This window comes from Mytilus galloprovincialis, chromosome 6 (assembly GCF_965363235.1).
Source record: "Mytilus galloprovincialis chromosome 6, xbMytGall1.hap1.1, whole genome shotgun sequence".
Classification (NCBI taxonomy): domain Eukaryota; kingdom Metazoa; phylum Mollusca; class Bivalvia; order Mytilida; family Mytilidae; genus Mytilus; species Mytilus galloprovincialis.
The window spans coordinates 42025116-42167249 of record NC_134843.1 but is presented as its reverse complement, the minus strand read 5'-3'; the positions used below and the strand labels follow the sequence as shown (position 1 = coordinate 42167249).

At 31.4% G+C, this 142134-nt stretch overlaps 4 protein-coding genes across 13 annotated transcripts; 3 read left to right on the top strand and 1 right to left on the bottom strand.

Annotated features, from left to right (window-relative positions):
• The first annotated feature begins 1008 nt into the window (after positions 1 to 1008).
• On the top strand, positions 1009 to 15472 carry LOC143079611 (uncharacterized). Of its 8 annotated transcripts, XM_076255050.1 has the most exons (6): positions 1044 to 1127; positions 2230 to 2270; positions 9905 to 10324; positions 12116 to 12207; positions 13039 to 13168; positions 14285 to 15472. In XM_076255050.1, exons 3-6 carry the CDS (start codon positions 10038 to 10040, stop codon positions 15339 to 15341), a joined length of 1566 nt encoding a protein of 521 aa, XP_076111165.1. In that variant the 5' UTR covers positions 1044 to 1127; positions 2230 to 2270; positions 9905 to 10037; the 3' UTR covers positions 15342 to 15472. The 8 variants fall into 8 exon arrangements, with proteins under 8 accessions (XP_076111160.1, XP_076111162.1, XP_076111166.1 ...); XM_076255045.1 differs by lacking the exon at positions 2230 to 2270 and having other exon boundaries at positions 1009 to 1127; XM_076255047.1 differs by lacking the exons at positions 1044 to 1127; positions 2230 to 2270 and adding an exon at positions 1014 to 1026.
• Positions 15473 to 22958: 7486 nt separating this feature from the next.
• On the top strand, positions 22959 to 49180 carry LOC143079608 (zinc finger protein 236-like). The gene is made up of 24 exons (XM_076255038.1): positions 22959 to 23073; positions 24764 to 25083; positions 25453 to 25752; positions 26572 to 26708; positions 27221 to 27348; positions 27916 to 28073; positions 29829 to 29954; positions 30385 to 30546; positions 31336 to 31560; positions 32757 to 33015; positions 33594 to 33785; positions 34283 to 34429; positions 35310 to 35559; positions 36115 to 36358; positions 37343 to 37612; positions 38136 to 38239; positions 38717 to 38904; positions 39488 to 39742; positions 41086 to 41258; positions 42160 to 42361; positions 43137 to 43924; positions 44194 to 44484; positions 44893 to 45061; positions 46808 to 49180. The coding sequence occupies exons 1-24, from the start codon at positions 23022 to 23024 to the stop codon at positions 47125 to 47127; spliced, it is 5460 nt and encodes a 1819-aa protein (XP_076111153.1). The 5' UTR covers positions 22959 to 23021; the 3' UTR covers positions 47128 to 49180.
• A 4302-nt stretch (positions 49181 to 53482) lies between these two features.
• On the bottom strand, positions 53483 to 113262 carry LOC143079610 (uncharacterized). Of its 3 annotated transcripts, none has more exons than XM_076255041.1 (2): positions 112849 to 113262; positions 53483 to 63245 (listed from the first exon to the last, which is right to left on the bottom strand). In XM_076255041.1, exons 1-2 carry the CDS (start codon positions 112886 to 112888, stop codon positions 60148 to 60150), a joined length of 3138 nt encoding a protein of 1045 aa, XP_076111156.1. In that variant the 5' UTR covers positions 112889 to 113262; the 3' UTR covers positions 53483 to 60147. The 3 variants fall into 3 exon arrangements, with proteins under 3 accessions (XP_076111156.1, XP_076111158.1, XP_076111157.1); XM_076255043.1 differs by lacking the exon at positions 112849 to 113262 and adding an exon at positions 72489 to 72624; XM_076255042.1 differs by lacking the exon at positions 112849 to 113262 and adding an exon at positions 67990 to 68356.
• Positions 113019 to 133169, top strand: LOC143079609 (uncharacterized). The gene is made up of 4 exons (XM_076255040.1): positions 113019 to 113105; positions 123823 to 123951; positions 126096 to 130432; positions 130583 to 133169. The coding sequence occupies exon 3, from the start codon at positions 126106 to 126108 to the stop codon at positions 129919 to 129921; it is 3816 nt and encodes a 1271-aa protein (XP_076111155.1). The 5' UTR covers positions 113019 to 113105; positions 123823 to 123951; positions 126096 to 126105; the 3' UTR covers positions 129922 to 130432; positions 130583 to 133169.
• The last annotated feature ends 8965 nt before the right edge of the window (positions 133170 to 142134 follow it).

Below are 142134 nucleotides of genomic sequence, written 5' to 3'. Positions count from 1 at the left end.
TAAAATGGAGTTAGTCAATGAGACTCATCTTGTATCAGTATTTGGTCTTTTTTAAAAGCATCTTGAAGTGTTTTCACATATTAATGAACATCATAGGTATACTTATTATGTTCATTCACATCCACAGGCAAGACAAATGGGGAGGGGGGGGGGAGGGAGGCAACTTTTGAAATAGCACTTGTAAAAAGTCTAATAGATAAGATGTGTGTACCAATGAGACAACTCTCCATCCAAGTCACAATTTGTAAAAGAAAAAAACCCATTATAGGTCAAAGTCTGTCTACAACATGGAGCCTTGGCTCACACCTAACAGCAAGCCATAAAGGGCCCCAAAAAATGACTAGTGTAAAACATTCAAACAGGAAAACCAACGGTTTAATCTATATATAATTAGAAAAACGAGAAACACTTATGAACCACATCAACAAACGACAACTACTGAACATCAGGTAACTGACTTAGGACAGGTGCAAACAAATGCAGCGGGTTTAAACCGTCAAGAGGTACCAACATTCTACTTAACCGAAAGCCTTTAAATTAAAAAGCTCTATAAGGAGGGGCCGTGCCCCCTGCCTTATCCCTCTTAAATCCACATCTGATCCAAACATTTTCTTGAAGATTGAAGTTAAAACAGGTTTTTCCAAATGTCCTGGGTTGTATTGAAAAGAAATATTTTTGATGAGGGGATGAATTCTATTATCCCCTTTTAAAACATCTTTACTAATTGAAAAAGTAATGTAGCTATGAATGAAATGAAATTTTATAAACGTTTTATATATTCTTTTCAGTTACTTGCAATGCTGTACATATTCATACAATGAGTCTTTTATGTTGTGAAGATAAACTAGTGCACTAAGCCATTGTACTGTTATGAAATAAATTGGTATTTAAAATTTACGATGAGCGATTTATGAATTCCCAATTTGTTTCAGGTAAATTGTTAAATTTGACATCTATGTTTACTTAGATTAAACTGGTAGGAGAATTAATCGTTTATTGACAAGGGGAGATAACACGATACATGTGGTAGCTGTGATTCTTGTCAGAACAAAACAATTTATTGTTCCTCTGGGTTGTTGACTCTAATTTTATCTCCACTTTGGCATTTTTTGGATGGTTCCTGGAAGGTTTTTATCTGTTCTTGACGTAATTTTTGAAGCACTTCAAAAGTACATTGTTGACAACAAAAAAACATGCTGCTGTGTGCTACCCATATTAGCACTATGGGACTTAAGAACTTTAATACTATACAAATCCTTGCCCAAATAACAAAAGCAGTCTATTCTCAATATCAATAGCTGGGTGCTAACAAAATGTAAATGGAAGGAGATTGCTGGATTAATAAAACAATGAGACATCAACCCAACAACACAATAAAATAAATAAATCTTCAGGTCAAATCTAACATTACACAAGCAGTGTCTTAAAGAATATGGCAAGCACCTTATTACACTGAGTCTAAAAACTATATATGATTTAAAAGAGAAACAATAGATTCTGTCATCTAAATTTAAGGTATTGACTATTCATTTGAGCTGTTGGCTTTCCTCTAAAAACAAAAGAAATAACCATGAAGCTGATGGAATTTTCAGAAGATATTTTTTAAAACTCTCAATCTTTAAATAATACAGAATGTATTGTAAATCTGTTAAGAACATATAGGTAAAATTGCAACTTTATTTTTTAATAAATGTAAATGATTTGCATTACAGCTAAGCTGAATCAGAGGGTGTGATGGTTGTTGCTACAGGAAACAAAGAAAACCACAATCCAGATTGAAAACAGGAGACCATTTGGATAAATTTAGCAGGGGTGGATCCAACCCTTTTTAAAAATGGGGAGTTCCCAATCCAGGATAAAAAGGGGGGGTTCCAACTACATGTCCCTATTCAAATGCATTGATCAGCCAAAAAAAAGGGGTTTCAACCCCAAGAACACCCCTCTGGATCCGCCACTGTTAAGTAACAATTAATGGTTGAATCCAAAGACCACAATAAATTGAGTACTTTTAGTGCTTTTAGTTTTTGAGCTCTTTTTTGAAGTTCCTACAGTAAACCTTAAGTAACTAGCAAGATGGAGAACAGCAATAGTGGTGGTTCCTTTGATAAATGATTATCTCTCTTTATATCTCAAGAATTAATGTTAAATTATCTTTTTCATATTAATTTTCTCATTTATCTTGAGGTATATTAATTGCATATTTAGTATATGTAAACATTTATCTTTTAGGTATATAAATTGGATACTTAGTATGTTAACTTGATATGCAGGTACAAAAAAATGTTATTATTAATAAATAAGCATGAAGTTGATAATATTCCCTTACTTGTTAACTTTGTTTCAATATAGTCTATGTGGAATTCAAATCCTATAGACTAACAATAACTGAGGGGGAGGACAGGGGGGTACCCTTCTCCCTTCTCTCACCCCTCTTCTCCTTTCTCCTACCCCCATTCTCCTTTCTCCCATTAGAATAAAACATCTCCTTTTGAGATATTTTTTCTTGAAATATTAGATCATTTTTTAAAAGGATAGATATTTTATTTTTTCTCCTTTCTCCCACCCCCATTTCTCCTTTCCCCTACCCCCTTTCCCCCTGTCCTCCCCCTCATAACTCACATTGATTTGCAGAAATGACTTATGAAATAATGATTCAATGTTTATAACTTGGTACAGGTGTACTTGTTATTTAAACTAGATTTATAAAAAAATCAGGATAATTTTTTGTGATATGTCAATTCTTACAGAATGCTGAATCTTTGCCAGACCTTGGACTATAAAAAAAAACTATTGTTTTAATAGATCATTGAAATAATTTTATCTTTTACAAAAATCTATAAAATTTTGACAAATGATGACCTTTAAAGATAATTGTTGTCAAAGTGTTGCAATATTGCCATATTTGTAAATTTTATATTTATTTCTGAAAAGATAGCGTCATTTTTAAATAAACAGATACGGAATGTTTTAAAAAAATCTTCTCTTAACATTCTTAAAAGATTGTAATTATTTTTACAAGTTTACATTGTAACTACCTTTAAATTGCTTTTGAGATGTTTATGTTTAAAGAAATAATATATAATTTGTGTATTCTAAAAATCATTACCATTTTAACAATAGCTGTTGAAATGAAATTTTCAATATTTATAAAAAGATCTTGATCGGAGATGGGCCCACAACTCCTCTTCTTCATATCTAATCGATAAATTGATATAAAATTTTGTTATGTAGTAAACGACTGATGTTTGTTTATCTTAAAGGACCAGAGAGGAGTCATGCTTCATTTGGTCAGAGCATATCACGCCTGTCAAAGGCATTGTATAGGAATTTTTAATTCATAAGGATTTAAAAAAGTCTTTTCATACAAGAATAAACTCTGATGTTGTTAGATATTTAATTTATTGGAAAGTGTCCTCGTGCCACCGTCAGTCTATCGAAAAATGTTCAATGTTTAACTTGGGATTTTGAGATTTTGTTCAGGTTTGAAGAGATATGTTGCCTTCATTTAATATTGATTATCATTTGAAAAATGGATAGTGGAAATTTTGATGGATTTATGTGTAAAATAGCTATACTAATATGGAATTTTGTACAAAAAGATTTTAATATTGAAATTTGTAATATTTCCTAGACAACATGGAGACGAGGTAAGGATGATCTTTGTAGTCAAGAAATCCAGACCTCTTAGTTTTATTTAAGGGGTAAAAGGGGAGGAGGTTGCCATAAATGTTTTTAACCATTTTGAAAAAATTAAATAACACAAGGCAACACAAATATCAAGAAGATGATAGAAATTAAGTCATACTTTAAGGTAGACTTAAAGTAAAGGTAAAGGTTTAAAGGTTTTATTACCCCCTCCACTATAAACTTCTGGATTCACCCCTCTTTGTTAGTATATGTGGTTGTTTTAAATCAACCCAAAAAGGTAATGAAATATGTGTTACCTCTCCCCCCCCCCTTTCCACTATCCCCCTGATGCTCTGTTGTGAGATATCTGCATAATTAACTTTTGATAATCTATTTAAAATCATTCAAATGTCTACATGATATGCAAATATGGTTAATTTTTACATTTACCAATAATTTAATGCTACCAACTGCCCTTTTATAATGTTTGAAAATAATACATATAGTTTTCCTGGTTATACAATTACTAGTTTTAACTTCATAATGTTCATTTCTGAAAATTAACATTTTGATACATCTATTGTATTCTATATGCTAATGTAAACAAGTAAAGTTAAAATATATTGATAGCAATTATGGCAAATCGATTCACACATGGGTAATTCATCTTAAAGGCATGAAACAAATTCAAGTCGTTAAACTCGAGTATTAATGACCATTATTTTCTTCCTCTATTTGCTTATATTATGGATTTTACACAAAGACGAAAATTTACGATTATTTTTCGCTATTTTTTTTTAATTTCAATTTTAACACTTGAATGAATCAGTTGGTGGGAAGAACTTTAACATGTATGTAAACCTGCTCATAACAATTTATCAATATATTGTATGCATTTAAATATCTACGTTCAATAATGATCATAAAAGTGCCAATGAATGTAGTCCATATTTCAGAATGCCTACTCAAAGGGCTTAAAATTATTCAATGCCAATATTTGTGAAAAAAAATAATTTATAAGTTAAGAAATCTAGGCTTCTTAGTTCTAAGTCCTGAGTATTTCGTAATCTTAAAAAAACAATGCATGCCTCATTTATAATAATTTGTTAAGAAAATCATCTTTGACAGTTTATTTTTTTTAAGAGTCACAATTCCCTCTTGAAATCTCTATCTATTTTTTGTCAATTGACAACCAATTGCGAATGCATTTTTTTAAAATCAAATTACAAGTTCTTAATATGAGTTGTCCAGCATCTTCAAATAGATCCTTCTCTGTTTTAAGTCTCTGGTTCTATTCTAAAAGTATGCTTAACACTATAAGTGATGAATGACAGTATGCTATGGCAAGCCGTTTTACTATTTATTCGAATTTTAAGATATCTCCTATAATATATAAGATATCTCCTTTAATATATAAGATATCTTATATAATTTCATATCTTATATACTTTATAAGATATCTCCTAAAGTTTATAAGATATCTTATAAAGTATATGAGATATCTTATAAACAATTTTTAACCGGATTTTTGTGACAAAAATGTCGGTTATTGATTTGGGGATGTACGGCGGGCGGGCGGTCGGGCGGGCGGTCTGTCGGGCGGTCGGTCGGTCGGGCGGGCGGGCGGGCGGGAATCAAATGTTGTCCGTGCATTAACTCATGAACCGTTCAACCAAAGCTTTTAAAATTTTAATATGTTGTTACTGACAACTAAATGAAGGTCAAGTTTAATAATGGCGATTTTGACTTTTACCGTTCAGGAGTTATGGTTCTTGAAAGATTGAAAAATGGAGTTTCCAGTTGTGTCCCTGCATTTACGCATGAACTGTTCTACCTAAGCTTTCCAAATTTTAATATGTTGTTACTGATGACAAAATGGAGATCAAGTCCAATAATGGCGATTTTGACTTTTACCGTTCAGGAGTTATGGTTCTTGAAAGATTGAAAAATGGAGTTTCCAGTCGTGTCCGTGCATTTACGCATGAACTGTTCTACCTAAGCTTCCCAAATTTTAATATGTTGTTACTGATGACAAAATGGAGGTCAAGTTTAATAATGACGATTTTGACTTTTACCGTTCAGGAGTTATGGTTCTTGAAAGATTGAAAAATGGTGTTTCCAGTCGTGTCCGTGCATTTACGCATGAACTGTTTTACCAAAGCTTCCCAAATTTTAATATGTTGTTACTGATGACAAAATAGAGGTCAAGTTCAATAATGACGATTTCAACTTTTACCGTTCAGGAGTTATGGTTCTTGAAAGATTGAAAAATGGTGTTTCCAGTCGTGTCCGTGCATTTTCTCATGAACCATTCAACCAAAGCTTTTGAAATTTTTATATGTTGTTACTGATGGCAAATTAGAGGTCAAGTTCAATAATGACGATTTTGACTTTTACCGTTCAGGAGTTATGGTTCTTGAAAGATTGTGAAATGGCGTTTCCATTCACGTTGTTGCATTTACTCATGAACCATTCAATCTAAGCTTTTCAAATTTTAAGATGTTGATACTGATGACAAAATGGAGGTCAAATTTGATATTGACGATTTTCACTTTCACCATTCATCAGTAATGGTTCTTGTGATATTGCCAGGACACAAATAAATATTAATAAATCCGGTTTGCTGTCGTTGTGACAGCCTCTTGTTGTATAATATATCTTATATAATTTATAAGATATCTTATATAGTTTATAAGATATCTTATATAGTTTATAAGATATCTCATATAGTTTATAAGATATCTTATATAGTTCATGAGATATCTTATAAAGACAATTATATAAGATACCTGATAAATTATATGAAATATCTTAAAAACTATATAAAATATCTTATAAACTATATAAGATATCTTATAAACTTTAGGAGATATCTTATAAAGTTTATGAGATATCTTGAAGTAAGAATAAATAGCAAAACGGCATGCCATAGTATGCGCCCTTTAATGGATCTCCATATAGGAGAGTTTGAGTGGGGTTTACTGTTACAGAACAGAGAATAATACTCTGGCCATCACCACAGAAAAATTGACAAAAAAAAAAGAATATATATGATAGGGGAGAAATAGATATGATAAGCAAATTAATGGAGAAAAAAATATAATGGGGTGCTAAAATATAATGAATACAGAATAATGGACAGAAAATATAGAGGAAATAACCTAAAAAATTAAAAAACACAGAAGGAACCCAATCCAAACCCTTATATAGACTATCTAGTTACCTCTCAATATCTTTTTGGTTAATTATGTTATTGGGTTGCTGTCTCAATATTGATGTTAAATAATGTCTAATCTTTTATTCATTTAACATTAGAATCAGAAGTTTCAAAATCAGAAGTTTCAAAAAATCAGAAGTTTCAAATGAACTTTGAATTACAATATGTATTTTATATATTTTGAAATCTTATTAAAGACTCATATCTCAAAAAATTCCTGTTAGTCAGAATGTAAAAATAGTTCGTTCAATTATGTGACTATTTTGTGTCCCTTCGCATATTTCCTGCTATGACAGAAATAAGCCCTAGTTTTAAAGACCACGTCAAGGGTGTACACCATTAATATTTCTAAAGTCAAAATTCCAACTATAATTATACAACGAAAGTTCATTTCACATATCATTAACTTAATTTCTTTCCTTTGAAGGGGACTTATTACTGGATTCAATAAAAAATCATCGATCACGTCAACATAAAATATTTTATTTAAATTAATGAATGTAAATAACAGCACAACTGAAGTTTTATAATTTAAAATGTACAATAGGTGTTTAAAAATTGAATTCAAAAATATAAATATGATTTTCAAAAGGCTAAACACAAGTTTTAGGTATTTGATAGAACTGGAATTGATCTGGATTATATAACTCGTCTAAACATCAACCCAACAATGTTAGATCTGTAAATTTGCTTTCGCAAATTTTTGGTTCTTCCCTCGCCGGGATTCAAACCATATATATATATATATCTTTGAATTTTTATATCTAGAACTTGTCACTTTCTTAATCTATATATTTTTAATATATGTTGTAATGTTCAAATGAAATAATTATTTATAAATTATATAAGATTTTCTAATACAGGAGCTTTTTGTATGGATATTACAATTTAAGATCATAAGGATTAAATATTTAATTATATTGTTAAAAAAAGATTACATTTCATTCTAAATAGACAAAATAATATCTTGTAACAATAAATTCTATTTAAAATATTGAAAATTCAATTCAATTATTTAAAAACAGTAATCAATGCTATTGCTGTCTGCCCTTGATACAGCTTTTCATTAGGAACTTGATAAACAGTTGTTCATGATAAAGGAACATGCAAGATCTTGTTTCTAGTAAAAGTTAAAATCTCCCAGTAAGTGTCTTATTGTAAGCTATCAGTTAGTTAAACTGTCATCACAAACCTCTCATCCCCAAAAATGTGATATTTGTTGCTGGACAATTTGTGTATCTTTCAGTTGTTCAAAACTTTACTGAAAGTTTAATCTTTGAATTTATGATTCAAATTAAGAAAAAAAACTGAAGTATAAGGAAGAAGTTTTCTTCAATTAATATAAAAGTCAGTGGCAGATCCAGAATTATTAGAGGGCCCACTGGAGTCATGCTTACCTCAGTGATTCTCTTTATAATCAACAAAAAATTTTCCCACAAAAGGAGGGGGGGGGGCTTAATCGGCCTCTAAAATTCACAAACACATTGCTACCCAGGACAAGGAGAGAAGATAACACCCCTCCCCAATCTGCTCTAGTTTTTGGACCTTTTTTTAATCTTAACCTTCACAGTGTTTAAGATTTAAGAGGATTGTGCTTTTAATTAAATATGTTTGCATTCTTTAACAAGATTAATTTCAACTAAGTTTGTAATCTTAAAACTGTAACAAGATTGATTTTTAAAACAACTTTGATAGATTAAAGATACATTCATGGTTAAAAACTTAAAATAGAAAATATCTGATAAATTAAAACATGATTGTTGAATGGGTACCACCTGTAAAAAAGTTTGATAACGAATCGGCAGGTTCTCTTTTTAACATGCAACATTTTTAAAGAACCCTTCCGTAGGTAAAGTTAATACATGGTTATAGAAACAATCTTCACAATCTAATTCACATAAATTTTCACATGTAGGTCCTATCATGGTTTTTAAATTGTGGTAAAACTTGTGTTGGCTCACTAAGAATGGATTTATTGGGCTTTCTCTTCAACATGGGGCTGGGTGAGTTATAATCCAGGATTATATCTTAAATCTTGTTTGTCATTTTTTGTTAAATTTGTAATTTTATCTTCACAATTAACTTTAATTAAGAATTTGTCCAGACATATTCTGAAAATTAAAACCATGTTGAGTGATAGTGATAATTTGCCTATTATCGCCACCTTGATATGAATGGCTATTTAACAGTGATTTATGAATAGGTACAGAAATAGCCCTTAGAAGTTGATTATAATACTTTACAATTTTATTGAATTACTTAGAACACACTACAGTTTCTAGTTGGTTTTTTAAAGTACAGGTCATTGGAAAAATGCAAGTACACATTATATTATTTGTTTTATATTTCATGATACTTGTATTGTTATAATGCTACAGATTTGGCAACTCCAATGTATTATTGCTTGTTGTTAGGTTGTTAATTCTAGTGTCAGATCCAGAAATTATCATAAGTGGGGGCTCACTCAGGTCATGCTTCAGTGATTCCCTATAAAGTCAACAAATTTATCCCAGAAAATGGGGGGGGGGGTCTTTAAAACAGCCTCTGAATTCTGTAATCCAATAATAAAGGAATTTCAAGATGCAGAACTGCAATGAAAGCACTGTTTGTTTGATTTATTTTTTTTGTATCATGAGATTTTTTTCTGTGTGTCAAATTTTCAATTTAAAAATTAGGTAACAGTACAAATACATGTATTGCCATTTTTGAGAATGTGATGCTTGCAATAAAACCCGAGTTCTTTTTGTTTGGTCAATGTTTATGAAAGGTCTCTCTAAAAGTTTATGCTATTACATATTGATTTAATCAAAACTATGCTGGGCAGTTAGTTTAGAGCCGGACACTTGTGGGTAAATGAATTTAGAAGTTTTAGATTTTTTCAATTTTTTTTAGTTGTTGGTCTTCTGTCTTGTTATTCCCTATATTAATCTTCAGTTACCAATGTTTAATGGAAAGGAGATCCAGATTTTTTTTTTAAATGTTTCTTCCTTTTCTTTAAGGTCTTTATAAATTTATACATGCAAGTGAGAATTTGTAAAAATAATATTTTTATCTTTTTAGGCACATAGAAAATGAAAGGACACCATCTGCCAGAGGAACGCGGCCTAAATCAAGTAAATCAGCAAGAAAGACAAAAAATGGATTAAAGAAAAACAATATTGACGAACAAACAAAATTTGCACTTAGCATTCAAATGGTCAATCCAGAAATAAGAGCATTGGTTAAGAACTATCCGCCCATAAGTGAACAAACTGCTGAGTTATTTGAATGCATTCGTCAAAAAAATTATGTTAAAATGAAGAAGTTGATTAAATCAAAAGACTGTGATAAGAATGGAAGGGATGTTGAAGATCCTTTGTTTCCTACACCTTTGATTGTTGCAACAGAACTTGATGATACTGAAATGGTAAAATTATTGGTCGGTGCCAAGCGTCCTGCTAATGTAAATGATGAAAATTTACACGGAAGAAGGCCTGTTTGGTAAACAAATTTTGTATATGGAGCAAAACTTATTTTAACAGGCTCACTCAAATAGCTAGGTTACATTTTTATAAAAGATATGTTTTTATTTTATAGATTATTTAGAAGCTCTCCACCCCTTCCGCCCCCCCCCCCCCCCAAAAAAAAAAACCAACAAAACAATGACATCAAAAATACTATAAAGCTATTTTTAAAAAGGGACTATAAAGTCCTATATGTAATATCTTTTTACTGTTATTTCACATTTTATTTTTTAAATGTTTCCCTTCAAAACGTAGAGATGAGGGGTTTTGGTTTTGCTGAGACCTCTCACACCTTTGAGAGGGGCAATTCAAACCTTGTTTCTTTGATACATTGTTTATGCAACATATAAAAAAGAAGATGTGGTATGATTGCGAATGAGACAACTATCCACAAAAGACCAAAATGACACAGACATTAACAACTATAGGTCACCGTACGGCCTTCAACAATGATGCCCATACCGCATAGTGAGCTATAAAAGGCCCCGATAAGACAATGTAAAACAATTCAAACGAGAAAACTAACGGCCTTATTTATGTAAAAAAATGAACGAAAAATAAATATGTAACAAATAAACAAACATGAACTATCTCAATGTGAAGCCATTTGGAAAACCCCATAGAACAGTTTTTTCAGGGTGCTTATTATTAACTAACACTTTTTAAAAGACTTAAAAGAGTATCTGGTCCAATCTTCATATATTTATTAAAACATTTGTGTTAACCCAAAAGTAATATCAAACGGTTTTATGTTTCAGACTGTAACAAATATTCGTTGGGTATTTTGATTTCTTGATTTGACATTTAAAGGAAAGAAATTGAAAGTCATTAAAAGTTTACAATATAAAGAAATGTAATATCAAAGAAAGTTACAAGATTAAGATCTGCAATAAACATAATTTAGTTGAACTAACAACTTGCCAAACAATGAAGTTAATATTTACATATGTACGATAACTAAGTTGTATTTATCCTTTTAAAATTAACACAGCTAGGTTAGCATTAAGTAAATTCACAGTTATATATTTGTGGTTACATGTAATGGTATACATGTATTGTATATAGCCAGAAAATGTTAATAAAATATGACAAATTTTAGTTACTAGTATGGTGGTTATATGATATAAAATTAAATTTAAATAACAATAAGTTTTAACAGAATTGTTTATACAAATGTATATACAATTTTTGTACCTGACTGTATAAACTGTCCAAGTACTGGAAAAAAACATAAAACAATAACGTTATGGGTACTTGTCTTATTATCAAGATAGACATTTTGATCATTTTAAAATGCTGAGGTCAAAATAATCTTTAAATCAAAAAAAAAAAAACCATTGAAGAGCTGATAAGAACAAAAGGTAAAGCCAAATTCAATTTTTTTTTCATGTAAGACAGTCAAAAATATTTCAATGAAAGGAATGTAAGTTTTGTACAAAAAAAATGTAGTAACTTGTACATTTTTTATGTAGAAAAGTATACAGGAATGAATTTCAAATTTGATAGTGTGGTGCATGTATCAACAAGACAGCAACCTAACAAACATGAGACATCAAGTGGGCAACATACTGACTTCAACAAAAGACAGGTGCCTATACAATATGTCAATTTTCAAATCCTCCTGAATATATGAAAGCTATCCTCTCAGTATATACATATTTTCATACTTTATTTGTGTGTTCATACAAAAGGACAGAAAAAAGGAAAATCTTGAATCTTTTTAGTTGTCAAGGAATTATTTTATTGAGCATGTTATTTTCTTTTTCAGGATAGCAGCTAGGAATAAGAATACAGAAATAATGGAACTTTTGGTTGAAGGCAATCAGGAATGTCAAGTGAATTTTACAGACAGGGAAAAAGGTAGTTTACCATGACAATTCTTGTTTCCATTTAATACATGTCCATTTGTTTGTGTTTACACAGCAGATTAACACCAATTTTTGAATGGAAATTTGGATAGAGAATTGGGTAAATGTAAATGAGACAATATTCCTATAAACTTAATAGGAAACATAAATTCATATAGTCTTGGAAGATGATACATAAAACAAAAATAACACAAGGATTTAAGGCTTATTATTTTGTACGCCTTGAGGTTTTTTTGTCTACATAAGACTTATCATAGGCAAATTAAAAAAAACAGCTTAAATGTTCAAATCAAATATAAAGTTGAAGAGCATTTAAAATCAAATGTTCAGAAGAAAATGTGCCAAATAGGCCTTAGGCTATCTATTGCCTGTGTGTAAAAAAACTTGAAAAATGATAAACAGCCAATGAAAATGAATGCATCGATGATTTTTCATGTCAACACAAAAAAGCTTACTAATGGGCTTGTGTTAAAATCACTATAATCAATCAAATAACATACTAACATACATCAATGCAATTGTCACCTCTGAGGCAAAAAAAAATCAAAGACAATGGAGGCTAGACTTTGTTTATGCACCAATTCATTTTAGTCTAAATTAATTAAAACAGAAATAATTCTTTGAATTCTGTATACATGTATAAATACTTTTACTTAAAGAGTTCTAAAACTGAGAAATAATTTTAAAAGTTATCTTTCAATGAGGATCAATAAGCATGACATCTTTTTTTTTGTATAATCAAGAATATGAGATAGAAATACAATCTTTCTTTTTTTTCTGACCAAAAATGCTTATGAATTGAATGTATTTATGATTTTTACAGGTACAAGTCCACTTTTTGAAGCAGTGATTGGTAGTTGTCCAGATGTGGCCAGAATTCTAATACATGCAAGGGCAGATGTGAACATGAGGAAACTTGGTCAGGAGAATGGCCCTGATACTCCATTGACTAAGTAAAATTTTTGATATGAAATTTTCAAATATTGATTAGGGAAAAACAAAGATTTTTGCAAAACAAAATAAAACAACATAAACAACCATACAAGAAGAAAATAACAAAACTTGGTTTGTAAGAACTTCAGTTCTTTAAAGAAAAGTGATTTTTTTTTCTATTTTGCATTGCATGGGAGATAACTCTATTTAGTTTTAATTGAGATTTTTTTTCAATGAAATGTTTTCAGAATAAATTGTACATTTACCAAAATGTATTAAATGTATATTATAAAAAAAAACTTTTTAACACTCATAGATTGTGGTATTTTAAGAAAATAAGGTCAGTCATGCAAAAAAAAAGTTGATAAAGCAAAATAAGATGTTACTTCACTACCTACAATATATTATGATCATTTCACCAATTTTTTTGTCATTATGTTTGTGATAAAAGTCTTGAAGCATGACTTTTTTTGTTATATGGTCCATTTCAAAATATGATTGACCCTATGCATATGCATATATCTCAACTGTGTGCACATTACATGCGACCAGGTCCATTCAGTAATGAAGGCCATAGAGTGACCTAGCTATAGTCAATACATCTACATCATTATAGTTTGATTGAGAAATGTCTCATTGGCTGTCATACCACATCTTCTTATCTTTATATAAAGAATTTTTTTAATGCTTTTATATGAAGCCTTATTTTTCTAATTAGGCATCATTATGAAAAAAATGTACCAGTATTTATGATGCCAATTTGAAAATTCTGAGCTATGGAGATTTTTGGCATACATGTACATCAATCAGACAGTAACCCAACAGATGTCAATATGTATGATCTTCATTAAACAAGCGCTCTGAATCTCTCATTGTTAGAAAAAATATGAATAAATTTAACAAAAAGTATAAAATCTGTCATCTGCCCCAAATGAAAAAAACACATTTAAAAAAATATATGCACCTAGAGGTTCTCGACTTGGGACTGACATATGCACATGTACAGGGACAAAACTTACATTGTTGCGATCCTCGCTCTCTCACATTTAATCTTCAATAGTTGAGTAAATAATTTGTTGTTAACATTTGTTTCCGAAATTCTTACTAACCATTAACCATTGAGATTTATTTTTCAGAGCTATTCAGCAGAATAATAAAGAAATTGTACAACTTCTTCTAAATTCTTTAGCGAAAATGAAGTCAAAGTCTGAAAACGGACTAACAGCTCTACATTATGCTGTTGCGTACAAACGCTATGATATATGTGAAGTTCTTTTAGAACATGGTGCTAAATTACATGCCAGGACAAACTCAGGGGTTACTGCTTTAGCAGTTGCAATAGAAAATCATAATCCTGCCATGGTTAGAATTCTACTAGATTACGGGTATAAAATGGACAAGAAATTTAAATGGAAAGAGACTCCTCTTCAGCAGGCTATTTTTATGCATGCTGATAACTGTGCAATGACTTTATTACATTATGGGTGTAGTATCAAAAAGGAGAAAGGTCCGTCATACTTTTGGTTGGCCGTTAACGAGAAATTGATTAAACTTGTTAAGTTTATGATAGCTCTAAAACCGGTGTTTTTAAATGAGCCTTGGATAACTAAAGAAGATTGGCCAGTTTCAATATATCACAGACCCGACATCTTTGAATGGCTTCAGAAAGAATCTCGGAAAGTAAGACCGCTAATGTTTCATTGCCGAGCTCAAATATATGGATATTTGGGAAGGCATCCAAAAAATAAAATCCACGAGTTACCACTTCCTGATAAGTTGAAAGAATATTTACATTACAACGAATATATAAAAGATCAATATTTTGTTAAAAAGCCGTTGGATGTTCGTGAGTGTCCGTTTGATTGTCCGTCTTTGTGTTCAGTTCCTCACTGTCCGCCAATTGAAGTATCATCAGAGTCTGACACAGATTCAGGTGATAATATTGAAAGTGAAAATGAGGACGAAAATGAAATCAAATCAAAATTGGAGCTCAATGGCGATCTGCAATCAGAGCAAAGTGATCAAAATTCTCAGAGACAGCAGATGTGTGAACAATCTTGTCAAAAATCAACAGAGACTGAAAAAAAGCACAAAAGAACTTCAAGTGCAAAGAAATCAAAAACTGTTAAAATACACAATAAAAAGTCTGATGCAGTTCATCAAGTGGAAAAAAATTTAGTAGACGCAATTTAAAAATGAGTTCAAAGGAAGCAAAATTATTTATATGTACATGCATTGGTTTTATTTTACTCAATTTACAGTTAAAAAGAGAGAAATTATTCAAACTGAATATGGCAAGTGCAATAAAGTTTAAATTATACAAATTATCTTCTGATATATTATTCCCGCTTTACAGGTTTTACAGTTATGTAGGAGAGGGAGGGGGGAGACCTTTTTCGGGACGTTGGGATCGGGTGTTTTTAACCTCTGCTGGTGGACTATCAGTCCCCGAGGGTATCATCAGCTCAGTAGTCAGTGCTTCGGTACTGACATGATTTAACAAACTTTACTTAAATTGTCCGTTTATAAATTTTTAAATTATTATAAAACTAAGGTTTCAACTCCCTCAGGCAAAGTTGGCTTTAGATGAATTTGGCTATTTATTTTAGGTATTTTTGACATATAGCTCTTCAACGATTTTCGGTACTTACCCATCTTCGGATTTCAAATGTTTGGCTTTGAGCGTTCCTGATGAAGGTAAATCCAGAAAAGCGCTTCGGACGCAATAAATTATTAAACGTGTTGTTTTCCATTTTTTAAGCTCTGGATTTCAGGATTAACCCTTCCGGGATCTTGGAATTCTTTTTTCGAATTTCAAGATGTCAGGATTTAAATTTCTTTAAATTCGAGACGTCAGGATTTCGGCATCAGGACCCCTCCGAGACCCCCTCAGTTATGTATGACAGATGTCGAGGAGAGGTACAATTAACCAAAAGGAATAACTCCAGCTTTTTTTATATATTTTCCTGCAACTGCTTAAATCTAGTCTTGTATTCTAGTTTCTATAGAAATCTTTTTAAAAGTAAGACAGCTATTTGTAAGAACTTGGCCAAACAAAGCAACTGATAACTCCATAGTATTTTTTTCTTTGATTTGAGGACCAGTTTTAGTGATTATGAAGAAATTATATTTTCTATCAATTTTTTTTTAAAGTTTATAAAAGCCTATAGATGATTAGTTCTTCATAGAACTTCTAAATTTGTGGTTCACATGTGCCAATAAAATCCATGTAAATTGAAAAACCACAAAAAATAATGAATCAAAAGTATTGTTTAGGCAACACAAAACAAAAACGACATTCCAGCAAAACATAAAAAAAACATTGTAGGGAACACAAAAAAAAACCCAACATTGCAGGCAATACAAAAACAACATTCCAGGCAACACAAAAACAACGATCCAGGCAACACAAAACAACATTCCAGGCAACACAAAAACAACATTCCAAGCAATATGAAAACAACATTCCAAGCAATACGAAAACAACATTCCAGGCAACACAAAAACAACATTCCAAGCAATACAAAAATGATATTCCAGGCAAAACAAAAAAAAACATTGTAGGAAACACAAAAAATAACATTGCCGGCAATACAAAAAAAAACATTCCAGGCAACACAAAAAAAAAATAACGATCCAGGCAACACAAAACAACATTCCAGGCAACACAAAAACAACATTCCAAGCAATACGAAAACAACATTCCAGACAACACAAAACAACATTCCAAGCAATACGAAAACAATATTCCAGGCAACACAAAAACAACATTCCAAGCAATACGAAAACAACATTCCAGACAACACAAAACAACATTCCAAGCAATATGAAACAACATTCCAGACAACACAAAAACAACAGTGCATGCAACACACAAACCTACACCATATTCATCAATAAGAAAGCTTTTATATCTTATGGTAAGTTCTGAACTGACTAAGTTAGACATGAAATAAAATTAACTTTCATCTCGAATTTTTTAAGAGTACAACAAACACTTATCACCAGACTGATCTGGTAAAAAATATGCCTTATTGATATTTTTATATGACAATCAAGTTGATCAATATTCATAAAATAGGTAGGCATTGGTGGATCCAAAGGGGGGATTCTGGGGGTTGGAACCCCCCTTTTTTTGGCCAATCAATGCATTTGAATGTGGACATATAGTTGAAACCTCCCTTTTGTCCTGGATTGGGACCCCCTTTTAAAAGGGCTGGATCCGCCCCTGGTAGGGTACTTATAATATATTTATTATAGTTTTCGATATATTAGACAGAAATTGTAAAAGTGTAAATTATCTTTATTTAAAGCCAATAGTTTTGGTCAAATTGCGATTCTGAAGATCTTTTATTGTGGATCATTGTTGCTACTTTAAGTTTCTGTCTATCCATAATAGTGTTCAAGATAAAAGTAAAAAGTTCAAATATGTCAAAAGTAACACTTAAAGTCAATAAATCCTTTAAAAGGTCACTAAATGTTGTTGTCGTCCATTGTGACAATTAAGAAATTCTAACATTGCTGAACATTTTGGCTGAGGACAGTTTCGTTCTATCTACAGTACTTTCGAATGTTTTGAGAAACAAAAATGCTTAAATGTGACAACAATCGTCAATTGTATATCTCCTAAACGAGGTCAATCTTAATTTTATTTTTGTAGATCTTTTCTGGTTGATTTTTTTCGCTGTTTACAGTTGATGACCTAATCGTAATAGTTGATAAAAAGGGTGAAATGAGCAAAAGGCAATAAATCCATTAAAGACTGGTTGATAAATAGTATCAGTTACGTATTCATTTGATAAGAGTCTAGTATTGATCATATGTGTTGCTGTCTGTAAAAGTTTTCAACATAAAGGAAACACTAAAATGTGTGAAATTTAAAATCATGATTTAATGGAGTGGATTATGGTTTCGAAAAAAAATTTTTTCAGTCTAGAGTGCATTATGGTTTCGAAAAAAAATGTGTTTAGTCATATTGGTACTTATGGTGATCTTTCATTGGTGGTCAATTGTGCTAATAAAAAAAAAATCCTTTGAGGGCTGTAACTCAAATTAAAGGTCGATTTACGGTTTCATATATGTATACGTGTTTTTTTTTTTTTTTTTTTGCTTATTGTCTTTTGGTGTGTTATGGACTATTTTTGTGTTTGTCCTCGTCATCCTTATTGTTCTCATCTGTCTCTCTTGAAACCACTTAAGTAAATAGGATCAACCTTGACCACAATCATACACATCCTATTTATAACTTTCAAAGTATTTTGCTCATTACTAGTATCTCGAAATTTTTTAAGAGAACGAATTCTAACATGTTTTGCTGTTATCTTGAAGTATATGACTGACAGACAAAAAATTCAAAAGCCGTGTGATGATCTACTATACAAGATTTATAAAAAGTCACCAGAAAGATACTCTTTAATGGACTCACATCAAGATTCAACAAAACTAAATTGTAAACTTAATACGAAAGGTTCTGCTTAGAAAAAAAGTAAAATCACAAAAATACTGAACTCCCAAGGAAAATTCAAAAAGGAAAGTCCCCAATCAAATGGCAAAATCAAAAGTTCAAACACATCAAACGAATGGATAACAACTGTCATATTCCTGACTTGGTACAGGCATTTTCTTTTGTAGAAAATGGTGGATTGGACCTGGTTTTAAAGCTAGCTAGTATATTGTTGGTAGTGTTGAAAAGCTGAATGCACATAACTGACAAACCGTGCAAGTTTATACATTGGTACTCAGTCTATTTTGTCAAGTTTTATTTAAAAAAGCAACAGCATCGTATTCCTAGCTCCAATGCTTTCATAATTTTGTCTAATGCTCAGTCCGTTTCTGTGTGTGTTACATTTTAATGTTGTGTCGTTGTTCTCCTCTTATATTAAATGCGTTTCCCTCAGTTTTAGTTTGTTATCCCGATTTTGTTTTTGTCGATCGATTTACGAGTTTTGAACAACGGTATACTACTGTTGCCTTTATTCATAGAAACTGTACTGAAAAATGCGTGATATAACATCAGACCCAAACAAAAGCTATACAGTCATATATATCAAAACTAACAAATTAATACATTATTCATGAAGCAACAACCACGAGAGTTTATGAAATATATATGGAAATACAAAAATAGTTCTGATTCAATAGAAAAAAAGAAGATTATGGCAATTAAGGTTCGGCTGAGACATTTTTTAAATGTTCTAGAAAAGGTTTATAGGAAGCAATGACAAAGTCCGTGTCATGCCAAAGTAAACTTGGCCCAACAAACATTCGAGATTAGAGATTTGCAAAATCCTGTCTAGCGGTTCAAGGCTGAGCAGTATTCGTTTTGATGTTCTTATGTTGAATACTAGTGTGTTACCAGTTTTTCTTCGACAATTTTATGTATTGTCCGGTTTTGTCGTTATCTAGGAAAAGAATACAGGTTGTGATAACGAAACATGGAAAATAAATGTGGTGACAAGTCATCTGAGAAGTCAACTAATATTTCATAACTATATAACTATCAAACAAATCATGACGGTTTTTGTAAACTTATCGAAGTGGCGAATTTATGAATCTTTACCACTTTGAAACCTTAGTGCAATAGCTTCCGTAAAAGCCAATCTAATTAAAAACCAATCTCTCATCGCTCCTGTTTTCTGATACTCCAACGCGACATATCAGAAAACGGGAGCGATGAGAGATGGGTTTTTAATTAGATTGCGTAAAAGCAATCCTCTATTGTACTGTTCAGCACACAGAAATGGAAAGTTCACAATGAAAAAATTCCGTCCATTTAAAAAAAAAACTAGTTTAAACCAGTCAAATATTAATGTGGTGCAGTGAACCTCTTCATGCAAATATATTGATGGCATACAGATGATCGTTTATTGTTTGCACAACTTCTATGGAATAACCGTTTCACAAATGATATCGGATATGTTCCTTACGTCGTAACTACAATCCCCATCCCTTTCTTGAATGTGACCTACCAAATTAGACTTTTTACCGGATTTGTTAATACATAAGCAACACGACGGGTGCCACATGTGGAGCAGGATCTGTTTACGCTTCCGGAGCACCTGAAATCACCCCTAGTTTTTGGTGGGGTTCGTGTTGCTTATTCTTTAGTTTTCTATGTTGTGTCATGTGTTCTAATGTTTGTCTGTTTGTGTTTTTCATTTTTAGCCAGGCGTTGTCGGTTTATTTTCGATTTATGAGTTTGACTGTCCCTTTGGTATTTCCGTCCCTCTTCTATTGACTCGTGACGATTAAGAGCGTGACATCATGTAAATAAACCTGGCTGCTGTTTTGAAGAGTAATCTTGAATATAACGGGAGATGTGAGGGGAAAGTCGATGACATCTCAAGTCAACGATGATATGAGGTAAACGTCAATATTATCAATGACGCATCGAGCCTTTGAAAAAAAAATAATCTAGAGGGCAACAATAGATACCTAAGGTCACAGTATTCAGAAAACAGTGTTGAAAAGTAAAACTGATTTTTTTGGCAAAAAATAAGCCAGCATAGCTACTGATGAAAATAAATATAGTGTCTGCTTAAAATTATTATTACCTCCCCTCCCGAAACCTTATGGTCTTGATTTCTCCTTAGTACCAAAAATTTGCACAACCGAACGTGAAGTATTGTCGGCCAAATTTATTGGCGAACACAAATCAATCGAAAAAATCCTCGAGTGATCTATTGTCCTGTTATCTGAGGTCAGAAAATGAGTCCACCGGTAATTCTTATAATAGATTCTTTCTTTTTTATTCCTTTTTCTATCTCGAATTAACAAAGGTAGGAAAAAAATAAAATTCACTTGCGCTTTGCGGTGGTCGAAGTTATAATGAGAGGTATCGTAGTTAAGGTCACTGCAAACGGGAAAATATCGGCGAATAAGGGATCGGAGCAACCTTCTTTAAAAAAAGGTAGGGTATGTTTTTTTTCTGAGTCAGAAACTATTTTTGTTTCCACTCTTTTAATCATTTTTTTTTTCCATTTAACACTATAAGGTAAGGAGGAATCTGCATTCAAAATAATAAAAAATATCATCTGCTTGACATGAACCCCCCCTCAAATTGGGGATCAGATTATTGTTTTCTAATAAGATAAAACAAAACAAAACAAAAAAACATAACCCCCTCCATTTAGTTAAATTGTCGTTTCCCTTAATATCTTCGAAGCTGGGACTATTATACTAATTAGTATAAGTTGAAGTTATAATTCGATATCAGTACATTTATGAAGATATTGATAATATAAAGGATTTTCTTTGATAAAAGTTCACATCCACTTCTAGTGTAAAACGTATCCATTGAATAATATAAAACATGTTAATAAATAAACTCATCATAGATATCAGGACTAATTATGTTAAAGTCATAAGAAACATCAAATCAAAAAAAATAATGCATATGTTTTTTTTATAACTCAATGGGTAGTTTTCATTATAAAATTTATGTACATGTACTTTTTTCTAAAGAAAATTCTTAAATTTATTCATATTTAGAAGAAGTCTACTTTATTTTAATTGCTTCCTTCCAGCATATTCCAGGAAGCAATTCCCCCAACATATTTTCCGTATATTTTCCGTATGCAAAGTGACCTCAGTGTGACCCATCTCGTAACAATAAGAAAGAATTCTGTATATATGTAATCCTCTAAACTCAATAGGTAATATATATAATGTATATGTCTCAATGTCATGAAAATCACGTGCTATTATCGTACACTACTCTGCTGTCGATTTATATGTATACTTTAGAGGCCCCTCATGGGGGGGGGTCCTAGTAATCACATAATCACCATTTTTTTGCCAATATAATCACATAATCATTAAATATTTGCTTATCTTTAGTAATCAAATAATCATAAACTAAAAATACAGTCCTAGGTAATCAAATAATCATGAAATATTTGGCTTAATAATCAAATAATCATTAAAAAACGGCCAAGTAATCACATAATCAAAAACCCCATGAGGGCCCTCACTTTATTATGTTTTGACCTCTTGTATACGTTTGTGTCTGAGGAAATAAAATATGTTTGTTTGTTTGTTCGTAAAAATCCGGTGATCGCAATACGCATGGATGTCCTTAAGGTGGTACCTAACACTACAGGGAGATAACTCTGTAAAGTCAGCTAAACGTTTTAATTACGTTGCGTTGAGTGTTGCGTTGTAAAAGGAATATTAAGCTTCTCAATGATCAAAATTGGTGTTTGTCAAACTGCTATATAACCAGTGTAATTTTTCTGACAAAACGGTTGGTTCAAATTTTTTTATTTTTTTTAATTTTTGTTAAAGGGTCAAAGTAAGTACTTTGACAAAATTTTATGAAAATTAAACGAGCCAAATTAATTTTAGTGCAAGTGTTGGGTACCACCTAATTAAAATAAACTATTATCTGAATTTACATGTTAAACACGTGCTCAATTCCCATACTTTTTTTGTTGATTTTTTTGTCGATTGTTGACAAACAGGTGACAATCGTTAAACTTCGGCTTCAAAACACGAACTTTAATTACCTGCCATATTTTCACAACAACATTGAGTGATTGAAAAAAAATTGACGATTATACGAAATTTACACGAAAAAAATGATAAATTCATGCACAGAAGACTAAGTTTATAATGTGTGTATGCATTGGTTCAAGAATTGGAAGAACATTTTTTTTCACCGGTGACTCGTTTCTTATGACTTAAATTAATTTCTTTTTATTTTAATTTTTACATGTCTTGAAGTTGTAAGTCTAAAAAAAAAAACACCAGCCGAAATTTCTAACATTTGAATTTTTGCGCCACACGCACTTGTCATCCGGGTAATTTTACCAATTAGCCTCGTTTCTATGGCTGAACATATCACCGCCATTTTGGATTAATTTTTGTCAAAATATGTCCCTTGAAGAGCCAAATACAACTCAAATACAGCTAGAGAACATTGGTGGTGAGGTTTGATACTGAGAAGATATTACAAACAAGAACAAATATTCTTTAACAATATGTTTAATCAGGCTGAGTCGGTAGTAATGCTGCTTTTGTGGCCAGATAGTGCACTGCGTTCATTGTCCGGACATTTGGGCGCAATGATCTGTTAGGGAACTTGAACTTGACAATATTCCTACTCAACACGCGTAGAAATATTGAAATTAAAACTATTTACTTGTTAAAATTTTTTTTGTCATGTCTAAACCTTTGGAGATATTCCGTACTTTTCAATTATTACGACGGTCTTGACAGCCAAAACCAAGATGCCTTTCCTGGCTGTCTTGCAGGCTTATTACAACTTGTGTCCATTTTTTAGTCAAATTTCGTCTCTCGCGTCCGCCTACTTTTACTTTCTGTTTACCCGGAGTTGGACTAAAAATCTCAAATAGACTTGCACAGTTTTTGTTCAATTTTGTTAACATGAAGTCTTGCCCAAGATGTTGTTCCCAGTTTCGTCTAGGGATGCATATTTTTCACTTAGGGTTAGTGTCGCAATTTTGTAAGGCTTATCTTTTCATTAACACTACTTTTTAGAAAGCAGATACATATGCTATTCTATGACTTGTATTTAGTTTTAAACACAAACTGCCAAATTTTTAGAAGTGATAGTGACATAGAATTTCAAACATTTAAATCTTTATCCATAAAAGAATGCTATTCCTTTGAACATGGGTTTTATACAAATCCTTGCTTTGAACAAGGATTTGTATTCTTGCTTTGAATAACTAGTACAAATAATTATGATGTCTGGCAACGCTGTTTTATTTTTTTTAGGGACGTTCTTCCTTTAAGACAATGTAAGACAGCGTCCCAGAATTTTTAAAAATAGCCTTGCCAGACGTCGTAATCATTTGGACTAGTACAAAACTTAGTGTTTTTGATTGTCATATGCTGAACAGTGAGACCCAATTCTAAGTTCATAAAACAGAAGAGATGTTGTAGGTCAGTTCATAGTTGAACCAATGTACTGGCTCAAATGAAAGTGGTCTCTTTATTACTCTTTTATGAAAGGATATATAGGGTATACAATATACATGTACAAGTATAATCAATGAGACAGCTACCCCAACAAAGGGGGTCTCATTGGGGGGTTCTGATTCTGGATCCCGCTTACTGTTTTGTCAGATTCCAGTATCCCGCTTACACTATGTACGTAAGCAATTCTCATATTTTTGTCATTTCCCGGGTCCTGCTAGAGATTGACATGTATAGTTAGTCAATAATATTTGGAATCGATGCATATGTATTAGCACTGGCACATCTCATCTACATGTAGATTGATTAGCCATGTACCTCAGTCATGGTTCATTGACTTTGAATATTATATTTACCTAACAAATGTAAAATGTTAAATTATTGCTATTTTAATTTCAACATTTAAATTATCAAAATTACAAAAAAGCGAGACATATCTCTGTGATAACAGTTTATTTGTTTCCTTTTAATACATGTAACTCAATCTTTTCACTTTAAATCAAGTTACATTATATGTTGAATAGCAAGTGAAGAAGGTATTTATAACAAATATAAAAGAGGGATTAAAGATACTCGAGGAAGAGTCAAACTCATAGATTGATAATAAACTGACAATGTATAAACGTATTGAATAAATATTATGTACTGTAATGTTTTTATTGTGTTTTTTGCAGTTGATTATGCACAATTTCTTAGCCAAGCCACCATAGCACATGTAGCTCATGTGTCTGATACTGGAGAAATTGTTGCATTTGTAGAACAACATGTTGACCCGAACCAGCAAGAAAACATAGACCCAAATCAAATCACATTAGCCAACTTTGATCCACAGCAACTCCATGTTGAACATGTGGTGTTTGAACAGTTACCAGAAGGGACCCAGATTCAAACTTTGGAATTTTTACCTCCCCTTCAACAGCAACAACAACAGCAGCAGCAGCCAATACAAATTATTGAACCAAAAAAGGCAGAGATCAAACCTCCTGTTGGAAAGGTACAAACTAAAGTTTAATAGCTTGATTTAAACTTGAATCATTTTAAAAATATAAACCAAATTAAATTTTCATAAAAGGATCATATAAATTGACAAAAAAAACTCTTAAAACTGTTAAAATGAAATGCAACAAGAATTCTTTAATGTATCTGTTTGAACTTCGTACGAATTAAGTCAAACAACAATTTTCAGTCACGCTACCAATCTTTTATTTTGTTTCTGATAACATGGACTTGTATGTAAGATGAACTATAATTACTTTGTATTTACTTTTTTTTTTTTTTTTTATTTATTATTTTTTTACTTGTACTTACATTTTTTAATGTAAGATTATAGTACATGTATGTGTATTTTTATTTTGATATTTAGGGCCCATTTCCATGTGAGTCTTGTGATAAAATATTCCCAAAATGGAACCAACTTCAAAGACATATAAAGACCCATGATGAAGACAAGCCATTTCGCTGCTCACAATGCAACAGCTCCTTCAATATCGAAGAGAACCTCAAATTACATCAGGCCACCCATGTGCCACTGGATGGGGAACCAACCTGTCCAGAATGCGGCAAGACATTCTCACGTATTGCTAGTCTTAAAGCTCACATAATGTTGCACGAAAAAGACGAAACATTGATGTGCACAGAGTGTGGGGACGAATTTGGTGTGCAGGTAAAGAAATGATTGCATTTTATGGTAGGAGGACAAGAAAATATTTAGTGATTGTTAAAAATCATATTTATTGAGCTGTACATGTGAAATACTAACATCATTGATACAGCAATTCAGAATACATTACAGCAACAGTAAAGACATTTTTGTTTTTGAATAAGTGTATATTATATCGGCAATCAAAAAACATAGTAGATTTTGTTTTTCAAAAAATTAATATAAATCTCCTTCAATATTTATATTATAATCAATATAATGTGAAAATATATATCTACACTATTTCTGTATTATGAAAAGATTACCTACAAATTATTTATACAACATATTATATGTAATACATGTATCTAAGTACTGGATACATCCAAATATGAATACATAGAAAAAAATATTTAAGCAAAGCTGTTTTTAAGCACCAAACAAGCCATAAAATAGCTAAACATTATATATAATTACTTGCAATGTACAAAAAAAAGTATTTTCATATTTTACCATTTCTTACATACATGTACCACCCCTATGTTTTTTTGTTTTTTTTTTGTTTTGTAATATGCATGGCAGATTAAAAGATCAAAGGTAAAAGCTTTCAATAAAAAAAAATCACAAATCTTATGATGTAACATGTTTTGCCATGGTATTACTAGTTTAAGTAATATACCCTGAGTTTTACAAATACTCTTCAATTATTGAATATCAGTTATACGTCTGAAAATCACCCAACTTAATGTTATCTGATGCAAAACTAAACATAGAGAAGTATAAGCCATCAAATTGATAAATAATAAGATTTTTAATGGGAGATAACTCTTGATTATTTGATAGTCTCAACTAAACAAACATTTACTGGAACACAGACAGGAAGAATCGGGGATGAAGTCTTATCCATGCAAACAGTGTAACATGCAGTTTAATAAACCAGCTATTCTTAGAGAACACATGAAACAGCATTATAAAATTAAGTGAGTATTTGAACATGTTATTTGTGACCAGGATACATGTGTTACAGAACATATATAGAGATTTTTTTATTCTTTTCATAATGGAAGATCTATCAACATTTGTTTAAGCAGAATGATAATGAACAAATTAATGATAAATAGGCTGGATTCAGATGGGTTTTTTCTAACAAGAATCGTGTTATACACTGGGAAATAACCATTTATCAAACGAACCCATGAGTTGCTGTTCTTCATCTTGAAATCTGAAATGAAGCTAAGATTGTTTAGTAAAATTAAGATGATCAATGAAAGAGAAATAAGGTTTATAGATATAAATTTACAATGAGATATTTCAAAGTGGATCTCTGACAGTTACTAGTATTCACCATACACAATCACAGCCGTTAGGAAGGATCTGCAAATTGTCCGTTCCATGAGTGAATTTTTCTAAATCTTAATATGTCGACATTTGATAATCATTTAAATTGTAGTTATTGTTAATTTTTATAGTAGAATTATTTATAACATTTCAGAGCCTCATTGACACACAGACCTTACAAAAGAAATGTTGATAGGTCATCTTTTCATTACAAATGTCAGCATTGTGGAAAAATGTTCCAGAAACCTAGTCAGTTGGTCAGACACAATCGTATCCATACAGGTAATATCAAAACTAGTTAAAATTCAGTATGTCAAAACCTACCCAAAAAGATGTAAATTATTACTGAGGTTGTTATTACTTTGGATGCACAAGACAAAAATATTTTTTGTATTTTCAATTTTAATACTGATATTGTGTTATTGAAATTTGCTGTTAAAATTTTTGGAAAACTTTTTTAATTTTGGAATGTACCAAAAGATATCTGAGTTATTCCCCTTTTATCCAGAAAATGCTATAATGTTGGGATTTGTTTCAGACAGAAGAAAATTCTGTTTTCATTTCAATTAGCACTTTTCTATTTTTTGTTATAAGCGAATACTGTGTTATAAAGTGAGATACAGTAACCATGAAAAATCAGTATTCTGGTACAAAATCAAAAAATGTTTTCACTTCTTTGATATCAAAAAGGATGACTGCAACCCAATGGCAGCAGTATATGTTTACCAAAAATGTCAATGCTTCTAAAATATGAATTTATAAATAAAGTAATGATTAGATTTAGAACTATCTTCTTGAAAATAAGTGATATTGAATGGCATTTATATATAATATATATTGTCTTTGCAGGAGAAAGGCCTTATAAATGTACTTTGTGTAACAGAGCATTTAACCAGAAAGGAGCTCTCCGTATACACATGAGTAAACATACTGGAGATAAACCTTTTATGTGTGATTTCTGCCCTCACGTGTTTGCTCAGAAAGGAAATCTTAGAGCTCATATTAAAGTAAGATGTTAAACTTGCAAAGTTTCAAAATGAGTTTTCATAATTTTATTTATGACTTGAATTATTTTCATCTTTGCTTATAATTATGAGATCTTTTGTTGTGGCAGAAATGAAGGTCTGGACAACATGCTTTAACAATTGTTTCCAGAATAAGCACAGTGTTCTCCCCAGGCCGTTTTAGCGTCGCAGTACCGCAACACTATATTTTCTTCCCGCGACGCTATAATTATTTTGAGGATGTTATGTTTCTCATTTTTATATGGCAAAGCCATGTCCTTAATTTTGAACTTTCATCTAATTACCACTTATGATCATAAAAAATATATCACCTTTAATCCCTTTGAAGTCGACAATAGACAATTAAGAGTGATCAAATAGGTGTTAATTGCCCTTTGGTGGATAACTGTTTGGATAGGAATACCCCAAGCTGTCACTTGTGACATGATTAATACCACATGGTCTGCAAAATATTACAGTAGTATTACTTTCTTTCTCTTCCTATCACTTTTTGTAAATCGAGAGTGAAAAGTTTGATTATGAGCTAAATAAGTTTTGGTCTTTCTTGAGAAAGTGATCATAATTGGCTTTAGTTTATGTTTCATCCATTTAATGTATTAAAAACGCCATATTCATTCCAAATCTCTTTGTCAAACATTGTTTATTTTCGTATTTTTCATTGCTTTCGGCGGCCATTTAATATTTTAGTGTAAACTACTGGTCGGAACCAGACCAGATATGACAAAAATCCGTATTTTACGATAATAACTACATTTGCACAAATGGCACAGTAGACAGAAAACAATGATACCTAATAGAAAACTAAGCATTAACAGAATTTTTGTTAGATAACTTTGTAAGGAATATATATCATTTTGATAAAAAGAAACAACTGGGACTGATTCATTGAATACCATGAACCAATATATTCCATAGACATGATAAAGATTTTTTTTTAACTGGGTAGGTAGGGTAACTGGAACCACACATATATTTTTTTTTGGCCCAAGAGGAAAAAATAATTCTGGAACTATATAGGAATATAGAAAACATAAACTGAGAATACTGTTATCATGGTTATAGTTTAATTGTATTCTCAGTCATGAATTCAACAATATTGGCACAAAGAATAGGGTTGAAAAGAATATTTTATTCACCAAATACGGACCTATAGCATTCAAAAAATATAATACATTTTGTAATAAACAATAATGCATATATCATAATGAAAATAGAGCATTGCCACGACGCGACAACTTACATTGAAAAAAAAAAATTTTTTTTTTACGCCAAATGTGATGCTATCCAAAATTTCTGGGGAGAACACTGAAGCATATGTGATTATGATGTTTGGTGCCTTTTGATCAGGATTATTTTCACTGAGAAAGTTTTATGTATTCATTAAAAGTTGATTTTCTACTTGTATTATGTATCATTCTGGTTAGTATTTTATCCCTGTATTAGAGAGAGTCTCATGCAGCTGTCATTTTTTGAAAAGAAAAGACTGTTGGAAAAGGGCACTTTGTCAAATATGCATTAGCATTGGACTGCTTAAATTTGATTTTTTTTTAAGAAAAAAATTAAAGCATTAATTTTTGGCTTATAATGTGGTATGGCTTTCTTAGTTAGGATACAAGAAAAAGGCTTTAACAATGTAGAATTATTAAATTATAAAAAGTTAAACTTTTATCATATTCATCTTACACACACATTGTTCAAACCTTTGTACATTAATATAATCATGAACTTCTTTTCTAGAGAGTGCATACACTGCCTGAAGATGGACAGGAGTTTCAAACATTCAGATGTAGTGAATGCAGCTGTGTATTTAAAAAGCTTGGAAGTTTGAATGCTCATATTAGTCGTGAACATGCAGAACAAACAGTATGTAGTATTTTAAATTTTGTTTGGCTTTTACTAGTTAAAAAGTTAAAAACAAAATTACTGAACTCCAAAGGAAATTATAAACGGAAAGTCCCTTATCAAATGTCAAAATCCAAAGGTCAAACACTTTAAATGAATGGGTAACAACTGTCATTTTCCTAACTTGATACAGACATTTCATATGTAAAAAAATAATAGATTGAACCTGGTTTTATAGCTAGCAAAACCTCTCACTTGAAAGTCCCACAATAGTAAAATATCTTCAAATAGAAGTAAAGAGTCCTTTCTTATTTTTCTCTCACTATTTTTATTGTCCATCTTGCATACTTTGTTTAGTTCAAATAATTTCAATAATTTTGTATTTATGCTTGTGTTATTGTTGAAGATTTCTCAGCTTTTGTCATTCATATTCTGGAAATGAATTTTGTAGGAGATTCCAATGCCTAATGATTCTGGTAAACAATTGATAACAGAAGAACAGAATGACATGGTTATAAACCAGATTTTAGGTTTGTCAGAACAACCAGCTGATCAGGACGAATCCAATCAACACGCTACAGAAAATCAATTACAGGAGATTGATGGACAACAGGTTAGAACCGTACTATATACTGTAAATTATAAAAGATTGCATGCATTTATTATTGCTATTTTGTCGTTTTACCCTAATTTTAGACTAAAATGCAATTTTGATTTCTGTGATATTGAGAAAAATCAAGTATAGTAAAAATGAGAGAAAATTATTGTGGTTATAAACCTTTTGCATTTTTCGCAATAATAAAAACATCACAATAATTTAGGAATTTACAATACATCATCTAGTTCTCTCGGTGAATTTATTTTCCTGTCAGAGTTAAGAAATAATGTAATATAAATAGTAGAGAAGTGTTATACTTGAATCTTCACTTTTATATATCCATCAAGAAAGTCAGAAAACATTGAAAAGAAAGAAATAAGTTGGCTAAAAATGGCTAAACAAAATAAAGTATCGCCAAAAAATAGTAGGTTTATTGTATAATAAATAAACTCATCATAGATACCAGGACTAAATTTAGTATATACGCCAGACACGCGTTTCGTCTAAAAAAGACTCATCAGTGACGCTCGAATAATGTGAAAGTAGAAATTTGATATAAAGGGTTTGATATATTTCAAAATAAGTATTATTAATGTACTGCTAGACTTTAAATTTCGTAAGATAGATATTACAGAGAAAAGAAAAATTCTCAACCAAAAATTACCTATAAAGAATATTACATTCTAAACTGCATCTGCTGGAACAGGAATAATGTTCAGGGATAAAGGGATTCCAACAAAATCCATTTTTAATAACCAACTATTTTTCCCAAAAATATGAATTTAGGTAATTTTCATTTTTCAGGTTTCAAATAGTGATATTCTGCAGCAAGCCTTAGAGAATAGTGGTCTTCCTAGTGGTGAAACAGGAACTGGGACAGTAGTGCCGTCAACTTCTGGTACAGAACTGGTACCTGTTGCTCCAATGCCTATCTCTGTATTACAGCATACACCGATAACACAGACAGTGACAACCATGACACTGCAAGATTCTGCTACTGGTTCTGTCAAAAAGCATATTATTAGAAAGGTATGGAAAATAACTATAATTAAAGATAAAAAAAAATAAGAGGGAACCATCATCAGTTTTGAATATAAAAATAATTACAATACAAATATATCATAATCTTTATAAATCTATATCTTAATTTAAGAAAGGTTGGTATTATAATTTGTATAAGTACCTTATTATGTCCCTTTGGAAATCATGACAATCATATAATTTGGCTGTTGTCATTAGCTACCATAAAAGAAGAGAGATTGATTGATTTATTGGTGATTGCTTTACTCTGCAACAGTATACACTAAGGAGATGTGGTATGATTGCCAGTGAGACAGTTATCTACCAGAGATCAAATGATATAAATGTAACCAACTATGGGTCATCATATGACCTTCAACAATGAGCAAAACCCTTACCCCATTGACAGTTATAAAAGTCAGAATGACAAAATATAAATCAGTTCAAACGAGAAAACCAAATGCTTGTCTGCTTAAATGAAAATCATATATATTTTTTTTATGGAAAATTATTTGTTTGATTTTATATTATTTTGATTATTTACACAAATTTATAAGTACCCTGTATGTATTATTAGCATTGCAATATTTTGATTTTAGTTTAATGAAAATCTCTGACATTGAAATGTTGAATAAATCTACAAATAATATTTAACAGACTTTTTGTTAGATAACTTTGTTAAGAATATATATCATTTTGATAAAAAGAAACAACTGGGACTGATTCATTCAATACCAAGAACCAATATATTTCATAGACATGATAAAGATTTTTTTTTTAACTGGGTGGGTAGGGTAACTGGAACCACACATATATTTTTATTTGGCCCAAGAGGAAAAAATAATTCTGGAACTATAAATGAATACAGAAAACATAAACTGAGAATACTGTTATCATGGTTATAGTTTAATTGTATTCTCAGTCATGAATTCAACAATATTGACACAAAAAATAGGGTTGAAAAGAATATTTTATTCACCAAATAAGGACCTATAGCATACAAAAAATATAATACATTTTGTAATAAACAATAACGCATATATCATAATGGAAATAGTGCATTGCCACGACGCGACAAATTACATTGAAAAAAATACATTTTTTTTTACGCCAAATGTGATACTATCCAAAATTTCTGGGGAGAACACTGTCATTCTTAGGAAATTGAAATGTTAGAATCAACACATTTTACTTGTATTTTGTAGGTAAATGGAGTGAGATGGCATCAGTGTACATATTGTGCGAAAGAATTCAAGAAACCTAGTGATCTAGTTCGTCATATTCGTATCCATACTCATGAAAAGCCTTATAAGTGTACCCAGTGCTTCCGATCTTTCGCTGTGAAAAGTACATTGACAGCTCATATTAAAACTCACTCTGGAATTAAAGATTATAAATGTGATTTGTGTACTAAAATGTTTTCCACTCAAGGCAGTTTGAAAGTTCATTTAAGAATGCATACGGGTAAGAAACACTTACTGTCTTAAACACTACAAATGCAATTGTCAGAAGAAAAAGCTATTACAGACAAAACATTGAATCATGCTCTGTGCATTGTCAAAGCTAGACTACAATAGAGGGAACAGTAGTCCTCAACCCTTTCTCTGCAATCTGCTGCCCTAATAGTCCTTCCATGAACTTCTGTTTTCTAAAGGAAGATATACTTTTCAATGCAAAAGATGCAAATTAAGTACGGGGAAAGTGTTTTTGCAACCTAAAAATACTACAATACATGTATCATTTTAAAAAAAGCAACAACATCAAAAACATGAATTTCTTCCATGATTTACTTGTAAACAAATCAAATTGTTAGTTTTCAGACATGAAATTCTGTAAACATGCCCTCCTTAAAAATTTGTTTAATATAGATGCAGTTCTGAGTGGATAAAATGCATACTTTATTTCATAATGATATGAATAAGTGACCAATTATTTAAGTTTACATTGCCTTTAGTAGTAAAGTGCTAATTTGTGATACACACAGAGTCAAAGTTAAAAAAAAAAAGTACAGATATTTAGTTAACTTTTGTCTTTTATTTCAGGTGCTAAGCCATTTGATTGTCCTCAATGTGAAAAGAGTTTTAGGACATCTGCCCACAGGAAGAGTCACATCACATCACATTTTAGAGATGGCGATATGGATAAAAGACCTAAACGAATGTTTAGGAGAGCCAATAAACAGGACTTGGTTCCAGATATACCACTTCAGGAACCAATATTAATTACTGATACAGGTAGGTACACCTCTGTGATAAATGTTTGGAAATTAATATGTAGAATGTAATACATAGAAAATAATGGACTGACATGCATATTTCAAACTTTTATCTGGCTTTTATGCCTTGCTGTCTTTCTGATAAGTCAAAGATAGAAAATGAAAACCGTGAATGTGTCAACAAGACCATGAGCAGAAAAAAGCCATGGCTACCAATAGATCTTCAAGACAGTGAGAAAATCCCAAAATCAGAGGTCGGATACTAATGCCCCCTAAAGAATAATTTATACTAGTTCAGCGAGTGGAAACCACATGTACAACCAACTTCTCCTTTTTATCATATCCTTGTTATGAAGGTAAAAATATTTTAAATATTCTGATTTTAAATAATCCACATGCATATTGATTAAATTGTCTTTATAGACAAAAATATAGATCTGTAATTTTGACAACTAGTGAATTAAAGGGTCAAACAATGTATAAATACATAAATTTCATCATTAAATTTCATTTCAGGTCTAATTCAGCAACCACCAAGAAATAATTTGTTGAATCAATACCTTGGAGAAGCTGCTAGTGTGGATAGACCATATAAATGTGGATTCTGTTCACGTGGATACAAAAAATCCAGTCATCTGAAACAGCATGTACGATCTCATACAGGTAATACAAACTTCCTACCAAATTTGAGGTGCTTAATTGTTGATAATCAGGATAGGTATTGCTAATGAATGAAAATAATTACCCTTTGGTTTTTTTTTTGGTTTTTTTTATAATCAATTTGTTAAGTTTATAGAAAGTTTTAAAAAGTGATTCTACTCTCTTGTTACAAGTTTGTTAGAAGTCTAAAATAGGTTTGCTAACTTTTTTGGACCTCTTGTGACTTATTTTAATTTTTACTGAAGTTAGTAAACCTTGATTTAGACATGCATTTTATTTGCATGAATTTTTTATATAAATAATAATTATTTAAATTATTTGTAATATGCAAAAAGTTATATTTGTCTGATTCATAATAAAAAGTAAGAATTTGATTTATAATGGGAAATAACTAAGAGAATTTTATTTAACAATAAGTTGATTGTATCCCATTTCTCCATCATACTCATGTACTTATTTTGAACAAGCTTGCGTAGACATAACATCATTTGGTAATAGCCTTATATACATGTAGGATAAACCTTTAAAGGCTAATAGCATGATGTAAAATACATCTGTATATATAAACTGTAAGTTAAAAAATCAAAGTACACTTGTTAAGGCAAGGTAAATGTACAAATATAAAAATAAGAAGATGTGGTATTATTGCCAATGAGACAACTCTACACAAGAGACAAAATTACACAGAAATTTTCAACCATAGGTCACTCACTGTACAGCCTTCAACAATGAGTAAAACCCATAAAATATCTATTTAAGCAAAGTAAATGATATTAAATAAAAAAATTGTAAAATAGCAAGACACCAAAAACATATGTACAGTATTACTGAATGTTATTAAAAAATATACATTTACTTATAAACATATACTTTTTATTTACAGGGGAGAAACCATACAAATGTATTCAGTGTATGAAGGCATTTGTTTCCAGTGGTGTCCTGAAAGCTCACATCAGAACACATACAGGGTTGAAAGCTTACAAGTGCCTCATCTGTGATAGTATGTTTACCACTAATGGAAGTCTGAAACGTCACATGTCAACACATAGTGAAGTTAGACCATTCATGTGTCCCTATTGTCAAAAAACATTCAAAACATCGGTCAACTGTAAAAAGCATATGAAAACACACAGGTTAGTATAAAATAGATGAATATTCCTGCTTCAAGATTCAATCTTTTTCAAGAATATGTATTTTTTTATTTATCAAAAAAATTGGAAAAGAAATAAATCTTGGTTATTCCTGAACCTAGCTTTGATATTATGTAATGGTTCTTGCACAGAAAGTTAAGAGTGTTGTTACTTTTGAGGCATTTAAAATTGGAAATGTTATGTGCCATGTGATTTTAAATAAAATTTTGGAGATCAAATCTCAGCACCATTGAAAAGTAAAGAAAAAGTATATCCTCCTTTAGAATATATTTTTTTTCAATTTCCTGATTATCAAAATGCAGACCTGTGATAAATTTAAATCTGATTCTGTCTGATTTAAAAAAAAAAAGAACTAATTGTAAGTAGGAGATTTTTGTGAACAAATTTAATCCTAATCTGTTTTAAGTTGAATAAAAGATTACCGGTAAATAATAAATTGTAAAAATATGTTATTTTTTACCTTTCCAAACAATATTTGATAGACTGAAATCAACAAAATAAATGAGATGTCATGTGATATGTTATACTGTTCTTCAGACATGAGTTGGCTCTCCAAGCCTTACAGAACGATGGACAGGATGTCGGTGAAGATAGTCAAGACGCTACAGACAAAGACCAGGCTGATCTTGTGGAGGAAAACAATTTGGCTGACCTTGTCCTTCAGCAAACTGACCAATCCGGTAACATTAATCAGAATGATGGCCTAGCACAGGCCAGTATTCAGGATGCTCTCAATTCTGCTAGTCTGGACCAACAGTTCCAGCAAACTCTTAACCATCAGGTGAATATCTTATTAGGCAAAAAAAAAATGTATGTGTGGTTCCAGTAACCCTACCGTCCCTACTTCTTCGGCTTAAAAATAGCCTACCCTAAAGATTTTATTGTCATTTTTCAATTAGCACTGTTAAAGTCAGAATGTTGCTCCCATAAACTCAATGAAAAAGAAAAATATATAAAAAAAAAAAAAAATCCCTACCTACTTACCTTAACATATTTTCAGATGTAACTGGAACCACACATACTTTTTTATTTGGCCTTTTTAGCATAAGATTATGTGACCAAATCATTTTTGATTAATTTTCATTAACACAATCAGTGTCCAACTGCATATATGAATTATTTTCATACATTTACATGTAAAAATTAAAATCCTTTTTTTAATGTGAATAAAAGATGAGGAGTACACGTCAAGGAGATAGCAACCAAATATCACATTAAAATTATTCTGTGATCGTTTCTTTGATTCGTTTTGGTAAATGTCTATTCGAAAATATTTCTCATAAATTCAGAACAAATTGAATGATAGAATATGGTCTATCTATATCATATATGAAGCTCTGGATGACAAAAGATTAGACACATTATGCATTCATTCAACACAGACTACCAAGTATCTGTAATGACTGCTGAAGGGACAAAAAAAGGGACCAAAAAAAAAAGCCTTATCCAATAATGAGAACCACTGACAATTTAGGGACGACATCAAAACTTCAATGTAGGATTAAAAACTTAATTCACATAGTTTTTTCACTGACACCCCCACCCCCCTCTTAACTTAATTTGGGAAAAATTGATTTACCAATAGGGATATATGTAAAAATCGATTTTAGATATACAAAACTTGTAGAATTTTAACCCCCCCACCCCCAAACTATTTGATTTAAGTTTTTTATCCTACATCGATCTTTTGATGTCGTCCCTTACTGCACTATCAATAATGAATCTGTGATTATAAGTATAACAGTATGTTGTTTTTATGTTTTAGATATTTGGTCAGCCACAGACATTTAGTCAGAGTTTATTAGGAACAGGACAGCAGAATTTTGCTCAGTTGAATCAACATATCAATAATCAAATTCAACCTCAAAATGTCATGACCTCTCAACTTAACAACCAGATAACCAATCAGATGTCCACATCTATGAATAACCAATTTGCTACACCCCTCAATGATTCTATGGTGACTTCAATTACCAGTCAGCATGGAGGCCAGCTAGAAGGGACAATTTTTAATCCAAACAGTTTCCAAATACAGGTAAGGAAAAATGTCTTCTTGAATTGGATAAGTAAAAGAGGGAAGGAAAACATCTTGATTCAATTTATGGAGACTTGTTTTGTTTGAGACAAGTAGATTGAAGTTTTGTAGTATATACCACAAAAATATGAACAGTATGTATGTATATGATTCAAGATAAGAGACAACCAATTAAAACTTAATGAACAGTGTGTAAAATGAAAAAAAAAGTACAATGTATATTTGACAAATAAAATCACAAAAAAATAAAACTTAATGAAGGGTATGAAAAATGAGAAAAACTAGAAGAAAAAAACTAAATATTAAGAGATCAATTTTATTTTTGTTATCCAAATATTTTAGAAATATTTATAATGTTCTTTTATATTGCGAGTCAAATGGCTGATGGTTTCCTCAATATTCCCATTGTAAGCCTACATACTAATGGGTTTTTTGAACGAAAAAGATGAATTAAAGTGAAAAACAAAATATGAGTAGTACACCTGAAGGGAAAACATTTTTGACATTTTGATTGAATTTTCAGGGGCAACCACTGCAAGACCTAAATTCATTGAACTTTAGCCAGGGAGTGACCTCTTTGACCACAAGTCTACCAAGTACTTCTATGCAGAATATACTGCCTACAAGGTATGGTAATTGCTGGATTTTATTTTGAAGTTTGTCAGAATGTTTGTTTATGAATATCAACACTGCAATTACCTAAACAATTATAAAAGCTTATACATAAATTAAAATTAAAGAAGATATGTGTGATAGATATTGGTGACATAGCCTTCTGATAATACATGGTTACACAAAAAAATCGACAATACCCTGTACAAATGTACAGTTTGCATGATTACTGAATTTTAATTTTGGAAGGAGATAAAAAGATTTTCCTTTTTTACACACCAATGATGTTTTATTCATATATATATTTTAAAACGAAAAATGTTTTGATCATATTTAAATTGAAACCAATATGTATCATAATTTATTAAGTATTTTGACTTCAATTGTAAATACTTAAAAAAGGAAGACATTTTAAAAAAGTTTCAATCAGTAAACATAGAATATGCACTGATGATGAATATTTAAGTATATTTTCAATGATTTATATTTTAGTGACATATCCATTTTGGAGGCACAGGAAGCAGAAACAGTGGACAAGGAACAGCCAGCAGAGCCTCCACAGGGGACAGAATCCTTACAAAAAGACGATGATGATGGAGCGAGACAGTACCCATGTACTTTATGTGATAAAGCCTATAAGAAGTCATCTCATCTTAAACAGCACATGAGATCTCACACAGGTAAATGTAATTCTAAATATTATTAGTTTAGTGTGTGCAAGGAATCCTTCAATAACTATATCATCATGGCATATAAGATCTCTATTATGGTTTATGTAAAAAGCAATATTTGATTAATAAAATTATAAATTAAAACAAATGACACTTACTATATTATTCTCATCAGATCTCAACTCAACATGTGACTTTTTTGTCAAGTGCATTTGTTTTGTGGTTGTAAATTTTTTTTATTATCATTGACACTTTTGTGTTTTGACGAAGAGTAGTGATTCATACACATTCACATTTTTTAAACACTAAAACTACAAACAGGAAGCAGATAATAATCATAATTACATGTTTATCTCAAATCTAGAAAATAATAAGTAAAGACGTACTTACATTTGTTTCATTTTAAAAAATCATACCCATTGTCGTTGATATCACATGTAGTCGTGGATGTTGCCTTTTATTGGGCAATAAAACATCAATCTACAATTCCATGTGATTGTTTTCTACCAATCAAAATTATAGAATCCATAGGACACATCTTTTGAATGAAAATTTTCAATAATTTGAGGTAATTTTTAATTGTATGTTACAGGAGAGAAACCATATTCCTGTTATCAATGTAGCAAGAGTTTTATATCAGCCAGTGTGCTCAGATCTCATCAGAGAACTCACGATGCAGTCAAACAGTTCCAATGTACTTTCTGTAAAGCTGAATTTACCACTAATGGTTCATTGGTCCGCCATATGTCTGTCCACGATCGCCAGAGATCACAGAAATGTCCATACTGTGAAGAATCATTCAAATCATATAATATGATGAAACGACATATGAAAACCCATAGTGATGGTATGTTCTTGTTACTGTCTATTAATTTATTTTCGTGTGTGTTATTTTTTTGTGAATTGAGAAAAACTTGTATCTTCAGGGATATTTTAATTCCTTGTTTTGTTAAAGTCTGTATAAATTCTTAAAGAAAATTTGTCAATTGTGTAGGAAATAGGGCCATTCCAGCTAATTTCTGACAGGTGGTGACGGATGGTGAGATTTGTTTTATACCTATTAGAAAAAACATCATGAAAAACTACCTATCAGATCTAAAATTTAAGACCTATCAGAGGAATAGTTTCATATTGGGTGGATAGGCTTTCATGGGAAAAATTGACCTTTCAGAATTTTTTACTCCAAGGGGTGTACCCATCAGAATTTTGCTGATACTTAAACCTGTCAGAAGATACCTTCCATCCCTGGTAAAACTGGTAAAATATTCTGAGATAACTGCCTGTGGTGTTTTTGTATAAATATCCATTCCACAAAATTCAATTCAGTCATCAATACAATACCAGATAATGTATGATACAAAACTGTCTAGATACCAAAGCACCCCTTAGATCTGACATAGGCATTTTGTAACCCCTATGATGTAACTATTTTTACCTTGCAAACTATTTACTGCTGCAAGAACTTCAGAATTTTTATGCCCCACCTACGATAGTAGAGGGGCATTATGTTTTCTGGTCTGTGCGTCCGTTCGTTCGTCCGTCCGTCCGTCCGTCCGTCTGTCCCGCTTCAGGTTAAAGTTTTTGGTCGAGGTAGTTTTTGATGAAGTTGAAGTCCAATCAACTTCAAACTTGGTACACATGTTCCCTATGATATGATCTTTCTAATTTTAATGCCAAATTAGAGATTTTACCCCAATTTCACGGTCCACTGAACATAGAAAATAATAGTGCGAGTGGGGCATTCGTGTACTGAGGACACATTCTTGTTTTGTGTATAATTGAATGTGTCAGATGAAAAAAAAACAAATAAATTACACCCCCTAAGATACATAAATTTTACACCCCTCAAAAAGACCATCCATCCCCCTTTAGCAGACATTAACTGGAATGGCCCATTGGAATTAGTGGTTCCTTGGTTTCCAGGAAACCTAGAAAATTAGTACCCAACAAATAATAGTGAATCCAAAGTATTCAAGTTTCTGTAAAAAAATCATTTAATACAAATGTGGACTGGGTGTCTTTTTTATGTAACTTTTTTTATTGTAAATATAGGAAATTAACTCTTTTGTTTTTTAATTGGCCTTGTAATTTTGATTGATTTTTTTAAACAATAGTCCTGGTTTGAAATTTTGTGCTTTGTAAACAGAAGTTATATTCTAAAGTGTGATAATCTTTTTATTTCTATTTTAGTGATTGAAGAAGACATAGCCTTAAACAAACGTCCTAAATCATCTGTGATGAATTTAGTTTATGAAGAACAAGCACAAGAAATTGATGAAGAGGTCCAAGAAGAAGACCAACTTAATGTGTCCAAGAAAATATTGGAAGATTCATCAGATAAAGAAAAAGTTGTCGCAGACAAGGTTTGTAAAACTTCATTAGTCCAATTTTAACAGTTTGAAAAGATAAATGTGGTATGTAAAAGTTCTTACAGACACAAATAATAAGAAGTATGCATGATAATAGCTATTATCTGGCCCCTTATAATACAAACATTTTATGATGACATTAAAAGTTCATTTAACTCCCCTTTGTTTCAATACTACTTTGAATTTTTTTTTTTTTTTTTGGGAAGTATGAAATATATACAGAATGATAATAAATAGTCTGAAAATACAGATTTTATAAAAAATTTGTACATTGCTTTGCAGAGCATTTCAAACATGTTGCAGCTGAATACAAGTGAAATTTTTGTTTTGAGACATCTTATGATTGTTCTCTTCAAACTGTTTACTCAACAGTTCCAAATAAAATGATTTTTTCGTAAGAGTGGACAATTTAAAAAATATGAAGTGAACGATGGAACAATTCTAGAATTTTGCATTCTCCATCATCATCAAAACTCAAGGGAAGAGAATTGTCAAAGACTTTCTCATAGGCGGATCCAGGGGGGGGGCCCGGGCCCCCCCTTTCGTGGGAAAAATTTGGTTGATTATATAGGGAATCACTGAAGCATGACTGGAGCGGCCCCCCCCTTAGGTCAGTCAGCGGGCCCCCCCTTAGGCAAAGTTCAGGATCTGCCACTGTTTCTTTGTTACTGACACTTGTATTGGGTTAATGAAATTTGAACTAATTGCATAGTTGCAATCTAACAGTCGAAAAAAACGTATGTTGAAATATTTTGTACTTTGATATGATTTTATACATAAAAAAAATATGAAGCAAACTTTGTTTGTTACATTAAGGATGTCATAAGTATCATATTAAAAAGATCATATTCTTTCGTGTTTCTATATTTTTCAAGAAACAATTTTCTGTTTTTAGGATGATGATAATGACGAGGATGATGATATGTACAAGCATGCACACCAGTGTAATCATTGTAGTAAAAGTTTTAAGAAGCCCAGTGATTTAGTCAGACACATACGGATACATACTGGGGAAAAACCCTTCAAATGTGATACGTGTGGCAGAGCATTTACTGTCAAATCTACACTAGATAGCCACATGAGAACTCACACCAGTAGTAAGTATACATCAAAGTCATAAGAGAACTTATGGCAGTGATAACTCATATAGACAGACGGCCTTATGAGAGTCATGGTAGTTGTAAATACAATATAGCCACATAAAGAAAATTTTTAATACAATCCCCACTATAAAAAACGTAAGTTAAAAAAAAAGTATTGCTACATCAGAAAATATGGCAGTGGTGTTAAAACATAAGTTGAATATATATAGAGAAACATAAATGAATACATGGCATAAGTAAATACAATGGCAATCACAAAAAGTGTACATATCACTTCTAGTAAAAGTATAGGAAAAGTTTTTAGCATTGCTTTTGTTGGTTGTCCTTCTTGTTTTAGTTTTCAAGACTTAAATGTGTTGTTCTCTTTCAGTCAAAACAACTAAATGAAAAAAAAATCATTCTTGTCATATATATGTATCTTGTCACATATTATAAATTAGTGAACACTTAATGAGTTAATGAAGAATTATGACGAAATTTATTTAGAGTTAATTCCCTTAGACTGGTTATTGGTCTGTTTATGGCAAATTTTCAATTAATAAATTCAAATTTAGTAATGGGATTAATTCTTTTACCAATTTTGCTTAACCAACAACTAGAGAAAGTGAAAATTTGTATTTTTGATGGTTACTGAAATCTCTACTTGTTTAAATCCTGAAATTTAACAATTTTTCATATGTTTTGGTAAATATGAAGGGTTTCATATGTATAGCATACAAAAACATTAATTAAAATTGAATTACCTTTCATAAACATATTTATATTTCAGCAACAAAGAATTACAAATGTCACGTGTGTGCAGCCATGTTTGCTACGAAAGGAAGTTTAAAAGTTCACATGAGACTACATACAGGTGCTAAACCATTTAAATGTCCGCATTGTGATCAAAGATTCAGGACATCAGGAAATCGTAAAAGTCACGTGTTACAACATTTCAAATCAGATCCACCAAAAAGGAGGAAGGCAAGGGAACCAGAAGAATCTGTTCAGAATGTTGACTATGTATCGGCAAATGATGTGCAAAATGTGATGACAATTAATCAGAATAATCAAAGTCATGTGATTCATTTAGACCAATCAATGTTGGGCGGTCAGGGTATATTACCTGTTCAGTTGACTGTACCTAATGACACACCTCTTGCAGGACTTTCAGAAAGTGCTCTAGCTACCCAAGTATTACAAGGTTTAGAAGGCATACAGTTACAATTGACAGGAAACCAGGGCGTGCAAATTACGGGACTTGACCCTAATATATTCTCACAAACTGTTCAGATCGATGCTAATTTGTTACAACAGCTTCAATCGCAAGGGAACATTAATATAACAATAAATCCAAACATACTCACTCAAGCGTTACAAACGGCAGATCCGAACATTATACAGAATGTTCAGATTCAGCAGCAACAGGAAGCAATTAACCCTAACATTATAGTACAACCTATGTCTGGCATTACTGACCAGAATATGATGGCTACGTCTTGTGCTAGTGTAGTAATGGCTGACGGTGCACCTAATTCTTTTGTGGTGTCAGGAGATGGTACCATACCCAGTGATCAGGTATTTATGTTATTTTTAAAGTCAATTGGTTGTCATAGGTACTGTAAACAAATTAATTTAGTGAGCGATTTACTTTCACAACTTTCGTGAGTAAATAAATATTGTGATTATAAGAAACCTTGATCTTTTTTAACTTTAATATGAGAGTATACTTTTCTCCCCTGGTGGTCGAGAGACCAGCGGTAGCCTGAACTGAATAGCTGGTGATAATTGTTGACCTGAAAACATAGATTAATATTTTGTAAAGCATTATTTTATTTCTTTTCCAGATAACAGTTACACAGGCAGATATAACTGAAGTAGAGGGTATGGTGGACATGGGTCAAGTAGATGATAACCATGAAGATGACGATGATGACGACGTGGACCTTGATGACAGTCTCGAGGATAACTTACATGGGACAGTTGAAGATGATGCACTTCTACAACAAACTATAGACCATGATAATCTGACACACGGCAGTCAGTCAGCTAATATCAGTCTGCAGGATGTTTCCCAGGCAGTTAATCCCGTCACTGGAGAGAATTATGATGATTCTTCCCGGCAGTATAAATGTCAAGTAAGTTTATAATTTCTCTGTTTACAATTTCTCTTGGTACATGTGGTAAGATGTATATTATTTTGATACAGAGTTTAACATGTAAAAAGTAATTATAAATAAATGAGAAAAAATTGTTTTGAATTATTCTCATAATAACAAAATGTTTAAATTGTGTTTTTAAAAACTTTGTTAAAATATATGACAATTCTATAATAAAAGAAGAAAAATGAACAGCTTGAAGTGTGTAAAAATATGAAGATGTGATAAAAATGCCAATAAGACAACTTTCCACCAGAGGCCTAATAACATAGACATATAAATTCATGCGCTGCCAGGGAATTTGTTGTATGTTATTTTTTCTAGTTACATTGATTCCATTTTTGAGATTTAATAAATCATGTATCTATGTTTTTTTATGTTTTTAAGATTTGTGATAAGTCTTTCAAGAGATCCGGGCATTTAAAAGAACATCTGATGATTCATCAACCGGACAGTAAACCTAGATTTAAATCGCCAGGCAACCACAAATGTCAACATTGTAATAAAGCGTTCCAGAAACCTAGTCAGTTAGAGAGACATATACGAATACACACAGGTATATATAGCTATAAGTATTTATACCTCTAACTTTACTATCTTAAATGCTCTGTTATTTCCAGTGATAAATTATTTTGTATTACAAAGCTGGTCGCAGTCTTTTGAATTAGTAATTATATCCCCGCTTTAAAAAAGTGGTGGTATACTGTTTTACCTTTGTCTGTCCATCAGTCTGTCAGTCCCTCAGTCCCATGAAAACTTTCGTCACATTTTTCTCAGGAACTGCAATACAAGGATTTCTGAAATGTGGTTTCGGGGTTTATATGAGTCAGCTATACCGTGTGATGTGTTTTCAGATTAACCACTCAACAACTTCCTGTTTGTCGAAATATTTTGGCGGGGGTATCATCAGTGAGCATTAGCTCGCAGTTTCACTTGTTTAAGATTTTTTTAACCACAAGTTTTTACGCTTTTCAGTACTTAGTAGAGCACTTAGTTACCCATTTTCAAATTAACAACAAAAGTGTGACATAGTTTTTTTTTTTCAAGGGCTCTGATACCCCACCCCTATTACCATAGGGAAATATGATATTTGTTGACAGTTTGACCTTTAAGGATGTACTTAGGTGAGGTTTTGGAATTTGTGTCAAATGTTCGGACTCCTTGGTGTTTTTCCATACAATACAATGTAACATATTTTGCCCCATAACAGCCATTTATTTTTTCATATAAGACTTAATAGCTCATTAAGGGTCATTTACCAAAATTTTAGAAGATTCTTAATTTTCTTTCTTTTGTTTTGAGACCTAATAATAAAAATGCAAATATAAGGTAAAAGTCGGAGTCAGCCTTTTCCCGCCATATTTTAAATCTCAAATATCTCGAAAAGGAGGTCCATGACCTATCAATATTTTTAGCTTATTTTTATCCTGAATTGATGCTCTACCAGCTTAAAGTATCAATTTTAACTTCTTAATTTATTAATTTTCACCTAACCTCACCTAAGTACATCCTTAACTGAGTAAACTTTTTTCAGACCCAAGACAAAGAATACAAAAGTCCTTCATACCTATTGCGGATTGCATGTGTATTACCAAAAGTATTTCATTTGCAGATTTAATGTTCTTTTACTGTTTAGTTTGAACATATGTTATTGTTAAACAAAACCAGTTGAATTAGAAACAATTTGTATTTATACTAACAGTTTTGGTGTTTTATGCTTTAAAACTAATAATATTCTGTTTCATTTTCAATAACCATCTAAGATATATGATGTTATGGTGTAACATTACCATTTTGATTTTATGGGTAATTGAAATCACAAGTTTCGAAACCCTTACAGAATAAACATTTGTATGATTTGTTAATACATGTGTGTGCAGCCATAGTCTTAAAGCATGCATTAAGAAAAGGCCCACAGACTTCTGATGTATAAAAAAAACAATAAGTCAATGAAATTCTAAAAACAATATCTCAAAACTCCACAGAAAAATTATGTATATCTAGAAACCATGAATTCGAAGACCACTTATATTTCTACAAATGTCAAAATTGGAATCCATGTACACAAGCACTGTTTGAAAACTATACTAAATGTTGTCATCTCTGTTCATACATGTTTTTGTTTGCTTTAGTTATTAAGTTGATTGAAAAGATAATAGAAGTATGAAATAAACAGAAATTGAATGTTTACAATCTATAATAGCATTTATTGCATTACTGTATATGGCTACTGTAGAATTATGCTTAATTAGACCCAAGCAATATTAAATACTTATAATGAAATAATTTTCATATCTTGTAGGTGAGAGACCATTTGTTTGTGAAATTTGTTCGAAATCATTCAACCAGAAAAATGCTCTTCAGATCCACATGAAGAAACATAGTGGTGAAAAACCACACAGGTGCTCATATTGTGAGCTAGCTTTTACTCAGAAAGGAAATCTCAAAACTCACATAAAACGTGCTCATCATATGGACATGGTACATTCTATGAACATTCCCAAATCATACGTACCACCTGCTGGTGCTAATGTGAATATAAAAACAGAAGGGGAGGGTGGTAGTATTCATGAGGACGGAATCAGTTACGATGAAATGGCCGATTTGATGAATGTGATATGAGCCAACACAAGTGCTCATTGGTTTAATATTTGGTTAAAAGGCTTGTATTCGAATGTGTTCTGCGGACAGTATTATTACAGGAGGGGGAGGGTTGTAGTACTTATGAGGATGGAAACTGTTATGAAGGAAGGGAGGATGTATGTGTGTGATACGCAAATGCTCATGTGCTCGTTATGTATAATAAGACCTATATTTAAAAATGCATTATTTTAAAACTTGATGTAAACAATTATGTATGTGAATTTTATTTAATAATAATCTGTGAAAGATATATTTTATGTGTGAGTTTTAAAATGTGATAATGTGATAATTTAAACACTGACTTCACACACTGTCAAAATAAATTAACAAGGAAACATTTGGTTTTTCTTCATTTAATGAAAACTGTTGTTTAGAGATACAGTTAATTTATAATGGAAAATTAACAAATGTAAAAATTTTGTGGTAATATCAGACAGTCAGAAAAAAACAGGTGAAAATAGGAAAATCCCTTGACATATCAGATAACCGGACTTGACACAGGCATTTTCTTCTGGAAAACTTGTGTGATAATTTGCAGATTCCTTTTGAATTGCTGTGGGATCACTGGAATTTTACACTGGAAAAGTTATGTTATAGATCAGTCTTTTGTCACGAATATTCCATATTGTTCAACAATCTTCTTACTTGTCATCTGTTGAAATATCTGAGATGAAGGAAAATTGACATATGCCAAAAGTATCTTAACGTATATTCTAACTTGAATACTTAACAAATTTATAATTATTTATTTCATTTTCAATACATGTAAGGAAATTTACTAAACAAAATATTTCTTGAAATCATAAGAATGGAAATACATTACTTTGGAATTTAATTTTAATGCCTATTTTTCATGACTGCAAGTTGATATTTTTTTACAAATTACAAATAACTGAGATGTGAAAGAATGTGCTATGTATAAATCTAGTCATGTTTATAATTAAACCAACAAAGGTGTTAATACTGAATCTCATTATCAACTTCATTAAAAGAGATTATTTTTTAATATTTTTGAAGTCAACATGTCTGTCAGTAATTCATAATAACAATGTTTATTTAAAGCAAGAAAGACCTAATGATGTTTGACTATTACTTGGCAACCATAATCTTTTCTAAAACAACACTTTAAGCCTCTTAGAAGATCATGTAATGGTTGAATGAACGAACTTGTTACTTTGTTTTACATCAGATAACAAATATGTTGGTCACATATTTTCTAATAAGCTGAATCTTAAAAATTCTTAAATAATTGCAGAGTTAGTTGATGGTTTATATGATAGAATTGAATGGAACTTGCAAGTGTTTAAGCATAAAGCGCCAGTAGATTGGTAGAGCAGTTGTCAAAAAGATATTTTAAATTTATTTGAAAATATGTTGTTATAATTCTCCATCGTTAGTTTTCATTTGAGTTGCTTGCAAATTAATAAAACCTTCATAAGAACTTCACGCCTTCGTAAGAACTAATTGTTCAGTTGACACCAAATGTTGCAAAAAGGTTCTTTCTTGCCAAATTATAAGAAGAACATGGATCTGTTATATTTGATAATCTAGATATATAGGCTAGACTAGCTGTAAACATACCAACTACATGCATGCCAAATGAAGAATCTGCATTGCCAAAATTTTAATGAACTGAACACTTTTAAATTTTCTTCAACAAATGCTGAATAGGTATGACCCCATGTTTTGTAAACAAATCTTATATTTTGTTTACACAACATAATTCTGTTATAACTGTTTGAAAATCTAACCCTGGTACAACAAAGTTTAATAAAATATTCCCTACTTAAGCCATTTGCATGCGTGATCTGTGATAATGTTATGTGTGAAATTATAACTTGAATATATGGTCTGAAATTCGTTTTGGTGGTTACTTGTTGAATCATTTAATGATTTTAAACATGTTATATGTTCCATGACATTTTTAGTGACTTGGAAGTGTATTCATTCATTTATTTGATTTTGTTGTGTTAGTAGAACTTGTTTAATATTGAACAAGTAATTTGATTTGTAATAAAAATCATTGATTGGATTGTAGTTTTTTACTTAAATTTAATGATTGTGTTGAGGTATTGGCCAATTCTAGTTTTTTCTGCTATGTATATGAAATAAGGAGGCGTGGGATGATTGCAAATGAGACAAATGTCCAACAGAGTCCAAATGATATATAACAGTATAATATACTGTATGGCCTTCAGCAATGAGCAAAACCCATACCTAATAGTCAGCTGTAAAAGTCTATATGACAAAATGGGAGAAAATTCAAAAGAAAAAAATATTCCTAAATATTACAAAACAACAAACAAAATACAGATATAACAGACCTCTACCATAGATATTTACTGAATTACCGGAAACCGAGTTGGGACAAGCACATAAAAAAGGTGTTCATACATACTTCAGGTGTTTATTTGATAAGTTACTACTGACCATTGCATAGCACTTTCATTCCCTAGATCTCTGAGTCTATGTGTTTTAGTTACTCAATGTTTTGATTCTATAGAGTTTTTGACATAAACACAAAAATGGGTACCTCATTTTGCATTTATTTCTTTTAGGACTGTTTCGAAAATAATTGTATCAGCTGTTATATTTTTCAAGTAGATAGCTGAAAGCACAAAACATTGGTGAAATTTATAATTGAAGGGCAATCATTCCATAGACAGAATGTAAATCTTAACATTTTGAACAATTCTATAATGGTTTGTCTCGCCTTGACGGAGTCAAAAAGCAAGACATATGCATGCTTTTTCCTGCGTCGACGGTGTCGATGTATTAGTTTGTGCTAAGGTCTAGTTTATGGTGAACCCATGAATGGTAGGTCAATCATATTTGGTATGCAGTTGTATAAGCATTGGCACATCTCATTTACATTGAGATTATTTGGCCCTGCCCCCTTAGTCATGGTCTATTTATTGACTTTGAAAATTTTTCTAAGTTATCATGTATTAGTTTGTGATTAGGTTAGTTCAAGGGGAACCATTAGTGGTAGGCCAATGTTAATTGGTATTCAGTTGTATAAGCATTGGCACATCTCATTTCCATGGAGAATATTTGGCCTCGCCCCTCAGTCACAGTCTAATGACTTTGAAACTTATCATAGTTTACATGAACTAGTTTTTGATTAGATCAGTTTTAGATGAACTGCTGATGTCAAGTCAATGATATTTGGTATGCAAATTTATTGGCATTTGCAAGTATTGTTTCCATGGAGATTATATAGCCCAGCCCCCTCTTCATGGTTCATTGACTTTGAAACTTTTTTACATAGTTTACAAGTTAATTTTTGTATTTAGGTTTGGGAACAACCTATAATGAGTCAATGGTATTTTGTATGCAGTTGTATTAGCATTGGTACATCTCATTTACATGGAGATTGTTTAGCCATGTAATTATACCCCCGCTTTGAAAAAGGGGGTATACTGGTTTACCTATAGCTGTCCATCCATCCATCCGTTCGTCAGTCCGTCCGTCCCATTTTTCTCGGGAACTACAAAACAAGGATTTCCGAAATTTGGTTCAGGGTTTACATAAGTCTGCTATACTGTGTGATGAGTTTTCAGATTCATCACTCGACAACTTCCTGTTAACCGAACACTTGTATGATTTTACACATGATAGCCAAGTTGAAAATTTTCGTCACATTTTTCTCGGGAACTACAATACAAGAATTTCTGAAATTTGGTTTCAGGGTTTATATAAGTCAGCTATACTGTGTGATGCATTGTCAGATTCATCACTCGACAACTTCCTGTTTACCGAACACTTGTATGATTTTACACTATTAAAATTATCCACTTGCGGTGGGGGTATCATCAGGGAGTAGTAGCTCACAGTTTCACTTGTTCTGTCATGGTTCATTTACTTTGAATACTGCATAACTTGTGTAAGATGTTAAAAGTATTGCTATATATATTTTGATTTCAACATTTGCATAATCAAAATTACAAAAAGGCGAGACATATCTCTCTGATAACAGTTTATTGAATTTTACTTCTATGCCCATGTTGGTAGGCAGGCTGGATAAACGTAACACTTTCTTTAAAACAAGATAAACCATGGATAAATGTGGCTCAAGTTTGGTTCTGATTGGTCTAATTTGGTCCAGGAGTTTCAAAAAGAATTTTGTAAAATGTTGGACTTGGTGCCAAGTGATGAGAGTAGCTCTTACTGGTACACTTTTCCTCCTGGTATGTTGCCATACTGTATGCCAACTTTCCATTTGACCAAATACGATTGGATATAGTTTTTGACCTTAATGGTGTAGATAAATATTGGTGACAATTCTTGGTGATAGATAACAATCAAAACTGGTACGAAGTATCATTGATATTCTTCAGGTTGATCTTTACAATATGACAGTTGTTATCCATTCGTTTGATGTGTTTGAACTTTTGATTTTGCCATTTGATTGGGGACTTTCCTTTTTGAATTTTCCTTGGAGTTCAGTATTTTTGTGATTTTACTTTTTACCATAGTCCTTAGCCAGAAATGATATCACTAATGTTAAGTTGTGTTCTGTTCATTGCTTTTGACGGTTTCCTGACAGATTAACACTTCACCATGTTTCTGACCTTGACACAAGTTCACCATGTTTCTGGCCTTGACACAAGTTCACCATGTTTCTGGCCTTGACACAAGTTCACCATGTTTCTGGCCTTGACACAAGTTCACCATGTTCTGGCCTTGACACAAGTTCACCATGTTCTGGCCTTGACACAGTAAGCAAGTAAGTTAAATTTCTGTGCTGAACACAATTTTGTATATTTGAAAGGAGAGATAAATGTTTAAATTCAAGCTTACAAATGTTCAGTCATATTCAGGATTAGATGTTTTTATGATTTGAGTATCATCCCAGCCTATTAAAGTCAGTCTATACTGGACCTCTAATAGTTAAGCAAATTGTGCTGAAACCTGTATGGTGACCTGTCATTGCTTACATCCCCTTTTCATTGGAAGATAATTGTCTCATTGACAATCAAACACATCTCATTCTTATTTTTAAAATGTCCTTGACTGATCTGACCAACCAAATTTTTAAGTACTAGTCCACATGATGACATGTATACTTAAGGTGGTACCTAACACTACAGGGAGATAACTCTGTAAAATCAGCTAAACATTTTTATTACGTTGTGTTGTAAAAAGAATATTAAGCTTCACAATGATCAAAATTGGTGTTTGTCAAACTGCTATATAACCAGTGTAATTTTTCTGACAAAACAGATGGTTCAAAATTTTAAAAATTTTTATATTTTTGTTAAAGGATCAAAGTAAATACTTCGTTAAAATTTTATGAAAATTAAACGAGCAAAATTAATTTTAGTGAAAGTGTTGGGTACCACCTTAATCAAACTGAGCAAACCAGTCTGCTCTTTTTTTTTAAAACTTCTAAAAGAGGGACGAAAGATACCAAAGGGACAGTCAAACTCATAAATCTAAAACAAACTGACAACGCCATGGCTAAAAATGAAAAAGACAAACAAAAAACAGCACACAAGACACAACATAGAAAACAAAAGAATAAACAACACGAACCCCCCAAAAAAACTAGGGGTGATCTCAGGTGTTCCGGAAGGGTAAGCAGATCCTGCTCCACATGTGGCACCCGTCGTGTTGTTTATGTGATAACAAACCCGGTAAATAGTCTAATTCGGTAGGTCACATTCATGAAAGGGAAGGGGATTGTAGTTACGATGTAAGGAACATATCCGATATCATTTGTGAAATGGTTATTCCATAACGGTCAACCAACTCGTGATGGTGTCCGTAAAATTTACGAAGGGATGATTTCAACTTCACCATTTGGAACTCGTGGTTTAATAGCTTCCTTGTGAGCAGCAACCCTCTATCAAGAAAATCATGATAAGAAATGCAAGCACGGGAATATCGTATCAATTGGGAGATATATACCCTGTATGCAGGTGCTGCTGGAATGTTGCTACTTAGAAATGGAAAGTTTACAATTGGAAAGCTGAAATCATCTCTTTTGTCGTAAAGTTTTGTTTTCAACCGACCCTCATTGTCAATTTCTAGATGTAAGTCAAGATATGAGGCCGACTTAACTGTATCTGTGGTATCCTTTATCTCTAGCTCGATTGGATAGATGTGTTCCACATAGTCACCAAATTTTGAATTATTTAGTGAAAGAACATCATCTATATAGCGGAAAGTAGAGTTAAAGGATATTGCTAACTTCTTATCTTTCTTCCTAAGAAGTTCCTGCATGAAGTCAGCCTCATAAATGTTGCATTATTGACAGAAGCCGCTACAGTGATGCTTCAAAATGAACTTAACAAGAATCGGCATAAATAACATTGAATGAAAGAAAGAATTCATGTTTTCTTCAGCTTTTTATTTTAACAATATTGTTGATAGGATATGGATTTATCAAAACATGTAAATACAAATATATAAAGTCAAAAGAGAACATATCAGACTGCAAAGATTTAAGAATATTAATTATTTAAGTTATTTTCTATCATATGGAAACATTGTTTCATTTTATATATTATGCAAATACATAAATTTCCTTATAGATAAACATGTCATTACTACATGCTTGCAGATTGAAGATAATCTTATCACTGAGGATTTAAATATGTTTTTTGACAAGAAGTGTAAAATCAGTCACAATAACAGACAAAGAAAAAAAAACACAATTTTTTCCAAAATTTTTTTAAGTATTTTTAAATTTTCAGAAAGAGCATAAACAGAGAGAACTCAACATAAATGTCATTTCTCTGCCAAAATTGTTATTTATAAATTCATTGCACATACAAAAATGATATGTATGTATGTATGTATGTATGATACTTGTGTTTTAAGTAAATCATTCCAGTCTGATCATCAGAGAATGAAAAATGAAATTTTCAGAAACATTTTCAAACTGTTTACTTTTGAATACTATAAAATAAAGCACTCAAGTGTTAACATATTCATCAACATTTAGTATTCAATAGTACAGTAAACACATAGTTTCTGAATATAATAAAGTAGATAAATGATATGTAAAATGTAATGGTTTTCACAAAAATATGTACATAATTGTAGAAGTCAAACAGGATTTCATTCATTTAAAGCAAACTCAAATATACATGGATAAATGCGAATTCTGACTATGCCACAATAACTAGATATTAAATGTAATAAATATTTGCCATTTTCAACATATAAAACAATTTCTTATGCAAGTAAATTTCATTCCATTAAATAAATACATATCTGTTTATTTTCCTATAAAAAATCAGTTTAACAGTTCAACAAGATTCATACAGTATGCAGAATTATACAAACCTTTCGGCCAGTGCTCTTTATGGAAAAGGGGAGTTGGAGTTGGGTAAACGGGATTTCAAAAATCTACACTTAGAAGTAAGGGTAGTGGCCGTTTTAAAGTTATATCCTTTTTATCGCAAGCTAAGGAGAAGTATTTATAAGGAACATGAGCATTCAATCAGATAATTAGATTGATTGATTGATTGTTGGTTGCTTAACGTCCAGTGGCAAATATTTCAGATAATTAGATATGTTTTCTCTAGTCAAATGGTTTCCACTGTACATAAAGCAAACAAAAATCAAATGAATATATGAATAGTTTTGAGGGTTTAATGCCAGTTGAGGCATATTCTTATCCTAATTGACAATTTCACAGACGAATTATTAGTGAGACTTAACAAGAGTTCCCTTTAAAGACCCCCACAAAGGCCAATATTTTCCAATTTGTTTAAAATCTGTAGACAATGCAGAATAACAAAATTTAATTAGATCCTGTCAAGTATTTTTTAGTTGAAAAAGCAGTTAATTATAAAATGTGACAGTTGCCATCAGATAAAATTATTTTTTTATATTTTTTACATAAATTTCTAATAATTTATATTCTCTTCATCAATATCATAAATATCATATGTAAATAACAGATGTTGACAACTGAATTAGCATATCTTTTTCATAAATTATATAATATTATCAATGTATCAGGATTCTATATCCATGCATTGCATGTGTTGGCAGAAAATCTATTTAAATATTACTTTGCACTAGTTTTCCCCAAATATATATATTCAAATTCAATTGATTCAATGACAAAGCATTTTATTGTCACCAATTTTTTTTCAAATTCCTCATTTTCTAGAAAAAAATCATTAAATTAACACTTGTGACAGTTCCTGGATATAGATTTTTTCTTAATATTTTGTTCTTATGTAAATACAGTTGTAAAACAAGGTCAAATGAAAAGAAACAAATGAATGACATAATTTCTTAAAAAGTTATCTCCCTTAGTCCATCTTAATCTTTGTTTATCTAGTTTGCAGTTTTCTCCCTTTGCTCATCTTATACTGTAAATCAACTAGGTTTTTCAAATACCATTTCAACCTTTTTTTTCCGAGCCAATCCGTTGAGATTTAATTTCAAACTTTGATGTATTTATGCAAAAGAAGATCAAGATGGACATATTCACCTTACTTTTCAAGTCACCAAATTGAATTGCTCGCAAAAATAATAAGTTTGTTTACAGAAATGACATGTTACTTGATTGAGTGCTTTGTGACATTTTTGGGTATCCTAGTGGTAGTAGACTTGACATGATCTATACAGGTAGATGTCCCTTAACTGCCAAGCCCATTACCAAAGGTCCTCTTATAAATAGTCCCATTTTAAGTTTTAATTAGATAGGAAATATGGACATTTTCTGGTACTTAATATTATTACATAGATATTTAATTGATCATTGAACATACCTGAGTAAAAGTTTGACAATTTCGACAAATACCTAGTATCTACACCTAAGAAAGACTTATCTCCCTTAGTTAAGATGACTTAATGATATTTTTTGTCTTCATATCTGCATACCCAATGACAATTCATGTCTGAAGGCATTAACCAAACTGATATGGTGTTAACTGACAGATGACCTAAAAATGTCTTTCCCAGCATTGAAATGTGTTAAAAGATTAGTTAAAGCAAATAATCTTAAAAATCAATCTTCTAAATTACATGTAATAGTCTCTTATACAAGATTCAATTTTCATTTACTTTTCTTTATCTTATTCAGGAAACTATTTTTTTGCATGCAATTTTCTACTTGGGAGAAAGGATTTGAAAGGCAGGATTTATTCATTTAGAATGTATTGCACCACATGGGATAATGATCTCTCCTAAAGATTATCTATATTTCTCCCATTAAAAAGGTTTATCTGTTCAATAGGACAAAGATCTTTTTGATGTATGACAAAGAAACACAACACATCTAGATGATTTCTTTGTATATAAAAAATCATCGGCTGACAATTTGACAAATCTTCAAAATAGTCAATCCATATCAAATTTAATTAGTTTAAATCCAATTTTTCTTTGTAAATGGTATACATACCACAGCTGACACACATAAGATATGATTTTTTTTATCAATATTGTTAATCTGCCACGATTGATATGTCCTAACACCATCAAAGATTATATAGACAGCCGGAAACAGATGAATACCCTGAAGCTGAACTAACGAGAAAAAATTAAGCTCTATTTTATGTTGAATGATTGCGGCAAAATATTGCTCTGGTATTTTTGTTGTTGAAAAGGGTGGACAAAAATAAATTAAGATCAAATAGATTTGTAATTAGATAATTCATTTACGGAATTAAAATTCCCTTGTAATTTATGGCAAATTTGGAACATTTTAGACAAAAAGGGGAATTTCTAATATAATACCCATTATGCCTAAACATTTGTAGTGACGTCAAGGTCATTTTAAAAATAATTACAACACCGTAATAGTCTTGAGGATTTGTGACAGTATCAAATTACATAATCATGAAAATTACATTTAACAAGATTTTCCTTATACATGCTAATTAATTGTTTCTACATCAACAACATTTTTAGATAACAGAAGTGGATTCTGATAAATTACAGCTTTATATTTGACAAGTCTGTAAGTGACAGCCTACTTAATTACTGCGTGAAAAATAACAAAACATGCAAGTGTTACCTCACATTGTACTCTGAAAGACAAAAGGATGAAGTAAAGGCAAAAATTTAGGTCGAAATTTACTAGTACAAACTTGCATTAGAACCATAAATTCCTCATTAATTTAAGAAACTTTTTAAAGTCAAGGAAATTTTGTATCAAACTTCTTCCAATATTGTATTAAGGGCCATGTCAACAATTTTACTAACATGAAATTATTTGTTGAAGTTTTGTTAAATCTTGAAAAAAAGACAGCAAAAGCTATATATTGAGATCTTAATATCATGTATATCTTTCATATTCCTTTTTTCTGATAAGGCATCAAATATTTGCAACTGGAAATTACCCTTACAATAATCATTTAATCAACCTACTTTTCTTAAATCACAAATACAAACAAGAATCTTATCTTGAAGAATAAATTAATTCCAGATGAACCCTTGTCTCCCCTCTCCAAATAAAGAGAAATAATTCAACAAACTACTGCTTACCTTAAGCAGCAAGTTTTTGCAATGTGAGTTATCTCCCATGTTCCAGATAATGATAAATTAATCTGGTTCAGGGTAAAAAGCATTTAGGAATTTGGTTGCATGTTTTAGTATACTAGGCTAAACTGCTTTTTAAAACAACAGAACCATTTTTGAACCATTTTTCAAGTTTTAAGAGATACATGTAGGCTACAATGTCAGAAAAGACTAAGACTATTTACAAAAATATATAACTAAAATTAATCTATTAATTACTGTTACAATTAAAGTTTATTCTGTTTAATAAATTAATATTTCAGGTACAGATACTTTTTTAAAAACTGCATAAATATGTATGATTAAAAAATTGATGAAAATAGCAAATACATATATTAAGTAGAAAAAATAACTCAACAACAAAGTAGCAGTATAATAAAGCAAATAAAATAAATAACAACAATTTAGACAGATTAGATCTGAAATTATTAATATTATAAAGCACTTAGTACTAACAGTTCATTTTGATATGTATACAATAGACACAACCTATTTCTTTCGACTTTGTTTTATTTAATAAATAACTGAAATAAAATGATTCTTAAGGACCAAGTCCCTATTGTGGAATGATAAAATGTACATTTAGTATTCAAATAGACACATCTCAAAGAAAACATTAATATCTTCTATCTTTATGAAATATTATTTCATTTATTTATAGATATCAGGGATTTCTTTAACTTTCTAATTTTAGATTTATGGCACAGAACATGACAATGAATTAAATCATTTGTACTCTAAAATATTTTTATGAAAAATAATTAAACTGATTGACAATTTTAATTGTTTAACAATTCTCAATCTTAATATAAAACTAGTTTCATTGTTTTAAATACTATAATAAAGTCGTGCAACAAACTCTACAAAAAACAAATTTTAACCCTGAAGGTCACTCCATAATTACAAAAAAATATCTTGCAAACAGTCATTGCTATTTTAATTACTACAGTTGAAATTAAAACTACTACATGTACAGAGAAAATGCTTGAGCAATTTTGATTTCAACTGCTATATATCATTTTTTTTTTTTTTAAATAACAACTAAAACCCTCTAAAAACAGACATCATGATTGCTGTCTGGTTTGAAAAATGCAGAATGGTATCGAATCTGTCCCATTCTATATATAAATTTAACCGAAACAAATAAAAATAAAATTTTTATGAATAGCTGGTTTCATCAATCATTATTTTTCATCTAATATATAATATCCATTTAATTTATACACCTCGATATAATATGACTTACAAATACAATAGTAAAATTTAATACCTGTTTGTTTACCCAAATTTTTATTAAACTTTTCAAATTTCCTGTTTTTCAATTGTTCAAATATTTGAAAATGAAAAATCGTTTAAATAGCGTGGTAAATTTATCACTGTCACCCAACGGTTTATGACATGATTTGTTACATTGTAAATTTTTCCTGACCATCAGAAGAAATTTATCCTTTGGTCCCTTATCTCCCTCACAAATCAATATTAATTCAATACAAACTATAATATAACACAAATTCTTGTCTCAGGCTGCCATAGATTATACTTTGGTCTAACTATAACTGTACTAATTTCCATCAAATAAACATTTATTCCTAATGTTTTCTTCATCTTACTTATAAAATCATAGACTTGTTTTTTTCAAATAGTTATAGTAAGACAAATGTCTTGACAATTTTTTTGAAACACGTTTTTTAAACATATATATGTAAATAGAAATAAGAAGTAACATACTGTGGATTCAATAACTATCGTGGATACCATTTTTAATAAACTTTGAAAGGAGCAAAGTAATAAAACCAAGAAATGAGGTACTCTCAAAAAAGCAACTTTTCTTGAAGCACATAAATTAGAAATTAGCTTTATATGTCCATAGGGTAACATGTCATGCTTCTACTGTAAAATTTGCATATTTTTTGAACCACTGAATCTGGGTCAAACCCCTAATTTGGCATACATACAAAGCCTGCATCATGATGAACTTTACTACCAAGTTTCATGTTGATGTGAACACTACTTCATAGTGAACAACTTACAACTTAATTTGGGAAAGATGCATGAACCAGTTCACTTAGCCAAGATTATATTTTATGTGTGGCATAAAAAGGGAGGATTTTACTCACAGTTTAAAAGACAAGAAACTAATTTTAAATTGAAATAACAGAGAGTTCATGGAAAAGTTTAAAATTTTGGAACTTGTTCTAAAGCCTCCATCTCTAAAACTAGAAAAGTAACAACAAATATGTCTTTTAGACTGAATTTGGATGAAAAAAATATCATAAAAACTGAACCATATTAAATTTACATATTATTTTATATGAAACCAATCAAAATTTGGCCTGACAGCTTCTCAGACTTGAAATAACCAATATTTAAAAAAAAAGACTGTGTTCAAACATGAACATCACAAAAAAGCAAATAAAAGCAAAAAAATCAGACTTCTAGAAAAGAATATACTGAAATTAGTACAGTTATCGTTTAGAAATTGCACAGAGCAAAATAAAATGTATATATATGTTACAATTTTTCTTTTTTTACTAATTCTTCTGCCATTTTAAAATACTTAGAAAACTTGGCAGTATGGTCTAGAGGAAGATAAACATAAGGACTCATGTTAAAGGCCTCTTTTATACCATATTTCTTAATGGTGGATAGATGACATCGACTTAAATGATAACGGTATGTTCCTTTTGAAGCAAAATGTCTGCTACAAGCTACACAGTGGTACTCTACGGCAGAATCACTACCACTGTCGCTATGACTACCCTCAGATATACCGTCCTCCACAAGGTCATCCTCATCAATTTCTCTTTTCACAGACAAATTGAGAGGAACGGAGACTTCAGGCGACCCATTTAAAATAGTCCGACTTGAAGAGCTCATTCCAGGAATATCAGTTTTTATTATGAGCTTCTGTAATTTATCAAGAGGGTGTTCACTGTCTAAAGCTTGTCCATAGACAAAACTACTCAATGAATCCAGTGCCGATGAAGACTTTTCAGCATTTTGTTCCTCTTCGTCGATATTTAAATATTTACTACTCAATGATTCACTTGTAACTTTTGTTTCTTTGAGTTCAGCAGTTTCTAATTTTGTACTTTGTTTAGGACTCGTCTGCCTTTTGTTGACATTTTCACATAATTTTTCAAGTTTTTCTAATTCATCTTTTGTCGAATCATCGGCTTCACTATCATTCATCTCTGATTCCTCTGGCTTCTTTGAAGTATTTTCCATCATTAGAGACGGTTGGAAATATTTCCTATATTTTTCAAACTTCAAAAGAGGACTTAGAGACTCCTGCTTGTCAAACATATTAACCTGAAACTTGTTTTTACCATAGGTAAATTTTGAACTAAAACTTTTTTGAATGAACGATTCCATGGCTTGGAGAGCAGAGTTGCCACCCCTATCTGTCCCTTCATCCTCTGGATTTAAAATATCTAACATTTTAACACTATCAGATTTTAGTGGATTTCTGTCTTCGGATTTATCATTTTGGTTTTTTTCTGAGGATTTTTGGTTTTCATTTAGTTCTATGGGTTCAGTTTTGATATTGTTTAGCTTTTCCGGAGTATCTGTTAAAGAATCTTGATTGATTTGTTCTTGTTTTATATCACTGTGTACTTCATGTTTCAAATCTTTCTTTTCTGAACTTTCAAGTTTCACAATTCTAGACTTTAAATTTTCAGAATCTTTCCCATTACTAGTTTCAATTGGGTCAACTTCAAAGTTTTTATTTTCTTCTCTTACATTTTTTGACTGTAGATTGTCAACTTTTGATTTTAACTTTTGAATTCTTGATTCAAAGGCATCAACCATACTTTGATGAAGACAAGCTCGTACATGTTCCACAAATGAGCTTGTTTCTATCTTATCACCACAGTTTTCACAACTGATCATGCTATCGTCCATTAAATCACTCTCAGGACTACTAGCCGATAACCTGTCTTGAGGCGGTGATGACCTAGAAAGAGATTTTTTACGAGTGTCACGCTCTGTGCTTTCCTCACTTACCGGTAAATATTGTTGAATATTTTGTTTTAAACTTAATTCTGCAGTGTGATTTTGAGTTCGGAGTATGTTTCGTTTATGATGTCCCGATAATATCATGTGATTAGCTAGTCCTTCCATGTCAACAAACATACTATTGCATACTTTACATTTGAATACACATTCACGGTCAACGTCACGATCACAATATGCCGAACACTTGTGTGTACGTCGTCCATGTTCAGAACTTACAATTTTTGTATAATGCTGAGTCTGCATCATGTGAACTGTCAACATAGGCAATGATTTAAATGATTCTCCACACTGCATACAGCGTAGAATTCGTTTGGTTTGTTCTGACTCTGTATTCAACCACATATCTTGACCGCGGACAAGTTTAGGATATTCCATCAAGTTCGCCTTTTTCACACCAGCAGGGAGATGTCCAGTTTCTTGAATATGTAAACTTAAGTCATACAATGAAGTAAATGTTTTAGTACAAACACATTTATGCCTAGTGTACTTATCATCTTCATTATCATTGCTAGAATTCTGCTTTTTGAAGTTAGAATTCAAGTCTTTGTGATTATTTAATGACATTTCTGATTTTTCGCTCAAGGATTTCTCAGATGTTTCGGTAAATGGCGGAATAGGGCTTTTCTTTTTTGGTAATGAGGATATGGAATTCAGCAAAACATTATCTCCACAAAAAGTTTTGTTAAACATTTCATATGATAAGGGATGCAACCCTTTCACAGGTTTTTGTAATTGTCTTGTGTGATAGTCACCGCCAAATTTTTGTTGCAAACTTTGTAGACTAGATTTTACGGAATCTGGGAACATTCCATTGCTGTACTTATGACGAGATTTCAAATGAATATTTTCCGCTATATGACTTGACGTGAGTTTACTAGAACCTGGTGAGTATGACACAGATGAGGATGAGGATTTTCCACTTCCTGTTTTCTTCGACAAGTCTAGAGGTTGGTCGTCATATACTTTCAGATTGGGTTGATAACCCATGGAGTGAAATGATGAAACAGCTGAAGGCGAAAGGAAGAGTCTGTTTGAATAAGGCTTTGATTTCAACATATGTTGCCGTGGATGCATAGGAGCATTTTTAACATTCGACAAAAAGGCAGGAGTAGGAATGAGTGGCACCTGCCACTTTGACGAATGAATGTGTTCCTCTTTAAACATCTTTTTAGGTGGTGAATGATGATGATTGTTCATAAACAAAGGTAATGGATCCTGTCTCATCAGTCTTTTTAATGGAGGTGTTTCTGAACGACTAGATTCTTTACTACATTCTTGCTTATCCATGATATGTTTAGTGTCTGATATTTTTTCACTTTCCTCCATATTTTCAGTTTTTTCTTCTTGTTTTATTTCTTCCCCGTCTACCATGATGTTTTTGTCATAGTCGCCATTCTCCGCATTCAAACTTCCCTCCTCTTCATCATCTACTTCAGACTCTTCCTTGTGACCATTAGTAGTTATCTCCCCTTCATCCACATCCTGTGAATCTGTTTCCATGGTTACTGTATCACAATCTTCATCACCATCACTTTCGTCCGGGTTATCATCATTATCTTCTTTTTCTGACGATTTCTCATCACCAATAGCTGTAACAGAAAAAATAAAATTAATTTTACAAGGTAAAAAGTGTTTAAACAACTTTTAAAAAAAGCGCTGAGAAATATACCTCTTTTCCCATGCATTAGTAACACAAATGATTTAGCTTCAATTCTACATTCAATTTCAGGCATACGAGTTCAGAAAAACTAACAATGCTTAGTAAAGAGTAGGAAATCTATACTACATTATTTCACATCCAAGAAAATACCAAGCAGTTTCTTTTTTGAAAACAAAAACTGAGTATATATAGTGTATACTTGTCAAAGGAAAAATGGTTGCATAATGCAAGAAATCTTGCCAATATACTAAAGTGGCTCAATGTGTTTTATTTCAATTATCTAATTTGTCACATTATTTGGATCTGGTCTAACGGTCATAAAACTTTCGAGCATGATTTTTGTACTCAGACTCAAGAATCAACCAATCAAAATGCTGGATTTCATATTTCGAGCATGATTTTTGTGCTCTAAGCACTGAGCAAAGTTTTATGCCTTCAAGGCCAGGTGGATAGTTCTTTCATTGGACTTCATACCACATCTTCTTATCTTTATATATGGATCATAGCAAGAATTTCCTCTATGAACTACAACTTGTTTGTCAATATATATTTTGCCACCCCTAAGTTGTGTCTTGTCTTTCTTAAACTATTTTGATTTATTGTTTTATTACATCCACCAAACTATACGTATAGCATTCTTATTTTTCTCAATTTTTGATTATATAATGAAGCTGACGAATAATATCCGATTTTAATTTCCACTGCAATTTTCAGGTTAATATCACATATGGCAGTTCACCTGTAATCATCTTTGTTTATTCCTAAGCACACGAAAACATGTGAACCTGGATGCACTTTATGACATAAAGTAATAATATGAATTGTCATAGACGGATGCAATAAGTCATCTGCGCTAGATTTATTACGAGATGACAGTTTGACAGTCAGATGATTGTGTTTCTTGAAACTGGAGATGAGACCATAAAAACAAGGATGGGTTTCAAATTTAGGAAAATATTAAAACAACCCTAATCCATCACAATATCGGGTATTTTAAGCCCGTCTATAAATCTGTCAAAATGTAGTATATAAAACTACAGTAAAAGTGCCTAAGATTTAATGATAGGTGACATTTCAGTATGATAAAATATGTCATCTCTGTGCCAAATAATATTAGTAATAAAATTTGATATATTCTGTTCAAGTTTTAAATTTAATACAAAAATTAATACAGTGTGATTGTAAAAGCAATATTCCTCTTGGTTACAGAGCCAATACTCTCTGTTGTCACAGCCTTGAAGACTAGCATTATGCAACATGATACTTATACACTCAAATTTGACAAATTACCAATTTGACTAGTACAATAATTTTTTTGGAGTTATCTCCCTTGTACAAGTTACCTCCCATGTTTCATAGCCAGATTATATAAGGAAATGGCAATGGATCTAAATTCATTTTTTTAACTGCTTTATTTTTTCATTACATCACTTTAGAAATGGTGCACTTTTCAGAATAATGATATTTTTAGCTGGATTTTTCCATATTTGTAGAAAAACCTAAAATTTTGCATTTCAACACTTCTTTCAATAAAATAAACTAAGAAGAAAATAAGCATGTATTGCTAAGGGTAACTTTTTATCATTTTTGGGGAGTGCATTTCAATTTATATTTTTAATGTAATAATGTTGTGTGCAGACTTTAACTGTTCCCTACATACGACAACATTATATGAATCACTATTGTTTACTGATGGATACTGATGATAAAATGCAAATTCTACCGTTAAGCCCTGCGGACTAGATAAACTGCATATATATATATTAATTTATCAAATACAGCAACCATATTTTTTCAGGTTATATTTCACTTCAATTGTAAGCAATTTCAAGAAACAGTTAAAAGATAATACATTATTATCTGTCCCTGCTCCTGTATCATATCCCTTTAAGATGACGCTGTATTTCAAGCATTTATATATATCATTTCAAACAGTTTCCTTTTTTTGGTCAAACACCACAATAAGATTTTAAAGGAAAATTGCTTCAGTGCTAAAAAAATATGATTTAGTAGGTTGACTGAAGAGCTACAAGAGGTTGTACCTTTTTGTTTTCAACTTAGTAGTACAATGTACTAGAAATAAGTCTTACATACATGTAAATACTTGTAATGTGGAGTAGTCTTGCTACAAGTCCAGTATTTTGTTGTGATTTATTTCTCAATTATGATTTCAGAGTTCTACTAAAAGTGGAGGACAGAATGTCCACACCAGCAAAAATTTTCAAAGGAAAAGCACAACTTTGGTATTTTGCAATAGACATAGTAGACTTGCAGATTTTTTCAAGGACAACCAGGGAAAAAGTATTTTGAAAACTCTGTGATATATTTACAGAAAACTAGCATAATACTGATTGCTCAAGGGCAGTTAATATACAAGGATTACATTGACCAATGAAGTTGGATTACGAAATATAACCCCCTTGCACTCATCACATGTTTCGTGCAGTTTCTTAATTATAAAATGATTATGAAGGAATGCATAAACAACCCCACCTACCCATGATATCAAAACAGCAATTACACAAAGTCTTATTATCTTTGATGTATATTTAATGGCTTTATAAGTACGTTAAATATGCAGTCTGACAACAATTGTGATTACGGAGACATAAAATGTCCACCTGAAGACCCCCATTCTTTTATCCTCCATTTACCAAATGATTTATAGAAATTTTCGAAGTTTTATGGTGTTTCTATGCACAAATCCAAGCGAATATATATTTCTATATTAACTTATATTGATTTAATATGTCAGGTTGTGTTTTTATGAAATTTGTATAGAAAATAAATCGTATCAAAAATCGATGGAAAATGACAGAATACATCTTTAATTCCACCAGACTTAATGTATTATGTGTTCAAATGAAAAGAAATTCATCACTCCAATAAATCATATATAATAGTCCAATAAATCTGAAAACTGAAAGAAAAAAAATATTTTCATAGTTGAAGGGTGCTGTATATCATAATCGAAAAAACCAGATCCAGAAAACTGCAGATTTTGCAGTCATCGAGCTTGAAAAAATCAGACTTTAGTTTAAAATTTATTTCTTAATCAGTCTGCTAACTAACAAGCTGTAGGACAAGAACGTACTTGCTCTTCATAGTACTTTTCGAGGTTTAAAGCAGGAGAAAAAAGATTTTCAGACAGACAAAAGTTCAAAGCTGTTGTATATAGATTTTGAAATTTGTTGTAGCTATAAAATGATGTTCATGATGCTGAAGCAATAGCAGGTTCTGCATGCAAAAGCCCAATATTAGGTTTTAACTTATGTTTAAAAAATTTTGAATCTTTCATGGTAAACTATGAAATAATATAGTAACATCCACAACATAGAAAGAACATATTATAAAATATCAATTGAAATGGCTAATAACTCAATCAAAAGACATATAAAACACAAGTGAACATACACTGAATGAATAAACATACAGGTAATATGTGACATGTTGTACACTGAAGTTATAAGCCTTCTTGTATTTAAGGATATGCATGACCTTTTTCTACTCTACTGAATTTTCTATGTAAAAATATCACTTATTGAAATTTCAAATTTTTTTAGTTTTGGATTTCTGAAAGAAGAACTTCCAAGCATTGGCCATCAAAAACATTTGAGGTCATACTAAAATTAGGGCTTCACCACATCAGCAAATATACCATCAGGGACATTTCTCCCTACTGCAGAGGAATTGAGAAGAAACAATATTACATAACAGAAAGTCTGATTTGAAGTAGGAACAAAAAATGTGGTGGGGTTTAAAACATTATACCACTGTACTAAAAGGGGATTAAACACAGGACCCCTGACACAGTCAACCCTTAATCTAGTAACTTTGTAAAAGAGTACTTTTTTACTTGAGTAGGTATAGTGATCTGAGTTATATTGTGCAAGTGATTATTAGGGGCTCAATACGAAGACGGTATAGTGGTAATATTTTAATGAACACTATTCTTTACTGATATATATTCTAGTTCAGAATCAGCTCAACTCCTGCAGGGACAGTTACCCAAACAACACAATAACCCTTCTCTCAAAAAAAAAGACATCTATGGTTAATTTTTCTTAAAGTTATGTATGAAATAATGAGATAAAAAGTGAAATCAATCCCCGATCACATTTCTTCATCACTGGACCTGATCTTTTCAAGGGGTTTAACTACTCCCATCTTATGTCCACCATTTTATCTAAATTCAATCAATGTCCTTTATTTTTTTTTTAATTTTTGGTATTTTGGGAGTCACATGCAGTGGTTCTGAGTGAACAATTATAATACAGAATTGATTCAGACATTTGCAAAAGTTTGTTTGTCCTTCAGTATCTGTATGGGTGTTTGTGTTCTAAACTAATTGCCTACCACCCTTCCCAATTGCAACTAGTTTTTTCCTCTTCTTTATAAAATGTAAACAATTAGTTTTTTCTTCTTCTTTATAAAAATGTAAACCAATAACTTTTTAGAAAATGTTGAATTTCATTTCCTACTATAAAACTTTAAAAATTCAAATCTCATATCTTCCTTATTCTTACTTTCATTCTAGTCAATACCAAATAAAATAAATTACAATAAAATAAATAAGAATGATTTAAAGCCGATATAAAACAGAAAATAAAACCTATCCTTCCTGATATTTTTTTTTGCTAAAATAGTTACGTAAGGTTTGATATAATCCTTACCTTTATCTTGTGTTATGATCATAATGACAACATTCCAGAGTCACAAAGTTTCAAACTAACACTCCATAATGAAGAATTATTGTGTAGTCAACGCTGATTGATGGTTACATTTCACCTGCTGTAACTGAGGGACCATATTTACCTGGCCGCTCAGGTGTGTCTGTTTGACAAAAACGTAATACCTGTCAAGAGACTGATAAATTCGGAACCAGATGCGGACCCTTACTTTTACCTGTCTGTTTTTTACTGGTTTGACAAAAAAATCGGCCAGTTTATTGGGTGATTAGCGACATATTGATTTTTGCCTTGATAGCTGTCAAAGTTAAAGTATCTGTAGGGCAGGTCATAGGATTTTGTCATTTAATATTGGTTTGTTGTGCTATTAGCAAATCTCCTTGTTTCCTTTTCCCCCCAGAAAAAAATGTCTGAGGGCGGATTTTTATATTGCAGAACAAACTGTTACAAGATGGACAGCTATATTTATATCAGAAAGTCAAATTTGACATAGTTTAATATAAAAATAAATATTAATGTTATGTATGCTTGATATTTATCACTTGTGTACATTACAAACATATTAATTTAATTCACTTTCAGATTGTATAGTGTTAAGTAGAAACTTTAATGTTGTTTTAAATGTAAATACTTTGGCAATAAGATTTATTTTTATCATTTTGTCAATTAAAAGTTGAAAAATACTTGCTGATTGAAATTATCTTTTAACCTACCGAGATTTCTTGGTAAATGGGAGTACTTATATAATGTTCAGTGGCAAATAGTACTGGGATCTATAATGGGAAGGATAACCATGTTGTAGCAATATGAATGTGACCCTTATTTTAACTTTAACCAACTTATTGGGTGAAATTCTTAAAAGCATTTTGAAATAGAACTGAAAATGGACATAGGGAATGTGTCAAAGAGACAACAATCTGACTATTAAGAGCAACAAACAATCCAAGGCCATCAATAGATTTTCCACACAGCAAGAAGATGCCACACCAGTTACTAAGATAGGCTTCAGCTAGCCCCTCAACAATAATGTTTACAATTTCAGCAAAAAGGATGAAATATAAATACATATATATATATAACCAATGTTCAAATGCAGCATAAATAAAATCTAGGCCAACCCCCATCCCCTAAAGCCCTTGCCATCAAAAAGAAGGAAAGCCAACAAAGACTCAATGCTGGAAGTAACTGCAGAACCACAGCTCCTATGGTCCTTGTGATGTGATATCATTTTTTTTTACTATATCTGGACCATATGCTGGAATGTGCCCTTGTTTTCTACAGTTTTGATATAACTTAGAGCATACTGTTAATTCAGAAATTATTGCTATGTGTTTATTATTGCTAAAAATGCGACAGGAATATAATTGCAATAATTGAAAGTCACATTTTAAAATTTTTATTTGAATTAAACAGGATTTTTCTCCATATCGCAAAAATTAAAATCGTATTTAGTCTAAAATCACAAAATATCAATAATAAATGCACGCAATAGTTTCCGAATTTACAGTACATTGTACTTGTTTCTAACTTAAATGAGATAAATTACTAAATGCAGTCACTAAATTCCAATTTTTTTGGTAAATTTTGCCGTCTGTCATTGTAATCTTTTAAGTAGATGATGAATGTACAATTAATTCACATGCTCTATAATCGTTTTTAGTGCATTACTTATAGACTAGAGCAAACATTGCATTTATTTGTATTGGTTGTTTCATGTCTTGAAGTGCAAAATAATTAAATGATGAATTTGTTTCTGCCAATGTTAAGCTTACATAATGACATCCATTGCGGACAAAGATTAGGTTAGTCTAAGAAACATTAATGTCCTCTTTATAATACAGTCTTGTGTTTATTTTTTTTTTGCATGACTGTATGACATTGCTACACTCAATCCAAATAGATATAGGAAGATGTGGTATGAGTGCCAATGAGACAACTCTCCATCCAAGTCACAATTTGTAAAAGTAAACCATTATAGGTCAAAGTAGTCTTCAACATGAAGCCTTGGATCACAACGAACAGCAAGCTATCATTGGCTGAGGTTATTGATAAACCAAGCATTTACTGTTACTGAAGGATCTTCGTTTCTTATGATCATTTGCAACTTGCAAGACTTGGCCCTGATGGTTTTCAGCTTGAAATATTATATGAACTTATTTACAGTCTATTGACAAATTTGACCTCAATAAATGTATTTTGATATTTTGTGTGGTTTGATTGCTGTCTCATTGACATTTATTCAAATCTCTTTTTGTTCATATTACAAACCATTTCATTACACAATATAAAGCCTTACAGTCAAGCAATATGTAAACTATATTTATACCTACTATTATTTCATTGACCTTGGAGTATATAATATTGTCATAAATGATATTAGCTTGAAACCATATATATAATCAAGTCCATCAAAGCTCATAAAAGAAGGGATGAGCTCCCATCAATAATAATTTGTTTAATTATTTTCCTTTTAATGTCAAAATAAATCTTTCATTTGAAATCATCGGGTATCATAATTAAAAAAAAAAATCAAAAATCGTGATTGAGGATTTGACAATCCTCGGAATTTAATAGCGGGTAATTTGCTATACAATATAAGAAATTACACCTGTCTATCCATACAAACAATCCTATTATAATCACAATTGGTTGATCATCTTGCAGTCCAAGATATCAAACAAGCTGCAATTAGAACCTTATACTTTAATGTATTTTAAATATTCCTGTTATGGAACATTTACATAATTTTTTTTCCTAATTTGAGCAAGACTTATGTTGTTGATGTCATTGACAGTTGAGGAGGGATTTAAATATAAATAAAAGAACTTTTCTATACTGTGACCTCTAAATACATGTACATTACAACTCGTACCATTATAACCCCCTCAAATACATTCGGCATCAGGCCTACGAATCTTGATCTTATTTAAAGGTTCAGGATGAGTTCAGATGATATTCAGGGGAGGATCCAGCCATTTTAAAAGGGGGGTTCCCAACCCAGAGTAAAAGGGGGGGGGGGTTTCCAGCTATATGCTCCCATTCAAATACATTGATCGTCCAAAAAAAAAGGGGGGGTTCCAACCCTGAAACCATGTCACACTGTACAGTAAAAATATACAAAGATTGCCATTCATTATCATGAAGATGCTATGTCTTGAAGTTGTTGAGAAAGACAAGACAAAAATGTGTCATTTACAGACAGAAACTGAGGAAAAACCAGGCTACCACTAATAATACCTTATTCCAGCAAGCTGCTTGTTTTAAATTCTTATAAAAAAATGACATAAATTTAATAAGTTTATAAACAGATGGACAGACCGACATAGCTGATGAGTAAAACTAGTACATGTAAACAATACCCATAACTTTCAAGGCTAAAAGTGTACTCGTGCATCTTATCTTTTGCTACTTTGGTCAACAAACATCCACATGACTTAATTCAGTACCTTTCATGTTAAGACAAGATCATGCAATGTTGGAAATTTTAATTAACAATCATCGATTATGTCCAATATTTATAACTTTAAAGCACCCAAAACTCATTAGTACCCAGTTGCATACAATAAACAAGTTTAAATAAACTAATAAACTGTAACAATGTGTCAACGTTAAGGTGATAAATCATACTAATCTATCACTTCCCTCCACGTCCAATTCTAAACTTAGTCATTCTGTTATGACAACAAATTCTTAATTGTTTGTCATGGTAGTACTGCCTTCTACTGTGTTTTGTTCTTTTTTTCATAACCAAATTAAGTTTTATTACAATCAAGGTCATAAACAAATGGTTCTTAGATTCTGTACAATCAAGGCCATACAGAAATGATTCTTAGATTCAGATCACTCCCCTTCAATTTTTTTTTTTTAAATTTGTGTAACTTCTTTTGGCCACAAGATGGTTAAGTCTAAATATATTTATTTGGGGGCCAGCTGAAGGATGCCTCCAGGTGCTGGAGTTTCTCACTGCATTGCAGACCTATTGGTGTCATCTTCTGCTGCTGTCTATTATATGGTCGGGTTGAAATGTCTCTTTGTCACATTCCCCATTTCCATTCTCAATTTTATTAGTCTGCCCACCAATTTTAATGCACTAGACATTTGTCATTCAAAAGTTACATCCCTTGTCATAACGAAAAGTTCTTGTTTCGTCATTCACATGATTCAGAATGTAACTTGGTATGACAGGTTACTATAGTGTTATTGTGCAACTAATATGATACTGTGGATTCATTATTATTTGTTGTATACCAATTTTCGTGGGTTCAGGTGAACCACGAATTCAAATGTTCAACAAACATCAAATTGTGAATAGACTTTGTATAAGGAGATGGGCAAACCACGTAATTAAATATCCACGAATATGCAAGTTTTCAGCAATCCACGAAAATTGATACAAACGAAAATAAATGAATCCACAGTACATGTATTTGCTAATTTAGAATTATGACTGTGTTGATTAGATATAACAAATCAGCAAATCTAACCTTATTCGGCAACAAAATGCTGTAACATTTCACCCAAGTCCAAACTGAAAATTCATGAAGTCATTGAGATAGTTATCAAAGGTATCAGGATTATAATTTAGTATGCCAGACACACGTTTTGTCTACATAAGACTCATCAGTGACGCTCAGATCATTGAGATCTTATTCAGTTTTCTCAGCCTAAATTCTTAAACCAAGAATTTAACATCACTTTAACTCTAATGCAAAAAAGTAAAGTTACATTACATAAACAGCAAAAAATGTCATTTAAAGTTTATTTAAATGTCTATAATTATCATACATAATTAAAACTTTAAAATCACATTCAATTCACTTCCGCGATTTTATAAACATGTTTTTCAATACCAGTCATTCTTTATAAGGTGTTTTGTAGTAAACTACATTAAACACGACTCTTTTTTTAGCATTCTTAAATTTATTTTCCCATATCAGGAAATTAAATATTGCAATTTTATGTATATAGCCTGTCAGCTAACTCACCATAAAAATGACAATGCTATTTAATGAGAGTATTTTCACATAAAAACACCCTTATTTCTACCCCATCGAAGTTGATAATTTATTAACCAAAATGTTCAGCCAGATGCTTTTAATGTATGGATTCTGAAGAGCCCTGACAACCTTTACTAGAAGAAAATGAATGATTTAAATCCTTCATAAGAAAGAAGTTGTCAGTGTGCTGCCTGATTTATGATCGCTTGTTATTACAATTGGGCCTAACTGGGTATTATTAAGGAGAATCCCATGGCACAGTAAGAAATGGGTATTAATTGCGAACTACTCATTCAATCAAATGATATCTGACACCTTGTTTTGCAAAGGATTTGTTGTTGATATCATTTGCTTGACAAGACTTTTATTATCGCTTTTAGAGCTTTAGATGACGAAAACAAAGGGACAATCAATCACACGTCTAAATCATTCATAAATTACTTGTACATGCAACTCCCAAATGGTGCGGCTGAAATCATTATTTTCACTGCACGTAAATAAACTGCATTGTGCTGAAACACAACATTAACACGATCTGTCTGTATGAAAAAATACTGAAAATCTCGTAAATTCTGATTCTTTTTCTGCAACAAAATTAATTCCATAAAGCAAATAAAATTTTCACATAAATCAAACAAAAATTTAAATTAGGGGATTTAAATTCACAAAATCATGTTTTATACTCATCACTTGTACAGTAACTTTTGATTAAGCAATGTGTTATAAACTCAAAGACTGTAAATAACACAATATTTTCGCTTATTTAAAAAAAAAAACTTCAATGATTTTACTAACAAAACCATTCTGACTATTATACCGACAAATACATTTTATGTACTCTCTATTATACATACAAAATTTTCAAATTAAAGCATTGTAGCTTATATTAACCAGAGACATATAATACAATATTATATGTCTCTGTATTAATTAGGAGTCGAGTAGATAAAGTAAGCATTATATACATGTATTGAACTGCATACTTATCATTCTGAGAATAATATACTCTTCCAAAAAACACAGCACACATTCTAGCTTAAAAAAAGTACAAATGCACCAGCATTGCAAGTATTGATTTTTTATGAATTATTTATAAAATAAGGACAATTGAAAACTAGCATTTTTGTTTAAATTTCAATATATTATTAGGATTCTGGTTTTGATGAATCATCAAAAAAAGATGGTTCATTGAACTATTTCCATATATGTTAAATTTTGCATATGAGATGCACTTCTTTATCAATATTCTTTTACCTATTCCAACTGTTTCGAAGCTAATTATTTTGTGGAATCATGTACTTTCTAAAAGTGTGCATGCTGTAAGGGTTATGCTTTTTTCTTTAATCATTCAATAATTAATGGGATAAGAAACTTTTTGTTTAAATTGCATAATTTTCTATACACATCATTGGTATACATTATGCAGAATATAAGCTTTCTTAGGAAGCAGTATGTTAGGTTAACAACATACATTACATTGACCTAGTATACATTATTATTAGGGGCCAGTAGAAGACTGCATCTGGGTGCAGGATTTTCTTGCTTCGTTGAAGACCCATTAGTGGCTTTGTCTTGTTTTCTGCTCTTTGGTTGGTTAGTTGTCTCTTAAGTTATTAGTGGATTGGGAAACAAGTTTTTGCAACTTATATTAATCCTTTTCCACTTTGCGGGTGCAAGTGCTGACTGGTTGTGCCATTAGCCTGCTCTTTTTCATATCTACAAGGGTGTCTTTTAAGTGCAAGATATGTAGCTCTCTCTTAGCACGGGTCAGCCATTTATCGTCCCCTTCAGACAGACTATCATCGTTTCCTCATGACAACTCTTTGACAACAATGTACTTCTTTTATGGACAGGAGGACAGGCATTCTTGTTACTGGATAAAACAAGTGTTAACATAACCCCAATAGTTCATGTTATTGCATTCTTATTAATGACAACAATTGGTGGGAATAATTCAAACGCACCTCAAACTGTTTTGAAGGATTTTCTCATCCCATGAAAATACTTGTCAATAACTTTAAATAATCTATCTATATTAATTTTATTCCTCCTTCCTTTATACAAATGATTTATGCGAACATTATGTAATAAGATTTAATTTTGAAACTGATGTTTATCAGACAATCTAATACCAATGGTTCTATATCAAAGCTGTGCAGGTTAAGAATTTAATCCACTTAAAGTGATTATAAAAATTTTAAACTCTACCTGTGAAAAAGCACTCCCTACTAATCCATTCAAAGTCGAAGCATTATTGTATAAGTGATTAAATATCAATAGCGTCAAGCCAGTTCTATCTTATTAATCTTTTGAAATAACATTTATCTTTATTGCCATAATTTCATTACCAAAATTTGTTGTATCATTAAAGTTGTCTTCAAAAGATCAAACAAAAACAGTTATATTAATTATTGGCGATAAGAACATTAATGGGGCAACATCAAGGGCTATGCAAATAGTAAAAAACACTATTAGTAAATCTTGATTTTCTTAAACATGATGAATACATGTTTAAGTAATCAATGGCTTTCAGTCTTCTTTGATGGTTTCTTGTTTAAGTACTAGTTTTACAAAAAAGCTTTCCAAATTCACCAAAGAGCATCCATTAGAATATATATGCTAACAAAATTTTATACTACAGATGATTAATTTCATATATGTTCCAAAGTTTCAAATACTTTGCCTTTTAGTTTTAGAGCAGAGGATTTTTGATAATTTTCATAATGTCAAACCAAATCAAATCTTAAAGTTGTGTCTTGCTGACTTTTCATAAATCTGTTTAGAACCAAAAAGGAAGCCTTCCCGAAATTCTCATAAAGTTATATTAAGTTAGCCTAGAGAAAAAGGATATGTTCTATTCCTAAGGGTTTCAATAGGAACTAGTTTGTGCCACCAATGCCACCATGGTTGCCATTAAATAAACACTAAGAGCATTTTACCTAGAGGGTCTTCTCATTATCTTCTCAAATTTTGGAGATAAGCCAATCATAGTTAAACATTGCCCTAAAATGGGTACAACAGTTCAAAAACATGAAACTCTTCCATTGAATCAACCTAAAACTTTAAGGCCCAACATTATATAGCTGTGTTTCCTGTCTAATCTACCTAACAATTTTTTTTTATGTCTATACTAGCAATAACATTTTATATACATCTTTGAACGAGCACTGTGAAGTCCAGACATTTTTTATGACACACCATGAAATTCCAGATCATTTCCCTAAAACATTTCGACTTTAAGAATAAGAAATCTGATAATTACAGAATTAGAATCACTAATTACCTCAATGTTTTTTTTTTGCCTTACATATATGACTAACTTGTTCATTTTGGTCTTGTTATATTTTGAGTGCATTTGTTTCTAACCCGAAATTTTGTCATCGATGACTATCGTTTAGTAAACGTTAAGCTGCTAGAAACAAATACATCGTTTAATAAACTTTATCGACCCCGCGTAGTCAGACAGAAATAGATTACACTCACGCACTGTAAACAAACAGGTAAAAGTGCGGGAAATAAATAACCAGGACTTTATTAAAACAACACGTGCTCGTAATTATTTAAACGACAGATGCAGAAACAAATTTATCGTTTACACGTCTCAACGATAAACGATCAACGACTACGCGAGTATTTTGCGCGTACATCGTTTATGTGAACGATGTCAACGTTGACCAAAAACTGTAAGAAACAAATGGATTAAACGACTACGCGCGTAATCGTTTACATCGTTTAGGTTAGAAACAAATGCGCTCTTTATGAGATCATCATCAAAGGATAACAGGCTGACAGACACCATGTGTTGGCAACAGTTCATTCACACAGGCACTTGAGTTAAAAAGTTGTCTAAAGCCTCACATTAATTCAATGAAACATGCATGATGACTTTCAAAGACATGTAAAGTAGTTTGTATTATCTAAACCAATCACATACTATTGTGACCTCAGTAACTAGGATATATTGACTATGACAGAAGCTTTGACAGACTGTCAGAATGCAGGAGAATTACGACCCCCAGGGACTACTGTATTCCAATTTACCTGTCAAACCCATAATAATAAATACAAAGGGTGGCAAGAAAATCATTAATATCTTAATTGTGACTCATCATTTTATATCAAATGACAAAGATTGCACCATTTATCTTTTTCTTTCCCATTGAAGTGTACACTAGTAATTCAATTTTTTTCTATATCACTGTCAATTCATCGGTATCATTTTTCATATTGTATGGATGTCAAGCAAGGAAACAAATCAAATTCTATCTTCAAATAACTTCTGATCTTATGACAGTTACTGAGATTACAAACGTAGAAAACAAATGAATGAAAACCAGAGGACATTTACTACTGTGTTTTACTCCCAGAGAAGTCTTTCAGGGGTACATTCATATTTACATCTTGATTTGCTAACACAATCTGTCCCTTAATATTTTATATCAAAATCAGGAGTATTTATATCATCATTAAAATAAAACTCCAAGGATCTTATTTTAACTAAATAGCGTTGACATGAAATTGTTTAAAAATTGTCTTAAATTTAAAAACTTTTGCAATTAAAAAATCAATGTACCAAAAAAATTCCTAAGTGTGAATTTAAATTGTCGTTCATTCTGAAATAATAGATGTCATAAGTTTTACTTTTCTTCCTAATAGCTAGACTAATAATATATGCATTGAGAAATTCTGGTCCCCCAGACGTGAGTGAGTACCCCAGAAAGGGGCTGTAAAGTCATGTGACCTGAACAACTTCAAACATTTTACATTTCGTTTCCTAAAGGTCTGATAAAAATGAGAGCAATCACAAAAGACAGACACTCTCCTACACATTTTTATCAAAAAGATATAAAAAAACAAATAACATATATATATTTTTCCTAGAATTACAATTTTTTCAAAATGTTTGGCAGCCCACACACTATCCCTTAAAGAATCTGTCAAATGTCAAGCTCAAAATCATGTCTTGTTTTTAGTTCTTCTTTAAAAAGAAAGAAAGTATACATGTACCACATAATATAAATCTACATGCCTACGCTGAATTTCTATATATCATTACATATCTCCAAGCCATCAAGTTCTTATGATTTACTTACCAAGCGTAAAAAAGAAAAAGAAAAAATATATAAAACTGACAAGCATTCTTCTTTAAAGCTAATTTTAGGTGACTATTTGTTAGCATGCAGCAAAATGTTAAAATTCATCATCGCATTCATATGAAAAAAAAGATACATGTATCAAAATTACAGTGGGATTAATTTATAGCTGAAGACAGAACATCAGTTTTAGAGAAGAAAAAAATCTCATAGCAATCTGTCATTCTTTATACAGTATATAAACAATAAAGATGGATTTGTATATTCCCTAATAAAAAACTATGATGAAAGACACAGATGCTACTGGCAGCTGTGCCCCTTTAAAAAAAGGCCACGAGAAGATCATCAGAGTACCGTATATCACTCTGGTCCTAACACAGTAATAAATTGGAACAATCAAAATCTCTTTGTCACACCTACAGAAATACACATAATTAATACCTGTAAATTAATTGTTCAGGTAAAAAACAATGACAAGACGTAATACTGGAAGTAGGAGTCTTTCTGTGAATTACACCGACAAGGTCGAAGGTTAAGTGAAAAGCATACAAATCAGCTTAACAAGTTGTAATAAACATTAAGTAAACGTAATGCAGAAAACAAGGGTAGAAATATCATATGTTTGTCAAATTTGACATTTATTTTGATGATTAAATGTTCTTCTTACTACTACCAGAGCAGCTGTTAGGCCTTAGAGTTACTCATTCATCATTCTGTGGCAGTAAAATATCACTTCATGGTATTTCCTTAGGAACCAATGAAAAATAGAGTTATCTCCCATTGAATAAATATTATCAAAGTTTTTTCAAACCATTATTATCTGAAATATCAGAAGCTGTTTTATGATAAATATCATAAATTCCAGGTATATATGTCAGAAAAAGAATGTCAAATAGCAAAACTTGTATTCCCAATTATAATGGATGGTCCCCAAGGATACAGAAAAATCTTTTTACCCTGATGGTCCTTGATGTGCAAAATCTGCTGGTCGTTACCATCATTTCTACTGCAAAATCTGCTGGTCGTTACCATCATTTCTACTGCAAAATACCAAAATTGTGGAGGTCCTTTGCAAAATTTTGGTCAAACATTTGGACCTTCACTTTTCCAAAACTATGCAAGGCCACTGGTACCATTGATTCAGTGATGCAAAAATTGTTGCAAGACTAAAATTGACACATTTATTTTTTCCTATGCATGTACTTAAATATCTAGTTTTTAATTACAGTCAATTAAATTCAAATTGTTTACCCTATTTGGCCATGTGGAAGTATATGAATATAACTGGTCTTCTTCAAAATAGAATAAGTTACTGCATTAAAATTAAAATCAAATTTTATTGGCCAATGGTTTCTGAAGTATTCAGATGAAGACCCCCTTAAAACTGACCAGTCACAACAACATGCAAACATGATTGATCTTCATGTACTTACAAGTCCATTGTGTTCAAAACTATCAAAACACATGTGCAAACACCTAAGTACAACATTCCCCCCTACAGAATTTTTAGCATCTGTCTAATCTGTGAAATCTACATGATTATGACCAGGACAGGTGAGTATAACATCATCATCACAAGGAGACAGGTGATAGTTAGTCTGAGGACAATCAAGTCTATATGATATATAGGTCTGCATGGTGGTCAATGTCCACAGGTAATATGTATAGATTATAAACTGATATACATGGTTGAACATTCATCATCATACAAATTACTCCACAAGGTCAAGAGATCTTAAGTACAACCATATAAATGTATAGGTTAGACATTGGTCAGTTATGGTCCATGAAAAAGAATCTGTGAGGCTTATTCAACTGTTGGTACCATCATTTGGACTTTGAAACTATAGTTTTATTAATAAATCAGTCATATTTTGTCTGATAAGGCCTTATATCTGTTACAAATATAGCTTAATAATGACTATTCACTTCAGGTGAGGTCAAAAGAGAGGCAACTCTTACAAAATAATCAATCATTAAATTTTTATTACTATTTATTCACTATATACTGGTACATGTATAAGCTATCAACCAATCAATCTTCCACAATACAAGCTTCATGATTTCTGGCATAATTTTATTATGGTAAGGGTTTTTTGAAAAGAAGAGTCTCAAAATGAAAATTATTTTGTAAGTGCATTATCTTTGTCTAAATAAACAAGTAATGATGCTGGATTGATATTTATTGTTTTAAATTTGTTAGTTGGTGTCCAGAAATTTATCATTTATCATACTTTATGTGCCTAATTTCCAAAAGAAACACGACACACCATATTCCCCAGTCCATTTGGTCCCTTTTTGATTCACAATATAAAACATTTCCTTTAAAGCACTCCCTGTACATAATTATGTGCATGTTACTCAAACAGTCTGGTCTGTTTTCAGTTTAAGATAAGACTCATAAGTGGTCAAAAGCAAAACTGACACATTTTCAGTTAAATATAATGAAACTGGACCAAAACCTAAGTACATTTGTTAAACTGCATCACTGTTTGATATAAGCTTTATAATATAGAGGTTCAATATAGTGATTTTTGCATTCTAAAATACAAAATTCTATTTTTAGATTTACAAAATGTGTTTACAAAAATACCAAACTCAAAAGGTATATATAAAAACAGAAAAAGACCATAAAATTTGACAAAACCAAACACTTTTCTAGCCAATTTTGTTAATAAAAGAATTAAAAAAAAATCTGAAATTTACCAGATCCATACTATTATCTTAGAAATATGCAAAATGTAACACCCATTGATCACCTTCAAAAAAGCGTGATGATTTAAATTTTTGTAACTCTCAGGTATCAAATCCAAATCTCTATTTGAATCAGAACAATAGCAAAACATCAAAAGTGTTCAATAAATTAAAAGTTTGATAATTATCTAAAACAAAAGTACTAAAACAGATTTTAACACTACAGTTTCTGAAAAATAGAAGGAAGAAAAATGTGAAAATATAACAATAAGTGCAGACAGAAAGTAGTATTCAAGAATGAATAATGGATAAACAGAGATGAAAGACTAGATGAACAGATCTTATAATTCAACAGACAAAATAAATAGGTTACAAGATAAATTTGATGGAGTAAATTACCTATACAATAGATAAACTAATTTATTACTGATATTTTTCATCTTTTATCTTAGGCTCTTAGGGGTTAACAAACAACATTCAAATCCCTGGTGACAGATAGCAATGCTTGAAAAATAAACTGAGAAATGATTTTTCTTAAAACACCTAAGAGACATACATCAAGAGCTTAACACAATATGTCGTATGTTACACTGCCTGACTCGTTAATATCCCCTCCGATATTTGACACCAGAAACGGATACCACTCAATCAAAATATTTACCAGTAAGTTTAGACAATACTTTAAGGATTTATGATGATATTCCTGTCAAAAGAAGCTCACTAGATGCAGCTAAACATCATATTTCAATGTCAACTAACAGACAATGTGGGACCATACAACCGATGGCTTTTCTACTTTATTTGATGCTTTCTGACAGTTACCATGGCAATATTAAAACTTATCCATCACTGACTTTTCTTATTTTTATCCTAATTTGTTTCCATTTAAACTGGAGGGATAAAGAGAAAGAATCAGACAAATGTCACACAGACAAATATATTTATGTCGTAAGACAAGAGATCAGTCAGCATTAAGTCTGCTATAAGCACTCAAGATTGGTTCAAAAACAGGTGAAATGGTATACAGTAAAAGGGAGATAACTCTTGAATATTTTCATAGTATATTTGTCAGGAAATAACAAGTTCCTTCATAATATATTAGTTACAAGATGTTCCTTACAGAGTAAAAGGTAAAAGAAGATGTGGCACTCATACCACATCTTCTTATATCTATCGAATATTTATTCCATATAAGAATAGTGTTCACATCTTCTTATATAGATCTATAGAATATTTATTCCAACAGGAACTGATATTATGGCATTGTTTATGACAAAGTTTCCCAGAGAATTTCTTTTAGTCGGAACAACATGTTTCCTTAGTAGTTTTATGGCTATAATTCTTAATAGCGGCAATTTTATATCTTTGGAAGAAACCATATATATATTTTCCATAAAACTCTATCACACTTAGGTATTTCCACTTTGCTATTTGTGTAAGTGTAAGTGGTCAAATATTTTTGATCCCCTTTATAAAGACAACCTTAATGACTGCTTTTTAAAAACTCTCTTGTTTTTTCTTGATATTTAAACCAAAATAATTAAATTCACCAATATCTTTATTTCAAATAACAAAATGTTCTACCAGTGCATACTTTGAACAACTTGATTGAAAGGTCCTTAGATTAAACTCTTTACAATTTTATTTTCAAAAATTATTCTAAATTTAAAATCTTTAAACAAACATTTGAATGTCTAAAAACTAAATTGAAAGGGAAATAAAATATACCCATATTAGGAAAAAACCCATTAAGGTGAATGATAACACAACACAACAAATCCAATAAATGCCAAGATCACAGCTTTTTAATATCGTACATGCAATAATAGCCAAACATGCAATAATAGTAAATGAATTATAAATATTCATATTACATCAAGTCTAGAAAAGAAGATAAAATTTCCCACCCAGAGACATCTCTCATAAAAATACAAACAACTCCTGCCACAGCTAAAAGTTATTGATATGGTCCTGATTGAAGCATGGAAAACATAAGTCTGACATTAGCAATAATATACAGTGATTTATATGGAACTTTAAGACTGATTACAATCCATTATGGGGTCTCGTATGTAAATTAAGATCCACGGTCATGTAAGATCGGTGAAACTGGGTGCGATTTCCAATACCAATCTGTCATGAACAGAAGCCATCAATCCCGGCAATAAAATATGACAATAACTTCAATCATAAATCACTATAAAAATGTTTTATGGTTGACTACCTATTAAAAGATGGTATCAGGTTGCTTTCATTTTGTTTTCAGAGTTAGTATTTTGTTTCTATTAACTATTCCCTGACACATGGTTGATAATAGTTGATTTTCAGATAAAAGACACATAAAACAAATCATCAAATTTTATAGTTTGAATCAAAATGAAAATTCATAAATCTGAGAGACAAAGAAGATTTTTGTTCTTTGATTTAGACGCTGAAATACTGTGTCAATGTACAGTCCCAAAAGGGACATAATTCATGAAAATGTCTTTATGTTTTATTGCCATATTCAACTATTTTCCACTTCAGAAATGCAGTTATTTAGATTAAAATGTGTATGTTTTTCCATTTGTAATCATCAAAAGCATTGTGAGAAAAATCAAATGACAACCCACATTTGTCCACTGCACCAAAAGTTTTTTTTTTATGGCATTATTGTCCAGGGGCAAATCCAGTCATTTTTAAAACTTGATTTTCAACCCTGGATGAAGGATGGGGGTTGTTCCTACCATATGCCCCAATCGAAAGCATTAAACAAGAAAAAAAAAGTAGAAGGACAACCACAATTTCGTTATTTTGCAATAGAACTAACAACAAGGACAAGCAGATTTTCTTCAAGGATTATCAGGGGAAAAACCTCTTAAGAACTCAGAATATGTCAACTCTGGAATGGAATAAAGACACACACAAAAAACATTCCATTGAACACAGATATCTTTTCAGTAAATATTTAGTACCAAACATTTCTTTAAAAAAATATAAAAGCTCCATCTTCAAATGACTTTAATCTGCATCAATTCATCTTATCCATATACCTATAAAAAGAATTCAAATTTACATATTTTAATAAGTGTAGTCTTTACTTGATTATGTCTGATATGTAAAAATTAGAATCCCAAATTAAACAGTCCATAGAGAGTAATTTAAAAATAAATGGAGAATGTGTCCATTGGAAACAGATGATGCCCCTGCTTACATATAAAACATTGTAAAGGGACATAACTCAAGAATGATCAAAGTAATGCCACCTAAATTCAAAAATTTTGTGATTATAAACATTATGTATCAGTTTCATAATAACTAAAGTTCGAGAACAGAAACCTATTTTGGTACATACAGACAGTCTTAAGACGGACATGGGTAACACTAAATTCCCCATCCACTGGGACATGGACATATAAATATGTTGGTAAAACTATTCTTTGATTGACAACCAGGGTTAGTTATTGGCCATGCACTATGTACCTTTCAAGCTTTGGACATATTTTCCCTTATACACCTCATGACAAGTTGGGTAATCAAACTGATATAATGATGAATTAAAAGTTTTTTTATAGAGCTCTCTCTTAATGAAAGCAATTGCTAGAATTTCTATAGAGATTATATTGAATGAATATTTTCAATTCTTCTAATACAACATATTGGCATTCTACTCTTAACGGATCAAAAGTTTGCATGCAATGTCTGAATAGAAGTTTACTTAATAGACTTACCTCTTCAGTTTAAAATGCAGTTGCAATCAAAGCTTTTGAAAACCAATGTTCAAAATAAATATTTATCATATTCGTCATCGATCATGGAGAAAAATAATAGGCTTCAAAGGCTTGATGGATCACAATTTTTTTTCTCAAAATTTTAAAAGTTAAAAAAGCTTTGATCATTTTTTGAAAATGACAAAACAAGAATGATAAATTGGTTCATTCTTTATTTCAAATGTCAAGATTAGGCTGTAATTTCATCATTCACACATAATCAATCAAACAGCATTTAAAACACAGACAGATTAAAAAGGGAAACAACTCCTTTTCAACATGCAGTACATCAATTTTGATATGCTCAAGTCCTGTATTTATATTCATCAATCCATTTCTTTCACTCTGTACGAACAATCAGTAACACCAGTTTGGAAAACAAATTAATTAAATAAGACATGAATTTAATCAAACATCAGTAAAGTAAAGTTTTAGTATATAAAAGAAAATCAAAATGAAACACATTGCTGAACGATTGCATCAAATCTTTTTAAAAATTCAAACACTTTCTTGACATCTCAAACGCAACATGACATTCATTTCAAAAAGGACGAAAATCTGGAAGTTTTTGGGGGAAGTGTAGTTTGTCAAAATCAAAATTTCAGAGATAGTGGGAACCATGGAGTCGGACAATCTTCTGACATGAAACAATTGCATGTAAAGAATGTGAAACTTTGTAAAGACTTGAGGAGCCTGTGTAGATAATAGATGTCAATGTGATACAGAAGTGAGGTTTTACAGCTTATGTAATGTTTGGTAAATGTTCAGATGATCTATGTGCCTTTATCATGCCATAGTTATCAAATAATGAAAACAAATGAGCCTTGGGTGCACACTACACTAATCAGTCAGAGATTTATGTCTTAATATGTACAGACTTATGGCAGACATCAGAACCACAGGGGAGAGGTACTAATATAGATAAGATACCACTCAAACATGCATCAATTTTAATTAAAAAAAAAGAAATTGAATTATCTCCCCTTAAAATGGACATCTTACTTTAAAAGTACAAATATATCAAAGAAACAATCAGTCATTTTGATTTTTTTTTTGTTATTTTTTAAATCTGATACATTATATTTATCCTGTAATCGGCCAACCATTGAACAAATATCATGTTCACAAATATTTTTTTGCTTTATTTGTACTTGTACATATAAAGTGTCCTGTTACTCTGCTTCCATGTTGAGGAAATGGTAAAGTGACTATTTTTTTTTTTTTTTGATAACAGATCATTTTGGGGTTCACTTTGTCTTTTGTCAGAAATACTCAATTTATTTGTACTCCTTAAGAAACACACCAAAAGCTAGGTGAGCCTCGCTTTTTGTCCTGTTCCTAAATAAAATTAAGTTCTACATTTTGTGACAAAAAAAATATGTACATATATATTGTATATACATGTACACATGTACATATATATTGTATATACGTGTACACATCTAGAAAAAGACACAAATCCACAGCACATCACATGATAAGGTTCTCTACTTTTTAAATCGTTCAGTTTTAGACTCTCTCTTCAAATTTATTTAACTGTTACAATGCCCTTTGAATTTTATTCTTTTAAACAAATAGAACTCCATAAATTACAAGAACGCAAAACTAAAAAACAATGGCGGCATAAATCATGCACATCAGATTTACCTTGAGAAAAATGTCCAGCAGCTGCATATAAAACATTCTATGACAAATGTTTATTAGGTCAAGACCCTTATAACTACCTGGGGCTTCTGCAAACAGGCCATCTGCTTGTGAAAAATGAATTTACAACCAGTATAATACCTAAATATGGTTATTAATTTAACAAGCACACGTTTAGCAACACTTGAATCAAATTAGAAAAACAAATCGTAACATAGAAAACTATAATATTGATTAATTGAATGTTGTTTAAGGCCACTTTCTGCACTATTTTGCTATCTCCGGACAGTCAGTTTTTATCAGTGGAGGAAACTGGAGGGCCAAGAGAAAATTTAGATTGAAAACTGACGGTTTTAGTCATTTAAGATTAAAGATGGACACATCTGTCACATGCCACCGGAGTCAAATTCACAACTTCAAAGTTGACAGGCTAGTGATACAGTAGTTTGACTTCTTAAAGAAAAACAAAATTAAATAAAATCCATTGATTGATTTTTGATGTTTTAACACCACTTTTAAGCACCGCATTTAGGCTATTTCGTGGCAGTCAGTTCTAAATGGTGGAGGAAGCCGTAGTGCCCTGAGAAAACCAGGACCTCCAATAGGAAAACTGACATTCAGTCAATTAAGATTGGAGTCGAGTGCACCCGTGCATGAGCAGGGTTCGAACTCACAACCTCAGTGTTGACTGGCTAGTGATTACAGTAGTACTACTAAGACCACTCAGCCACCGAGTCCCCTCACAAAAAATAAGAAGTTGTGCATTGTCTTTTAAAGCCTACCCAATCTTTCATTCAAAGAAGTGGAAAAAAATAAAGAAGGATTCTGACAGATCTGAAACACATTTGCAACTCATCTCTGTCAATCTGTAGACAAAATATGAAGTAATTTTTACAGTCATTCCCTTAATAATTCATCAGTGTCAAGATGATCGCCAAATTATGAAGTCATTCTGTCTTGTAGTGCCTGACAAAAGTGTGACAAAAATATTTAAAGGATTAACTGAAAGTCATATGATGCCAATATTAGTACATGTACTTGACTTCCATTTACAGATAATATAGATACTTTAACAGTAACTTCATTTCAGATCAGCAACAATTAATCAAGAGTTAATTTGTAGTAGAATTTGGGAGTCATTTTGGTTTTCATTTATATAACATAAAATGGTCAACCATGGTCACAACAGAGGAAAACCATAGCTGAGCACATTCAACTATAGTTTGCCTATGGTTATCAATGGTGAACAATGGTAACCTTGGTAAAGCATGGATGCCTAAGATGGATGCATTTTGATAGGTGTGTCTCTTGGACACATTCCTGGTTACATTCTCTAATTTATCAATGACCAGGACATAAGTCACATGATAAATTTGTATAAAGGTAATTAAAAGGAACATTTACAGTGGTTGCCTAATGTTTTTTGTCAACCGCATTTGTATTGATTGCAGATTTTTTCATAGTTATGGTTAAATTTTGTTTATATTTTTAGACTATAGGGATCAATTTAGAGCTTGAAATATTATTTTGGATACCTGCCTCAATTGTCAAAGACTTTAATTTGATCTCTTGATGTCTTGTTTATTTGTATCAACATCTTCGCTAGCCAAAGGTTACGATACAGGTGAGGGGGACTGAATTGTAACCCTTGACTAGGGAAGATGTTGCATCAGTGGTAGCTGTCTCTTAGAAATTTACAAACTGATTCCTTTAATATTTTACTTCATTATGTACTCATGCATGAAACATTTGCCGCTGGATGTTAAGCTTACAACAATCAATCAATCAACCCTTTGATTCATGGGATGTTTTTTCTTTTTTTAATTTCTATTTTTGAATAGTAATTTTTTAATGATAATATGACATTCTAAGCAATTCTTAAATGTTCAAGAACTGCATTAACTGTGACTTAGTATTATTACACTAGATTAATTTATTTTTCAAAAAGCGCTTGAAAATCAGTCGTTAAAATCAGTGGAGTCATAAACGTCTTGAAATTTAAAATATCAATCTTTTTTACTTTGAAAATGACAGAAATACTACTTGTACCTTCTTTTACTTTTTAGCCAAGAAGATGAATTGAAATCTTTTACCCAAAATAGAACTAATACATTTTTATTTCCTTAAAAAAACACCAGATTTTCACATTACTCTGGTAAATAAATATAGTTTTTCAAATGTTGATTTTAATGAATAAATAAACCATTAATAGTCTGAAATTAGAAACCAAGTGATGTAAAACATTCAATATAAAATGTAAATTTTTTAAAATTATTTACAACAGGATTTGACACATTTAACAGCAATTAAACTTGGTTCAATAAATTAAATAAATTGGCATGTCTAGTCAATCCATCAAACAAACCAATCCTACATAAAGTATCACATTTTGTCTCTGTATTTTTTATTCTTTTTTGGTATTGTCATATTTTCCAACAAAATATGTATTTGATTAGCAGTTGAATAGTCTTCAGGTTAATGAAAAAAACAAATGATTCCGACTTCTGCGTGGTTTGAATTGACATCTTTCTAGACAAAAAGGTATACTCAAGATACAACTTGGAGAATCAACTATCAATTTCATCAGACACTTGTAACCATCTTAAACAAATGGACCTCCAAAAACAGCTATATATAACAATGGCTGTAAACGCAATTGAACTTTGTCTAAGGTATTTTCAAACCTTTTTTTTCCGTAACATTTATACACTAAAAAAATTTAAGTAGAAATCTATTACATGTATTGAAATCATTCCAATGATGACTGAAGCACACTGGTCATCATACATGTATATTCAATTTAAGCAAGACCCTAAATATTGCAAAAAAATGTCAAGATGCTAATATTGTATTTGTCCATTTTTTTTTTTCATTTAAAAAAAGTGCCCTAGGTTTAGGTATATAGCAGCAAAATGAAGATTCTTTTTTTCATTCCAATTAAAAGAAACTTCTCTTACTTACAAAAGAACAGATGTCATTTGCGAGTTTTCTTACACCTAGTTACAAACTTTTCAGAATCAGTGCCTCATGAAACCAATTTCTAAAGAGCAGAAATGATCAACTTCTAATTAAATGTTGTTTTTTTAATTCTTACCTTTCAAATATTTGAATTGAACATCTCAATACCTGAAGAAGCATCAGTAAATTGGAACCAATTACAAAAATCAATTTCTGAAATTCATCTTTGCATACAAATTACATAAAAGATATAAATAATAAACAATATGTGATAATAATTGAGTAATGAATTTCTTAACAGGATGTGATAAATGATTTCTCCCCAGGTTTTAAGATTTAATGATTGGCCTATCTGATACAGGTGTCATCCCTGATTTTTGACAAATACGTCACTTTCGTCTTAAAATCATTTTTCATTTTTAACGTAATATAATTTACATCTGAGAGAACTTTCGTAACAATACTTCACAATACTTCACACCTGCGCCATATCACAAGTTAATTAGGTTAACTCATTTATGTCGATTACAACTGCAATAATTTTGTAAACTTATACTCGAATCGTCAATATTTGACTTTCTAGAGAAACTAAGAAGAGGTGTAGCCTTTTGATTAATGACAAAGTTGTACATATTTTTGAAAAACATCTGTCACATTTTTAAACTTAAATTATGATTGATATGGCACGCATGCACAACTAAAAATTATTAATTTCCTCTAAATTCATTAAAAGATTAAGATTAAAGCCAGTAATTTATGTATTGCAATACAAATTGCATAACTCACACATTATTTATTTCCTCCCATTACTGTGCACTGACGTAACTAAATTTCTCACATACTTTTCCCAAAACAGCAATATACAATATATATATAAAAAAAAAAAAATAATTTCATATACTTTTTAATCCAAAAGATTGATAGTCCTCATTTATATAAAGCCTACATAATTCATATATACATTTTGATCCAATATATATGATGGTCCGTCATTTATTTAAAGCCTACATAATTCATATGTGCATTTTAATCCAATATATGATGGTCGTCTTTTATATAAAGCCTTCATAATTCATATGTGCGTTTTAATCCAATATTATCAGATATAAAACCATTGGTCACACCTTGCCACAATCTAATAATCCCAAAATAATAAGAAATTTAATAATGCGACAGGTCTTATCAATCAAATAAAGATAGATCAAATGATATATTACATAAGTTTAAATATCAAAATATATTGTTTTGTCAAAACTTACTATATAAATGGATACCTTAAGTATCTACTGTTTACAACAGTGTCAATTTTTAAATCAAGTTGAAATATAATGGTCCTTTTAAAAGTACACATTTTAGTATGAGTATGACATATTTTTGCATGAGAAATTACTAATAATACAGTCATGCTTAATATTATGTTTTTCTGTCACATGTTTTGTATTGTTCTTAATCTTGTGGTCCTTGTTTTTTTTGTTGGTCAAGGCAATATGTCACGTAATATTGGACTTCTGATTTTCAATCTCTCCCCCCCCCCTCTTTTCCATTTATACTGTAAATTAAGAATTTTGTCATTTTACACCAAAAATCCTATTTAATTTAGATGAAAAATTTCAAGATGTGAGTTTAAATTATTGCGATTAAAACCCTGTCACTCACATTTTTTGCAATATTTCTTGAATGTACAGTATCAAAACTAGATTGCTGAGACTGTTGTCAACAGCCATTTTGGAGATTTCAACAAGAAGTTGAGATCTTTTTGAATCTCAACAGCAAAACTTAATTCCTTTGGATAATTTAACACATCTTATATCTAACCCTGTTTTAGAGATATTTCATTTTCCTAATGTCTGAAGTAGGAGCTCTCCCCTTTTCACAAAAGAAACTTGACAACATGAACTACCAACAGGTCTTAAATCACCAATTTGGTCCTAAATCATTTAATTATCAAAGATGTCTGATGTGGCCTGATCTGATCATAGATGTCAACTTATCTAACCTTTGAAGTTGGAGCACTCCCTTAGTTTGGACATTTATGATGCATTGAACTCAAGAACTTGCAACCAACAATCAAATCTTAAGAACTATATACTTAGTGAAACCAATATTACCCTGCATTGGAAATCTTGATTTCTTTTTTATCATTTTTTTTTTTTTTAAAGGGGTCGGAGGGAGTTTTGTAAACCTTTAAGTTTCTTTCTATTCCAGTATGAAAAAAACATGCTTCTGGTTTGTTATAAATCTACACATGTAAACCATGAGACACTTCTGAGAATAATGAAGCAGGAAGTTTAACAATATTAGAAAGCCCATTTGACAGGCATGACGTTTGACTTCTCATATGATTGATCAATGCTTTTTTCATTTATATGAATAACAACTTAAATTCATTATTTCCCACCCAAAAACATAAAAATTTCAATATTTCTATTATACCGCTAATATTCTATACCCATGCGACAAGGTGTTTTTCAATCTACCTTGGTACTAAATATTATGGCTTTGTTCAGACAGTTTAAAAACTAGATAAGGTTGATGTATAAAGTATTGATTGGATATAATTGTGTTTTGTTGCTTGTTTGATCAAACTATGTCCATCACAGAGAACATTCAGGAGTGATTTATGACACATTATTAGACAAGGATTTTAGCTACTGCAATGTCCCAGTATTGACAGAGCTTTTGAAATCTGATTGGACTGACAGGACAACTAACATTTGTCATTTCTTCTGATACAGACCCAGTGATAAAAGAATCCATTAAAGCTTGGGACAATATATCATTTGTGCAATGATCATAATTTTTCTGGAGTGCATTGTCAGAGGGTACACAGGAGTTAATCTATCACGCGGATACACCCACCTTAATAACATGACAGTCACAACTTAAGCAATCCTGTTTTTCTAAAGATTGGTATTCTTAAGTGTTATAAAGGCTTAACTAAGTACAGGTTGTGCTAATTCAAAACAACTTATCCTTGTTTTCAAATCTATTTAAAGACATGTACAAGTAATGAATCCTCTTAATTTACTTTTCACAACAAACCAAATGCTCCACAGGGCGCAGCTTTATACGACAGCAGAGTTCGAACCCTGAACAGTTTGGGCAAGTATGGACACAACATTCAAGCTTGATACAGCTCTGAATTTGGATTGTGATTAAAAAGTTGACACAACATAGGTTTCTGACACAGAATGAATGTGGTCTAAGAACTTAAACTTAAAAACTTAAAAATTTTAAATTGGACATTTACATAATTATGGTCCAATATCCAAAATCTAAATACATGGTTAGATTCAGCATATCAAAGAACCCCAATTATTCAATTTTTGATGAAATCAAACAAAGTATAATTTTGGACCCTTTGGGCCCTTATCCCTTGACTGTTGGGACTAAAACTTCCAAAATCAATCCCAACCTTCCTTTTATGGTCATAAACCTTGTGTTTAAATTTCATAGATTTCTATTTATTTATACTAAAGTTATGGTGTGAAAACCAAGAAAAATGCTTATTTGGGCCTCTTTTTGGCCCCTAATTCCTAAACTGTTGGGACCAAAACTCCCAAAATCAATCCCAACCTTCCTTTTGTGGTCATAAACCTTGTGTTTAAATTTCATAGATTTCTATTTACTTATTCTAAGTTATGGTGCGAAAACCAAGACAAATGCTTATTTGGGCCCTTTTTTGGCCCCTAATTCCTAAACTGTTGGGACCAAAACTCCCAAAATCAATCCCAACCTTCCTTTTATGGTCATAAACCTTGTGTTTAAATTTCATAGATTTCTATTTACTTATACTAAAGTTATGGTGCGAAAACCAAGAAAAATGCTCATTTGGGCCCCTTAATTTGGCCCCTAATTCCTAAACTGTTGGGACCAAAACTCCCAAAATTAATCCCAACCTTTCTTTTGTGTTCATAAACCTTGTGTTTAAATTTCATAGATTTCTATTTACTTATTCTAAGTTATGGTGCGAAAACCAAGAAAAATGCTTATTTGGGCCCTTTTTTGGACCCTAATTCCTAAACTGTTGGGACCAAAACTCCCAAAATCAATCCTAACCTTCCTTTTGTGGTCATAAACCTTGTGTTTAAATTTCATAGTTTTTATTTACCTAAACTAAAGTAATTGCGTGAAAACCAATGTGTCTTCAGACGACGACGACAACGACGCCAATGTCATACCAATATACAACCGGTCGCATAAAAACAACCATAAGCAATCATTTCTTCCTGAAATCCTAATCGTTTACCTAATACATGAAAATCATATATTTCTAACTCTATAGGAAAAACTTATGCAGTATTTTTTTTATATTTTAAAGGGGCATAACCCATGGAAAAATCACATAGCAGTAATATCAATTTGGTAGAACATAACTTTTTAACAGGAAAGTTGAAAAACTAAAAACTACAGTTCTTGTCATGAAAACTTCAATAATAACTCATTTTCCCTAGCTATATCTAAGCACATGCAGTTTATAATCACATAAGCAACACGACGTGTGCCACATGTGGAGCAGGATCTGCTTACCCTTTTGGAGCACCTGAGATCACCCCTAGTTTTTGGTTGGGTTTGTGTTGTTAATTCTTTAGTTTTCTATGTTGTGTAATGTGTACTATTGTTTGTCTGTTTGTCTTTTTCATTTATAGCCATGGCATTGTCAGTTTATTTTCGATTTATGAGTTAGACTGTCCCTCTGGTATCTTTTCTCCCTTTTTTATAAATGTCTCAGATTTTGTTTTACCTGTATATATATATGTTATATAGGTGAAAACAAATTTCATTGACAACTTGCAGCCTGTGTTTTAAAGGGGCTTTGAAATAGATGAAGACTATCGGGTAAGAATCCTTGTTACTTGTATTTATAAAAGCCTCTTGAGTAAATTGTCTAAATGGTAGTATTCACAAAATGTTAAAGAAAGATGGGAGGGACAGTCTATTTTATATACTGTCAATCAAAATATGACATAAGACAAACTACTGCTGACTAACATTGTAAATATTAATTCAAAAATACTTTTAACAGGATAATAATAAAACTTTTAAAGTCTTCAGAAAGAATCAATTTATAATTTGGAGTGCAGTTATGGACAATACAGGTGCCCTGGGGAAGATACTCAGTTGATACAACAGTTTTTAAATTTAAGCACGCATGACAACTATTTGTCTACAAAAGACTCCACAGTGACACATGAAGCAAAAAATTAAAACGGCCAAATAAAGCATGCAGTTGAAGAGCATTGAGGACCCAAGTCACTCCATGTATTTTTAAGAAAATTAAGTATGAAGTTGAAGAGTATTGAGGACCCAAGTCACACCAAGCATCTTGAAGAAAATAAAGTACAAAGTTGAAGAGCACTAAGCAATTAGAGGACCTAAGACAGGACCAGTCACTCCAAGCATCTTGAAATAAGAGAGAGAAAAGCACCTGTATACCCTCATGTCAGCTGATTCATTTTACCTGTGCAACACCTTCGTATGACAATCAAACTCATCAATCAAACAGTACAGAAACCTTTTTGAAAATCAATCTTCAGAAAATCTCTCTCCTGCCTGGGATAATCATGGTGAAGTCAGTCATTTAACTGATTAATGGACAAAAGAAAAATATCTGAATTAAAGAGTGAAGATCAAATAAATTATGTACAGAAAAATTTAATGGCTTTTTACATCCATCCTGTCAATTAGTTTGAGTCATAGTGTCTATGACCATTAAAAATAAGGACATATTTCTCTCTCGGCCTCCATTTTTCTTTTCCCAATTTATGGGAAGTTTTGAAGTGATTTACTGCTTTGAAAAATTTATACTTCAAAAGCGGTGGTATAAATATACTTTAAATGGTGTAATTATATACAATATGTTATGTCTTTTCTTTATATTTACTTGACATGAGAAGACATCAAATTCCTGCCTACATTTTGCATTTTTCTAAAATATAAATACACGTACTTTAATATTAAAATTCAAATGTTCAGTTGAGGACATATTAACAGGTGTTTAATTCCATCTTTCTGTTAGATTCAAACAAAAAATATCTAGCAAGAATCAAACATACTTGACAAATTTTCAGGGATAAAAAGTTATTCTGAAATTCAAGATGACCACCATTACTAACATTAAGCAATCAATTACTGGTAACGAAAAAATCAAACAGCACCAAAATTGTACAAATTACCAAAAAAAATATCCTTTTTCTTTTTTAATTTATCAAAGTTACGGCCAACCTCTGTTATCTCTGACAACAATAAATTCAATAGTTTAAAAACTTCAGTCCTCAAACAGAGAAGCACTTACAAGTTAACACATTAAAGCAATCTATCAATAAAACATCCCCAAAAGAAAGTATACAACCTACTAGATCATCATACGATCAGACACAGAAGTCAAGATCACTGTCAGTCCAGGCTAAATTGCTTAGTCGTCATTATGGATCAAATGTGCTTTATAGAGCAATCAACCAACTTTATTATCTTGTTTTTAAATGAATTGTCCATTTGCATTAATTTTAAAAGGTAAAAGTTCCTGTAATTCACATTTACAGTGTCAGGAATGCATTTCAGGCGGATCGTAAATCGTCATTGCCAGACGTCTGAGTGAAATCTGTCTGTAATGAAATGGTAATGGAAAACCTGAAGCTGTCATTAACTTTTGCTAATTTAATTTTCATCTCTGTTTTTGTAGATTTTTTTTCCTAATGAATTAATTCCTAACAAGGGTATGACCTTGTTTGTTTTTTATATGAAACAAGTACATTAACTCATTTACTGTCGCTTGAATACAACAGTTATAAGACTTCAAGAAAGTTTTATCCAGTTAATTTTTTTTATCCCAATGTATGAAATAAAAGTTAATCACCAATAAGGAAGTAATAATATATTCTTAGGGCTTAACCAGTTTAATGGCTTCCCAAATCATCCATAGTGTGATTTTTCAAAAGCAAAGCAGGTGAAGCTAGCATCTTTTATGGATAGGCTAGCATTTTTTAAATCAACCCTTCTCTGACAAAAATAATGCTATTGACTAATAGTTGTTAACTTAAACTTAAGCAAATGAATTTACATCAGAATAACTTTTCTGGTAAAGAGATATATTTTGATCATTTAGTGCCCACTTATTCATCATTATTATAAAGAACTTGCAACACAATTTTATGAGGGTAGTTGTGCTCAATTGTATTTTGATGACGATTTTCATTACCCCTTAGGCCCTACATGCTATTTTTAATAGTAGGTTCTTCCCTAACACAAGGTGTCACTACAAGACTTGATACATTGGTTGAATATTGCATGCATGTAGAAATTTGATACATGAACAATTCTGCATATACATGGTGTTCATGAAGATAAAATTAAGGTAAATATTTCCAGAGCTGTAAAAATTGAAAACTTTGGTTGAAATTATAAAGGAATTTTGGACTTCTTAACATCAATAAGTCTAAAAGCCAGTTAATGTCACTATCATAATTTTTCATCAAAAACTTGGTCAAAGAAAAAAATGCACTTTGATTGGATAATTTCTGTCAAAGTTTTTTAAGAAACAGCCATTTCCCCATCCTGAATCGACTCTCAAATTATATTTGGATGGAAATTGTTGTCAAGTAGTTGCACTCCTTCACTGCAATCAGGAACAAAGGAACAATGATTATCAATTATTATTACCACAGCTTTTTGTTGTTGTCAGTCATAATTGGACATGGGTTTTTATGATACTTATGATACACTTGTAAACAACTTGATTCTAATCACAATGAAAATTGATTTTTTAATATGTAGAACTTAGTATTGTAATTGGTAATTTATTATCTACCTCTCATTACAGTGAACTAGTTCCTTAGAAGGGTAATAAAGTTTTGTGAAAATGTAAATTAAAAGTAAATTCATGAAATATTTGCCACTGAACTTTGAGCAAACAACAGACAATTGCAATTTACACAAGATTAATCAAATCGCATTTCAATCTATCATGGCCTATATTTCATAGTTGAATGACTTTGGGTAAGTTTTATATATCTTCTTATTGGTTTAGATACATCAACAATACTTCACCAGTGCAGTCTTCTCTTATGTTGCAACATTGTTAACATCTAAGTGATTGGTTAAGACTTTTTTCCTTCAGTCTTGCAACCTTTTTGACATCATGGTTAACCATGGTCACTGATGGACATGGTCAACCATGGCTGCTGACCATGGTGCCAATTAACGTAAGGTGCTCAACCATGTTCATGGACAGTGACTATGACTTTTTGCCTGGGAAATTTAGGCTTGCTTCATTGTAACCATGATACAACTTTAAATGTACCTTCCAAGACATTCACATGTCTTAACATTTTGTCTAATCACTTATAATTGACCTTTAAAAAAAAGAATCACAAATAACATTTTAACAAGCCAATTAAATGTGACTCAAGTGTCACCATCAAACAAGCAACATGACTCTTTCAATAAATGTTAAACACGGAAAAATGCCTTAAAAAAATAAAATAAAAAACTTTCAGCAGATTAAGACACAGATCTGATACCCAATTATGTACATGGCAAGACATTTTTATCCAAATTTTACATGTTTACGACAGACGTATGCCATTATATCAGAGTCATCAATCCTCAAAACGCTTTGTTGAATTCCATCAATGCAGAAACTTATTGTTTGATATTGACATTCAGCGCTGAATTAAAGGAATCAGTCATCCTATAAATTGAGGGTACAATTCCCAAAAGTATTGTAAAAAAAATACAACAAGACATGATACTCTGTTTATCCCTAATTACTAAGGATGAAATCTACTTCTAATCTAGAAGAATCAAAAAGGATTAGGTCAATCATTTTTCTCTTATACAACAATGTTTGTCAAGTATGGTAATGATCATAGACTTAACTGATTATTCTTAAAATTGAGAGCTTCCACTTGGCAATATTTTTGAGAATCTACACCGTTTTCTTTTGGATAAACAAAGCCTAAAGCCTCTGTTGTGGGCATACATAATAAAATTTAAAATAAATGGGGAATGTGTCCATTTGACACAGATAATGCCCCTGCTAGCATGTCATATAAAGTTATAAAGGGATATAACTGATGAATGGTAAAAGTGACACTACCCAAATTTGTACTTGATCTGAGTTTTATGGTAAGTTTCATACAATTTGGTTAATGCAAACTTTAGTTAGGAACAGGATCGAAACGAAAAATTCAGCAATTTTTCCGTTTGTAAAGGGGCATAACTCTAGAAAATTAAAAGTGACACACTCAAAATTCAACTTTGATCTGTATTTTTTAGGTAATAAGCATTGTGTTTAAGTTTCATAACATTTAGTTGTGGCAAGTAAGAGAATTGAAATGAAAAATTCAGTATTTTTTCAATTTGTAAAGGGGCATAACTCTAGAACAGTAAAAGTGATCATCAAAATTCAAATTTGATCTGTGTTTTGCATTGTAAAGGGGCATAATTCTAGAACAATAAAAGTGACACTCCCAAAATTCAATACCGATCTGTATTCTTTGGTAATAAGCATTGTGTATAAGTTTCATAACATTTGGTGGTGGAAAACTGAAGTTAAAGAACGGAAACTAACTTTGGGATGTACATACAGACGGACAAGGGTAAAACTTAATGCCCCCTCCGCTACAGCGGGAACATTAAAACAATAATCACTTACATACGGTATATATACTACATCTTGTAGTTGCTAAACAATGCATGACATTTTACAAGTTTTGGGTCAACCCTGCCACACTTACATGTTTTTAGGTAACCCAACCACACTTGTGAAAACAAGCCAAGATGCATACACCAAATATTCTTACCTTTGGCACTTTAATGTATCTTAGAAATGAACCAAGACACAAAATTTAAAGATGACTTTATAAATGAATCCTTTCGAATGGACATGTGTAAACCTTAGTCATTCCCTACCCATTTATAGTTGAACAATGGCTTATAGGAACTGGGAAACATAAATTTAAAGCTATATAAAGCATGAAAAGGCAATGTTGACAAATGAACCATGAAAATGATGTAAAACTAAAAAGTCAGATAACTCTTTCAAACAGACATTTGGATGGAGAGTTGTCTCATTGGCACTCACACCACATCTTCCTATTTTTATAAAAATGTATCTTATAATCATCAGAAATTGGACTTGATCATCATGTGCATCTAGTCACAGAAAGCATCTTATTTAAATTTTAAAAGATTTCGTCCAAGCATTTTCAAGTTATTGCACGTAAACTGTTAATGGCAGCTGCCGCCCTGCGTCATCAGACGTACATCATCAAAGTTTTCCTTTGGAAATCTGGTAAAACACGAGGACAATTAAAATATAACAATAATAAATAATACTTAAAAAAACAAAAACTTGATCTTTATAACCAAGATCACGAACAAGACCTAGTCAGCTTGTAACCTTCCTTTCCTTAGCTAAATCATTGTACTTTTCGCAAATTTATCTCAGGTTTTACATATATAAACTCTCAGCTGAACACGATTTTTAAGACTATAAATGTCTGCTGATACCTGTCACAACGAAGTCATGAGACAAATTCTTAAGAAGCATTACCGACCAATAATTCAATGACGGGACATGTCAGTTTAAGTTTTTTTTATTTACAAAATGATTTTTATAATACTGTCCTCTTACAAAGGAAATATAATCTTCTTATTTGTTTGCAAATTTCAGTAAATAATGAGATTTATTCAGATCATGTCTAAAACTCACAAATCAACTAAACCAAATAAATAACAAAAGAAGACAGAGACTCGGATGGAGTTTTTGTCAGAAAACAATCCAAGTCGTCTTCAATAAATCACCTCCCTACATGTGACAGTCTCAATTATAATGATTTTGACAAATATAAATGGAAAACTGCTTGCTTTTAGTTCTGGAGTTGTATTTACACCAGAAAAATGGATTAACTGAACTATAAAATGGCATACATCAGTCTTAAGAGATAATTATCTATTACATGATCAAACTTCTATGTACGGTGACACCAGCGCATCAAAACTCAAGAGGGTATCATTTAAAGCGGCTTTAACACCAAAGGATAAAATGACAATTTTCTATTATTGTTGTTTAACTTGTTGGATTGCTTTAAAATTTCTGTTGTTGGGAGCTTGACAATTCAAAAAGCACTTAAACTCTTAACCTAATGAGTTTTACTTATATCCAGAGCTCCAGATAAGAATTCACAAATTAGGGTTTTTACCCACCATTTTCTTATGTAATTGGGTGATAAAGTTTTTCAATTGCATTATCAATTTTAATTCACCCCTCAAGCAAATATCAAATTGGGTTTTTCACCACCAAGCTCCTTAATGTATTGCATGCCATAGGTTTTTTCATCCACACATTATCAAATATTTTTCCATCTTAAAAAATATATGTTTCTTTCTTTGTATATGTGCTACATGTAGCTGTTTTATTCACTGACGAGCAATTGTATGTTTAATTTGTGTCTGTGTCCCGTTTCAAACGTTCTGCCGGGCAGTTTTGTATTTTCTCCCAACTTATGTAAACTGTAAAAAACGGATATGCGTATTCACTCAACTAAAATGAAAAAAATAGTATATAAACTAAAATTATACTTGAATGTTTTTGTTTAATTCAATTTACATTCTGGGTTAAGTTGTCCCTTATTAGAAATGTTTTCCAACTACATATCATGTCATAATTGATTCGGCTTTTCACTTTTTCCAACTGATTTCGTTTTAGACGAAACCCCATTATTATTATTAGTCCAAATAATTATGACGTCTGGCAAGGCTATTTTATTTTTTTCTGGGACATTATTAGCAATGTTCTCATTAAGGAACGCAAACATGTACGCCCATGAATTCGATGGACCCTTCCTAAAAACACTAGCTGAGTCATTTTATCATCATAACTTTTCCTCAGCTATTCAAAAGAAGCTGAAAACATGCTTCTATTCAATATTTTTACCGGACATTAACTTTCGTTTTAATTCATTGTATGTAATGATAAATCCAGAGAAATTTGAAAAAATATGACAACATGATACACGCTAATTGGATAAACGCTGAGAGTTCGAAATGTTTTCATAAACATATGTACCTTTTGAGCTACAGAAAATTCCAACGGGGACCCATTTCAGCTACTTGATGCAGGGCTCTATTTTTAGAACTAAAGGACATTTCCAATTATAAATATTATAAAAATAGAATTACGCGAAGAATTATAAACTGATAAGGGTAAATAACGCAAACGATAGAGAATAAAAGCGTTGAAAACTCATGGTTTTGGCATATAATTGGGTTTTCCTTTGAATTAATTGGGTTATTGAACCCTGCTATGGGCAATTGCATTGGGTTTTTAAATTATTTGTATTGAGTGATCGCGCAAATACGCAGCTTATCTGGAGCTCTGTATATCTATGCTTGCATATATTTCTTCATCACTTAAAATGCCTAGTCAGAATTTTTTCAGTGTAGAGGGTTTTTTTTAACAGCACATTGCTATCTTTTCTTGTCTTATAAGCCAACTATTAATTCATATGAAATACAAAAAAATTTGTCCTTATCATTATGGACTGGCAGGAAACTGTTTCAAAAATGCCTTTAAGTGTTTTATGAACCTCCACCAGTATGCCAAACAAGTATTTCAATGTCCATCCCTGAGTACATGTATTCACAACTGTTTTGAGAAAACAGAAATTCAAGCAATTATGCTATCCAAATTCAATGTATATTAATAAGTATATGGTATGGTATGATTACCAATGAGAAAACTCTCCATTAAATGACATACAAAATAAGCAACTACAGGACAACATATAGCCTTCAACAAGGATCAAACACAAATACAGCACTGCAAGTTTTAAAGGTTCTGAAATTACCTATTGAAAAAAATTTCAATTGGAAGTTACTGAAAACATAGTTGTTCTGGAAACAGCTCTCTTAAAATCTAGAATTCCTTTCAAATCCCTTAGGCAAAGTTAAACTTAGATGAATTTGACACTTTCAGTTAGTTTATGCCCTGAAATGTTTTATATCTTTGCTCCCATACTTTGGACATAAGCATACACAGTATGTCTAATGATTGCTATTCTAGAAACATGTTGTGCACATATAAAGTATATTAGTTACATTTCCACTCAGATAAATGTTGTGCACATATAAAGTATATTAGTTATAAAAATTTCACTCAGATAAATTTTGATCTCAATAAAAACTTTATTTATAATACAGCTATTGTTTAATTGCAGGTTTATTAAATCACATGCAAAAATATAACAAATGAACATTTCAGTTGTAAAATTAAATGAATGTAAAAACAAGGAATTATTTGAATCTGGAATAATAATGAATCCTGGAAAATTGATTAGAAATGTATGATGAAAACTAACCCACCTAAGGTTAAGATTAATTTTACTATCATTTCAGTGTGAACTGAGTGTTTCCCTTTAGCCATAACTCATTTTCTGGTACATAGGTTGTTTTCAAGGCACTGGTCCCTCCTTTACTACACCCCCCCCCCAAAAAAAACAAAAAAACAATCAAAAACAACAAACTTTTAAGAGCACATTTCAAGTAAGGGAATCTAATACTTTCATATGTTTCAATTTAATATCAAATTGAGCAAAAGTAAATTATGTGCGGAAAATGTGCCCCTTTTCAGTGTATATACTTATAATTCAATGCATTTACCAACCAAACACTACTGACAACTAACCAATCAATGGTATATAGTCCTACTTACAACTATGACATTAAGTGTTGTCAGTTACCTGAATTAATTAAACTGTCATTAAATCATTACAACTGTTTGTTTTATTATAATCTTGCCATACCTGACTAATCACAGGATAATTAAAACAACCTAACTGTCACCTTCACCTGTAAAAGTGACATGTACTTGTCAGTTGACTGCTGGTGGTCCTAATTTTGGTGGTGTAGGCAAGGGGCATACAATTGAGACACTAGTCAGGTCACTAGCCCTGTAACCCCCACAGTTCCATATATCTGGTGTTATCAATCATGTTTTACCCAAAAAAAATAACTTTATGGTACTCTAGAAAACAATTTGGTAAAATGCTCACTCAAGGGCAGCAACTCTTTCAAAAAGCTTGATATTGAAGATTTTGATAACTGTACAAAAATATGTATATAGATTTTGCTTTGCCAATTAATTTGACTGTTTATAGTTTTTATAATATAACTAGTAAAGTTTCAATATACTTGCCAAAAATATGAATCGTTTCACTTTAAGGGCAATAACTCTTATATACATATATATGAAGAAAGTGAACAATTATGATAACGTTGACTTATTTGTACATCTTATACTTTTCTCAAAAACTTAAAGAAATGAACCTAAACCACATAAACTTACTTACTATTGATCAATGAACACTCAAAACTAAGTCAGGTGAACCCTACCAGATCAAAAGGAACAACTTACCATTATACCATACAACAAACTTATTTATAGTTGACTATGCAGTATGGGCTTTGCTCATTGTTGAAGGCCATACAGTGACCTATAGTTGTTAATTTCTGTGTCATTTTGGTCTCTTGTGGACAGTTGTCTCATTGGCAATCATACCACATCTTCTTTTTTATATTTATTGACCTATTGTAGTATACAAGAAGAAGACTTCAATCTTAAAACTGTATTGATTAATTGATGTTAAATGACACTTTAAGCACTACTAGTACTGTATATCATGGTAGTCAGTTTTTAATGGTTGGGGAAGCCATAGTGTCTAGAGAGAGGCTAATGATATAGTAGTTTGACCACAAATACCACTCTGCCATCGAGGCACACCTTCAACATAAAAACATAATGTTGACCAATGAACCATTAAAATGAGGTCAAGGTCAGATGAACCCTGCCAGAATGCCAGGTACAGATACTTTGACCACTCGGCCACCCTTAACATGAAAACGTAATGTTGATCTCTAAACCATTTTTTACAGATTCCAAATTTTTGAAAAGTTTTACCAAAGTAATATAATATTGTCAACTGCACACATATTTTCTAAGTGTCTGCTTTTCAAAAAATTGTTTGCAATCAGGATCAAACAAATAGCTTGCGACTTTAAGTTATATGAACCTCAGTTTTGATGAAAATACAGCCATAAATTTTTAGACCTTGAAAATTACCAACAAACACAAAACAACAATGATCATACATTATCCCAAAGTATCTGATAAATAGAATATAATCTTCTGTTAAATTATCATATATTTTTCAATATGAAATGTCATATGTGCTTATCAAACAGAAAATCTGTCAAACCAACAAAGATCAAAGAATTCAAATATTGAGTTAAACACAATGATTATCAATCTCTGTCATATCTAACAATGGCTATTATCAATTGTTTAAAATTTAAAAAATTTGGTATCTGATATCCCGGATCAATCTTGCCAGTTATAATTCAATACCTTAAGTGCTTAAACAATTTGTTCTTCATCCTCCTATCAAGTGGGTGACATTAATTTATCCCCATTAATTGATTAATTAGATAATTTAAAACCCTATCAGAAAACAATGTCGCTAATCTCCGTAATTGCTGCACAAAACTGCTTCATATTACTACATGTGAGATGCATAAAATTTCTTGGTGTCATTGCTGCAATCTTTTGAGCGTGATTTATACACCCCCCATTCTAATTTGTTATCTATTAATTGACATCTTTATCTAGAAAGCAAACCAAGCCCAGACCTCAACCTATTGACTGACGTCTTTTCTTGAGTTATCATATAGTAAACAACTTGCCCTCATCTCGTGCAATCTATTATTACAATTGGGTAATAGATTGCATATCTGTTTTGTAATGTGCCATAAAATTTAGATGATATAATTCCTGTCACAGTGACATGGTCCATACCTTTTTTCCCTGATGTTTGCACTTCAATTCTCATGTCTGTGAGGTCTGGAATGCGAGTTATAGCTATAATAGATAACTTTCACCATATTTGTATAATTTTATGTCTTTCAAAAATAAAGAAAAGCCACAAAAAAAACTTTGGGATCCAAGTTGTTTTCTCTTTTTAAAAGTTATTATATTTAACAAATTCAAGCCCTGAAGAACTTTTATCAAATTAGATTCATTGTCTGTCATTATTGTAGGGATTGGCTGAAATAAAATGAACTTAAATGCTTTGGATTTTTTGGTGTTACTTGTTTGCTGTCTAATTGAAAGCATTAACCACTCACCTTTTTTACTTTTATTTTAAATTACACCAATTGTTACTATAATAAAAATTATCTATGATTCCTCAAAAAACAAGTTGGTCGTTTTTTTGTTCTTTAATTATTTGGCAAAATACATGTATGGTTGTCTTTACATATGTTTATTTCCTTTTAAGGAAATTTGGTGTTAAAACACATTCTTTAAAGTCTCTTTTCACTAAATTTCTTTACAACTTTTCTAGACTTATGGCAATTCAGAGCTTGAGACACTTGTATTATTGGAGGCCTTTTTGTCTTTTGTCTTTTGTGTTGTTCATGTTGGTTTGCTGTCTTGACAATGAACATTCAATACCTACTTAAATTCACAATTTCCATGAACATACATAGTGACATTATTACCTTTCGAAAACTTAAAACTTTGTCTTTCAAAACTGTAATTATTCTTAAGATTTTATTTTGAGAAAATCTCCTTTTTAACAAATTATATTGGAACATATTTATATATATAAATGACTTTGAGATTTTGTTTATACAGAAGATAGATGTTCTTTCAAAATAATATTATTTCATTTTGTTTTGGCAGAGAATATATCCCTAAGGTTTCAAAATTCAAAATGTTTTCAAAAATGGACGAAAGTTTGTTTTTTTATATTAAAAATACACTTGTATGAGTCTTAGTGTGAGAAATGTATAAAATAAGATTCCATTCTGCAGTATAAGACATTTTAAATGTTTTTAAGAAAAATTGTGCTTTCAAGTCCAAGTTGAACATTTCTCAAACCATGATTTATCCTCAGTCAGCATACCTTTCCCATCATTAAAATCCCATTCCATCAACAATTTTGTAATTTTCATTGAATTCTATACAATTGCTTTTGTGATAACAATTACCTTTACCTTGCTCAGAAGCATATATTTTCAAGACCGGATCAATTACAAATATGTTGCTATGGAATCTGAGTATATAAAACTGTCACAACAGACATAACTATCAATTTGTCATCAATTTCTGTCATTTCAAATCTCAAGCTATAGAACTGCAAGTTCCTTTATTAGGAAAATAAAATGTAAAAAGAAACTCCATAGACATCATAAACTTGTTCATCCTGTAATTTGCCAGTCTTTCGTGACATTAAATCATGGATTCTGATATTATTTCAAAAACGATATTGTGACCGATTTATTTTGTATGTGAACATAATATTATGATGATATTTCTCATTTTGCCATACCTGATAATAAATACTCTGTCAACTTTCGTTTTATAAAAAAAAATAGCCAAAATAGAAATCATCTTCCTGGAAATTATCAATTGTAAATATTGAATTTAAAACAGACTTAAAATGCATCACATGGTTCAACATGCTCAAATGAAGCCTGGTACCTAATTTCAGGTTGATCTGATCTTTAGTTCCTGAAAAAGAACATAAATAGGACCAAATTTTTTTTTTCAATTGTTTTCTGATTTCACAACCACTGATATTTAGTTTAAAAAAGGTAACATATATTTTCATAAAGCTAAGCCCCAAAAAATGTTTTTCAAAATCTCTGATTTTTTTTTCCAAATTTTTTTTTTAAAAGTTTATTTGTCTAATTTTTGAAAAATAAATAAATATGTTTCATATTATTGGATAACAACTGTGCTTCATTTCATCCTGTCCTTCCATATCTATCAGAGTTTTTGCATTCACAAAAATTACACAAATTACAAAAATAATAAATAAGGACTCACAGACAGACAGACAGACAGACAGACAGACAGATAGACAAAGTGAAAATTGTGGGGCTCCCACATCCACCATGTGGGGTTTCAAAGATATTCCACTTGAACACTACATTTCTTGAAATTTTAATAAGATTATAATCAAATAGCATCAATCCCTAATAATTTTTAACCAACCTAAAATAAAATATCTGCCAATGCATAATTAATGTACACTCTGCAAACTGATTTCCTGCATAGTGCAACATGTTAACAGACTGATGTTATTCAATTAGCATTATAAACAGATAAAAATAACCTAATAGAAATGAAATAACAAAAGACCACTCTGAACAAGATGACACCTTTTTAATAGTGTCTGAGGAAAATTACCTAAAAAGGATGCAAATGACATCCCAGATTTGTTCGTCCCTGATCAACATGACAGACCCCTGCCGATTTCCTTCACTTCACCTTGCCCGGTGACAGCTCAGAAAAGTATCAACACGTCTTTCTGTCAGAAACAACTGCTAAAAGGATTTCATACTACTGATTTTTCCAGCAAAGTCTGTCAGTTTCAATAAATCAACGGACGTTTTTGTCCTATCAAATATTGAATATGTAGCTCACTCAATATAAGTTTTAGTTCTTCCTTGTAAACAAATTCCAGAACTGTTAAGATTGGTAATTATCTGTGTATTGTACCAGAAAATGAAACTGATCGCTAATTAGATAACAATATCTTGTATTATTCTTGTCATTCACAGCCAATTGATATGAAAAAAAGCAAAATGTAATATTTAATAAATGTTACAAATTACATCTGAATTCAAAATAATTATTTTTTCGATTTTAGCTACATTTGCCTATTAGATTTGTGAAAGGTAAAAATGGTCCCACCAGTTTAGGATAAATGTTAGAAAAATTGTATTTCAAAAGAGTAATTTGATTTCTACCTGAAGGAAGGTTTAATGATAATGGCACTTTTTGGTCTCTGGAATTTGAAAAGCACAAATTATTATAAAGCTATTTGATGCTATTACATATTAAGACATAAAGAAACTTTTGAAATGTCTTTAGTATACTTGTATTTTTTAATTTTTTTAGAGCAGCATTCATGAATTCACATAAAAACAAACTTTTTGTCCAACTATTGCAATAATAAATGAAAGCAAAAAAATCATAGTTACCTTTCAGATATTTTTTTTATTAGGTCTTTTTGAGTCATATTAAGGCTTCACTTTTCTTGAATTTAATGCTAAATTTCAAAAACTGCCAAATTAACCTTATCTAAGATTATATGTTTTGCAAAGATATATCCTAAGCTTAATTTATAAAGCTGCATGTAATATTGTGTAAAATGTTTTTGGGTAAAAACTTTGCATTACTTGTATATTGAATTTTGCCAAAAAAAAGTATGTGAAAAATTCAATTCAAATGACCAGGTTGCATAGAATTAGAGTCTTTGGTCCAATTTCAGGATACACAAATGAGGTACCCAATTTTCCCTGCTGAGTAAATGATTCATCAGCCTATTCAACATCATCGAACTATGGACCCGATTCTGACTATATATAATACCAAGCCAATAAGGGGAGGTAAGTAGACATACATCTGCCAGTTGAAGCAAAGTCTAAGCCTTAAACTATGTATTCAATTTAAAAATTAGCTGAGATATTTTTTCTCAGTAAGGCCGTAGTTTTTTTATTTTTAGTTTTACGAACCCTCCTACCCTAATTTTTGCCAAATAGAAAAAAAAATTAAATTAAAAATGTTGATTTTTATTTTTTTTTCTCCTCCGACCCAGTGTTTTTCATGCAAAAAAAATAAATTTTAGTTCATAACTGCATGAAAAAATCTAAATTTATGCTCTTGGTGATTTAGTAAGTTGTTGCACATTGATTTTCAATTCAAACCTTGTCAAGAAAAAAAAATAGTTGTTACACTAGTAGAAAATCTCCTGGTGAAATAAAAATATTTTTTTTTGATATTGACGGTTGGTATTAAAAAAAAAATCAGCAGCAGCAGTTTTTTTTTTTTCGTCCTCCTACCCATTGGTTTTGTAAATTTTTTTCGTAAAACTAAAAATATAATAACTATGGCCTAAACAACAACCTAGCAATTGTGAAAAAGTGATAAAAATATTGAAGACAACACCAACATGAGGTTTTGCATATTTTTATAAAATATACCTTGTTCTGGGAGTTCGAACCACCCTTTTTTTTCATCTATTTTTTTAAATATATATATATTTATATGTGAATGTTTCATTATATTTTGGGGGTTGAACCCCCTCTTTTCAAAATGGCTGGACCTTAAGAAGCTGAACGGTTGAATAGAGGTTCTTTTACTGCTAAACTTACTGCAAATAAACCTATGAAGTTGTATGTGTATATAATCACTTCCAAAAATAATCCTTTTATTAGCCAAAAGCTAAGGGATATGTATATCTTTGACTCTAAATAAAGCAAAAATACTACATAAAGAAATTGAAATAGGGTTGTTTTTTTACAAACAGTCCTAATTCACATAAACAATTTGGATTTAGACGTGTATAAGCCAATTAGTAAGTTTCTAAAATTTTCTAAAATTTCTAAAATTTCTAAAAGTTTCTAAAATTTTCATGGCATTGTCAAACAAGAAGTGACTGGCATTATGTTAAAACATCTGAAAATATAAAATCTTGACTTCAAGTAATGTATATAATATGCCAAAAAATACTGATACAACAATCATGTTCAGTGTTTCAAACTATTGGGCCTAAATTAATATATTGTTTGTTTCCCCAATCATGACCCTGCCAAGTCAGGTGTGGGTAGGTATTAGGTAGACCGTAGATAAATAATTTTTTTTTCTTCAAAAAGCTGGAACAATTATCAGTCGAACCAGCAAACATAAAAATTATTTTTTCCAAAAAGCTGGAACAATTATCAGTCAAACCAGCAATAAATAAATTAGTAAAATAATATTTTGACAATAAAATTTTGTAAGTCGAATTGTTTTTGCAGGGTTGGGAGGGATTGGGGAAACAAACAACATTTTATTTAAGGCCTTGTCAAACAGGTTGCATCATGGAAAAACACATACTTGCAGTTCAAGTCAAGATTACAAGCTCTAGATCAAATCAAATCACTGTGTTCCAAAGTAAAAACTAGCAAAATATTTCTTGCTGAAAACAAGCATAGCAATTGCAATACTTAATAAAACAAAAACATATGACTTGATTCCCTGTTCATAATAACTTTTTAAATGCAAGATGATGATTTTATTTTATAAAGGAAAGATTTGTTCTCTTACTCTTAGTCCTACAAATTTTGATTGCACATCATGATATACCATGAGTTCAAATTTGATTTAAATCATAATAGGTCCAGGACCATTTCAATGAATTTTCAAGAGAAAGGTCCTCCTGAAAAAAAATCAAAGTTCTTGTATAAAGCATCAGTGTAAAGAATGGTTTCTTGACCTGTGTAATTGTCCCCTCCTATAAAAGATAGGTCCCTGACCTTTGACCTACATTATAATTTGAATCCCTAAAAGTAAATAAAATGGCATAGGGCTTGTAGTACTCCTGTAATGGTTGTTACAATGTTTGCTGCAAAACTTAAGAATTTCAAATGTCAGATGCAAGAAGGCACAGTTGCAAATGTATTTAACTTTTCTCACATGAAAAATTCACCAAAGCACCAACCTGCTCATGGTTGATGGTTCTCTATTGCTTCGACCGCAAATCAAAACTGACTGCCACAATACAGACAATAGTGCTATAAGTATCGATAATGGAACATGATCAAGCAAACTTTGTGAATGTTAGACAAAAGAGATGCAGAAGCAAACATTTCAAACCTTGACCTTAAATGTAATAGGGCTCTTCCTCAAACCCATCCCTGCGCCATTACTTAACCAAGTTTGATCAAATTTGGATACATAGTTGAAAAAGTAATGTCGTGAATCCAATTTTTTTTTTGAATTGCTAATCAAAGTGATCTTGACCTTTGATCTATTGACCCTAAAATCAAGTCTTGATCTTTGTCTTACTTCAGTCAATAAAAAAAAGATGTGAAGTATATAACAATAGGACAGCAACCCATTGACATAAAAAATTCAAAACTTTTGCCATAATGTTCATAAAATCCTGAAGAATACACAAGCAGTGCCAGCTTTTGGTGAAACATGTCTTGCTAGGTTGAACTGTATCATAAGAAGAAGCTTTCCCACAGCTCTGAATTTTTACAACAGTGAATTGCATCCCTGTACTTAAATTGCTTTTTCTTAAATTCAGATTTTCTGTCATTTAGAACATGTTCCCACTAAAGTAGATAACAATTTGTCATGATAGAAGCTCAATATCTATTTTGACATCATAAGTTTTTATATATAGGTTGCTGTTCAATCTATTCCTTCAGACTTTTACACCACATTTCTCTTAATTTTAACTAAATCTTCAACAAATTTAAGAATCTTTTTAATTGTTTTTCTTGTTTGTTCAATAATTTACAGCAGCTAACATGGCTAATGTAATTTGTATCAAAGCATGAGAAACATTTTGAAAGTCCTTCCCATATATGCCACCTGTTCAGCAGACTGCAGGCTCTGCTTCATTTCTGCACATTGAATTTTCAAAATCAATTTTACCTGACACAAATAAACGACTATTTTTAATGACATATTGGTGATATACATCTTTTTCCTCATATATACCAATCTGTATTGGTATAGAACTTGATGCTACTGATAAAAACCACCCCACTTAAGTCTTGTTGTGGTATTTTCATCATTAACAATAATTTATGAGTATTTGGCTGACATGTATGAAAAATAAATGATGTTATTTGTATCTTCCTTTGACTGATAACAGCACCTATCAATCAAATTGCAATTAGCATCTCCTGTTACACAACTGAATAGTGTATTCAAACCTTTGGAATTACCAAGAGATCTTACATCATACTGTTTGAACCAATCAATTTTTCCCTCATAATTTTAATAGCATGAATATCTATATAAATAGATATAATGATAAAATATCTGTAAATAATATAAAAAAAAAAAAAAAAAAAAAAAAAAAAAAGCATGAATTTTATATCATATATGGACAAAAACATTAAATATTACAACCATGACAACTTAAAATTGTTCAAGTATTTTTTTTGTAATGAACTTTTATAAGTCCTCTAATAATTTCCTTTCTTACTTTATATACATGTACTTTAAAATAAAAAGTAGATATTTCATAAAAAAAAAAGTCAAATGATATAACTAATTAAACAGGTTTCATTTCTTTTTTATATAGTATTAAACACATTATCCCTTTTCACCTTCATCATCAACTGAAATTAAATCGTTAATGTCATTTTATCTACCCCATTATCAACTTGTTACCTAATATTTTCTTTTTAAAAAACTGTTTGGAAGCAAATGTCTTTGTGTGTGCACTGCTGAACAAATACACTTTACAATAAAGCTAGAGGTGATTGATGGCTTAGCAGATTGATTGTACTGGCTCCACAAAGGCGCTGTGACAGCTGATTGACAATCTCCAATGAAATTTTTGATTGATACCTTAGAAACACTGGCAGATGTCTGATGCATGGATTCAAGGACCAATACACAATTGTTTAATGGCAATTGCAAATAATAAACATTCGTGATAGAATCGATCAAAAAGAATGAAGTGTCATTTATTATGTAAATAGATACCCTTAATTAGTTTTTGGCGGCGACTCGTCATTCGGGTATCTGCATTGAAAGACTGTCATTTTGACAGACGACGTGTTTGAGTGACAATTCAAGTGTGAAATTCTGTGAATATAGACAATGTCAGTAGTTAAATTTGATTTTGTACTTACATTTACATCTTTTTGGTTGTATCTGTTTTCTTCTTCCCATTCCTAACTTGTTTTTTGATGAGAATCCATCTGTTTGTTGACAGAAATATGTTTTGAATCTTACCGCACGTGAAGTGGTCGGGGCAGTGGGCTGAACTTAAATCTGACCCGGAAATAAATATTATGCTGACTGCGCATCAATCTTTTGGAGCATTTCCTGTTACTGGATAACGATTGCTTTTACAATTTAGCAAAATAGCTCACTATGCACACTTAATGTACGTTTAAATTGAATGTTTTTGCATTACCATTCACCTCAAAAACTGAATGACAACTCTTGTTTACATCAAAACTAATCGATTTCGCCAGAAATTTTCATGCACGAGGTGCGCACTGGTGCCCTCCATAACAAGTATGGCGGGCGAGGTTTGACAGTTTTGGTTAGGGAAATTATAGTCGATAAATTTAAAGCTGACTTAAAGCTTAACACAAACTGATATATTTGTATCATGTTATCCTCTATTTATCATGTGATAATCTCGTACTGACAATTCTTGTAATTTGTACTTGCACCCCTTGAGTGAAAGTAAAAAAATACTCTAGACTAGTAGATAGGGGGTTTGGGAAGGGGGGTCTGATACGGTACTGGATCCTGCTTATTCTTTGATGAGAATCCCATATCCTGCTTCTCCTTGCCATAAGAGAGCATGTAATTTCCTGTGTCCTGCCAGACTTCGTCTCCCGTTTTCACCCTTAATTATTCGACTCTCACATGTCAAGCTTTAAAAAAATCAGCCGATTCTTTATGCTTAGACCTCAATGAGACCTACAAATTTTTTTGTTCCCATTTTTCCTAATGACTTTGTACCATAAACTTGACGGAGGAATGCACAATCTCATGTCTTCAGCCATCAAACTTCCATTTGTCAATTCCGTTATGGTCTCGGAGTGAGCCTTTAAATTTTATCACTGTTTGTCGAATCTCATTTTGTCGCTGCATCAAATGGAGTAAATGTTATTTTAACAAATATAATACAGAATCAACATACTTTTGCAAAAAGATTATCATTAGATTATTCTAATTATGGCTTATTCACTTGTTAGTCCATGCTGTGCTTGTGTTTATTGTTGCATCATTAGGTCAAAGTATGGTCTTCAACACAGAGCCTGTGCTCATAAGTTTTGACCCTGACTTATTTATCATGTGATAATTTACATTATTTCCGGGTCAAGACTTATGAGCAAAACAATTCAGCAAGTGTTATAAAAAACAAATATAACACTGAGACACTAAAGTAAACAAAAGTCAAAAACTGAACTACAGGTTTCTGACTTAGGACAGGCAAATAAAGAATGTGGCAGGGTTAAAACTTGTTTCTGAATGCTTAACCCTCCCCTAACCTTGAACAGCAGTAGTTAGCACACAATACATGTATGTTAAAGAAATTTAAAATTAGCTGCTATTGGCTAATAACCTAAAAATCCAGAATGAAGCACATAAACAACTAATGTAAAAATCTCTTGGACAAAAGAAACCATCATAGATAGAGAGAAACTGTTTAGAATTAACCAAAAAAACAAGACAAGGCAAGATATCGTTAAAAGCAGTAATTGACTCCCTAGGAGTTGCCCTTGAAAAGAACTTGAGAGGTGGTTTTACTCACTTTTTGCACAAACAATAATAGATAAAGACAATCATAAAAAAAGTCATAGATCTGCACATTCTACAAATAAGAAAGAATTGTAGATTAGGCAACTGACTCCCTATAAAAGTTATTGACCCTGAATAACCATATTTACCCATTTTATGTATTTTGGGATGAAAAAATAGATGGGGAGGAAAAGAGGGGGGAGGTGACAACAATGTTCAGCAAAATAAGATTAAAAAGTCAGAAAACATTATGGAAATTTTGCCAACCAACTTCAAATATTACAATAGTTGTTATTTACCCCTGAATGATGATTTTTAACTATTTTTTAAATTTCATAAAAAAAAGTATACATGAAGTTGATACATGTAGGTAGATACATGTACATGTATAAAATTTCAAATGCAAATTAAGAGATCTACAATAAAGTCATCATGATCTTATTGTCAGATTCCTTATAGTCCTAGTCTATTTATTCTATAGCCCTTTAATAAATGTCATTAATGACATTTTTTCACATAATTTTATAATTTTGTCAATTACAAATGTACATACCGGTACATTTTATGTACATGTATATGAGAATAAACTTTGATAATACAAGTAGGTACAAAATGTATAAACCATAAACAGTAAATATTATCACCAATGCTAGAGCTACACAAATTTCACCAATACAAAATTATAACTAAATAAGATCTACAAGTAAACAGTGTTCAGATAAATATCAAAATAGCATACAGATTTTTAATGGTGAGCAATTGAAAGGCAAATGTGTTACTTCTGAGCTACCTTTTTATACAACCGCAAAAAAAAAATTGCGGTCGTATATTGGTGTCACGTCTTCGTCGTCCCAAGATGAATGTTTTCCGGATAATAACTTTAGTATAAGTAAACAGAAATCAATAAAATTTTAACACAATGTTTATAACCACAAAAGGAAGCTTGGGATTGATTTTGGGGGTTATGGTCCCTAAGGTTTAGGTATTGGGGGCCCAAAGGGCCCAACAATAGCATTTATCTAGTGTTAGAACAATAAGTTGTGTATAAGTATTTCAATTGTTCTGAAATTGTACCACAATGTTTAATACCATAAGTAGAAGGTTGAGATATATTTTAAGGGATATGGGGCAAACAGTCTAGGAATAAAGAGCCAAAAAGGGGCCAAAAAACAAGCATTTTTGTAGTTTCAAGTCAATAAATTGGAGTTATCATTCTTTGTCTAGAATAGAAGTTGAATCAACTTAAATCAATGCTATACACAATATACAATGCAATATTTACTTTACTACCAACTGATAAATTAAAGCAATCTTTACCATTCAGTGATTACAAGCACTTTGATTACCATTCTAGAGTTATGCCCCTTTACCATGTTTACAAGTGGAAAAATTTAAGAATTTTTCAGTTTCTATTCTCTTAACTTAAGTTTTTCTCAACTAAATTTAATGAAATGTGTATACAGTGTTCTCCCCAGGCCGTTTTAGCGTCGCGGTACCGCGACGCTATATTTTGTCACCGTGATGCTATAATAATTCCCGCGACGCTATAATTATTCCCGCGACGCTATAATTATTTTGAAGAATCTATGCTATTTTACTTGTCCTCAGTTTTGAATTTTCATCTATTATCGATTATGATCATAAAAATTATATCACCGTTAATTGTAATCCCTTTAAGTCGGACACTAAAGGCAATTAAGAGATTAAATAGCTAGGTGTTAATTGCCCTCAGGGTGATAACTGTTTGGATGCGAATATCCCAAGCTGACACTTGTGGCATGACTTATACCACGTGTCTGCAATCACCAATTTCGACATGGAAAAATGCAATCACAAAACAATTCGAAATCTACGTTTTGTATTACGAAATTTCAAAGATTGAAACAATTTTTTTTTTTTTTTTAAAGGTCGTTTATTTGTACATCTCTCCAAAAATTACTTTCTGTCTCTTCCGGTAATACGAGAGCGAGAATTTTGGTTTAGAGCTAAACTAAGTTTAATACTTCTTTAAAAAGTTATCATAATTGGCTTAAGTTTATGTTTAATCCATTTAATGCATTAAAAGCGTCTTATTCATGCACAATCTTTTGTCAAACAATGTTTATTCTCGGACTCATTTTCGTAAATTTTTCTACGGCCGCCATTGCACATTTTTGTGTAAACTGCGGATCGGAACCGGACCAGATATGAAAAAAATCCGCATTTTAACGATATTTAGTTTTGTATATAAACAGGTTGATCTATAATGAACCATTCGTTCATTTGACTTATTGTTGGGTAACTGAAACCACATATTTATTTTTATTTGGCACAAGAGGAAAAAAATAATTCTGTAACTATAAATGAATAAAGAAAACATAAACTGAAACTACTTTTTTTGTGGTTATAGTTTAATTGTATTCTCAGTTATGAATTGAACAATCTAAACTAAAACATATAAAGGAAATAGAGTATCAACGCGACGCGACAAACGACATTAAAAAAAATACAGTTATTTTTTTTACGCAAAATGTGATGCTATCCAAAATTTCTGGGGAGAACACTGGTGTATATAATGCTTATTACCTCTAAACTCAGTTTAAGTTCAATTTTTGGCAGCTTCACTTTTTCAGTTCTTGAGTTATGTCCCTTTATAACGTTATATGCTAGCGGGGGCATCATCTGTGTCCTTTTGACACATTCCCCGTTTATTTTTTTAGAGGTTACTATTAATTAATATTAACCATGACTGTATGACATTTTATATTTTAATATTTTATGATGTATTTAAATGAGTAGTTATTGTTGCAAGCTCCATTAGAAGTTTGAATTGAGATCATTTTTGGAATAAGGGAAAGGGGGAAGTGAAAAAAATTGGGGTGGGGTTCAATTTTGTTTTCTCATTTCAGATTTCAGAATTAAAATAGAAAATTTCTTCAAATATTTTTTCTTTGAGAGGATTAATATTCAACAGCATAGTAAATTGCTCAAACGCAAAAAAAATATTTTAAAATCATTAGACCACATTCATTCTGTGTCAACTATTTAATCACAATCCAAATTCAGAGCTGTATCCAGCTTGAATGTTGTGTCCTTACTTGCCCCAACTGTTTGGGTTTGACCTCTGCGGTCGTATAAAGCTGTGCCCTGCGTAGCATCTGATTTTATTTATTGCATATTTCTTGATCAAAATAACAGGCAGATTCTACCTGGAAAACTCCCCACAGTTATTGTTTTTTTATACGACCGCAAAATTTGAAAAATTTCTCGTCGTATATTGCTATCACGTTGGCGTCGGCGTCGTCGTCGTCGTCGTCGTCCGAATACTTTTAGTTTTCGCATTCTAACTTTAGTAAAAGTGAATGGAAATCTATGAAATTTTAACACAAGGTTTATGACCACAAAAGGAAGGTTGGTATTGATTTTGGGAGTTTTGGTCCCAACATTTTAGGAATTAGGGGCCAAAAAGGGCCCAAATAAGCATTTTCTTGGTTTTCGCACTATAACTTTAGTTTAAGTTAATAGAAATCTATGAAATTTTGACACAAGGTTTATGACCACAAAAGAAAGGTTGGGATTGATTTTGGGAGTTTTGGTTCCAACAGTTTAGGAATTAGGGGCCAAAAAAGGGCCCAAATAAGCATTATTCTAGGTTTTCGCACAATAACTTTAGTTTAAGTAAATAGAAATCAATGAAATTTAAACACAATGTTTATGACCACAAAAGGAAGGTTGGTATTGATTTTGGGAGTTTTGGTCCTAACAGTTTAGGAATAAGGGGCCCAAAGGGTCCAAAATTGAACTTTGTGTGATTTCATCAAAAATTGAATAATTGGGGTTCTTTGATATGCCGAATCTAACTATGTATGTAGATTCTTAACTTTTGGTCCCGTTTTCAAATTGGTCTACATTAAGGTCCAAAGGGTCCAAAATTAAACTTAGTTTGATTTTAACAAAAATTGAATCCTTGGGGTTCTTTGATATGCTGAATTTAAAAATGTACTTAGATTTTTAATTATTGGCCTAGTTTTCAAGTTGGTCCAAATGGGGGTCTAAAATTAAACTTTGTTTGATTTCATCAAAAATTGAATAAATGGGTTCTTTGATATGCAAAATCTAACTGTGTATGTAGATTCTTAATTTTTGGTCCAGTTTTCAAATTGGTCTACATTAAGGTCCAAAGGGTCCAAAATTAAACTAAGTTTGATTTTAACAAAAATTAAATTCTTGGGCTTATTTGATATGCTTTATCTAAATATGTACTTTGATTTTTGATTATGGGCCCAGTTTTCAAGTTGGTCCAAATCAGGATTCCATATGAAATATTGTGCAATAGCAAGAAATTTTCAATTGCACAGTATTGCACAATAGCAAGAAATATCTAATTGCACAATATTGTGCAATAGCAATTAATTTTCAATTGGAGTTATCTTTCTTTGTATAGAATAGTAGTTGATAATATATGTTGGAAATTTGCCAGACATGACTATGATGTCATTTTCTATTTTTATTTGCCAATAACTTTATGTAAATGACTTCATTGGAAATTTGCCAATATAAAATGTTGCTGATGAAGCTTTTTTTCCTTATCTTATCTAAAATGTTTTTAGATAATGTATGTTGGACATTTGCCAGACATGACTATGATGTCATTTTCTATTTTTATTTGCCAATAACTTTATGTAAATAACTTCATTGGAAATTTGCCAATATAAAATGTTGCTGATGAAGTTTTTTTTATTGTTTTATACAATAAACAATGTATATTCACTTTTACTACCAACCAATCTTTACCATTCAGTGATAACAAGCACTTTATTTTACATTTTAATATTTTATGATGTATTTAAAAGAGTAGTTATTGTTGCAAACTCCATTAGAAATTTGAATTGATATCAGTTTTGGAAAAAGGGAAACGGGGATGTGAAAAAAAAGGGGGGGGGGGTTAAATTTTTCTCATTTCAGATTTCATAAATAAAAAGAAAATTTCTTCAAACATTTTTTTGAGAGGATTAATATTCAACAGCATAGTGAATTGCTCAAAGGCAAAAAAAAACTTTTAAGTTCATTAGACCACATTCGTTCTGTGTCAGAAACCTATGCTGTGTCATGATCAACTATTTAATTTTAGATTTAAAAAGTTTGAAGAAGAAATCTTTAATTGATTTGTAAAATCTTGACATTTGTTTTGTGTAAAAAAAAACCATGTAATGTCAAAAATTTGATCACAATCCAAATTCAGAGCTGTATCACGCTTGAATGTTTTGTCCATACTTGCCCCAACTGTTCAGGGTTCGACCTCTGCGGTCGTATAAAGCTGCGCCCTGCGGAGCACCTGGTTACAATTGGATTTTGCCTACCTGTCATCATACTTTTTGGTATTAAGATGTACAAACTTGCAGGAAATTGTACATGTATGCTTCTTAAAATTTGTGTAACCAGATACGAAATTGCAGGAAATGATTTAATCCTTTGTTTCTTTATGATATTTCATGAAAAATCCCCAAAAATGTTAATTATTGCCTTTCTTAAGAAAACCAACACATTTTTATGTAGATTGTTTTTCATAAAATTTGTTGATTCTTTACTTATTTCTTCAGTTATTGTCAAACAAGCGGATATCCATATTCTTTATTAAGAATCCTTAGAAAGAGTGTCAAGGACTCTGGGGGGATGGTTGTCTCATTGATAATCATACCACATTTCCTTTATTTTTGTAAAGGAAGCTTTGAAAATATTTATCTTGTAGATTTTTTTTTTGTATTGGAAAATATAAACATTAAAAGTATACAACATGAATACACAGTGCATGACAGTCAGAGACTGAAAGAAGAAAGATGTAGGTTGAAACTTAAAATTATTTTTTTATCATTGTCAGTTTGGATTTTCCTAGTGTTTTTGCTGGCTAATATTACGAGAAAAGATAAATCATAAAAGTAAACTTGTCTTATATTTTAAAAACCAAAATAAAGAACATTAATACATGATTAAAATATTCACAATGCCAAATTAGCCTACCTCTTATTAAGGGCTATAACAATAAAATAAATGTTGGGGGATAGAATGGGATTGATTGATAGGTGTTTAACACCACTATTGTGCTGTTTTGTGGCAGTCAGGTTTTATAAGTGGAGGGAGCCAGAGTGCATGAGAAAATCATTGACTTCAGTAGGAAAACTGAGTGGAGTGGACCTGCCCTGTAAGGAATTCAAATTAAGAACCTCAGTGTTGACTTGCTATTGATCAGTAGTTGGTCTATTTAAACCGCTGTGTCACCCAGGTCCCATGATATCTGTTTTAAGGAAATAACCCTATATCAAAATATTGAGACCACTACAATACTGCTATTGTGAGTTGTTGCCCTTGAATGATGATTTTATTTTTAGATTATTTTAGCATTTTTGCCTCTTATTGTGAAAACTTTGATTGATAGAACCTAAGCAAATATTATCAACTATACAAGATCTATAACAATGGTATTATGACCAACGCTAATTAACTCATTATAGGAGTAATTGCCCTTGTATAGATTTTTTTATGTTTTTGCCTATGATCTTAAAAACTCAATTATTATAAACAAAAATGTAAACAGCAGCAGTTTATGACCTTAAAATTACACATGAATGACAATTTTTACCAATTTTAGTGTTTAAACTTATTATCTTGAAATTCTATTAGTTAGACATGATAGACAGTAGCTGTAAAACAGAAATACATTAAACATGATCTAAAAAAAAATGCCAAATTGAATAAAAACATTAATTGACCCATAAATAACAATATGGATTTATTTAAGTGTTTCTACCTATTAATATTGTTCGAGTATAGCAAAAACATTTCAGCAATACATTACAAGATCTCTAAAAAAAACATCAATACTTGTTATTCAACTTATTGCTCTTAAAGACAAATTTTAGCTATTTTGCATATATATTACATGTATCTTGAAAACTTTAATTGATACATTGATATACAGATAGTGCAGAAGGAACAGCAGTATTAAAATATAGATCTAAAAATATACAGTATACATTATGATAAATCAACAATTGACTTCTTAAAGTTATCATTGCCCTAAACTGACAATTTAAGTGAGGTTGCCTATAACTTTTGAAAAATTAAACAGAATTTTAAAATAAATACAGCAAAAATTTCAAGTGATGCATGATGTACAAAAATGCAAATCAGAAGACTTCTTTCACAAATGATGATTTTCACCAAGTTTTGACAAATTATTTTGAAAACTTTAATAACATGAATAGAAAGGCCAAACAAAAACAAAGAAATTATCTGATAGCAATCACAGGCAGATTTAGAGGGACCCAGGAGGCAGGGCTCCCCCTTTTGAGAAAAAGATTTGGTTGGTTATATAGGGAATCACTGAAGGGTGATGGGAGCGGGCCCCCTCTTAGGCAGCCAGTGGCCCCCCACTTATGAAAATTTCTAGATCCACCACTGGCGATACATAATTCACTAAAATGCTTAAGTTTGATGAGAACCATCCTTGACTTTTTGTATTGCAAAAGTGTTGGAGTTATTGCCCTTAAATGATTATTCTTACCTGCATTTCTGGTTTGAAACATCTTCACTTTTGGAACTTCTAAACAAATTAAACTTATTTCAACATGAATCATCCTTGATCTGTTACTGAATTTTTGTGCATTTATTATATTCTTGTCTGATCAACTAACTCATGACTGCAAAAAAAAAGGGGGAGTACAATGTCAATAAAAGTTTACTCTTTTGATAATTGGTACAATGTAGATGTGAAAACTGACATTGTTGTGACACCCAGTGTTTTCGTCAATATTATCAAATAGTGCAATACATTTGTATATGGTTAATTCTATTCGGATATTTAGCTCAAGGATACAAATTAAAAAAAAAAAAGTACCACAAAAAAAAGGCAAAATACGTAGGTCCAAGATTCAAGTTTCAAGATTTGTTGATAACGCTCAGACTCATAAATGTGTTACATGATGTCAAAGGCCAGAAGAGAGCATTTAAGTGACCAGATCTGAAACACTGGTTCACCTGACCTTGACCTCATTTTCATGGTTTGGCGATAAACATTGTGTTTTCATGATAAGGACAGCCTCTCAGAAACCATGAATTATAATAGGCCAGCTTGCACATAGTGTACATGATCTGTAAATGTTGCAATGTTGGTTTAAATGAAGATTTCTGTCTTACAGGGTTCATCTGACCTTGTGACTCTGGCCTAATTTTATTTTTCATTGGTCAACATTTCGTTTTTTTATTAGGTCTATTTCTCAAATTCATTTGGTATATGTAGGATGATTGTAAGAGGTACCTGTCTGACCTTCTTTTCATGAATCATTGGTAATGTTCAGTGTATGTGAAATTTTCAGTAAGAGCTTTATACTTTTACAAATTGGAACTTGGACAAAGAGTTATCTCATTGGCACTCATAATACGTAACATCTTCTCATATCTATTAAAATAAGACTTTCAACATAAACAGTAACATAGAAAACTCTCATAGACTTTGATCCACAATAATGTTAAATATATTTTACATACTAGTTTTATATTTACACCTATACATAGGAACTGTTTTGGTTTAGATATGTACTACTTTCCAATACTTGTATGTTCTTTTAATTTTGTGCGGGCTTGATTTGGTGGTAATTACAGTAACATCTTACAAAAGTCTATTCAAATCATTTTTCAAAAAATTCCACTCAAACCGGTGATAGGGGTCTTCTTAAACTTGCAAGTAAGTGAAAGTTTCTTTTGCTCTGTGACTTTAAGATGAAAAATAGCAATAAAAGAGCTGTTTCTTTGCTTTTAGCATTTTTTTTCTTTTTGCTGTGCATATAATGATTTTGTATGTCCTGGATGAATACCCCTATATATCCTTTATTTATCTATTTTATTACTAGATTGATTGAATCGTCTAGATCTATATAAATCAAGTAATGCCATAAAATGTTAAAAAAAACAACACCTTATAACCCACATTTTCTAGCTTATTAACTTTTGTAGGAGTTACAATTATTACATTTGTAAAAACAAATGGGAAACAATGTATTCTTGGAAGTCATAACTAATCTTAAGTCTAGTTTTACATTTTGCTAGATGCAGAAGTTAGGGCTGAACACAACATTGGTTTTAAAAGGTGAATAATCAAATTAAGAAAACAGCATATTTAAGTGTTCGCCATTAACATGATTAATATTAATACTGGTAATTGAAGATGCAGCAAATGGACATGACTAGTTGCTTGATTATGTGCTCTTAAAACTAAGTTAGCTGTAAGAAAAACCAGTGGTTAGTCATGCAGACTAATTAGTCATTGTCATTATTTATATAAGTATATTATTATTTTTGTCTTTTTTCAGACGTAATTGTGATGGACACGACAAGTATTGATGATGTGGATGATTGACCTCTACCTTTGGCTTTGACCTTTTGCATCAGCGTTGTCGTAACTACCACTAACTCTGACAAACTTGACAGTTCCTTAAAGAGTGAGTGATTGTTTGTCACATTGAGTAATGGCTGTCATTCTGCAAGGGCTTAAGCGAAAATCTGTCAAACAAATAGCTTCTTTACATTGACAAAGACTGAAGGATATATATTTTTTGGTTCTTAACTCTCATTAGTATGAGGTTCTTCATGGGTTATGCATTTATATAGGAAAATAGGATGAACACTTTGGAAACAAGAGGAGATTAATAAGTACACCATAATATATCCATGATTCTGATAGCAGTAATACATGTTTTTGCAAACTTTTTACATAACAAGATAATTTTTCAATAATTCTGGGAAGGAAATTACTGTGGTTTTTGTGGCAAGCATACATGTTGCAGCATTGCTATGTTGACATAAAACACAGTGAAAAATATGAAAGTTTTGAAAAATTTATTTTTTGCCAGGTCAATTTCATGTATATTATTTTGAATTTTTTTTAATTTTAAAATGGTTTTTTTCTAATGTTTCTTCATATATAATTATAATAAATTAAATACCATAAGTTATTTATCAATGAAATCAGTCAACTTATGCATACATCATTTGTTCAAGGGGAGACAACTCTAGAAACTTAATGTGTTAATGTAGAGAAAATTGAAACTAGCACTATTGTTAAATCACAATTAAAGAATGTTCACTAATGTTACACTTTTTTCAACAGAGGTGGCAAAATTGTTTTTAAAAGTAATCTGAAATGTTAACTTTTTATGGCTTCTGGAGTATAAACATGAACTTATTTGAGGATTTATGTTTGGGAATGACTAACTTTTTCATCATTTCCATTAAGCAACTCACAGAGCATCTATCCATGTTCTGTTCCAAAATAGAAAATATATTGTATATATGGTTACATATATCTAAAAAATCAGTTTAGACAAAATTTCAGTTTCATTTTTCTGGGAATTTATCATTTTTGTCTTAATTTAAATTTCACTAGAATTTTTACATGAATAAACCTTCCAATTTATATTGCTGTTTGTTAGAAATTGTCAGATCACATTTACTATTAGTTTTTGAAACTACTAAAACTTTCCATGCTTGAAAATGGATCCTTGTTATGTTCATTCAGATGGGGGGAAAAAAGCTTACTATAAAAGTCTTATTTTTCAATTAACTAATTTTTCCAAAAAAAAATTGAAAAAATACGTCGGAAGAATGTATGATAAATGCCAGGTTTTGGCCACAGGCACTTGTTTCTATCCATAGGAAGGTCAACTATCCATATAAATATTCTATTTATTCTATTTATATGGATAGTCGACCTTCCTATGGATAGAAACAAGTGCCTGTGGTTTTGGCACCCGAATTTAAAAAAAAAAAATCAAGCATTTCAAAATTATGTTAATTTCATTTAATATAATTTATAAATAACCAGGTTAATGTAATCATGACACATTTGTACAGTAAGATCACCTACAAAGTCACTATGACTCATAAAACAAGTTGAAGTTTAAGCACTGGTATAATTTGAACTATAAAAATTACCAATTCAAGCATAGTTTTGGGTCAAAGTAGATATTTGACCAAAATCTATCCAAAAAGATACATACACATCTTTGTAAAATACATTTTGTAGCAAAATTTCTTTTTGGGTAAAGTTTCAAAATGGTGGCTTTTTTGTCACTTTTTTGCTGTTTTGAACTTAATGTATCATGGTTGAAGCTCTAATTACCAAATGCAAGACAAAATTTAAAAATATAAGTACTGGATTATGTCAGACTTGTGTACATGTATTATAAATTATGCATCATAATTGAAGAACTTTCCCAGTGAAGGACATATCTCAAAAGTGGTCTATTGTTGAAGTACAATTGAATTACAAATGTATTACATCACTGGTGTCAGTCAAATACTCTTAAACACACACAAAAAAGACCAACAAAATCTGCATAAGATATATATTATGTACTATGAAATGCAAGTTTTAGCAAAAATTCTAGAACTTAGCTTTTTGCAGAGTAATCGAAACTATTTGTTTTATCATTATTATTATTATTATTTAGTTTAAAAAATTACAAAATGTACTTGAGTTTGAAAGTTTGAAAAGTGAAAAGGCAAACAAATGTTTTAAAAGGGAAATAACCTACATTCTTCGTGGAGCATTGTTACAACATTTATATTGATTATTGTATTTCAGATTTGAAGCCATGGACGAAGATGATGATATGCACATTTGTTTGGTTTGTCAGGCAACAGTCGTAGGACTAATAAATTACGTCAATCACAAAAAGTATGAATGTCCTGGAAGAAAAAATGCAGACAAAGGGGTTAAGACAGCCAAACCAGTGAAAGCTGTATCCCAACCTACATACACTCAAGGGGAGCCAACTACTCAGTCTTTCATGCAGTTATTATCACCGACTGACAGCCAGTACTCACAGTCTCCCATGTTTTCTAGTCACATAGATAGTCCAGCACAAATTACTACCAGTCAACAATTTTCTCAGTCACCAATGCATACCACTAGCCAATTGTTTTCTGTGAGCTCTTCTCCAAGCCATGGAGTAGGTTACACAACTCAAATCTCATTTAGTGATGAGATTGGCCCTGTGATGTCCTTACAACAAAATACTGATCTTCCGTCACCTCCTGCATCAGGAATGAATCATAACGAACAAGTGTCTACATCCAAGACTTCAATCCAAATTTCACCCATCCAGAATAACAGGTTAAGCAGCTCATCGTCACAAGGAACACAGCCTCTAACAGTTGATGCCAACGAGCAGTATTTAACACTTCCATCAGGAGGTTTTAGTCCACCTGGTAATGTTATGAATCCAGATGTTGTCATGAGCCCCGAAGGGTCAGATTTCTTTTCTTCCTTAGCATTGCAAAAGAAAAGTGAAAAAGTTGAGACACAACACAATGAACATAAGGATAGTCTGACCGCTGACTTGCCAATAGCTAACATTCTCAATAGTTTGGACTTGTATGATGAAGATTTAGATTTTGTGTTTGCAGACGACAACTTTCTGCAAGATGCTTTCACCGACGAATCTGATGATGACAGTTTTCCTCCACCAAACCATACTCATGGAAAGTGGAAACCAGGAGAGGGGCCGTCACATCACTCTAAAGTTTTATGGCAACCAGGCAGAAGACCAATGCATCCATCAAAAGGGAAATGGAGGCCTGGTGAAATGCCTGGAAAGGCAAAAGGCAAGTTAAAGTCTCATATCCTGGCAAGACAGCAAGAAAATGCAAAAGAAGAAGAAGAGAAAAATCAAACAAGGGTAGCCTATAAGAAAAGAAATGAATATAAATGCCAGTATTGTGACATAACATTTTCAAACCGGTTTGTTTTTTCAAGCCATTGCCAGAAACCAGAACATAAGAGAAATGTTTCAAACTACGATAGAATAGAAGAGGCTGTCAAGAGTCTTGATGTAATAGAATGGAAAAATGATACAAATGAAAATAACAAAAAAAAAAAACTTGACGACAAAATAAAAGAAGAAAGATCGAGTCCGGATAATGACAATAGGGAAGCTTTGGATGAAAATAAATCTGTAGAACTGGAAAAACTAAGTAGTAAAGTAGAGGAGAAGAAACATGAACCTCCTGTTTATATTTGTTCTGTCTGTGACAAAAAGTTCGATAGCAAGTACACAATGGCACGTCATCTTCTGTCGACTTACCACAAAAATCGTATAACAGGAAATCCAGATACCATCAAAGTTTTAGAACAATATCACAAATATATAGTATGGCTTAGCCCTTACCAATGTACAATTTGTCAATTTTACTTCAATAGAAATGATGATTTCATGGAACATTTAAAGTCTGAGGATCATAAACTACAGTGTGAGGGTCTTGACGGTGAAATAATGTGCAGCACTTGTAAATTTAGTTGCCATGACAACGGCTCGCTTCTTCGCCATATAGAGAATAATGGCATACATAAGCAAGCTGCAAAGAAGGGAAATAAGCCATGTATAATCAAAGAAAAGAATTATGATACAGTATGCAAATATTGCAAGAAGAGATTGCATTCTAAATTACACATGAAAAGACACATGCGCGCCCAACATTTCAAAGAATATGCCGAATATGAATCAACATGCAAATTATGCGACAAATTTTTCTTTGATACTTACACATACAAACGTCACATGGCCACAGGTCAGCATAAATTACGAGCAGAACAAAGACAGGCATCAGGGAATGATGCTACCGAAGAAAAGCCAGAGGTTTTTAATGAAGGAGTTAACAGGACAAGAATTAATAGAAAAGTTGAAAAGCCATACAAGTTGGCAAAAAAGAATACTAAGAGTATAAATAAAAGCTTCAAATGTGAATATTGCGACTTTGTTGCTTCACAATACAATGAGCTGAGGCCTCACTACATGGAAAGCCATGCAAACCATGTGTTTGTTTGTGAATTGTGTGATTTAACTTTTATAACAGAGAAAGCACGAAAAGTTCACTTTGCTGGAATCAAACATCAAACAAACTTGAGAAAATCTGAAGGAAATCCTGCATCAGTGATTCTGCAGTGTGATTATTGTGATAGAAGATTTGAAGATGAAAAATTGAAACTATTTCATACAGAAGTTTACCATTTACATCCTAATTCAGAAGAATCTTTGAAAGACAAACTAGGTCGTGGTGATGTGACAACTTTGATGTATCGTGACTTCCTGTCAACAATTGATCAAGTAGAAGATGAAAGAATTCAGTGTCTGGAATGTCCGAAGACCATTATGAAGGACTATATCCTAGAACATTTACGATCACATTCAGGGGACAAGCCATATAAATGTCGTTATTGCAGTTCAGGTTTTGCTGCACCACTTTCTCTTAGAAGACATTTAATGTCACATGTAGGTTTGGCAGACAGAAAATGTGAAATTTGTGGTAAAGAGTTCAAGAAATATGGTTCTTATAGAGAACATATGACAAAACACTGTCTTGAAGAGAACAACGCTAGCAAACTGATTTGTGATGTTTGTGGGCAGGAATTTCTATTACAAAAACAATTGACTACACATATGAGAAGACACGGAGAGAAGAAATTCAAGTGTACCTATGAAGGATGCCGTTGGGCATTCTATTTATACAATGAACTTAAAGCTCATTATAGGTCACATACTGGTGAGAGAGCTTATCTTTGCGACATCTGTGGATATGCTGCTGGAACAAAAAATCGTCTAAACCGTCACCATCACACACATACGGGAGAAAGAGCTCACCATTGTGAATATTGTAACTACAAGGCTGGAACACGAACTCATCTCCGAAGACACATGAGAATACATATAGGTTCTAAACCATACAAATGCCCTTATTGCCCTTATTCTTGCAATACACATGAGAATATCAGGAAACATATATCCAAAACCAAAAAACATGCTGGACTGCCGATTTATCCATGTAAATTTTGTAATTATGGCACAAGTAATACTGTTGATTTCCGTTTTCACTTGGAGCAGAAACATAAAGGAGAATTTAATTTCAAAGCAAGCGATGGATTAGCTATCATTGCTGGATTGTACAAAAAAGATGACGATCCAGACAAACCTTTGGAAGGAACAGAAATATTCCAGGTTCGTGAGAGAAAGATCAAAACCGAGAGACAGCCTCGTCAAAAACAAAAGAAACAAGCTATCCATTTTGTAGACACAAAATATGATATCCCAGAAGAAAACAAGATTGAAGTAGCTCAGTATCAAGTGAATAATGAAGATTTTCACAATCAGACAGAAATTGTAGATGTTCATGTTACGCATGAGCAGTGGCCAGCCTACACGACACAAGCAAAGATAACACCAATTTCATCCGACATGCAGTCTTACCAGAATGTAATTGAGCCGAGTTATTCTGGACAGATTTCATCTGTTGGATATTTTATGCCTGTTACAACTCCCTCAAATACTGTTACTGTAGAGAGTTCGTTGATTCCACAACCTCCTGCCTTACAAGTTGATGTTGTAGCTAATGGTATTAAATTTCACTATGATTAAAGAAAGCAAAGAATTCTGATAAAAGAACATTCTAGAAAAAATTGGGATGAAAAGGAATGAAAACAGTGATACTTTTAACTTAAAATGTAAAAGCACATATTTCATGTATTTTGGGGTATCAAATGTTATAACAAGATATTATGTTTCCAAGTTTGACTGTATTTTTTTGTTTTTTGGTTGGTTTTTGATGTTTAGTTTTTGAATACTTTGATTTATATTATTTTGTTGATTTTTGTTTTTGTATTTGAGAACAATCCTAGTCCATGAAATACATATATTCAAATAATGACAATAAGTAATTGTCTATATATGTTGTTGGTTGTCATTTTAGCATTGTCAGGTTTAAGCATTATTTGTTGGAAAAATTAAATTGTCACTCAATAGTCTATTACCATTGGTGCTGTAGTATTTAAAAAGAGATAAAATTACTGACCAACTTAATCAAATGAGGATTTTTTTTTTTAATCAAGATTTTAAGAGATCATTTTATTATTTAACACACTATGATCAGGTTTACTATTTATTAACACACTATGATCAGGTTTACTATTTATTAACACACTATGATCAGGTTTACTATTTATTAACACACTATGATCAGGTTTACTATTTATTAACACACTATGATCAGGTTTACTATTTATTAACACACTATGATCAGGTTTACTATTTACTATTGATATGCATTTCATGGAATAGAAGTAAATGTTACGGACTCTTCTAATGAAACTTACATGAGGGAAAACATATTTATAACAAGTCCTAGAAATGATGGAGACAAAAAATCTAATTCGTATTTAAGAATTGAATGCTTCTTTTTATAATAAACTTCATTGGGGTGTAAATCCGTTGACCGAAGTACATTTTGTATGAAGCGCGACCGCTTCATTCTAAAAATGTGTGCACGTTCAACGCTTTTACAACCCTATGAAGTTACAAAAAGAAGCATTCAATACTTATAATTACATTTTTTAGCTAGGATAATGAAAACACAAATTTTATATTTTTTTTAAATTTAATTCACCTGTGCACTTTATTGTGGGAACACGTGTTATCATGAATGATAAGTTTTATTGAGTAATGCAATTGCTGAAGGAATAACACGTGATGTGCAGTTAGCCAATCAGAATAACGTATTGATACATACATCTTATGTAATTATTTCAGTATAACATGTATAACTTGCAATCAATTTTTATTATAAGATGTTTTTGAAAAGAGCCCCTGATTAATATAGGCAATGAGAATGTAGAAATAGCTCCAATGGGTAAAACCGAGTGTATTCCCTAATGTATGTTTTAATTTAACACTGAAAAAAGTTTCTGATATTTTAATATTTTTATGTTGATCCATTCACTCATTATGAAAAATAATTTCATTATAATTAACAAAAATTGTTGACTACAATTATTAATTATGCTGGTTAATATGCTTGAAAATTATATTTTTGCTTGAAAGATGTGAGTTGTTGTAAATTTAATTTATTTTGAATACTTTGAAATCAATTTCAAAGGGCATTGTAGGCTAGAAAGCATATATTGTGTTTATATTTTATAAGGTGCTATGATCTATAAGTAGCTCTAGGTTTATCCAAGTGAATAATTATCTTTGGTAAAAACTGAAGACAACAAGTAATGCTATGTTTGCTTTATGCAAAGTTATGACTAAGATGAGTCTATCAGATCAAATAGACTTACAACTTACTTAAAAGATGAGTCTAAATTTCAAACAATATAAAAATAAGGAGATGTGGTATGATTGCCAATGAAAGAATTACCAACCAAACATCTAATTCAGTGGGATGAAAGCTATTATAGTCAATGACACAACATTTGACAATGACGAAAACTGATATAAAGTGTAGTCTGCTATAAAAGGCCCTGACATGAAAAATAAGAATTCTTTTTTTTTAGCATTGTGACTTTGATCATGTTGATATAAGTTTTGTCATAATTGAGCACTGGCCAGAAATCCTCCAAACAAGAGTTTTTGTACAAGCACAAATTGTGGTGAGATTAAACCAGTTTTATGTTGCAATACACCACACTTTTTAAGACCATATTTAATAAAAGTAAAACATACACACATTAAACTCCACATTCCAACTACCAACATGATGACCACTGACTTGATAAAAAAGAAATGTCACATATTCATAAGTTTTTAAGTAATGCATCAAAATGAGCTTGCTACAATGTACTAGTGAAAGCTTGCTGAAGTAGGCATGCTAGGAATGTTTATTTATTCATCTATCTACCAACATTTTGTCTATGCAAATTTTATGAATGAAACAAAATATTTAGTAACTTATTGCATTCTGTGCATATTTTCATAGTTTTTTCAAATACAAGTACATGCTTTCATGCACATAAAAAAATAAAATGAAATAGAATGAAAACTGATATTAAGAGTTGCAAAAATGATTTACTTTCAATGTAATTCAATTGCTGAATGAAATTTTTTCCCACCTATTTAATGCATATATTTATTTATAGTTTCATTTCAGAAGTTTTCTACATCTGATCAGTGAAAATTATGCTCTTATTTTGTTATTAGTTTGAATCATCTATGGCATCATGTTATTGTAAAAGACCTTGAAATTTTGTCAAAAATTTGGTTCTAGTTATCATCATTCTTGTGTTTAGGGGTAGTGTCACTTCTTTCCCATGTTGAGCAAGTGGTTGAAAAATATGATGTTATATTGGCAAATAAATTTCTTTTTATATGATAATTAGCAATACTCAACTATGTCCAAACTTTTTATTTTCTTAATGGCAAGGATACCATTTATACTGGTGCTTTAATAAATCTGCAGGGCTGTTTTATATGAATGCATGTAGCATATTTTTGCTTCTTGATAATGATAATGTATTATTATTATATAAGTTTATAATATATGTATTATTTTGCTAACATTTTTTGTGAATTTGTGAATTATTTGAACACCATGAGGGCTTTGCACTATGTGAATGGTGAAATGCAACATCTACATCTTGCACATCTAGCGTTTATGTACAAATCTGTAGACCATTAAATAGTCTCCTTGATAAAACCTATTAGTTTCTTTTGTTATCATGTATAAAAATCACATATTATTAGAAGATTTGAGACCCATACCTAACTTTTTGGGAAGTTTAAATTATGAAAACATATTATTAATGACAGAAGGATATATATGAATTAGTGGAAATTAATTTTGACTTAAATCAAGGCGCTATAAACAGCACAATAAAATATTCAAAAATGAATTTATAATTCTTGAACATGGAGATGAGCTGAGAGCGATCTATAGTTTTTATACATGTGCATGTGATGTATATTCATGTAATATTTGCCACTGGACAGTACACACCTATCTATCATAATAACATTATGTATAAACGAAGATGTGGTATGATTGGTAATGAGACAACTATCCACCAGAGTAGTATAGTATAGTTTGTTGTGGGTCATAATGTACCAAGTTGCCATCATCTCTGCCTTGTATTTGCTTTGATACAAATTAGCTTGCTCTTTCGTTAGTTTGAAGCACTAGGTATTCAGAGAGTTACTACTTCGTGTGTCATTTGTTGAGTGATTGTTTAATATGTAGTTTCTATAATTTGACTGGCTTTTGTGGCAGTTGAGCGCCTACAAAGAGGAAAGTCTGTAAAGGGGTATGTGGCCCCTTTTACCCTTGTAAATCCACCTCTGCTCTTGTTGTAGTATACAGGAATACAGCTGCTTGAAATAACACACCAGAGTAAATCTGGAACACAATATCATGAAACAACATACCAGAGTAAATCTGGAACACAATATCATGAAATAACATACCAGAGTAAATCTGGAACACAATATCATGAAATAACATACCAGAGTAAATCTGGAACACCATATCATGAAATAACATACCAGAGTAAATCTGGAACACAATATCATGAAACAACATACCAGAGTAAATCTGGAACACCATATCATGAAATAACATACCAGAGTAAATCTGGAACACAATATCATGAAATAACATACCAGAGTAAATCTGGAACACCATATCATAAAATAACATATCAGAGCAAATCTGGAACGATATAGCATGACAACCCATAGAACAGCATACAGGACCACAGTCACATGAAACAAACACCCAAGAAATCAGGAACACATCATAAAATAACATTTTACCATAGCACACAGGAACAATCTAACATGAAACAACATTTAACAAAATAACATGAAACAATATATAACAGAACATACACACTGTGTATCATCGCCACCGGAAATTGGGTACTAACGAAGCGGAGAGAAATAGAAAAAAAAGTAAACAAGTTAAGAATTCATTCAATTTAAAGCATTTCCACTCATTTGATGAGGGTGCCTCTTAAAAAATGATTTTCTGATATATAATTCTTTAAATTATTAGGCCGATAAGTACAAAATTAATACAAGATTTTGTGTAATACTCCAAAACTTGCCACTTAGTACCGGGAATTTTGAGGTCGATCGTCTTCTGTCGCCCCATTCTCAAGATATTTAACTGTTTTTCATTATTTTTCCAGACACATTTTTAGATTATTATAGTGTGACATCATATTTACTGAAATTTGTTGTCAAAAAGATGTATTTTAAAGAATATAGACCATAAAAAATAAAGTCTAGGGTACGGCAACTTGCTAGTGTTGACAAATTTACTGTATGGCAACTTGTTTTCAACTGTATGGCAACTTGCTAATTTTAGAATAGTTATTTACCGTCCTTTTAAAGAAAATAAAGTATTAAGTTCAAATATCTAAGGTGTTTTTTTGGTGGGGTACCTTTTTATGTTAAACTGTTTTTGTCCTTTTCAAGGTTTAAATTTGTTTAAAATTTGTTATTTGACTGATAAATTTTAAAAACTATTAACTGTTTTCGACCCATTGTCTATTATCTGTTTTGTTAAAATTTGCAATGTTGTTAACTGTTTATTTGAAATTGAGATTCCTGTTATCTGTTACTTAATACTTAAAGTGTTCACTCTTTTTGACATTATTTTCTCTGTTAACTGATCTTAACAGTTATTTACAAGAATCACATTACAATTTGCTGTCCATCTCTTTCTTTACGTTGCTTCCGCAAAGGAGGGACATAAACAGCATATATGTAACTGTACATGTCTTTAAAAAATCTTTGAGTATAGTAAATCCTTGATAAAATTGAGAATGGAAATGAGGAAAATGTCAAAGAAACAGAAGGCCGACCAAATAGAAGAAACAGCCCAACGCAGCGAGAACATTATGCACTAGGGTGGGGTGTCAATTCACAGATAGGAAAAAACTTAGAATTGACACTCATAATTTTAAAACACCCTCTTTCCCGTCCTTCCTAATAAATAAGGCTTAATATTTGAGTTATGCATGTGTATATTTATGGAAAGAGAATCGTCCATAGATTTGATTTCCAATAGTAATAATGGTGAAATATAATCTCTTTTTTTTTGTGTGACCATGGCAACAAGCAGCATTTATTTGATACCATATATTGCAAAATAGGGGGTTGAACATGCCACAAAGATCTCAAAAATTTGGTCCAAAGGAAAATTTCAATCAATAAGAGTTATACCTTAAATGAAACAATAGACATATATTTATCAAGAGGTAAAAAAATCATATGCATTTCTGCTGTTTTTTCATAAAATTGAATTGAAAAGATCGAGCCTCATATCTTTGTTAAAAAACAATACAAAATTTCTAAATCTATGGCGGTACGGATAGGAACGTATGGACGGTCAAACTGAAAAATGGCTTATAAAACATGCTAAAAACAATCTAAATGTTCATATAAACCCACTAGGAAGGCTATATTATTATTCAACTATCTACAAATCAATTCAATTGTACAAAATTTATTTAGAAAATTCACCATGGCTATAATGCGAAACTAAACTTGTAACTGTGTATTGGTATACCTGAAACTGTCTCCTAAGTGAGCAATCATTTAACTACAAAAAGGGGGTAGAAGTTCAATGTTTGTTTCTTGAAACATATAAATGAACCAAAATTTTTAAAATGAAATAAATACAAGACTATAAAGCAAAGGTTACGGACTCAAGCTGGGTCATGCAGGTGCAACACATGCGACCATGTTAAACATGTTAAGGGATATCTCATGCCCCTCTTTATAGAGGGGGGCAAGGGGTTTAACTGTTATGCTGTTATGGGGCAATTTAATTCTTTGTTATCTGTTATTTTGAAAATATATTTGCTGTTAGCTGTTATTGTCTTATTCATTGTTAGCTGTTATTGGGCTTTTAGTTTTTTTGTTATCTGTTATTGTGATAATGTATTTGCTGTTAACTGTTATTGAAAATTGGAATGTTTATAGCATTTTTTTTTTTGACAGTCAATATTCGGTATAAATTGAAGATCATTGGACATTGGGGTCTACCACAACTAATATGTTTTCCCGTATTCAGAGAAGGATTCCATTAACATATACCCATCTCAGAAGTGAGGTCCAGGACAATTCAAGATCATTCAAGTATATCTTATGATTATCCTTTGTAATAAATTCCATTTTTTTAATGAATGTGTATTTAGAATTATCTTAATTGTTTGTATGAGAATAATGTTCCTTGTTTCCCGTACGAACATATTGAATTAAAACAATTCTTAATATGACAAATAGGAAAACATATGGCCAGGAATATCTGACAAGGATCTCAGTTAAGGACTAGGTCCTAATAACCACTTAACCTTTTATATAACATGGTACATATACTCAGCTCTGTGATTCTTTTCAAAGCAGAACCAAATGCATTGTACAATGAAAGTTCCAACCATGTACTTGGGTCCGAAGCTGCACATAACTCATTACAAACAAAGATTTATTTCGTTTCAAGCCATTGTTTCCCTACTAAACTATGTATTCTACTTACTAGTACACTTGGTACAATCAAAAACCCTCAGCTGATAAAAAATTGTTTAAATAAGGCCTTTGAAAATAGTGGAATAAATTGCTTCTGGAGTGTCAAAATTTGTTCGAAGTACTTGATAAATTGCATGCTTATAAGTGGTGCTTTTGATTTTTCTACCCTATATACCACTTTGCCTCATAGTCTTATTAAGAAAAATTCACACACCTTATTAAATGGTCATTTAGAAAAAGTAAGAATATTCAAACTCTTTTAGGTCATTTTTTTTATTAGCAACAAAGGGAGCTTCAGTCAATATATATAAATACACCAACGTTTCATGAGACTGACTTCTGAAAGCATTTTTGAGTTATTTTTGAAAACTAGAAAATACCACCATTTTCAAATGAATAAAATCCCTTAACTCAATAACATAAAATCTAAAATTAATCGAAAGGGAGTTTACAACACTAGATATAAACATTTCAGCAAAGTTTCATGAGAACTGCTGAAAACATTTTTTGAGTTAATGTCTGAAAACTGGAAAAATCCCCCCTTTTTAATTAATAAAACCTGTTAACTCGGAAACGTAAAATCTAAAATTTATAAAAATTGAAAGTGACCTCATGTTAATAGATATAAACACTTCGCCAAAATTCCTTGCTTTGTGAAAGCATTTTTGAGATGTATCAGAAAACTGAAAAAAACACCAATTTTATTGAATAAAAACCCATTACCCAGAAACTTAAAATCTAAAATTTATACAAAAAAAAACAAAAAGGGAGCTCACGTCAGTAGATATAAACAATTTCCCAAAGTTTAATGCAAATTGGTTAAAGAGTTTTTGAGTTAATGTCCGACATGTTGACAACAGACGGACAACAGTATACCATAATACATTCCGTAAAGGAGCGTATAAAAAATATTATAATATATTGAGTAGTAATTTAAACACATTCTAGATACATAAATTAATACTAAAAACAAAGTCATAGAAAATGGAATGCATTACAAAGGATTATATCCGTAATAAGAAATACTGATTTGTCAAAGTCCGAATTATTTTAATATTTCATTTACTGTTATCTGCTTTTGTCCATTTTAATTCCTTGTTATCTGTTATGAGCCAAATCAATTTGCTGTTTTGCCGTTATTGGGACCCCCCTTGCCCCCCTCCCCCCCCTCTTTATACGTCTAACCAATGTAGTTATTTCTGGCTTCTATTTGTAATGTATCCAAAACGTGAAAAGGAAAGGCCACTTCTTATCCAGCTAAAACCCTGGTCAGTCCTATGATGAAAATAATTCAGATGTATATGGAATGTTTGATAAGTTATATTGACCAAAAGTACCTGGACGGAAATTTCAAAAATAAAGTACCTTTTCAATTTGCAATGCGTAAAATAACTGAACAGTGTGGCCTGGTAGAAGAGGTCGAAAAATGAGGACTTGGTTCTCAAATTGATGTCAAATTTGCTAGTCTAAGACTTCAGAAATGTAAAGATGGACCAAGGCTTTTTTTTATATCAGCTCAAGAGTTCTTAATTGGGACTTGGAGATGAAAGGGTGCTTCAACTTGTGACACCTTACATGTTACTTTCTGATTTATACACTGGTTTTGATGATTTTTTTTTTTTTATTAAACCTTCGTAATTCCTTTTAATAAAATCATGTAAGCAATGAGTCGTATGAATACCCTGACTGAGTGTAACCATAATTTATAAGAGCCACCGCCATAAAAAAAATAATGTTCGCGCCCTATAGTATTCACTCATTCTATCTGTTTGTTACACTTTCCTACGTCATGACGATAACCCAAGTTTGCTACGAATGATTGACATAAAACATTTACTCAACAATATACATAACCAGAATAAGCCTCCTTTTGCTGTTTAAAGCATTTTCGATTATTCATGACATAGTCCTTTTTCTTGGAGTCAATCACTCTGTCTGATTTTCCATCCGTTCAATTGTCTGTCCATGTGTCAATAAAAAAATATGGTACTTGCGTGTGTATTCTGAAAATTAGTCAGCTTTATAAAAGATTCCTTATGGAGCTTGGCATTTCTGCGACTTTGTACAGTGGTTTTCAAATTTTTTAATACATTGAAGATATGCACTTCCCCTTTTCATTGCTTTCGGGTTCGTTTGGAAAAAAGGGTAAATTAAAGTTGCAGTTAACTCTTATCAGCATTTAAAATTTGTTGTTAACTGTTTTTGCCAAAATCGAGGTGTTGTTAACATGTTAACGGACCCCCTACCCCCTTCTAATTATGCATTAGATAAAATGCATTAGATAGAAATACCATTTGCTTGACAGCGTATTACACAAAATCTTGTATTAATCTTGTACTTATCGGCCTAATAATTTAAAGAACTATATATCAGAAAATCATTTCTTAAGCGGCACCCTCATCAAATGAGTGGAAATGCTTTAAATTGAATGAATTCTTAACTTGTTTACTTTTTTTTCTATTTCTCTCCGCTTCGTTAGTACCCAATTTCCGGTGGCGATGATACACAGTGATACAGGAACAAAATAACATGAAACAACATATGACAAAACATACAGGAACAGAATAACATGAAACAACATATTACAGAGCATACAATCTTCTTTTTTAAATATAAAAATAAGAGATGTGGTTGTTTCCAATGAGTCAACTATCCACCAAAGTTGAAATGAAGTGGATGTGTGTAATTATAGACAACCTTATAACCTTCAACAATGAGAAAAATCCATACTGTATTGTCAGCTATGAAAGGCCCTGATATGAAAATATGGTAACATTTTTTTGGTTAAGAAAAACAAATATGACACATGAACCAACCATGTCCTACAGGCTTCTGACTTTGGAGAAGCACATACAGACTTGATGGGTTAACCATGTTTGCGAGAGCTCAACCCTCCCTAATCTTGGATAGTGGTGTAACAGTACAAATAAGAACAAACTATAACAAGAATGTGTGAATAGTATATGGATGCCCCACTTGCACTATAATTCTCTATGTTCAGTGGACCATGAAATTAGGGCCAAAGCTCTAATTTGGCATTAAAATTAAAAAGATTATATCATAGTATTATACATGTGTACTAAATTTTAAGTTGATTGGACTTCGACTTCATCAAATACTAGCTTGACCAAAAACTTTTAACTTGAAGGGGAATAATGTACAAATTGACGCACAGACCAAAAACATAATGCCCGTAAATGGGAGAGAAAAACCAAAAGAAGTCTTAACTCATCAGATGGATACAAGGAGAGCTATAGAAATAGAGGTACACAATAACATAAAACAACATATTACAGAATATACATGAACACAATAACTCCAAACAACATATTAGAGGGCAAAGTGGAACACAATCGCATGAAGGAACATGCATGAATAAAATATCACGAAATAACATTACAGAACATACAGGAATACAATATCACGAAACAACATATAACAGAACGTACAGGAACAACATATTACAGAATATAACAAGAGTGCACAAGCTGAAATGTCTTGCCTTCTTTACTAATCATTGATATTATGTTGATAGTCCTAAATATAAAGCTTTATTACAACGGTCACATAAACTTAATTAACCAAGAAAACTAAACATTGACCAATGAACCATGAAAATGAGGTCAAGGTCAGATGAACCATGCCAAGCAGGCATGTACAGCTAACAATTCTTCCATACAACAAATATAGTTGACCTATTGCTTATAGTTTAAGAAAAACAGACCAAAACACAAAAATTAACACTGAGCAATGAACTTTGAAAATGAGGTCAGGGTCAAATAAAACCTGCGCGACTGACAAATAGATCATAAAATATTTCCATACACTAAATATAGTTGACCTATTGCAATTAGTATTAGAAAAACTACCAAAATTCAAAAACTTAACTTTGACTACTGAACCATGAAAATGAGGTCAAGGTCAGATGACACCTGCCATCTAGACATGTACACCTTTCAATCATTCCATACACCAAATATAGTAGACCTATTGCATACAGTATAAGAAAAACAGACCAAAACACAAAAACTTAACTATAACCAATGAACCATGAAAATGAGGTCAAGGTCAGATGACACCTGCCAGTTGGACATGTACACCTTACAGTCCTTCCATACACCGAATATACTGGACATATTGCTTAAAGCAGCTGAGATATGGACTTGACCACCAAAACTTAACCTTGTTCATTGATCCATGAAATGAGGTCGAGGTCAAGTGAAAACTGTCTGATGGGCATGAGGACCTTACAAGGTACGCACATACCAAATATAGTTATCATATAACTTATAATAAGAGAGAATTTAACATTACAAAAAATCTTAACTTTTTTTTCAAGTAGTCACTGAACCATGAAAATGAGGTCAAGGACATTGGACATGTGACTGACGGAAACTTCGTAACATGAGGCATCTATATACAAAGTATGAAGCATCCAGGTCTTCCACCTTCTCAAATATAAAGCTTTTGAGAAGTTAGCTAACACCGCCGCCGCCGTCGCCGGATCACTATCCCTATAAGTTATTCCAGAACATACAGGAAAACAAAATCTTTAATCACATATACTAGAGCAAACAGGATCACAATAATAGGGAACACAATGACACTAAAAAACTATTACAAAGCATACAGGTACATCATAGTATGAAACAAGATATAGCAGAAAATACAGATACACCATAGCATTATCACCTTATTACAGATAATTAATTACCCCATATCATGACACAACATATATCAGGGCATATACAGGTACATCATAGCATGAAACAACCTATAACAGAGCATACAGGACCACTATAAAATGAAACAACATATAGCAGAACATACAGGAACACAACACAAAGCAATATAACAAAGCATTAAGTATGAACAACAATACCAAACCAAACCATACAGGAACACAACATCATGAAACAGCATATTACATTGTCATATAGGAACACAATAACATATACCAGATTACTCTACACAATAGCGGGAAATAACATATACCAGTGTATTCAGGAACACAATTAAATGAAAAGAACATACACTAGAGTATACAGGTACACATAAATAAGACATACGATATACAAGAGTATACAGGTACACAGTAACATGTAATAAAATACCAAAACATACAGTAAACAAATCAGAAGATGTGGTATGATTGCCAAAAAACTACTCTCCGCCACAGAGACCAAATGACACAGAAGTTGGCAACTATAGGTCACAGTTCGGCCTTCAACAATGAACAAAATCTATACCGCGTAGCAAGCTTTAAAAAGCCCCGAATTGGCCAATATGAAAAATATGAAACAACTAACGGCCTAATTTATGTACAAA

What these genes read in the sequence shown, in the direction of transcription:
- LOC143079611 (XM_076255044.1), top strand. Translation starts at nt 1,114, where the DNA reads ATGGTTCCTGGAAGGTTTTTATCTGTTCTTGACGTAATTTTTGAAGCA. An exon ending in TTTTACAGACAGGGAAAAAG is followed by an intron (nt 12,208 to 13,038) that starts GTAGTTTACCAT and finishes TGATTTTTACAG; the next exon opens with GTACAAGTCCACTTTTTGAA. An exon ending in CCTGATACTCCATTGACTAA is followed by an intron (nt 13,169 to 14,284) that starts GTAAAATTTTTG and finishes TTTATTTTTCAG; the next exon opens with AGCTATTCAGCAGAATAATA.
- LOC143079608 (XM_076255038.1), top strand. Translation starts at nt 23,022, where the DNA reads ATGTCCCTTGAAGAGCCAAATACAACTCAAATACAGCTAGAGAACATT. An exon ending in AAAAGCATATTATTAGAAAG is followed by an intron (nt 31,561 to 32,756) that starts GTATGGAAAATA and finishes TGTATTTTGTAG; the next exon opens with GTAAATGGAGTGAGATGGCA. An exon ending in ACATATACGAATACACACAG is followed by an intron (nt 45,062 to 46,807) that starts GTATATATAGCT and finishes CATATCTTGTAG; the next exon opens with GTGAGAGACCATTTGTTTGT.
- LOC143079610 (XM_076255041.1), bottom strand. Translation starts at nt 112,888, where the DNA reads ATGGGAAGAAGAAAACAGATACAACCAAAAAGATGTAAAT. An exon ending in ACAACCAAAAAGATGTAAAT is followed by an intron (nt 63,246 to 112,848) that starts GTAAGTACAAAA and finishes TTTCTGTTACAG; the next exon opens with CTATTGGTGATGAGAAATCG.
- LOC143079609 (XM_076255040.1), top strand. Translation starts at nt 126,106, where the DNA reads ATGGACGAAGATGATGATATGCACATTTGTTTGGTTTGTCAGGCAACA.